The sequence below is a fragment of the Panthera pardus genome, unplaced genomic scaffold (assembly GCF_024362965.1).
Source record: "Panthera pardus isolate Hobbes unplaced genomic scaffold, ASM2436296v1 HiC_scaffold_22, whole genome shotgun sequence".
NCBI classification, from domain to species: domain Eukaryota; kingdom Metazoa; phylum Chordata; class Mammalia; order Carnivora; family Felidae; genus Panthera; species Panthera pardus.
Window position 1 is genome coordinate 38,916,726 of NW_026526788.1, and position 141,525 is coordinate 39,058,250.

The following is a 141,525-nucleotide window of genomic DNA, read 5'->3' on the forward strand; positions in this document are numbered from 1 at the left end:
AGCATTTATATTGTTATGACTGTATTAATATCATTTATTATGTAATCAAAAGTATGCTATAATTACATTGCCTCTATTGTTTTTCTTGCCTTTTTCCCCTGGAGTTGATAATTGCATTTCTTCCTTGCATTGCCTTTTTTTTTTTTTTTTAGTGTTTATGTATTTATTTTGAGAAAGAGAGGGAGAGAGCGTGAGTGGGGAGCAGAGGAGCAGAGATGGAGAGAGGGAGAGAAAGAATCCCAGGCAGGTGCCACACTGTCCGCGCAGAGCCAGACGTGAGGCACGATCCCACAAACCACAAGATCATGACCCGAGTTGAAATCAGGAGTCAGATACTTAACCCACTGAGCCACCCAGGCGCCCCCTTCCTTGCATTGTCTTATTTTGTCCTATCCCTAAGTTCTAGTATCACAAGGATAATATAAAATCTATGGAATTTCTAGATTGTAAGCTCCACCAGGCAGGCATTTTTATCTGTTTTGGTCAGTGCTGTGTGTCCTCAATGTGCTATCTTGAACCTGAAATCAGAATGATTTTTATCTACCTCCCAAAACTATTTAAAAGTTCAGTTGTACCAGGGCACCTGGGTGGCTCAGTTGGTTGAGCGTCTGACTTTGGCTCATATCATGATCTCGTCGTTTCCAAGTTTGAGCCCCGCATCGGGCTCTGTGCTGACAGCTCAGAGCCTGGAGTCTGTTTCAGATTCTGTGTGTCTCCCTCTTTCTCTGCCCCTCCCCCACTCACGCACGCGCGCGCGCGCGCGCTCTCTCTCTCTCTCTCTCTCCCTCTCTCTCAAAAATATATAAAACATTTAAAAAAATTTTTTTAATTCAGTTGTACCAAAACAACTTTTTTTTTTTTAAACTTGATTTTTTTCTTTAACTGTAAGCAATCTCTACACCCAACATGCGGCTCAAACTCATGACTCGGAAATCAAGATTCTCACGCTCTTCTGACTGAGCCAGCCAGGCGCCCCAATAAACTTATTATGTTTTAATTTTATTTTTTAAATTTTATTTTTTTTTTTAGTAGGCTCCACACCCAACATGGGGCTCAAACTCACACCCCCAAGATCAAGCATTGCACGCTCTTTTGACTGAGCCACCCGGGGGCCCCTTCAAAACAACTTAATGAATGTCAAGTACTATAAACGTAAAATGACTTTCATTATTTCTACTTAATTTCCTTATTTTTACTCAAATGTAGTAATCCTCTCCATCACCTCCCAGGCTAATGATGATTCAACATCTGTGTGCAGTAATGAGAAGCTCACTTTCTATATTTGGGCATCTCTGATTCCGAGAACATCTTTCCTCTGTCCAGTTTAAAAGGATCTCTCCGTAATTTCTTGCCACTCTTCTTTCCACGCGCTCTTCTTTCCACGGTCTCCGACTGTCAGGCAGCCTGTTGCTTCCTGGGTCAGCTGTTCAGAAATAGGATCGCTGTATCATGATCTTCTTTGGGCTTATCTCTAGGAAAGCATTTTACTACAATTCCTCCCTTCCTTCCACCCACCATGCAGGTTCCCAACCTTCAGCATCTAACCATGCGGCCCAAAGGGAGGTGTCTCCAATTGCCCACAGGCTCAAGGCCCATTTCAACATTTACAGTAAACATGTGACTGAGCCAAAGTCAAACACTTAATGGACTGAGCCACCCAGTTGCCCCTTTAAAATTTTTATTTGATCATTTTATTAAATGATGAGTGATTCCCGGGGCACCTGGATGGCTCAGTTAAGCATCCGACTTAAACATCAGGTCATGACCTCACAGCTCTTGGGTTCGAGCCCTGCGTCGGGCTGTGCTGACACCTGTTTCAGATTCTGTGTCCCGCCCGCCCCCCTGCCACTTCCCTGCTTGTGCTCTGTCTCTCTCTCTCAAAAATAAATAAGCATTAAAAAATGTTTTTTTTTTTAATGATGAGTGATTCCCATGTAAAGGCTCCAGGAACATTTTTGAGAAAACCGAAGTGCAGGTCAGATAATATTTTAATGGGTTTCTTGGAAATATTAACAGTTAGGAACCTCATATAGTCTTCTAGATTGGGAATGTGGGGGTGGGTTTGCTTGTAGGCCCTTGAAATCCAAAAGCCAGGAGCGACCGGGCTAAATAAATGGGTGGAGAATGGGAATCCTGGCGGTCTCAGACTTCCGGGGCAATGCCCTTAGGTCCTCTCCGAGCGGTTACCTTCGCTGCTCTGGAGGCCAGCCCAGGGTAGGTGCGAGTGAGCCAGGGCAACCTTGATTGTTGAGATGGTGAACTGGGAAGGGACCGGGGGCCAGCATGCTGGGGCTTTGGCTACAGAATGGGCTCGTCTTGTGCAGGACTGGAATGAGCCTGGTCTTTTCCTCTCCTGGAGATGTCCTCCAGGAGGTCCTGTGCCTGTACTTCTCCCCAAGAATGAAGGGAGGGGATAAGTTTTGTTACACTAAGATAGGCACAGCAGAGCATCCAGGAAGTGACAAAAGAGAAGATATAAAGTGGAGTTATTTGCCAGAGCTCTGAGACGCCCCAGCCCTGGGGGTGGGGGTGGGGGTGGGCAGTGTTAGAGATCTGGGAGGCCTTCCTGGGGAAGGAGGAGTCAGTTGAAGCCTGTGTGTCCAGGTGAGAGTTAAGGGGAGGTATAGAAGTGGCAAAATGCATGATGTCCACAGGGACTACGGAGGCAAGAGTCAGGTCTGGTCTGAGGGTAGGTTAATTTGGGGAATGCTACGTTTAACAAAGTCACGCAGTCTTCTTTACCACAGAGCTTTTAACATGGTGGTATGACCTGTGAATCTCCAGGTTTCAAATATTCCATGTTCCCCCAGTCAGGGACCCTTTATTTAGAAACTGCTGCGGAAACTAGGGAGAAAACACGAAGAGGCTTGACAGGCTAAGATCACGACAAGCCTGACTGAGGTGCTCAGTCTTTCCTGTGTACGAGGAAGGTGGGCTGAATACTAAACATGCAGATTCCCGGGCCCCATCTCCTGATGAGAGCTGGGGAGCAGGGCCCAGGAATCTACGTCTAACAAGCTGATGCCCACGTGAGGGTTCCAGTGACCACACTTTCAGAACTGGGAGTACAGATGAGACAGTATCAATGCTCAGAGGGCCTGGAAACTACAGCTCAGACGGCAGTCACAGATTCAAGCCTCTGTCGGGGTAAAGGGCTGAGAGCTGAGAGCCTGCGGTCACTCCACCTCCCCCTGCTTTAAGGGATGGGGGTGGGGAGAGCTGAGCTGCCTACCTTCCGTAGAGCAGAGGAGGTCCCAGCAAAGCCACTCGTCTCCCCCCTGGTGTCTGTGATCAGGTACTGCAGGACAGGGCTCACAGACCCAGAGAGCACCCGCAGCAGCCCCCGGAAAAGTAAGCAGACAAGGCTCCCCTCAAACCTTGCTTCTTCCAGGAAGCCTCTCCTGACTTCCTCCTCCTTTCTACGCTCCTGCAGCGCTCATTTCTGAAACGCACGATCTCCCTTGGCTACACCTCTTCCTGATGTCTCTACAACGGTCGTTTTCAAGCTTATGCAAACACTGATGGCTTTGTCTCATGAAGCAGGGAGCCTTAGGGATACTGTCGACAGCTGAAGGTCTATGGACTGCAGTTAGAGGTACAAAGACAGCAACCGAGGGACAAATACCAGCGACATAGCTGGCCAGGGAGAAGGGGAAGGGGAGTCAGAAATCTCCCATCCATTAGGACTCAACTTCAATAAAGTAGATTAATTAAGAGACAGCAGAGGGGCGCCTGGGTGACTCAGTCAGTGAAGCCTCAAACTCTTGGTTTCGGCTCAGGTCATGACCTCCCAATTTGTGGGTTTCAGCCCCACAGGGGGCTTGCTCTGACAGCATAGAACCTGCTTGGGATTCTCTCTCCCTCTCTCTCTTCCCCTCCTCCGCTCATGTGCACACAGTCTCTCTCTCTCTCTCTCTCTCAAAATAAATAAACATGAAAAAAATTTTTTTTAAAGAGACAGCAGAAAGGCTACCTATGTGGAAAAGGCAAACTCATGGAGACATACATTAGCTCAGTGGTTATCAGGGCAGATTGGGGGCTGAACTGAAGAGAGTAAATGCTTTGCAGTCAGGCTCCAAGGCAGGAGGAGGGGTGGGTTAGAGAAGGCTCCAGAAAGCACCCTACCTCCATAGACCACATGACAGTAGTGGAGAAAGATCAGCCTGCTCAGCCAGCACACAGAACCCTCCCAACCCTGCCCTGGCCACTGACTAATGTCTTAGGGACGTGACAGGCCCAGAAAGTACACTGCCAAAGATTCCTTGAGCAGTGGGTCATAGGATCTCGGGGGGAAAATGAACTTAACAGTAAAAGCAGCTGACTTGATTAGAGCTTCCCATGTGCCAGGTGTGGTGTGCTACAGGCTTTACATATATTATCTCATTTAACCTTCACAACAATCTATGGAGTTATTATGCCCCCATGTAACAGAGGAGTGGACTGGAGTCCAGAGATGTTAGGTGATCTGCACAAAGTGACACAGTAAGACAAGAACGGGATTTGAAATCAGGAACCTCTGGCTTCAGAGCCCTAGGCCTCAACCACTACTGCTCTTTTCTGCCACAGAGGCCACCTCCCATCACCCCAGTGACAGGGGAGTCTCTTCCCCCGCCTTCCTGCAGGGCACCTATCCTGCCTTGGTTTGCACACATCTATTGGTAGGTACTCACTATTTTCCCAGGAAGATCATGCTTAAATGAACTTAAAGTTGACTTCTGAGTACATCCACCCACACTCAGTCACCCCTTTGGGGCCTGAGATAGTTGTTGGTGCTGCCCGTCAAACATTTCCACCTGCTCTTGGGCACTGGGTAGGATTGTACTTCCTGGCCTCCTGAAATTAGGTATTCCCACATGACGTCCTCTAACCAAGGAAATGTGAACAGACACTTTAAAAGACAGTGTAAAGTTTACCACATTCCTATGCTGCAGGGTTTGGGGGGCTCATGTCTGTCTGGAGGAAAACCCACTTGGCTTGGACCCCCAAGTTACTAGGACGAGCAGAGCCCCCCTCTCAAAACTGCCCTGATCTGTGCTGGGTGCAAGAAATAAGTCTTAGCTGGGTAAGCCTGAGATTTGGGGATTGTTCATTACAACAGCAATGCCTCGCCTATCCTGGCTGACTGGGTCCCACAGAGCAAGTCAATCTGCTCGGGGCCAGCAACAACCCAGCCTCCCCCAAGTCTTCGCTAAGTTATGTAGCCCCAGTTTTTTCGGCTGAGCCTCCCATGACTTGGTTAGTTGACTTCTTACCTACCTGCTCTTTTCCTCTGGACACATCGCGATGTGAGAACCGGGCACAATAGTCCAAGAGCAATTGGCAAAGCCTGTTGCCTCCTCCCTCGTCCTCAGTGCCCTCCCCTAGTGATGCAGCCAATGGTTCCACTGGGCCTTCATCAGGTAGATGAGTTAGTCCCAGCCACCAATTCTGTTCCCACCTGCCTGGTCCTAATTCTTTGGGCCCTGGATAAAGAGAAGGCTCAGGATTTAGAATTAGACTGACCTGGCTTTTAATCTGGACTTTGCTACTAACTTAACTGGGTTACTGTGGGCAAGTTACTTAACCTCTCTGAGCCTTTTTCTCAAACGAAGGACAGAAATAACAAGACCGACCTTGACATAGTTTTAAGTATCAGGTAAAGTACCCAGAATCCCCCTGGTGTCCAGTGGGTCTGTGCAGATACTATTTCCCTTCCTTTCCCTCTCACCTCCTTCTCCTTCAGGCTCCCAAGATGGGGAAAGGGGAAAGCATTTCTGGAATGAGGCCCCGGGTGATTCCTATTCCACTGCTGTGCCCTAAACCAAGTCTTAGGCCAGCCAGGGGCCCCCCACCCTCCCTTTCCCAGGTCGCAGCTGTCTGCCCCCCCCCCCAGTCCCCATTCCAGGGGGCTGCCCCATGGGGCTGGGAAAGAAGGAAGTGGACTCTAGGCTGCAGATGTTCAGAGCTCAGAGAAGGCTGCTGAGCTAATCCCGAGGCTGCTGGCAAGGCTGGGCCAGAGCCTCAGAAGTAGGCTTCCAAGAGGCCCTCTCCTGCCTGCCGGCTGCCTGTGGCTCGGCTCAAATTTCCGAGGCCCCCAGCTCAGGAACAGCTGCGTGGCTTCCCCTCCCTGCCTCCGTTTTCTCTTCTCTCTTCCCCCGACATGAGTCAAATGGACAGCGGAGCAGCGCTAGCCAGGGGTCTGGACGGAATCCAGACGTCTCCCAGCCACTCGACCCAGTTCTCTGAAGCCTTAAGGAGCTCAGACCCACGAGGTTTTGGGGGCCTTTCAACTTGGGGACACATTTCCTGCTGCTCTTCGTTTGGCGGAAAACCTCGGGCCCAGCTTTGATGCTCGGATTTTTGTCTGCCCCTCTGCTCCCTGGCTGGGTGGGCTTTTCAAGATAAACTCTAGCCAGTGTGGTGGAGCGGAACTAGGCTTGGAACTGGGGCCTCTTAGTTCAACAGCAACCCCACCTCTAAGCCTCCCCAGCTTCCTCCTCCCCCCAAGTCTCTGCTTGCCTCTTCCAACTGCCTCCTGGGGTGCTGGCCTTTTGACCTCTCTTCCCCATCATCACCCCATCATCACCACCCCCAGCAGAGGGGTGTGCATGTGGGTGCACGTGCTCGTGTGTGTGCTCACTACCATTTTCTGGATGCTTGTTACATGAAAAGCTTGCTTTATTTTATCCTCCGTCATCTCACTTTTTCTCTCTGACAAATACAGAAATGGAGAAGACAGGGTGAGAATCTTGACTTATTCATGGAAATAGGAAATGACAAAGCCAGGGTTTGGTCCCAGTTTTGATGTTCTGATGACCTCTGAGCCCACTATGCCCTTTCTCCAGCCAACCATGGGGCCTGGTAAGGACCAGATCAGTCACCTGCCAGGGCAGCTGCGTGATTTATCCCCATCCGGATACTGAGCCCACATCAGCCACAGATGTGTGTATGCCCTTTCAGGGTTGAGTCTGAGGAGATCCTGATTGAGCTAGTGGCGGGGACCCCACCATCCCAGTGTGCTGGGATGGAGCGTGTGATGGGGTGGCAGAATCTGTCGTTCTCGGCCAGGTCCCCAGTCCCTGGCACAGGACTGTCCCTTTTTGTGCTGGGAGTGATTCCAAATGAACATAAGGGGACTTTTCATGAGTGACCTCATCCACCGAAGCTGGTGTCCACCAAAGAAACCGGGTTCTGAGCCAAGGCGGGGGAACGCCTGCCGTCACGGGTTTGTTGAAGGACTGCGTGGAGGGGTCCACCAGGTGTCTCCTAAGCTGTTTTCAAGGGTAATTTTGACTCTATGCAATCTCTGCCTGTAATTACAAACTAAGTCCAAATATGAAGAGCTGTCCTTTCCTCCCAGGGAACTTGTCTCTAATGGTGGGATCCCAGGACAGGGGAGAAGTCTTAGGAGGGACTGGAGGCCTGGGGTCTTTAGAGAACCGGGTCCCCAGAGCTCCCTGTTGCTTCTCCCCATCTAGGTTTTTGGTGTGGGGCAATGCGGGAGCGTTGGACAGAGAATGGGATCTGGGCTCCAACGTGGCTCTGCAGAGGGACCCTGAGCAGGTCACTTATCGTCCATCTGGGCCCCAGCTTCCCCATTGGACAGACAAGGCTGTTGGACGAGTAATCCTGCTGAGATGCTGGGGCCCCTGGGGGCTGCTTCTGGGATGGGCAGGGCCCCAAACCCCGGTCCAGGGGGGCAGCACTGACTCTAAGACCGCTGGTCTTGCCTGAGGCTCCCGGAAGCCTGTGCCCACTACTGGTGCTTGCTTCTGATTCGGGGCCGGCTGCTAGACCTGCTTCCAGCGACGGTGTCATCACTTCATTTTCCAGGTGAGAAAAACACCTGTGTTGCCTCTGGGGCCTTGCCTTTCCCAACACCTCCATCCTCCCTCTGTCCCTCTGTTGTGATGTCCCCATGTCCTGTGTCTTGTGTCCTAGCCAGGACTGCCCTTCTGCAGAGCCTCAGGTCCAGGTGCCCGCAGGACCCCCCATAACCAACTAGGCACCCCTATTTCCTCAAAGAACTGCCCTCTGCCCTCTTCCTCTGTTTCAAAGTCTACATTTTGGCTTGAAATAGTCATGACCCCAATTTTCCTTCAATACCAACTGGGTCACCTTGGAAAGGTCACCTCAACTCTGAGCCTCAGCTTTGACATCTTGAGATAGGGGCTCTAACAATAATAGTAATTCCAGCAGTGACCTCGTGTTGGGTGCTTATCATGAACCAGGCTGAAAATCAAGTCTTTACATACAACTCAACACCAAAAACACAAACAGCTTGAGGGCACCTTCGGTTAAGCACCCAACTCTTGATTTTGGCTTAGGTCATGATGTGAGATCGAACCCCAACTTGGGCTCTGTGCTGACAGCATGGAGCCTGCTTGGAATTCTCTCTCTCCCTCTCTTTCTGCCCCTTCCCCCCTCACAGTAAATACACATTAAGAAAAAATCTGATTAAAAAACGAGCAGAGGACCTGCATAGACATTTTTCCAAAGAAGACACAGAGATGACCAGCAGACACATGAAAGGATACTCAACATCACTCATCATCAGGGAAATTTAAATCAATTGACCACAATGAGATGTCACCTCACACCTGTCAGAAGGGCCAGAATCAAAGCAACAAGAAATAACCAAGTGTCAGTGAGCATGTGGAGAAAAAGGAACCCTTGTCCACTGCTGGTGGGGTACAGCCACTATGGAAAACAGTAGGGAGGTTCCTCCAAAAATCAAAAATTAAAAAAAATTAAAAATAGAATTACTATATTATCCACCACTGGGTATTTACCCATTGAATATAAAAATACTAATTTAAAAAGATACATGCACCCCTATGTTTATCACAACATTATTTACAAGAGCCAAGATATGGAAGTAACCCAACTATCCATCCATAAAAGAATGGATAAAGAAGTTGTGTGTGTATACACACACACACACACACACACACACACACACACACTGTAATATTACTCAGCCGTAAAAAATAATGAGCCCTTGCCACTTGCATCAATGTGGATGGAGCTAGAGGGTATTACGCTAAGTGAAGTAAGTCAGAGTGCACAGCAGCAAAAGCCAAAAGCCCCTCCATCATCAATCAACCCTTGGGGTGAGCAGAGTCCCAACCAGAATCCTCCCCATAAAGTGTTAGTCCTCTCATGGGGGCTATGATTGCGAAGGAGCACATCACCTGCTTGCCGGGGCAGCGGCTGGGCAGTGCGTCCTGGAGAGTCTGACTTGCTTTGGCCTTTAGTCAGATCCCGTGGCCCCGGGGCTGAGGGACAAGGAGATGGGAAGAGAAGGAAAGTGGGAAGGAGGAAAAGGGTGAGAACGAGCCCCCGTGGGAGCCTCTGAAGCTCCATCACATACTGTGATGTATGAAGCTTAATGTGCCTGAGCTCCCACCAAAGCCCTCCTGAACACCATCAATTGGACAGGGCTTGGCCTGTTTAGGTGGGGAAACAGTCCCAGGGATCAGCAGTGGCTTGCCCAATCTGCAGCCGCACCAGGGATCAAACCCAGATCTTGTGATTCCCAGTTTGGGCTCGCTCTGCCTTCTGACATCAGCATGGCGCCTGAGTGCAGGCTTGGAGGGGATGTTCTGCCTCCCCTATGGGCCCATTCTACAGTTGGGGAAGGAGATGAGTGGGTCGGTCTCCTTCCATCAAATGGGCAGGGGACAGAAGAGCGAGGGCTGGAGCTGGGGCCCTTGTTCCAGCTGCCCCCTACGGCCCCTGCAAGCCTATTCTGCCCTAGCAGCTTCCCTCTCCATCCTTAAAATGGAAACTTTATCTCCCTGGCAGGTGGTTGCGGAACCCAATGAGACCAACCATACCTACGGAAGGGAGTTGCAGGCTGTGACGCCGAGGGGAGACAGGCATACTGCCTCCTCTGGCTCAACGTGGCCCTGGGGAAGGCGAGGTCAGGCTGTCCTGTGCTGCTGAAGGAAGGACTGACCCAAGTGGGTGTTTACCTCACCCGTCTCTGCGGTTGGCTTCGGGCCCCTTTGGCCAGTAACACACTTAAACCAAACCTGGCTCCTGGCCGCGGTCCCCAGCTCCGGGAAAGAACTACACGCAATGTGCCTTAATCTGCCCACCTCCCCGGACTTGGGCTAAATTAAGTGCATCCCAGGCAGTAGTTCCGTCCCTAGAAACCGAACACGCTCTTCTTCCCTCCCCCCTCCCCCCACGCACAGCTGTGCCTTCCATCAGGCCAGGTGGCTGCCGAGTTGACAGGCCTCCCAGCCGCGGCCCCGGAGGCTGTCCTCTGGCCCCTGGCTGTCCCTGGGTGGTGAGTGGGGGGACAGCAAGAGGAAGGGAGCTACCCCCATACCCTCACCACAGCCCAAGCCCAGGTGGAATGTTGAGGCTAAGCCCCACCCACCCGCCTTCCCCTCTTCCTTCCACACATACTTTTCCAGCCCCTTCTGAATGCCGGGCAGGCTCCTCCAGGCACATGAAAGATAAAACGGATCCCTGCCCTCAGGGAGCTTATGTTCCCCTGAGGGGGACCAAGAGGGAGCACACTGGCTATAAAGGAAGCAGCATTAGAAGGTGCGAGTGTTACGCTGACAAAAGAGAAAAAGGAGACATCCGTGAAGGGGTCAGGATTGCGGTGGGGTGGAGGGGGCAAGCACTGCAGGCTGAATGAGGGAGGTCTGGACAGGGTTCCCAGGGAGGAAAACAGCTGAGGAGGCCTCCGGACCCCCCCACCCTGAGCCCCCACAAGCAGGGTTAAGGTTGGAAGATGGCCGGCATCTGGCGGTAGCTCTGACTTTTTGCAGGGGTGGGAGGGACATAGAGTTGTTGACATGGCTATTCTGGGTCAAGCTAGGGGGAACAGCTTCTCCCTGTCCTGGGCAGGGAGGAGGCTCTCCTGTGGGTGTAAGAGCCCCTGGAGCTCAGGTGGGCCCAGAGGGAGACCCGCGGTCGGGATGAGGCCAGCGTGAAGCCCCCGCCCGTGCCAAGCATTTGGGCCTTATTTAAAACAAAAGAACCCCAGTGGACACACACTGACACAGGCCTTCGCTGGGCACGCCGAGCCACGTGGCAAGGGGGGGGGGCGGGGCAGCCACAACACGGGTGCTGCGAGAGGCATGGTGTTTGTCCCAGACCTGCCCTCCCCTCCTACACGCGCTCCCACACACTGGACCGCACAGACTCACACACGTGGCACAGCACACACCCATCCACCCGATGAGAACATGCCCACCACACACATACCCATGCGTACCGCACCGCCAGACTCCGAAGGACCCCCTGTGCACACTCACATAGACAAATGCCACACAGCGGAGACCCACAGCACATATACACACGCCGTATACACACGCACAATATGCCACAGACCCATCATACACACACACACACGCACACACGCACACACGCAAACACGCACGGGTCTACACAAACACACGCATAACCGCACATCACAGACCCACCTCGTATAGCCACCCACTGCCACAAACACACAGGCCACCCCCGGCCCCTCAAAACACTTTGTCGTACATAAAGCACAGGCCGAGAGCATCTAGACTAGCTGTCCAAAACTTTCTCTGTCACTTACGGAGCCGGGCGGATTCTGACCTCCTGACTGGCCCCGATGAGGAATCCATCGGGCACCCACTGTCTCTCTGTTCCAAGGCAGCACAGAGGAAGAAGGTCAGAATTTTCTATGTGTCACTTCATAAAATGCCCACTCATGAGGGACCTTTTCTTTCATCACGTGGGGCTCTCTGGGACAAGGGGAAGGTCCTCTGGCATAAATACCAGAAATCAGGTTTCACTCCTAGCCTGTTGGCTACTGGGTACATGTGTGTGTCACTGGGTAAGATACCGTCCTCCTCTAAACCTTAGTTTCTCCGCCTGCAAAATGGGAATGGAATCTGCTTCTGCCAAACTTGGCCGCCGGGGTGAAATTCCGTGTGAAGTTGCTTTGCAACTTGAAGAAATACCATACAAAATAGGATTGCCAGTAATTTGGGCAAATTGTACAGGCTTTGTTGCCTAACCAAGGCAGGAGGCTTGGGGGGTGGGTGGGGGGAACCTATCTTCTTTTCTTCTGTCTCCCCTGCTGCTTCTAGGGGGAGGCTCACTGGAGTCACAGAGAAATTGAGATGGTGCTTGCAACGCGGGCCATCTCTTCTCATCTCGGCACCCGGCAGGAAGTGATTCTTGCCAGCCGTCATTCTCCCGTGGGCTGTGCAGGGCAGAGAGGTTGGGGATGGCGAGGACGCCAAGGCAGGGCAGAGAGCCCAGCTGAGGAGGAGAGACAGAGAGCTACAGCATCACCAAGGCGCGGCCTGCCCACCCTGCTCGGGGCTGACACCAGCACTCTGCAGAAAGCGCTGGAAGGACGCCGGCGCTGGAAGAGAGCTTCTTAGTGCAAGGTTGCAGTTGCTCTGAGCGGTCTCGGAGCTGGGGGTCCTAGGCAAGAAGGTGACTAGATCCCTGTGGCACGCTGTAAAAACATGCAGGAGGCTCTTAAAGCTTCCTGGAAAATGGGGACTCTGTCCTTGTCAAAAGCCACCAAAGGTTGTAATAGTCTGGGTGGGGGGCCCAGGTTGGCAGCTCTGAGCCAGCACTGCTTTGTTTGGGTCTCTCTCCTGTAACAATCCTAATGGTACCCTCTGGAGAGAGGGCAGCAGTCCTGGGGCTTTGGGGACCAGGCTCACTCATTCTAGTTTCTCTGTCTTGTTGAGGTCCTGCCCTCATCTTCTGATGTGTCTGCATTCTGGTCCAGGAGATCGTGGGGCAGCCCGTAGCCTCTGCCCCAAAGGGTGGGGAAAGGAGCCCTCTCGCTGGCCATTCTGTTTGTCACCCCTCCCTCCCCCCATGTCTCTCTTCCCCTTTCTGCTATGAACTTGGGGAGGCTCATCCTTGTAGACTGAGTCTTCCTGGCTCCTCTGCCTCTGGTTTCTGATCAGCTTGACCAAAAGGAGGCCCGGGGGGGGGGGGTTTCTGGAGGACAAGAGGAGCAAGCCCCAGGGGTATTCCTCCCTGGCTCCTCTCCTTCCTCACAAACATGTCTCCATTGGCAGATGTGACCTCCATGATGGCAGTTCCCTCAGGAGACCCCTCCTCCATGGCTCCGGCTCTCAAGGGGTCCAGAACACAGTTTCCTCTTCTGATCCCAGCAGCCTGGGGGTAGTAAAGGCTTCCCACTGTGGCTAGTCTCTGGAGCCTCTCCATTTCCTGCCTGTTTCCCTCCCCCACCCACATCTCTGTCAGTAATCTATTACAGCATCTTCACGGGTGTCACCCGAGGTGACTCTGTGTCCTGTAGAGACCCTACTGGATACAGCCCTTAAGGGAGAGTGATGTATAAACAGCTGGTCCAGATGGAGTGTTACTGACTCTTGGTGTCTAAGCTCTGGATCATCAGCAGCAATCCCTCTCCCTCTTCTCTCCCTATAGATTCTGCTTCTCCTACTGTCTCTCTTTCTAGATGTGCCGTGTGACACCCAAGTGTTGGTCTGAACACCTTCTATTAAATCAAAAATGGCTATCTCAGCGCCTGAATGAATTGGCTGAGAACCTGAGGCGACGAGACTGCCTTTCTCAGCCTCAGTCAAAAGCGTAGGGACCCCAGAGTCAGCTGTCAACATCCTTCTTAATGCAAGAGTCATGTCATGATGGCCAGCCGAGTTCTGCTTGTGTACTTCCAGAGACGGGGAGCTCGGTGCTTCTTGACGCAGTCCACTCTATTTACAAATGGCGTGCTGTAATGACAAGCTCGAAGCAAAATCTGTCTCCCTCACATTTCTGCCCACAGGACACAGCCGTGACCTTCCCACAAGTCTGCGCCATCTTCCACACAGCACAGCAGCCTTTCAAAGACTTCAGTAAAAACTGTGTCCTCCTGAACCTTCTTTTCTCCAGGCACTTCGTGTCTAATCCACCCTCCATGCGGATCTTGATTTTGCACACCAGCACAATTCACAAGGGTTTTGGTCACTAAGCCCCACATCTGACCAGTGAAGGCTACACCTTCCCCTGTGACTCCTAGGTGGAGAAGAACATACTCCATGGCCAGCAAAACACAGCAAATTCCCCTCCTTTGAAGGCCCGCTCTGAACATTTCTGTCACCTGTCTCTATCCTCAACCTCAACCAAATTCCAAGACACTCTCCCATAATCTTGGACACACAGTAGGTGCTCAAGAAACGTTAGTTCCCTTTCACCTTACGTGATCTCAATACCCACGTGTCATCGTTAATTCAAAGAAATAACATGCTTCCAGTACATACTAGTTCCAGAAGACGCGAAGATTTTTTTTAAATATATTAAGGCTTCACCAAAAGAAAAAAAATTAAAAAGATATGTTCCCTACCAACAGAGAGCTTAAAATAAGACATAAATAAGCAAATGAACAATAAGATGCTGTAATAAGTGTTACATAGTCCCTCCTTCCAAATTTTTGAAAATTATTCTACATAATTAATTTCCCACAACATTGTGGAGAGAGGTGGTGTTTCAGTCCTCCGAGAGGTAACCAAAAACAGAACAAGCATTTGTATAAAAAAAAAAGGATCACTAGGTTGTGGATATAATATATATTATAATATATCTTGAAGTATACCAAGATTATTTTTCCTAATTTGTACATATAAAAAATTTCCTTGGAGTCAATAATTTCTTCTTTATTGACTTACCATATTTTATACATACTTAGAAATTTCATCCCCAGAAGCCCATGGAATGACACTTTTAAAGTGTTGAAAGTAAAAAAAAAAAAAAAAAAAAAAAAAAAATCTGCCAACACAGAATTACACCCATTGAAATACACTTCAAAAATCAAAGTGTGAGGTTGTAGGAAAATGATGACAATGACATCATTTTTAAATCTCCCCTAATCGTCACAGGTAAACAGAGCAACCGGATAGCAAAACCAAAAACTCACGGACAACACAGCGAAAATAGATAAAACTTGAGCAAAGACAAAACCAAAAAATTCTGGCAAGACTGATCAAGAAGAGATCAAAATTACCAATATTGGGAATAAAAAGAAGATAGCAATTAAACCCTACAGATATTAAAAAGATAATAAAGGGGGCACCTGGGTGGCTCAGTCGGTTGAGCTTCCAACTCTCGATTACGGCTCAGGTCATGATCTCAGGGTCGTGGGATTAAGTCCTGTGTCAGGCTCTGCACTGAGTGTAGGACATGATTAAGATCCTCTCTCTCTCTCCCTCTGCCCCTCTCCCCTGCTGACATGCTCACTCTCACTCACTCTCTCTCAGTCGGTTGAGCATCCCACTTTGGCTTTGGTCATGATCTCATGGTTCATGAGTTCGAGCCCCGCATCAGGCTCTGTGCTGTCAGCTGGGAGTCTGGAGCCTGCTTCGGAGGCTGTGTCTCCCTCTCTCTGCCCCCCCCCCGCTTGCACTCTCTCTCTCTCTCTCTCTCTCAAAATTAAATTAAATAAACATTAAAAAATTTTAAAAAGATAATAAAGGAACATTATAAACAACTTGATGTCAACAAACTTGACAACGTAGATGAAATGAATTTCCTTGAAAGACACAAATTACCAAATCCGAATTGTTTATATCCATTCAAGAAATCAAACCAAGGAGAATCTACAACTGAGTTATTTGAATGAATAAGAATATTTATCAAGGTTGTGGGCTACAAAATGAGAATATAAAAATGGCTTGCATTTCCATTCACCAGTCACAAACAGAAAAGATGTATTTTTAGAAGATGCCATTCATAGTTGAAATAAGAGATAGAAGGTACCTAGAAACAAATTTTGGGAAAGATGTTTGAGTGGAAAAATTGTAAGTCTTTAGGAAAGATAGGAAGACAAGTAAAAGAGGCATAGACCATAGGCATAGATTGTAATATTCAGTATCTTAAAGATGCCAATCTCTCCTCCAACTGATTTAGAGATATAATATTATGATTCCGATACAAATCCTAACGGGTTTTCCTATGAAATTTGATAAACCGTCTCAAATCTATTTGCAAGAGCCAAAAGCCAAGACACTATTGAAGAACAAGATGGGCACGTTATTTCACCAGACATCTAGAATTACTAGAAAGCTATAGCGATTAACACAGTGTGGCTCTGTTGCAAAGACAGACAAATTAACAATGACACAAAATAAAGAGGCCCGACACAGACCTTCGTTTGTTCGGAAATCGCCTTCATGACCAGACTGCACTTGCAGATCTATGAGGAAATAATGGACTAGTCAATAAGTAGTCTCAGGACAAATTTTTATCCAAAGTGGGGAATAATGGAGTCCGAGCTCTACTTCACAGCAAGGGGAGAAATCAATTTTAGGAAGTTGGAATACTTAAACGTGAAAAAGCAAAACTGTAACAATTTTAGAAGAGTATCTTCACGACCTCGGTGTAGAGAATGATCTTTTTAACTCAGAAAGTGAGATAAATATAGGAAAATGCTGATAAATACAACCACTGTGTTTGTTTTCTATTGCTGCACAATAAATTCAGCAGAGCTTAAAAGCACGCCCATTTGTTGGCTCACAGATGAGTTGCCCAGAAACCCACGCATGGCATGGCTGGGTTCCCTGCTCAGGGTTTCACAGGCCGAAAGCAAGGAATGGACTGGGCTGTGGTCTCTGGGTCCTCTGGCACTCTGGGTCCTCTTCCGAGCTCATGGAGTTGTGGCAGATTTAGCTTCTTGAGGTTGTAAGACTGAGGTCCTTGGGTCCTCGGTGGCTGTCCATCAAGATCTATTAGTTTCCTGGAGACCACCTGCATTGCCATGGAGCCCCTCCATCTTCAAAGCCAGCAATGGTACATCAAATCTCTCATGCTTCGGATCTCTGACCTTTTCCGTTTCTGACCTCTAGACTCAGGCTTGAAGGGACCATGTGACTTGGTCAGGCCCAACTGGATAACATCCCACTTGGTTAACTCATACTCAGCTGAGTAGTAATCACAGCCATATCTGCAAAATTCCTTTTGCCACAGACTAGAACATGATCCCCAATGATACCTATCATATTCCATAACTCCAGTGGGGGGACATTATACCAGGGTGATGGGCATGGCGGTCATCTTAGAAGTCTGCCTGCTACAACTGCATTACCATTAATAACTTCTCTCCTGAAAAGACATTTGTAAGAAGGTGGAAAGGCAAGCTACAGAGTGGGATAAACATTTTCCAATATACATAGATGATAAAAGAGTTGTATCTCAAATATATTTTTAAACTCCTACAGATTAATAAGACAGGATGTCCAAAGCAGTAAAAGCCTGGGAACAATAGGAAACAATTCAAATGCCATCCACAGCAGAATGTATAAAGAAAGGATAATATATTCATATAATGGATGACTTCAGAGGCAACCATATGGTTCCATTTCTTAAAACTGGTGGGGACAACGCAGGCGTTGGTTCCAGTCTTCCTTCAAGAAGTCTTTCCGACTCCACTGTCCCTTCCCCTGAACAGAAGTCAGAGGAGGGCAGGTGCTTAGCGATCTGGAGCCTAGCCCATGGTGTCACAAACACGGGCACAAGGGAAGAGGACATCTGTCAGACTTTCCAAGGGCTTCTCTTGATGCCCTCCTCCTTTCCTTCCCAGTGCCCATCTGTAATATTCTCTTCATCTTTCAAGATCCTTGGAGACCATCCTAGTCCACGCACCTGATGAGAAACCTGAAGCTCAGAGAGGTCAAAGGGTGTGCTTGAGGCACACAGGCACAGGGAGGCGGCCCTGGCTCCCTGGGGTCCGTGTCCTCCTTATTGGCAGCATCCAGGGCTAGGTCATGTCTCTGTTCATAGCATCCTTGAAGATAGTCCCTTATAACCAGTAGGTGCTCAGCAAATGCCTCCTCCTCCCTCCAGGTCCTTAGCTAACTTTGAACGAGAGCTTTGCAAAACTATTAATTTGATGCTGCTACACAGGAAATGACCAGCAGATGACAGCATTTACCTTTCCCGGCTCCTCACTCTTCCCCAATTGCAAGCACAAGGGGAGAAAAGTTGGCTTTTCCGTTCTCCAGACTCTGCCGTCAGGGCGTCCAGAGTGCCCATTGCTCCCATTTGAGGCTCTCTTCTGCCTACTCCTTTGCTGAAATCAACATATATCTGCAGAAGCTCCAGTTTTAGCCACAGAAGGAGAGCACAAGGGGTATGCAACCACAACATGAATGCTTTTACTCTCTACGGAGCCTTATGAAATGCTGCGATACAGTGGGCGGGGAAGGCAGCTTACTCAAGGTTCCCATTTTCATTCGGGGAAACTGAGGCTCAGAGAGGCAAGCCAATGGGCTCAAACTCACACAGCAATGTCAAATTTTCTGATTCCTACTCCAGCGCACCATGTTCATTTTACCACATCCATTCTCAAAGGCAAAACCTTCCCTGAAGGCATTTTTCAGCTCATAGATACAGACAGGAGATCTGAAAGTTAAAAAAATCATCCAAAATGCTATATGGTGACTAACAAAGGAACAGCACAGAAAACGTGTGGGGGCTCAGAGGAGCAAACCTTACCCTTTTCAGGGTGGGGGCGTGTGAAGAACTGTGAGGTCAGGGAAGAGCTCCTGGAAAGAGAGGAGCTCTTACTCTTGAAAGCAGTCAAGACATACAAAAGGAAAGGAGCCGTGGCGCAAGTTGTAGATCAGGATGGCAAATGTGTGGCCTGGGTCTGCTACTCTCCTTGTTCTTCCACACCCTCCAGCACCCATGCCCATGGCAGACATCATTAATCAATTGCAGGACTCCCCCCTGAGCTCAGTGCCTGCCCAGAATCCATTTTAGCACAGGGCTCCAGGCATCCGCTACCAACCCACAGCAGATGGAAGGCAGATGAAGCCTCTTTGTGCCTCCCCACCCTGCTCTGTGGCCTCCCTGCTTGCCCGCTATTCTTTACTGCGCACTTAACTGGGTGCCTGGAGGTGTGCGGAGTCCTTTACACAAAGCTTCCATTTAATCCACTTGACCACAAAGTCCCAGTTTTACAAATAGGCAAAACTGAGGTATAGAGGTGCTAAAAACCTCCAGGTGGCAGCACCAGGATGCAACCCCAAGCCTGTGTGTCTCCAAAGCCCATGCTCTGAAAGTGCCAGAGAGTTGTGATAAGCCACTGCGGGGGGGGGGGGGGGGGGGGGGGGGGTTGCAGGGGGGCTGTAATTGAGGCCCTTGATGGGAAGGTAGTGACAAGACTAACTGGTCTGCAGTGGACACTGAGTCCCACAAAACACAGGGCATCGGAGATGCTTTGTTTGTTCATGCATTCCTGGGACATGTATTTATTAAGCACCTACTATATGCCAGATATCTTCTATGCTGGGAGCAGAGCGGTTAACAAATGTAACAAGACACCTCACCCTCGGTTGGGGAAGTCTAACAAATGAGTGAGTCGGCCTTACTATTTGTCGGGTGCTGTGGGGAAAAATAAAGTGTGGAGAGGGCCATAAAGATCTATAAGGGCTTTCCAGTCTGGGAGATAAGGGATGGCCTGGGGGCCTGAACTGTTTGGAGCGACTGAGGCAAATCAAAATAAAGCCTTAAAGATAAGATGGATCCTGATGCTCTCTAGGCAAATAATGGTGGTGAAGAGTAAGCCTGGGGAGGAGAGATGAGGGCCTTCCAGCAACATGTGGAGCTCCTAAGGCCTTCTTCACTCTACCAAAGGTGATGTGGCTGGGGGAAGGGCAGTCTTATTCAGAACACACAGGCTCCTGGGCCCCCTTCTGGTTCTGGTAGATGTGGGATGGAGGCAGGGTTCCATTCATGCGTCATACATTTGAGCACCTAATGGAATCGATTTCATTCTTTGGACATCTCTGACCACTGCCAACATCCGGCCCTTTCGATGAGGTTGGAGCAGGGCGAGAGATGACTTTTCAGCCTCTGGGCCCTTACTCTCAGCAGGGCCATGAGTGGGAACTTAGCGTGCCTATGAACAGTAAAAGTATGGAAACTGGTGTCTGTCACTCCCAACAAGTAGCTTGGTGTTTAGTTGGTGGAGGAAAATGATTGGCCTTGAGTCTGTGTAGTAACCCAGGAAGCCTGATGTTCAGAGCACAACGCCCTCTGTGTGCCCAAGCTGACAGATTAGCTAGATGTTGGGGGAAATGAATATGCAAAAAAAAAAAAAAAAAAAAAAAAAAAAAAAGGCCTTGCCCTGCTGGAGTCTTCAGGTCTCCCTTGGGTGCATGACCAATACAGAAGGGAATGGAGAAGGAGGAAGAAATGTCACCCTCCATAACTAGGACAGGGTTTTGGAAGTCTCTTGGTCGATTCTTTCATGCCACCTTGCCCCACCTCCCCCGGAGAGTTAGTTCAGTGCTTTATGGAGGCTTTCTTGTGGCTGTGGGGAACCATGAGTGGTGTTCTTCACTTAGGGTCTGTGAACGTTCTAGAAGTATCCGCCCCCCACCCCCACCCCACCAAGCAGGGTGGATTAGTACACATATATGCACATGCATGAACATATGTATCCACACGTATGTGTTTCCAACTTTCTTCAAATGCCGCTGGTTATCAACTTACTACTTTTCAGCTCCAAATTCACCCAAGAATATGTGCTGGGTGATAACGGGCAGAATCCCCATAAGCATCTTTCCTTTACAGTGAGCCTTCTCTGCAGAGGGTATACTGGGAGAACTCTGCAGGAGAAGGGGCTTCTGCTGCTGGTTTTGGCAAGTGTAGGACATCCTATGGTGCCCTTCCCTGGCTACGTGCCCAGGAGGTCCCCCAGAGACCTTAGAGTCCTGTCCAGCCTGGTGATCACCTTCCCATGACCCTCCCAACACTGACACTGTGTGTTCCGTGCTGCCCATCTAACATTGCTGCCTGACTCCTTCTACATGTCCGCAGCCCCACCTTCCAGGTTGTGACTCACCTGTGCTCCCACAGATTGCTTCATCCTTATCTGGCAACCAAAGAGCAGTTGCGGCCAATGCACCGGGAAATTTCTCTGCCGTCCAAGGGGCTGCCACGAATCTTTCTCCAATAAGGCCTGATCCACAGTTTGGAGAGGTGGACCCCTTCCGAGGTTGTCCTTCCTTGGGAAGCCTTCCTCAGCTGTAGGGAGAGTAGCCCTGTAAGGCTCTCTTTACATCCTATAGTTACTCTTTCACCATCGCGTAATATTCTTTATATTACACGTCCATTGCTTAAACCCCTATGTGGTTTCTGTCTCCTGACTGGACCCAGACTGATACAGCACTGGTGGCTCCCAAAAGATCCACCACACCTCGTCCCAGGTAAAACAAAAATATAGAACTCTTAGCTCATTGTTGAGCACACAGAAAATAATAAATCTAAGTGGCTGTGTTACCAAAGTACGTTAGAGATGGACATCAGTTCCCCTGTTACCAAAGTGCTGGCAGCTCTGGGGACTCTCTCTTAGGCATTTCCTCCTGCCTGCTTGACTTGAGAAACATTCTCTCCTGGGGCGGCAGTAAAGTAAGAAATTAGAGCAATCATTTATAGACCACACACTTCATATTAAATGGTGTGTTAAGAGTTTGATATGTACAGGGGCACACCTGGGTGGCTCAGTTGGTTAAGCATCCAACTTCGCCTCAGGTCATGATCTCACGGTTGGTGAGTTCGAGCCTCTGTGCTGATAGCTCAGAGCATAGAGCCTGCTTTGGATTCTGTGTCTCCCTCTCTCTCTGCCCCTCCCCTGCTTGCTCTCTCTCTCTCTCTCTCTCAAAAATAAATACATATTAAAAAATTAAAAAAAAAGAGTTTTATATGTATTATTTGTCCCATTTGGAGACAGAAAAAGATTAAGGACTAAAGAAGTTAGAAAGTTGCCCAAGGTTTCATAGCTGGCTCAGGAAGAGCTGGAATTTGAACCCCAGTATATCCTATTCCAAAGCCCAAACTCTTAACCACCATGATGCATTTCTTCATAGCAAACATCTACTGCTGCGTCAAGCTCTGTGGCAGATGATTCACAGTAGTTACATAATGTGTCTCCGTAACAACTGTGTTTGGCAAGCTGTGTTTTCGTTCCTACCTTACAGATGACGAGACTAGATTTCTTACCCGCGGCCACTCAGCTATTGAGCATGGAGGCAGAATTTGAAATTGGCCCTCTGACTCCAGAGCTATACTTTCAACATCTACGGTTCCCTGGCTCCCATAACAGAAGTGAACACTGGAATCTAGATCTGGAGACCGAGGTGGGTGAAGCATTGGACAGCAATTGGCCCCTAACTTCCCATATGGTGCCCATTTGTTTCCAACCATGCCATGTGTGATAAAAGATAGAAAGCTGGTGAGGGAAGAGGGTAGAGAGCTAGATGGGTCTCTCTCCCCATGTCATCGCCCCACTATACCTGATCCTAACCCCAACCCTACATGAGAGGGATAATCTGCAGGCACTTCTATAAGACTGGTTTGGAGAGACCTATGTTGGTCTCCAACCCTTGTCCAGGGAGCGGATTCCCTGACACTCAACATGGCAGGCACATCCTCCAGAGAACCTTGCCAACACCCGTGCTCTGATTCCATTTCACCAACTATGCCAATGTGAGTGATTAGTCCCCTTTGTACAGTCTCACGCTTGTTTATCAACCTAGCTCTAAGACCTAGCAGCAGAGGGAGATGTGACCTATTATAAGGGGAGGGAAATATGACCTATTATAAGATCCAGAGTATTTGCAAGTTGCTAAAAAAAAAATGCAACTATTCCATAATTCCAGATACATGAGACCAATTAGTGCATTCACTTCTACAAATGGTCCTCATGGAGAGGCCACTGTGGGCATGAGAAGCAATGTGCTCAACAGCATCCCTACAACAGACAACGGATCAATGTTCAAAGCCATATTTTGCATAATGTCCCTCAGTAGAGGTTGAGGGACATTGACCCAAACACAATCCACTAAAAGTCGGTCGTCAAGAAGCCATGAGAGGCAGTCAAGCACACAAGTCTGATGCTCTGGCTGAATTGGTGATATATTTAAGAACATGTGTCTAGAGACTGAATACAATACATATTTTGTAGGCACTCATCCACAAACAGCATTTCTTTTAACCAAGCTTTTTAAAAAAGTCCATTGTGGCCATGAGGTTGAGATTCTACTTGGAATGTTGATACTTTCCATTGCCATTTAAGACAGGAGCCACATGCCTTCATAATAAATGGAGCTGGAACTTCGATTCAAGCCTCTTATGAAAACTCAGGTGCCTGCAAGAACGTGTTCCTCGAGCAAAGGCCAACACACATCCCCTCCAAAGTGTGTCGTCAAGGGAGTCCCTGCTGGCAGAGCCACGAGCTGCTTTAGGAGAAACTGAGAGTTCCCTAACAATGCAACAAGTGAGTAACTGAGGCCCCGCAGCTCCACATCATAACGTGTGTTGGCAACAAAAATCAGCCTGGAGAAACTGTACAGGAGATGGGTAACCATACACCCTATTTGGCGACACACATAAAAACCTGCAGCACATTTCATTTTGAACAACAGACCCTGCTAGTTAAACTGGTTGTGAAATGCACTCCCAAGGGAACTAAACGAGGTAACTTACTATTAATAATTCTTTTCTATAAATCCCCTAAGGTTTTAAAATGATTGTTTCAGATCCAAAATCAGTACCCCTTGTATTTGGAGGTCATAAGATAGCAGTATCGATTGCCTATTAAGACCATTCTGAGTTCATGATGTCAAAAGCAGATAATTTGCATCCCAGAGAACGCTTAGCTTTCTGTTGTCAAGTACAGAGCAGGATGGCACAGTTACTACCACATTTAACAACCTGTATGGCACGGATGCTGACCCTTCGGAACCCACACTGGCAGGCGGGCTGCACTGAGTTCGGTAGGAAAACATACCTGTAACCCATCCAAGAGTGGTATCAGGTGGTTAACGGTAAAGTTAAAAGTTAAAGAAGCCATCTTTGATCCAGCTTTGTTTTACCCACCTGGCAATTACAAATAGCGTAGTCCCTATTTTCCCCTATATATCATGTCAAAGGCTGGAAAAGGATCAGCAAAAGTCACGAACCATTTAATATAACTTTTGGCAGATTTTGCCACCACACCCTACAAATTATAGCAGATGACTGTGCTCACAGGCTGTGAGCTGGGCAAGTGGGCCAGGCTTGCAGATTATTAAGCAAAAGCCAAGCATATGGATCTCGCTTATACATGTGGAGTAGGGCGACCAGCTCATCCTGGCTTGCCAGACACCTTCCAGTTTTAGTAAGGAATGTCCCGTGTCCTGGGAAACCCCTTGGTCTCTGGCAAACCAGGATGGTTGGTCACCCTCTTCAGAGGCCTTCCTCGGAGGATGGTGATCCTAGGCTGGACATTCGCATTTAGGGATGAGGCACACAATGGTAAATGGAATCTGCATGGCTGTAGGGCTTGTTGACCAATGGTGTTCACTGGAGGGTGTTTAAGCATCAATCAGCTTTTGCGTTGAGGGAATCAGTAAATATCAGCCAGTGGAGGACATTTGTCTGGGCGGCTCATTTTCTCCCCAGGGGAATCCTTCAGTTCCCTGTTTGCGGATTCCTACTTCTTGGAGACTAGGGTCCCAGCATTCAATATGCAGATTTTGGTTGGATCCTTATTTAGCCCCATACTCTACTTCCTCCTCACAAATTCATTGTGCCTTACATGTCCCATTCTGCAGTCCCCACAGTTCAATTTATATGACAAATGAGTCCCCTTTCTCCATAGGTGGGGGGAACCTCTGCTGAAGGGGGCAGGGAAAATGAGTAGGGTTTCTGCCTATGTCCCTGTTCCCATACTCATTGCAGCCTCATACTCTAGCTTACATCTGTAAGGCTAAGCCTGGCTGAGATTCTGGGGGTGGGTGGGGAGAATCAGCTGACTTCTTGATTTCTCCCTCTAGTGCACCCAAGTTAAAGCATCCTCCATTCTATCGAATCAGTTACCACTCCTCCATATAATTTCTGTCTTCAAAAAGTGTGTTGAAATTTTGTCTACCATTTTCTTTTCTCTTGTTCCTTTTGTTTTTGCGGGTTTCTTCTATTGCCGTGGTGTTGGGATTTGGGGAGGGAGAGGAAATAAACTTGTGTTGCCAATCAACCACATTTCACTGGACATCCATTGCTCTAGTCTCTTTCTACAACACCTAATGGATGGATCATGGCCCTTCTGGAACTATCTTCCATGTCTGTTATCTTTTCTCCATTCTATTTATTAATCCCCTTCTGTTTTCAGGGAAAATTGCTTCGTCCAATCTGCTAGTTCATTTGTTCTTCAGGGGCATACGTTCTACTACTTAGCTCATCCACTTGGCGTGGTTTTCTTTCTTTAATTATAAATATATTTTTGGAGATGCCTGGGTGGTTCAGTCAGTTAAACGTCCAACTTTGGCTCAGGTCATGATCTCACGGTTCATGGGTTCGAGCCCCATGTTGGACTCTGTGCCGAAAGCTCAGAGCCTGGAGCCTGCTTCAGATCCTGGGTCTCCCTCTCTCTCTGCCCCTCCCCCACTCACGTTGTCTCTCTCTCTCTCCTTCTCAAAAATAAACATTAAAAAAAATTTTTTTAAATAAATATATTTTTCATTTCCAACATCTCTAATTGGTTCTTTTTCATCTTCTCTTATTTGAGAAAATTAGTTATACTTACTTCAAAGCTCAGTACCAGTTGTCCTATTTGCTTTTTTTAATCTTTGACTCTGGAGGCAGGAAGAATTGTATGGCTGTATGGCTGTAAAGCTGTATGGCTTTGCAGGAAGTTACTTAATCACTTACACCTTAGCTTACCCCTTTGTAAAATGGGATAAAAATAGTCTTACCCTAAAAGATTTCTGGTAGGGTTAAAGTTTTTACATTTTTTTCAATGTTTATTTATTTTTGAGAGAGAGAGACAGAGCGCGAGAGGGGAAGGGCCAGGGAGAGAGGGAGACCCAGAATCCGAAGCAGGCTCCAGGCTCTGAGCTGTCACCAAAGAGCGCTATGCGGGCTCGAACTCACAGACTGTGAGATCATGACCTGAGCCGAAGTCAGACGCTTCACTGACTGAACCATCCAGGTGTCCCTAAAGTTTAAATACATGTAATATGGGGCACTGTGGCTGGCTTAATCGGTTAAGCATCTGACTCTTGATTTCGGCTCAGATCATGATCTCACGGTTCATGAGTTTGAGCCCCACGTCAGGCCCTGTTCTGATGGTGCAGAGCCTGCTTGGGATTCTCTCTCTCCCTCTCTCTCTCTGTTCCCCCCTCCCAAAACAAATAAGCTTAAATTTTTTTTTTTAATAAATATATTCAATATGTTTAGAATAGTGCCTGGCATATAAATGCTCAGTAAACATTAGCAATGATTATGTTTCTTCAGTTATAAATCTTCCTTTCATGGTGTTGGTGCTTCTCAAAGGGTATTTAATTTTTTGGTAGTGAACTCATGTTTGGCCATGAGATTTCCTGCAAAAAAGATCTGTTTGTGTAACTTACTGTGATGAAGGGGTGAAAGCCACTTTGCAAATGTGTGCACCACACATTCAGAATGTGCAGGATGGGCAGGATGGATCCTTGGGTGGATGCTCTCATACTTGGTCTTTGGAGCTTAGCTGCTACCCTTTCTTCCTTGGCTTTGCCATCCATCTGGGCCTCGTCCTATCTTCACTCCTTCATACCTAGAGACAGATACTCCTGTCACGGCCATCTTGTCTCCAAGGTTGGATTTAAGGAGATGTTGAGGAGTCCACTCGTCTAGCTGCTCCCAAGGGCTGCTTATCTCACCTGCCAATCAATAGCCCGTTAGCTCCTTCTTGTCCCAGGCCTCCCCCACCTCAGGCATGGAGTGTCCTTGTTGCTGCTCCTGCTTCTGTAATATATAGTACAGTATACGCATTCCAGAATATGAGGTATAATGTACAGTACAGGATACACACTCCAGAATATAAGCACCGTTTGCTCATGTGCTCGGCTGAAATGTTATATCTCATCCTGTCTACTTTCAGTCTCTCAGAAATTGTTCAGTGCTTCTGCTCCTCTGAACATTCCTTGTCCTCTTTTTTAAAAATACCAACTTTTGTCCTTTCCTCTCATTTTTGGAGTTTGGGGCTGCGGAGAGAGACGAGAGCAGGTGTTCAGTCCACTAGGGTGAAAGAGGAGGTCAGAGAGCTTCTAGAAAAGATGACAGTTAAGCAGAGTCTTGGAGGACGAGTAGGAGCAACCAAGGTGAAAAGCGGAGAGAAGGCTTCTGCAGGCTGAGGGGACAGCATGAGCAAAGGTATGGGGACATGGCAGGGTAGGACGGGGAGGATGGATTGTAAGCAAGTCGACATTTTGAGAGAGGCAAGACTTGCCTGCATTGCAAAAGGAGAGGCGGGACATGGGCTGATGGGGCAGGGTAAGAGCTTAACCTCATCCTGGAGAGCTCACGATGGGCCTAAAAGAGTGACACAGTCACATGTGCATCTTATACCGCCCTGGAGGACAGATCTGAGGAGAATGAGACTGGGGCCAGTAAGAGCAGTTAGAAAGGCCCTGCAGGAGTCCAGGTGAGAAACCACAAGGGCCTGGAAACTACAACAGCGGTGCTTAAGGGGAGGAGAGTATGGGTCAGACGCAAAAAACGCAGAGAAATCTATCTATAGGGAGGCTTTTCTGATAGTATGTTTTCTTCCGTAGAATAGAAAGGGATGCCAATCTTCTTCTAGTACGGTCATATGGTTTTGTAGAATTTGCACAAGTAAGCTACTTGAGTTGCAAACAATTAATACTGCTGGTAGAGTCATGTTGTAGGGGTGAGGGGCAGGCTGCCCAAAAGGTACCCCAATGGAATATAGATTGTTTTGATATTTGAAGCTACTTGGGAAGCAGCAGGTGCAAGACACTTAGACCCTCCTCCGTCCCCCGGAGAGCAGGAAACAAATCTCCCATACAAAAGGTACCCTCCCTGTGCTAAGAAGTAAAAAGACATCCTTATCACCAGATAGGAACTTTAAAGCCAAGAAGGCTATAGAAACAGACCTTGTTACTTCTTTATTTTTATTTTTTTTTAGTAGGCTCCACGCCCAGTGTGGTGCTTGAACTCACAACACTGTGATCAAGAGTCATATGCTCTACTGACTGAGCCAGCCAGGTGTCCTGGGCCAGGAGATTTCTAGGCATTTTAAGTTTTCTTGTGCAATGTCTAATCTTAAATATTTCTTGAATCGATACCGTATTTTCCAGCTTGTCATGGATGTTCTTATCGTAGTGGTAAATTGAGTTTTGTATCATCTGATGTACTTCATATAAAAGTCATCCTAGGGGCACGTGGGTGGCTCAGTTGGTTGAGCGTCTGACTTCGGCTCAGGTCATGATCTCTTGGTTTGTGGACTGAAGCCCCACATCGGGCTCTGTGCTGTCAGTGAAGAGCCTGCTTTGGATCCTCTGTCTCCCTCTCTCTCTGCCCCTCCCCCACTTGCGCTCTTTCTTTCAAAAATGAATAAACATTAAGAAAAAAAAAGTCATGCTAAAATTTTGTCTTTCTTGGTGTGCGCATCTAGAATTTACAGACTCCATCAGTATAAAACACATGGCATAAGTTGAGATGTGACACAGTGAGGTGCAGAAAGCATTTAATTCACACACTGCACTCCTACAGTTTGTGCCTTATTACACAGAATTCTAGTAAAATATATTTCTTGAAACCGTTTTTTAAAAAGATGTATTTATATCTCTTTGTATATTACAATTGTCTACGTTGCCTTATTGAGTATATTCCTTATAAGAGAGAGCTTCCATTTTAAACAGGCGTGGAGTAGAATAGACTTACATGCTTAAAACTCCATACGTACAATGGTTGGAAGAGTTTTCCATAGACTAGTTTCTGGTTCCGAAGATGTCAAATCTTGTTTCTGCATATTTCTCAAAACAGGTGTTACAGGACATGTTTGTTATTGAGCCATCTCTGGTTTTGCTGGCTGAATCAGAGCCACGTCCATAGAAACCATTTTCTACATGGGAAGATTAGCAATAATGTTAAGTACACACAGAAGTGATCGCACACGGCATAAACATTTCCTACTAAGCCCTAACTAAGTGTATCTCCAGCTCACTTTATTTTTTTATTTTTATTTTTTTTAGCTAAATCCCAAAAATGTCTATGGCCCCTCCAACACGAGAGGGTTTTGGAGAACTCAGGGTAGAAAGAGCCAGATGTCTTAACTGTTTGTACTTAAAATAGCTTACGTTTGCAAACTCTACAAGAACATTAGACCACAGAAAAGTTTGCCAAGCCTCTCCCATGAGGAACCCACAGACGTGAGGGACACTACTGTGGTATCTCACCAGAGATACAGAACCCAAGAAGAAAAGCAGGTTGAGGGGAGAAGATGGTTCATTTTTTGACATTATAAATTTGAATTTTTTGAGGGATATCCTGGGAAGGGTGTCTTGTAAGTAGTTATTTATTCATACATTTTTAATTCTAGTATCACCTCTCTGTTTAACCAAAGAAAATTCAAACAATTCAAAGGGAAGTAGGAAAGGAAAAAAAAAAGGAAACAAGGAGAAAGTATAATTCACATGATATTCAAAATATTAAGCCACCTGCATGGCCTGTTTGCTGACCAATTAGAAAGTTGGAAAAGGTGCTGTAGGTCCCCTCTGATAAGCATTGCCCCTTTCGTTGCTAGGTCAGGGGAATGTCAGGGGTGGGGGCCCTGTGAGGTCTCAAGGCAACAGCTATTTACCAAGCAGGATGAAAGAATTTCAATTTTTTACAATTTACACATTTTATTAATGTGTTTTAGGTGAATACCAGCCCTGAGTGTGTGTGTGTGTGTGTGTGTGTGTGTGTGTGTGTGTGTGTAACCAAAACAAGGGGCAGAAATAAGTCCAAATATTTCTGTAATCATTATTCATATAAACTAAACTCACCAATTAAAAGCAGATACTCAGAGGGCACCTGGGTAGCTCAGTCAGTTAAGCATCTGACTCTTGATTTCAGCTTAGGTCATGATCTCGCTGTTAGTGAGTTGAACCCTGGGTTAGGCTCTGCGCTGACAATGTGGGGCCTGCTTGGGATTCTCTGTCTCCCTCTCTCTCTCCTCCCCTCCCTCTCTCTCTCCCCAAAACAGATAAACTTAAAAAAGAGCAGATACTCAGATGGATTTTTTTTTAAGATTGGTACAAAAAATTGTATGTCATTTCCAGGAGACGAACCTAAAGAAGAGTAAAGCCTGAAAAAAGAGAGGAAAAACATACGAGACAAATACTATCTTAGATAGCAATACTAATATCAGGCATCATAATTTTTCAAGGAGAAAAGCAATAAAAGAAGATAAGTCATCAAAAGATAAAGCGATTATGAACTTACGTGAACCTAATAATTTGTTCTCAAAATTATAATGCAAAATGAGACCAAATTATAGAGAACACTGGTAAAGTACAATAAAAGCAGAAAACATTAAATTGACTCTCTCAGAAATCAGCAGATTGAACGGAAAAAAGCCTGGGGTATAAACAAGCTAAATAACTAGATTAGCAAAGTGGATGGAGAAATACTAGAATCTTGTGCCTTTACAAAAACTGGGACATTAAAAAAAAAAAAAGTCTGTCTATCAGGTCACAAAGAAGTCTCAACAAATTCTAAAAAGAGCACATTTTCTCATCTCCAAGCATTAAAATTAGAAATCTACGACAAAATGTTTTCTTAAAAAGCCATGACTGTGAAACGAAAATGGAAACACACTTCTAAATAATCCATGAATTAGGGATAAAATCCTAAGAGAAAAAAAAAAACACCAAAATATTTATAACTGAGAGATAACAAAAGCATGGCATATTAAAAACTTGTGATATGTAGTTAAAGCAGGATGTAGAGGGAGATTTATAGTCTTATATATATTTATTACAAAGCAACAACAGAAAGATTTGGAAAATAAATGGCCCTAAAGTTCAACTCTAGAAACCAGAGAAAGAGCACTAGGGCAAATCCAAAGAAAGAAGGAACAAACCCACAAAGATAAAAAGCAGAAATGAAAGCAATAGATACTTGGGGGCGGGGGGGAGAATAAACATGATTTTGAAAATTAAAAGTCGATTGAAAAGTCTGGCCAGACAGATCAGAAGAAGCTGTTCTGCATCCCATCCTCTACACTGGCTGCTCATCCACCCAGAATGATTCTTTTTACAAGCCTGTATTCTGTGAGGTATTTACGATTTGTTTCCCCACATGAGAAGAGATGGGAGTCTAGAGCAAGAGAATTTCCTTTTGTCCCTCTCTGTGGCACCCAGCAGAGGGCTGTCACATTGGCCATACTCAATCATTGTCGAATGACTCAATGTAAGAACGATCAGAAGAGTCTCCTACTGTTATTCGGGGCTGTGCAGCCCCGGACTTATCATAAGGCACTTACTCTCCCTTACCTCGTTTGATGCTTGTTAGCAGCTCCTTTCAGCGATGAAGCAGTGATTACAGGTTTTCAGAGATCATTTTGAAGATTTTCTAGGCGGGAAAACCAAGGCTCAAAGAACATCTAACTTCAAGTGACAGAACCCAGGTGTTTGCACACCAAACCTAGAGTCGTTTCCCCCACCCAAGTGTTCCCACCGAGTCGGAGCTCCACACACGTTTGTTGAAAGTAAACGGTTGAGTCACAGTAAGGGGAGCACAGTGGTAGCTATTCACCATCCTGGCCTTGAAGAGCTCAGTTGCGATGCCAGAAAGTGTGTGCTACGTGCAGAAGGAATTCCAACCCTGATTTGTTTATTTATTTATTTTTTTTTAAGGTAGTATTTAAAGAGGCAGTCGCTCATCTACGAAAAAAGTGAGCCATTCGAAGAAGCTTGACTTTGAGGCCGCCGGGACGCGCGGCGCCGGGGCAGGGTGCCCAGGCAGAGGCCTGGTGGGCGCCAGGTGACCTTCCCCGACAAAACCCCCGGCCCAGAGCGCGCCGGGCGACGGAAGCTTCCTCGGAACCCCGCGGGCTCGGTGGGAGCTTCACCCCGACGCCGTTCCTGTGTCGCCGCGGACGCCCCCACCGCAGTAATTCCCAACCTCGGCAGAGTCTCCAGGTGCCACTGACCTCGGCCTCTCTTCTGCTGGGGGTGGGGGCGGGGCATTTCCTCCGTGTCGCACTGGAGCCTTTGGCCAGGGTTTCAGGCTCACCCGGCCACTCATCTCTAAAAAATGCAGTCCAGCTCCGAAAACGGGCCGCGCCTTGCAGGGAGGGGTGTTGCAGAGGCCGTGGAAAATGACTGGGTCCCCGGGGTTCGGAGTCTGGAGGCAGCAGGCTGCCGGAGGGCGCGGCTGCCGCAAGGCACCCGCACCCCTGCCCCCTGCAGAGCCGAGGCCAGAGTCTCCCCTTTGGCCTACTGCGCCCAGTCTCTCCCACTCCGTGCGCTCTGAAAAAATGGAAACAAGACCAGCAGCGCTGTTTGCAATAGCCCCAAACCTGCAGCAACCTAAATGTCCTTCCCTAAGGAGCTAGGTGACACGCACGATGGCGCGCACCATGCAATCCTTAGGAAGAATCAAGTAGATCAAGGTACGCTTGCGGGGAAAGACCCTGCAAGATGCAATGAGTAAAACACATTGAAAAAAAAAAATTACTGCAATTATCATTTTAAACAGTACATCTAGGTGAATATATTCACCTAGAGTAGAAGTAGAGTGTTGCAGAGAGAAGGATCTGGAAGGGCACGCCTAAAAGTCTTGGGAGAGTAAGAATTTCAGTTTCTAAAAACTGCTTTTAAATTACCATTTGTTCATTTATTACCTGTGTAACATTTTTTTCAAAAATAAACTTTAAAAAAAATTTTTAAGAATTTTAACTATTCTTTTTAAGAATAGTTTTTATATTGGGGCACCTGGGTGGCCCAATCGGTTAAACGTCTGACGTGGGCTCAGGTCATGTTCTCATAGTTGGTGAGCTCGAGCTCTCCCCCAACCCCCAAGCATGCTTCGGATTCTGAGTCTCCCTCTTTCTCTCTGTCTGTCCCCTGCTATGCTCTGTCTCAAAAATAAACATTAAAAAAAATAGTTTTCTAATTACAGAAAAAAATGAGAAGTTAATACTTGGTTTCTTCTATTATTAACATCTTCTATTAGTATGGTGCTTTTGCTACAATGAATGAGCCAATACTGATGCCTTATTAACTGACGTCCATACTTTATTCAGATTTCCTTAGTTCTTACCTAATGTCCTTTTACCAGGATCCCATCCAGGATACCACACTACATTATTTTCCTATCTCCGTAGGCTTTCTTGGCTGTAACAACGTGTTTGCAGACTTTCCTTGGTTTTGATGACCTTGACAATTTAGAGGAGTATTGGCCAAGTAGTTTGTAGAACATCCCTCAACCAGGGTTTGGCTGGTGTTTTTCCCATAGACTGGGAATATGTATTCTTGGGAGGAAGACCACAATCGGCACCTACTCTCACCGCTGATTTCTCTCTCTTGATGTTGACCTTGATCACCTGGCTAAGGTAGTTTGCTGGGTTTCTCCACTGTACAGCCACTCGCCCTACCCCCACCATTTCCATACGGTTGCGTGGCCATTTTAGCGTGCAAAGTGTTCTTTACCTTAAGGAGAGTCGCTAACAACGGTACACAGGCCAGAGCGGGCTTGGGGAACGCCCGCCCCGAGATCGCGGCGCAGGGCGTGCCCGGCGGAGAGCGAGACCGTCGGAGAAGGCGGGCGGAGCTGCTACTTCTCGCCGACCTCCGAGAGCCCGCGGGATCCCCTGCGGGTTAAAGAGAGCCGGCAAGCCGGAGTGTTTCTTCCCCGGCCTCAGGAGGCAGCTCTCAGCTCTTCAGCCCTCTGGGCTAGGACCTAGGGGCGGGGCCGCACATCGGCCCCGCCCCCAGCCCCGCCCCGCCCCCAGTGCGAGCGGCTCCGCCCCGGGGCGCGCTGGGGCCCAGCCGAGTTTTCCGCCCGCCCGGCTCCTCCTCCCGCCCCGCCCTGGGTGTTGCGGAGCCCAAGTGCCCGAAGTGCCCCGAGTGCCCAGAAAGCCGGAGTGGGACAGAGCTCCAGGCCGACCAAGGCGCCGCGGCCGGACGCCCGCGGAGAGAGACGCCGCTGCCTGCGGCCCCCTTTGTCCCTCGCGGCCCCCACCCCTGTGGTCAGTGGCCAGGTAAGTGAGGGCTGCCCGACCCGCGGCGGGGCGGCGGCAGAGACCGGGCGGCTGCAGTGCGTGGTGGCCCGCCCGGTGAGGCCCGGGACTACCCCGCGCTCGCTCTCGCCCCCGCCCTGCGGCTTCCTGGTTGCAAGGCATGGTGGGGGGGGGGGGGGATGATGGTGTCGGGCTGTCGGTTCCGGACGGGCTGCGTCGGCCTGGCTGTCAGTAGATGGCTGCCCTCCCTGTGGGGTGGGAGGTGCATAGGCCGGGCCCCCGTAGCCAGGACCACGTGATTGTGTTGCTCGGCGGGGGTCTGGGGCTCTGCAGGTTCGGGGTCGGCGTGAGACGACTGGGTGAACTTGGGACCGGGTGAATCTGTGACCAGAAGGCGACTGGCTGGTATGGGGATGGCCTATGGCCCGGGCCCCTCTGACCTAGCTGAGTTCTCGAGAGTGTGTGTGCCCTTCCCGGAAAGGCTTGTGCTAAGGAGAGCTAGTAGGGGAGGCTGGCTTCAGGAACTTTCCTTCTGAACCTGGGAGGACGCAAATCCTGGGAGCTGCCGCCGTTGGAGAGTGTTTGTAAGGCACTTTGAGAGAATGCGGAACCGTCCGGGGTACTGTGTTCACCAGTGTGTTTACCTTCTCTGCTTTTCCCCTCGAGCACAGTTTCAGGGAGGGGTTCTTGAACTTTTCTCTCCCCCTGGGCCCTACCCAGCCCTTTGAAGGCTTAAATAGGCAGAAACCAAGTCTATTGGCTTAAAGGACAGTTGTGAAGTTCCCCTTCCGAGGAGGGGAGTTAAGCTAGCCAATTCTAGCCCAAGACAGTTACAGTTGGCCCCGGGAGCATTTATGTCCCCCCCCTCCTCTCCCCATCAGTGACCTTGCTATGGAGATTGGGTGTTTTAAGACACTCTGGGTATCCTAGGTAGCCAGACACTCTGCTCTCTCTCCTGAGCCCCCGCTTTGCTCCTGGCTGCCCTGACCTAGGCATGGACTGGTGCCGTGGGGGTGAGCCTCTTCCCTGCTCGCGCAACGAGGAACAAAACTTGCAGGGGAGGGCAGGGCTGAGTCCAGGAGCTGGACCGGCAGGGTGTGTTCTCTTGCTCACTCCTAAATGGCTCTCATTATGTTCCTTCATTCCTTCCTTGCTAAAGTCAATTGTTGGGGATTCCAGGAGGATTGACAGTGCTCCTTCCCTCAAAGGCACTCTCTGTGCTTCTAGGTGGTCGCTGAGAAGACCGGCCAAGTGAGGTGCCAGGGAAATTTGTTGCTTTGGCATTGGGTGCTCAGTCCCTGGGGTCCCGCATCCCTCCCGAATCTTGTCTCTTACTAGTCTCCGTGCCTTGGTTTCCTCATCGTTTAAGTGAAGGTAATAATAGTACCTACCTTACAGGGTCACTGAGAATTCAGTGAGTTATTATATTGCAACCATACAACCCAGGCGTTGACCTGAACTGGTGACTGGTACACCATACCCCTGTGCTCCAGGTGGATAGCACCCACAGTAGATAAAGCTTACAGCAGGGCCTGGTTCATAAGTCATAATCTGTGTCAGCCATAATAATAATACAATAATAATAGCTGTTGTTTCTTTCGTGCAGCTGAAGGTTCAGATTGAACTGCCCTTCTGCCAGTTCCTTTGTTTCAGTTCATGTCGTTCTGTCCTCCTGGAATGCCCTCCTTCCCCATTTCTGCCCATTATTCACCACCCTCCTGAGAGCCATCCGAGTGCCTCCTCCTAGCAGAAAGGGACACGACATCCCCTGAGCCCACAAAGTCCTCCTCCTCCACTCCTTTGGCACCACTGTTCAGTACTCACCTTGCTTGGTATTTGTATGACCACATGTCTTGTCTCTGCCCTGTCCTTCCTCTTTGGAAGGTAGGGTCTGTTTCTTATCCATCTCTGGTCTCACAATACCCAGGATGGGCCTTGCCTAATGTGTGTGCTCAGCAGATGTTAGCTGCTTGAAAGAGGCAGGCCAGAGAAGCAAGGTTTTCTTTGATATTAGACCTTGAAGGCTGGGTTTGGATTGGTTTAAAAAAAAAAAAAAAAAAGGAGAATGAAATAGAATTAAGTTCAGACTGAGAGGTGAGAGTAGGAGATGGCTGAGAGTCCTCTTTGATTCCCTTATGTAGCCAGGGCAAGGGTGACAGAACCCATCCTGGATTGCTGTACCTAGAAGGCCAAGATCGATTAGTGATGCCTTGGTCTTGTGATTCAGGGGAGGATGGGTAGTTCCTGGTGACAGCAGTAAGAATCTAGCCAGAATAGGTTAGTGTGGGTTCTTGGCAATTTGCTGTTCACTGCAGAACAGGGGGGGTGGGGTGGGGGGGTGAAGGGGAGGCGGGGGGGGCGGGGAAGCCAGTGTAGGCAGGAGGTAAATGTAGAAACAAAATCTGTGCTGAGTGCTGGATGTTCAGAGGACCCAGAGCCTTTCTGGAACTCCCCCTCCTTCCCCTTGGATTCACTTCCTTCTCTCTCTCCTTAGCTTCTGTCTTTCCCCCTTAAGCCTGAGCAGCTCCGGGCACTTGGTCCCATGGGGAGCACTCAGGGAGGAGTCTGTGTGCGGGTGTGCTACACAATCACAACCAGGCAAGCCGACAGGTTTCCCCGGATTTTTCTCTACAGCACCTTCTTGATGCTATTGTCTCCTGGAGCACTGGGAGTTTGAATGATCCTAGATAGGAAAGCCCTTAGGGGAAATGAAAAAAACTGAAGTTTCTTTGTTGGAAATTTGCATTGTTAAAGGGAGTTGTTGAAACTCAGTGGAACTTTCTAATAACTACCGGAAACCGTACCACCGTAGGCCTACTGACTCTGGCCCCTTTGCCCCACAAAATAACCGTCTGATGTCACCCGGTGGCTTGTATTTGGGAGGATCCTAACAGTACCGCCTGAACCGTGACTCAGATACACTGATGGGAGAAAGTAACGGGGTGAGGGCAAAAGAGGAGTCGATAGAGTTCTCATCCGTTGTGGGTCACTTGGGACAAGCCATGGAGCCACACAGGGTCCCAAGTGTTCTGAATGGTAAAAATGCCTACCTCAGATGGTTGATTGCAGAAACTGTTTGCAAAGGGAGTTTAAGATCAGTTAGGATGTAGTGATGACAATGTTGATACCCCTGAGGGTGTTACTGCAAGGAAACTTGAAACGGGATTGGAGTGTACAGGTGGTTGAGTCCTGGTTCTGTGATCCCTTAGTGTCTGGTCTTCCATGGGCTTGTGCTCCTGAAAGTGCCACGCCTTAGCAGAAAAGAAGGGAAGAATTGCTCCTGAAATTGAGAGGGAAGTCCCGTGGCTCCAGCCTTTGACACCTACAGCCTGGGGAGAGGCTGGCCAGGAGGACAGTGAAGATGAGAGGAATCTGAGTGAAGGTGGAGAGGAGAAACCCAGAGGAGGGTAGCAGGGTGGAGGGAGCATGTGGCAGGTTAAGCCCGCGAGTGGCATCTCTGGGGGGGGGGGGGGGGCGGGAGAGGTTGTTTTTGTGGGGGGGCTGGTGGTAGCAGATGTGAGCGTGCTGTGTCCACCTAAAAGGTCATGGCTATTTTTAGGAAGTGGGTGACAAGGCGTGTTTCTGTTGAACTCAACATTAGTGAGCACCCACTGTCTGCCTAGCCTTGTGCTGTGTGCATAAAAGCAAAGGCCACCCCACTCACCCTAGTTTGTCCCCCTGGATTCTCCTGAGACATGAAACACTGGATAAGAACCAGGTCTGGAGAGTGGGCATGATCATGAGTTCAGTCTTGGACATGTAGCGTTTGACGTGCCTCTGAGGTACCAAGTAGGCAGGTATGTGGGGGGCTTTGGAGGGGTCTGGGCTAGAGGGACATTTTTTTGTCCGGATTGTATCTGATTTAAGGCATGATGAGATTGAGGAACTCACCTTGAAAGCTGAGTCAAGGAAGATGAGCCTATAAAGGAGCCAGAAAAAGAGCAGTCCATGAGAGGGAAGGAAAAGCAGGACAGTGTCAGATCACAGAGGCCAGGGTGAGTCCACCTCAGTAGGAGGAATGGCCAGCGGTGTCCATTGTTGCTGTGGGAAGCGACAAGGAGGATATTCGGCACTTTATTTAGCCAGGGCAGTTTTGGTGGGATGTTGGAGCAGAAGCCAGACTGGGATGAACGGGTGCAGGAGCTGTAGGAGGTGGGGATCTGGGGATACTGAGTGTAGACAGGCTTTGAAAATGTTGGCTTTGAAAGGAAGAAGAGGGATTGGGTGGTGCTGCAGGAGGCCTGCACTGAGGGGATATTTGTTTCTGTTTCTCAATTCATTCTTTTATTCCCATTCCACCTAGGAAGTTAGCACAGTGGGTGGCCTGCAGCCAAGGGTCTCTCCCTGTGTCCCTCTGTGTCATGTAGACAAAGGCACCTGTAAATGTTTGCTTCTTTCACAGAATGGATTCATACTGCACACCTTACTCTGTAGCTTGTGTTTTTGATTAATTTATCATGGGCAGTAACTCTGGGTTTGCATTCCTCCAGGTCAGTAGCAGCTGTGGAATGTTCTATAGTGCAGATGGACCATAATTTATATAACTTTTCCCTTATCGATGGGCACTGAGACTGTTGACTGTTTTTGTAACTTGAAATTGGAATTGGAATGTCATTGAATGTATTTATTTATAAGGAAGAGTTGACATTTTTATGACATTAAGTTTTCCAAATCAGGGACAGATCACAGGCCTTGTAATACATCTTTGCGATATATTATGAATGGGAATCCAACTGGATATGCTAACTGGAAAATAATTTTTTGTGTGTCCTTTCCACTTTTTTCTGTTTGTTGGTCCTTAATTTCAGCCTTTATCATTATTCATTCCTTCTTTTGGTTATTTTGTTGCTCTACTTTTAATATCTAAATTGGTTCATTTATTTTTAGTCTTTTAATTAATTTTTTTAATGTCTTTTTTTTTTAATGTTTTATTATTTATCTTTGAGAGAGAGAGACAGAGCATGAGTGAGGGAGGGACAGAGAGAGAGGGAGACACCGAAACCAAAGCAGGCTCCAGGCTCCCAGCTCTCAGCACAGAGCTCAACGCGGGGCTTGAACCCATGAACCCTGAGATCATGACCGGAGCCGAAGTCAGACACTCAACCAACTGAGCCACACAGACGCCCTTACAATCCGCAAAGATAAGCGTGATGAACGTGTATACACCAACCACGGATGCCAGATTAATACATCTAGAATAAATATAAGTACAGCTTGACTTAAATAAAGATCATAATGAGAAATTTTTGGAGCACCTCTGATAATTGATAGATACTCAAGGAAATGCAGAGAAGCTCAAGTTAACAGATACATCTAGAGTATGTGTCCCACAGAGAATACACAGCCTTCCCCGTCTGTGAAACCTTCTGGTATGGGTCATGTAGTTGCCACAAAGAAAATCTTAATACAGCCCAATGAGAAGAAATTTTCCTGATCACATTTAGTAATTATAACCCAATAAAAGCCCCAGTCAACATTAAAATATGATCATACTGCTCCACGAAAATACTCAGAAACCCAGGATGCTGTCTTCTAAAACATCCTTGGATCAAAACTGATCTACATGGTGGGGCGTCTGGCTGGCTCACCTGGAAGAGCATGCGACTCTTGATCTCAGGGTTGTGAGTTCGAGCCCCATGTTGGGTGTAGAGCCACCCAGGCGCCCCAATATGTGTATTTTTTAAGAGAGTAAGTGAAAGGCTCAGAAATGTAGAGGGAGGCATCAGCTAGGGGTTTTCCAATGTTTTGCACGTTTTACAACGTGGTCTGTTTAGTTTTCTTTCAGGTTTGTGTGGAGTAGGTGGTGCTCAGGTCTCCCCCACCTGCTTCTCAGCTCCCTGATAATCATGAAATAATCCAGTCCCAACTTCTTAGGAGGGATGGGTAAAGTAAGATTTGCCTGCAAGCCCCAAGGACAGGCCCAGGTGCCGCATCTCTCCATATCTGCCCCTTCCTTTATGTCCAAAGTCACAGTCAGCTCTGACTGGCAATTACACTGTTCCTTCCTCGTTTGGGACAGCACGTGACCCTTCTCGATTCCACAAGGTATGTGACAAAACAGTCAGTACACAAAAATGTCCGAGGGCCCAATGTCAGATACAAAGACGTGGGCCCCCAAATCTTACACCCTTTTGTATCTTTGTGTTTTAAGTCACATCAGTGATTTCAGGGGAAATCCTAGCGAGTAGTTTTCCAAGTCCTGTATTTGCAGGTAAAGGCAAAAGGCTGAAAAACAGGCTGGAAAAAACCCTCAGCCTGCTGAGGCAGGGTTATTGAAACAGTCTTCAACATATTTTTAATATAAGTATTTCCACTAATAGTTTTTCTTTCTGTTTACCTAATACTGTTTACATACTATATCTATCTATCTATCTATAGAGAGACATATATATTTTTTTATTTTTTTATTTTATTTTATTATTTTTAGATTTTATTTTTCTAAGGGGCTCCTGGGTGGCTCAGCAGTTGAGCGTCTGACTTTGGCTCAGGTCATGATCTGACAGTTCATGAATTTGAGCCCAATGTGGGCTGCTGTCAGCGTAGAGCCTACTTGGGATCCTCTGTCCCCCGCTCTCTGCCCTTCCCCCTCATGTGCATGCACTCTCCCTCTCTCTTTCAAAAATAAACATAAAATTTTATTTTTGTTTTTATTTTTTTAAGTAATTTCCACACCCAATATGGGGCTGGAACTCATAATCCCGAGATCAGGCGTTACCCGCTCCATCAACTGAGCCAGCCAGGCCCCCCCACCCCCACCCCACATACCAGATATTCTTGATTTTATTCCTTGCATCTTGTTTTCTGTTCATTATTTATTATACTTGGATGTTATCACTTTTCTGATTTCTGCTGACTTGCTTCGGTTTCTCATCATCCTGCTTCCCTAACCTACCTGCATTAGGATTCGGGTGTGGTCATGGATTGAGAGAGGAGCTCCTCTCTTCAGAAATTGAAGGCCCGAGTCAATGTCCGCTCCATGAGATGGTGCGGGCACCAGGCTCCTTCTGTAAAGTTGCTTCCAGCATTCTCCCGGGCTGTGGTTTTCAAATGTGAGCATATATAAGAATAATCTGGAAAGTTTGTTAAAACACAGGTTTCTGGGCCCCACCCTAGTTGCGACTTAGGAAGTCTGGGGTGAGGACTGGGAATTGTCATTTGTGACAGCCACCCGGGCTGTGTTGATGCGTCGGTCTGGGGGCCACCCTGGGTAGCCCTGCTCCAGGAGCTTCCCCTGCGTGCATGGCCCGGGACAGCAGACTTTCATGGCAGGACCCTGCTTAAGTTGCCAAGGGAGGCTTGGAAACCCAGTTCTTGTTTGAAGCCACCGTGTGCCAGGCAACAGTTTGTGCTCTGTTACGGAAGTAACAGAGGGCAGATGGTTGAGGGGGACAACCAGAAGTTCCTGGGACACCACCCACTGCTGTCTATAATTTGAACTCCTGCTGTGCTTATCAGTCTTGCCATTGGCTAAGCCCCTATCCCTCAGGTTAGGAAGTAGGAATGGTCTGTCGCTACAGTGGCAGGCCAGCTCGCGGTGCTGGGCGTGGCAGCCTCCCACCCGTGGGCTCGAGAATGAACAGGCAAGCAGCTGCTGCCGCCACTTTGCTGATGCTCTGAGAATCATTGCTCCTTCTGGGCTGTCTCCAGGAGTCAGGTCTGGCGGCCGCACATCCTGTCGCTTGGAGCCACCTCCTGACCTTACAGGCCGCGCAGGGATTTGGATGCCCCTCCAAGACCCAGCTTTGGGATGGAGAGTATCTTGCTGTGCTTCCTCCTCCTGGCTCACCTTTCTCAACTCCAGGTATTAGGCGTAGGTGACTATTTCCAGGAGAGCTTGGGGGAAGAGGCCATTTAAACTCCGAACGGACCCCAGAGAGGTCAGAACAAGTGGCCACCAACCCCCACTCTCTGCTGTTATTAATTCATAGGGAGGGAAACAATGTCCCAGAGGCTTCCGCGGAGCAAAGGTTGTCTTCTGTGCTGCTCGATTTTACGGGAATTTATTTGGGAGGCCGCAGAGTCACTTCCTTATTGACAGCCTGTACATTTCCCCAGCCCATTCTCCAGCCCGGGAAAGTGGGTTGGAGCCCAGAAGTGTGCTGAGTGGAGGGGAGCCCCCGTGGGCCATTAATGCATCAGCCTGGAAGTCAAAAGACATGGTTCTAGTCTGTGTCCTGCCCCTAGTCAATTCTGAGACGTCAGGCAGACCTCTTCTGCTCTCTGGGTCTTGGTTCCCCACTGTAGTAAAATAGGCCGGTTGAAGCAAATGATTTCATGAAGCCCGCTTCCAATTTCAGTATTCTAGGATTCCTGCGTCATCCAATGCTAGCACCCCGGGAATTGACTTTTTATTTCTAAGAGGTATCTTTCAGAACTGGCTTGCTCAAGTTCAGCCCCATGGTAAGGCCTGTACACCGTCCCATTGCCACTCTCCCAGCCTGCTTTGCCCAGAACCTCTCCAGGCTGGTCAGCCCCAGGTGCCAGGCCTCAGAGGACAGCCTGAGGCACTGCCTGGATAATGATTGACATAGGCTCCATCTAGTCTTAATTCTTGGCCTGTGGGTGGGGAGTTGAATGTTTAACCGCACCTCTCAGAGGGTTTTTGTTCAGTGCCTGGGAAAATGTGGTCAGGATCTGTGGAGTGCTGCCCGGTGGCTTTCTGGCTTGTTTCTGTGACTTAATGGCACTGTGCTCACACCTGAGAGGAGAGGCAGCTTCCCCATGAGGGCAGGGCACTGAGGCTCTGCGGTCCCTGCAGAGGGTAAGGCCACTTACCCCCTTTCTCCAGCAGAGTTAGGGGTGTTCATACACCCTCTCAAAACGCTTGAGGTCCTGCCTTGGTGTGGGAGGGAGAGAAGGGAATGTCCTTGATGAGTCCTCTCTGCCCCCGGAATTCCTGAAGCCCGTGCACCAGAAGCTTTGACCAAAGAGGCCATCAGAACAGGTGCCACCCAGGATGTGGAAGCGATGAATCAGGGTCCACTCGTATCCTGTCAACGTGTGAGGCCCTCGCTGTGCCCAGCCCTATGCTAGCCAGTGGCAGGAGGAGGAGGGGCCTATCCTACAGCCTGGACACTCGCTCTTCCCCTAGGAAAAAGTAATTCTGGCCCTGGCACTAGTTGGGTGTGTGACCCTTGCCTGTCAGTCGTCTCTAAGCCTTAGCTCCCTTAAGGTGACACTACCGATCTTGAGGGAACATTGTGACGATTAATGAGGTGATCTATTTTGAGCTAATATGTGTGCCTATCATAGGTACTGGAAAAGGGGGAGTATTGTTAGAGCACTGGAGAACATAGAAAACGTTTTAGGCCAAGTGCTGATAAGTTCCAGGAAGAGCGGTCATTATGCGTGGAGAGATTCGGGTAGGCTTCCTGAAGGGGGTGGGGGGGGGGGGCTCTATCTTGGCTAAAGGAAGGCTAAGACTGACCCAGCCTTAAGGAAGGGATAAAGGAGACAAGGAGGACAGACCAGGTAGAAGGAACTGCCTGAACAGAAGTCCTGAAGATGAGAAGTGCCAAGAAAATGCCCTGGCTGAGCCACGGACATGCCATTTCCTGTGAGTCTTTCCATCGCCCATAGACCTCCAGGAGCCTGCCATTTTCCTGCCATGGCACAGTGTGTCCCTTGGCCCAGGGCCCTTTGGCAAACCTTAGGATCCCAGCTACACAGGGGTCAGCCCATACTTGAGCTCTAAAAGAGAATCTTCACGGATCTTTATAGATCTCTGATCTATAGGCTCTGGTGGGGATTTCTTTCCACTTCAGCAGTAAGAAGGTTGGCCAGAACTTTGTCACCGTTAAGCCGCTGGTAAGTATAATTTGAAGGAGAGGTTTCCTGGGGCTTGTAGGTGAGTGGGGAGTGCCTCAGCCATTTGGACCTGGGATAGATACTGTCTCCTGTCTCCTAGGCTTGAAGGGACTGAGCCTCTCCAAAGCCATTTGAACAGCCACCGCCTTCAGTCTTGTCCGCTACCCCTCTTCCCCTACTTCACTGTGAGAGAGGATCTGTGATAGGCCTTGGGCTTTCATATGGCTCGTTGTATCTTAACTGGCAGGGCCCTGGGTGACACCTGTCCCTTTGACTATGTGTGCAGGTGCCTGGGACTGTGCAAGTGGGGAACAGTGAGCAGCTGAAGCAGGCACACCTGGCCGAAAGGGTAGCTGCTGCCTCCCTAGCCATGTGCTCCCATCAGGAAGTTTAGGACCCGTGTTACCAGATCTCCTATTTTTCCATTAAAACAAAACAAAACAAAAAAACAGGGATGGCTGGGTGGCTCAGTCGGTTAAGCATTCGACTCTTGGTTTTGGCTCCGGTCATGATCTCGTGGTTTGTGAGTTTGAGCCCCATGTGGGGCTCTGCGGTGACAGCGTGGAGCCTCCTTGGGATTCTCTTTCTCCCTCTCTGCCTCTCCCCCGCTTGTGCTATCTCTGTCTCAACATAAATAAACATTAAAAAAAACTTTAAGTCAGGCCCAGAGTCTCTTTTATGCTCTTCCCCCTCCCCACCAGGAAATAAGTGTGAGCTACAAAACCTTCACGGAGCCCCAGGTTCTGGGCAGCACACGTCCACGACCGTGGATCCCTCGCAGGCTCACCCATTTAATAGGTGAGGGAGGGAGAGGCCCAGGAGAGCCTTAGGTTGACCAAGACCCTTCAGAGGGAAGCTGGTTGTCTAGACTCTTCTCCCACCTTCCTCTCCCAAAGAATGCATTTCCTCATTCTCAGCCGGAATCTCCATTCTTACTAGGAATGGCTCCTAAAGCGCTTGTGGGTAACTTCCTGCAACTGCTTTATTGTGTGTGTCCACAGCCAGAACGAAAGCCCGGCACAGGAAAGCCCGACTTTGTGTTCTCCTCTTCTTTCCCCACGATGGTCTAGCCCAGCCCCGGCGCCTCTTTGAGCCCAGGAATGGCATTACCTTGAAGCTAATGGAATTTAAGCTTTGGCTTCGGGGGACACCCCTACCCCCACCTCACTTGCCTTGGCCCTTCCACGAGAGGGGCCCTGGCAGTGGATTCACAAAGTCCTATCATTTTGTAAAATTTGCAAAACATTTTATCATTTCTTTTTTTTTTTTTTTTTTAATGTTTATTTTTGAGAGAGAGAGAGGCAGGATGCGAGCAGGGGAGGGGCAGAGAGAGAGAGACACACAGAATCCGAAGCAGACACCAGGCTCTGAGCCGCCAGCACAGAGCCTGACTCTGGGCTTGAACTCACGAGCTGTGAGATCATGACCTGAGCTGAAGTCAGATGCTTAACCCAGACACCCTGACATCGTGTCATTGCTTAAGGAGGGCCCCTAAAACTGTATAAGTTCCAGACCTCCCCAAACCAGGACCAACTCCTGTAGATGCAGCGGCTGACTGGTGTCCTACCTTTTGGACAGTGAGCTCTTGTCTTGGAGGCAGGAGGTGGGGGTCCTGGGTCGGCCCTCTTGAGATCTTGTTATGTCACCTAGGCATGTCCCTTCTTCCCTCCTGGTTGTCAGTGTCCCCGTTTGTGAAATGAGGGCTGAGGTGGGGTGGGTAGGAATGAACTGAGTCATCGCTAGGGGGGAGTGAGCTCTGGTGCCCTAGTTGGTGGGGTCCTGGCCAGTTTGAGTGTGATTGCCTGCCTGTGCAGAGCTTTTCCCTCCCCAGAGCATTTGCATTCCTGGCTGGGTGTGTCTGGCCTGGCCATACAGAACCCGCTCGGAGCCCCAAGTCTCACCATGGTGATTCATTTTGACTGATAATACAAGGGAGCAAAGCTTTATTGAGCTCTTATTCCCAGACATACAGGAGAGGCGAGCACCTGCTCCTCCCTTTCTCGGTTGGAATGGTTTTTCTCTGGTCTTGGTGGTTTATTGCTTCCCATGTCAAAGAAAGCTTGCCAAGTTACATAGACTTGTTCACGAATCTTTTACACAAGGAGGGCAGGGACCTTTTCAAAGAGAACACGATGGGAGGATCTGGAAAGAAGGAGATCATTGTATGCATTAGTTTTCTATTGTTGCCATAACAAATTGCCACAAACTTGGTGGCTTAAAACCACACACAGTTTTTTGGTGGTAAAATATATAAAAGATAAAATTTACTGGGGTGCCTGTATGACTCAAGTCAGTTACGTGTCCGACTTCGGCTCAGGTCATGATCTCACAGTTCATGGCTTTGAGCCCTGCATCGGGCTCTGTGCTGATGGCTCAGAGCCTGGAGCCCGCTTCAGATTCTGTGTCTCCCTCTCTGTCTGCCACTCCCCTGCTTGCACTCTGTCTGTCTGTCTCTCTCTCTCTCTCTTTCTCTCAAACATAAATAAGCATTTAAAATATATATATACGTTTTTTAAAAAACATAAAATTCACCATTTCAAGCACTTTTCAAAGGTGTGTGGCTCCACCGCATTACGTACATTCACATTGTTGTGCGACCATCGCCACCACCCACCTGCAGAACTTTTTCATCTTCCCAAACTGGAACTCTGTCCATTAAACAGAAGCTCCCCAGTCCCCACTCCTCCCAGGCCCTGGCACCCACAGTTCTTGAATTTGGCCACTCCGGCACCTCTTTCCTGGAAGTGGGATCACACAGTATTGGTCTTTTCGTGATGGGCATATTTCACTGAGCATCACGTCCTCAGCGTTCATCCCTGTTGTAGCACACGTCTGAATCTCCAAATCTCCTTCCCTTTTAAGGCCGAGTAATATTCTGTCATGTGTTGTGCACAGCATTTTGTTCATTCATTCCTTCTCATGGGCATTTGGGTTGTTTCCACCTTTTGGCGCTTGTAAAGTGCTGTGGACAGTGGTGTGCTCGTGTGTTTGGGTCCCTGCTTTCTGGTCTTCGGGGTCTGTGACCCCAAAGTGGAATTACCCTGCCGTCTGCCACAGCGGCTGCACCATTTACCGCTCAACCTTTCTGTCTTACGCTTTTGTCTCACAGGCCTCGTGGTGTTTGTTGGGCAGGGTTGTGTCTTTTCTGGAGGCTCTAGAGGAGAACGCACCCCTGTCTTATGAGGTTCTAGAGGCCGTCTGCATTCCTTGGCTCATGGCCCCTTCCTCCACGGTGCTTCAAATCCATCCTCTTTGTTCTTCCTTTTCATCCTTTTTAAAATTTTTTTTTAACGTTTTATTTATTTTTGAGACAGAGAGAGACAGAGCATGAACGGGGGAGGGCAGAGAGAGAGGGAGACACAGAATCGGAAGCAGGCTCCAGGCTCCGAGCCGTCAGCCCAGAGCCCGACGCGGGGCTCGAACTCACGGACCGCGAGATCGTGACCTGAGCCGAAGTCGGACGCCCAACCGACTGAGCCACCCAGGCGCCCCTGTTCTTCCTTTTCATCCAGCCAGGAAGGGGCCTCCGCTCAGGAAAGGACTCATGTAATTAGATCAGGCCCACCTGGGTGGTCTAGGCCAACCTCCCCATCTCATAATTGGTAACCTTGATCATATCTACAAAGCCCCTTTTGCCATGTAAGGTAACATGTTCACACGTTCTGGGGGATCAGGGTGTGGACTGTCTGGGATATTTTTGAAGGACCTAATTAAGGAACGTGATGGTGCCTTGATCTCAGGCTTTGAAAAGCCCTCCTCCTTACCAACATTGTCCTGGGACACCCCATGGTTGTATAGTTGGTTAGGCACGCCCCTCCTGTGTGGGCTGGACACCTGGTAGGTGAGTACCAGACACTGACCAAGTTGGGGTGTATGTCCAGGATCTTCGATGACCCTTTTCCCCCTTTCCGAACATCGCCGCCTGTCCTCTTGGCCTCTTGGGAGAGACCAGCACTGTGTGAGTTGGTCACAGAGTTAAGAGAGCTGTCCCATACTTGACAAAGTTTTTTTTTCTTTTATTGCTTCCTTCAGTACTCACGGCAACTCCACAGTAGGTGGGCAGGTCGTATCTTTGCAGACAGCATCGAAATTGAGAGAGGTAGAGCTGCTCCAAGAAGGTCACACAGCAAGTGGTGGAGCCAGGACCCAGATCCTAGCTTCCAGGCTAATGTTTTTTAGGGAGAAAGTTGAAATTACCTGAGTGCCTACTATATGCTAATAAGCTGCATGGTGGGTAGCTTTGTATATGGGTATCAGTGTATCGAATCCTTCCAGCCACATAGTTGGATAGATGTTTCTTCCCCAATTTTCCCGGTAAAGAAAAAGTCTCAAAGGGGTCAAGCAATATGCCCAAGGTCACCCAGCCAGCAAGTGGTAGAGCTAGACTTGGAATCATTGTCGTCGGGCTCAAAACCCCGTGTGTCACCCTGGTTCCTCCTCAGCAGTGTTAGAAGATGATATCAGATCTGTGTGGGCTGTGGGCAAAACTCATACGGCAGAGCCGAGATGTTTCTTGTGACTGTCCTGTGATATTTGTGGCTCTTGATGGGGGAGCGTGGGTTGTGTGAAGACGGGGAACTGGTTTAGGGTACGGGAGGGAGAGCAGTTGGTGGTAGCAGGACCTACAGAGTATCTGGGGATGGACGCTGGTGATGCTTAGGCTACAAGACGTGGGATGAGCCACTCGGCTTCCTCTTTCCCCACTCAGAGGCGGGGTCCAGGGAAGGAACTCCCCAAGTTGCCTTCCTGCGAGCCACTGAAAGGCTGTGTTGCACAGACAGTAACCGCTCTGGGGTGTGGATGCGCTGCACCCCTGGGGGCCCAGGTGATCCTGGGGAAACGGCCTTGGGTTGGACTTTGCAGGAAAGGGCGAGGGACTTGAGAGCGAAGGGGGCAGCCAGGAGGGCCCAGGCATCCCTGGCACTCGTGCCTGACTAACGTCTGCGGGCCCCTCCTCCTTGTTTCTCAGGTGGTTCCAGGAGCAGCCCCTCTTGCTCAGGTGGCGTAACCAGGAGGCGCCTCCCCAGGCGGAAGTGGTGAGGCAGACACAGACCTGGCTCTCAGCCTGAACTGCACTTGGAAACACAGCCCACAGTTTCCCTTTTTTGGGGTGGGTTTCCTCAGGTCCTGACCGTGACTTGGACTTTTCACTGCCACTGCGTCTGTCACAAGACCCTTGGCATCGGCAATGACCGAGGCCTGAGCCCTTGTCACGTTCTGGGCTTTGGGTGTGAGCCAGACGGTGACACCATATCTGGGTTCACCTTCATTTTCCATCGCTCAGAAATCCCGAATCGGGGATCGGCCTTTGACTGAGCGTCGGCTCTTCCCGAAGCCCGTTCGGCGCGGTGTCAGAGGGAACCGTCCCGTGAACAGGAGCGAGCCAGGTTTGTCGGAGAGCTGTGCTGTGGTCTCTCTCATCCCAGCTGAGATGAGAGAAAATGGTTTCCGTTAGCGCGGGGCCCAGGTAGAAGTGTCGACGCCAGTTCCTGGGTGCCTGCGGGGCTGGAGCTTTATGCAGGGGCGCGGGGGCTCTTCCCCAGCACCCTCCTCCTGAGCAGGTTTCATCTCCAAGAGGCCTTTTCAGAGATGCTCTTCTCCACCCCCCCCCCATCAGCTTCTTGCCTCTGTTTCCCCAGCCCCTGCCATTCCTGGGGCTTGCACCAGGCCCCCCAGGGCACCCAGGTGTGCAGAGGGAAAGGAAAGAAAACTTTGCCAGTCTCATGTTCGTGATTTTTCCTTGGGGAGATGAGAACATCCAACACAGCCATTCCCAGGACCTGCTGCTCCCAGGGCTGGGCTTGGTGTGAGAGAAGGGACTGGTGGACTGGATTCTACTCTTCACGTCCTCTGCCCCCACCTCTAGTTTTGCTCCCCAACTCTACACCCTGTCCCCTCTGCCCGCACACTTCTCATCATGAGTGTTATCAAATGGTCTGGGGGTCTCTGGGACCCTCTAACTCTGTTTGCTGTTTTATACCAGGGAAAGAGATATAATGAAAGGTTAAGTGGTACAAGGAGAACATTTCTGATATTAAACTGTTACTGTCCCCAGTTTACAGATGTGGAAAAGTGAGGATCAGAAAGCTTAGGTAACCTGCCCAAGGCCACACACCTAGTAGAGATCAGGACTGGAATTTGAACCCGTGTAGTCTGGCATCAGAGTTCATTTCTTCCCACCACCCTATCCTGCCTTTGGTGGAGCACCTGGGATCGCAGTGAGGCTTGATGGTCCCAATTCCTAATCCCATACTCTTCCATCAACTGGTGTGTTTTAGTTTTTGAGATACTAGTTTCTGGGGCTGGAGGAAGTATAGTATAGCCGGGTGGGGGGGGTGGCGGGGGGAGGGCAGTGAAAGGCCTGGGCTTTGGAGTCTGACTGCTTGGGTGTGAATCTTGGCTCAGTCATTTGCTAGCTGTAACATTGGGCAAGTTTCCTAATCTCTCCATACCTCAGTTTCCTTATCTCTAATAGGGTATCATTATTTTAGTGTTTTGTAGAATTGTTGTAAAGTTGAATTCCACATAAAGCACGTAACACAGTGCCTAGCACATAATTATTCAATAAATGGTAACTGTTGTCATGATTGCCTAATAAGTTTGGGAAATTTGGGGATAAAGTTAAGTAGGCTCCTTTGTTACAGGATTTCTCAGAGCCTTTATTATGCTATTATGAATTGGCACTTTGGGGAGGGGATGTGGTAGGCAGCATTTTCCAAAGTTTTTGGACAACTGATCTCTCTCTCTTTGCATCCGTCTAAATTCTCAACTTGCAAGATATTAAGCTGGTGTCCAAGAACACAGTTCAGGAAACACTGAACAGTACATCAAGCTGCCTGTTTCTGCTTGCTAAGGCTGAGCTGGGGGTGGGGGGTCCAGGTCAGTGCTGAGCCAGCTCTGAATGACTGTATGTGGCATAGCTCTAGCCTGTACCTGGCTTCCCTCCTACCCTGTAGGTGTGGGGAGAGGGAAGTGGTGTGAGCCTAGGCACCTGAGGATCTCTGGAGCCTTCTGGCCATAAGGAATGGCCTTGGCAAACCCTGATTCAGAGCATATTTACTGCATTTCCTTCTGCCCTGGGAAGAGGGCCCTGAAAGTAGGTCTCCAGTGGCGGGACCGACTGGGACCACCAAACAAGCCAGCCTAGCTCAGGATGAAGTGGCCACAGGTTTTGCAGCGTGGCTGTGTTAGGAGAGAGCAGGCAGCAAGCAGAGTTCTACCACGGACCCTCTCCCTGGTGTGTTAGTGGCTTGAGTAAACAGTGCCCCTGGTGTATTTTAGCTGCAAAACCAAAGGGGTTGGAAATTAGATATTCTTCAAGGTCACTTCCAGTGTGAACATTTGGGAGTCTATAGACCTAGGACTGGAGTAAAAATCTAAAGACCCCTTTAGGAGTCCTAGAATGCAAAAGGAAGGACAAGCCCTGAGAGGTAAAGCCCTCCCCCCAGCCCCCCTCCCAATCCCACTTCACGCCCATGGGTTAGTGAGGTCTGCGGAGATCTGGATGGACCTGGCTCCTGGTCACATTTGGGATCCTTTTCCATGTAAGATTCTTGGAAGTGGATTACTTTGGGTAGGTGTTTCTGCTTGCTTTGGGCTTCATTCGCATCCTGTCTGGGTCATTGTCTCCTGTTGTCCTGCCCACTAACCCAGGGAGAATGGCCCACCACTCCTGGGGCAGTGTATGGAGGCCAGAAGTTGCTCAGACTGGCTGGGGGCGAACTAACTTTATCTCCGCAAACAGTGCCAGGTAAGAATGTGCACCATTAATTACACCCGAGTCTGCCCAAACCTAGCCTTGCACTGGAGCGAGGAGAGTTTACAGATAAGCAAATAAATCTCTTGCTTTAAAACAATTGTATACACATAGGAACATACATAAACCACACACGCGCGCACGCATACACATGCATTTATGTGTATGTTTTGGGGGAGGGGGTCTTGAATTATACATGAGAAACTGCTCAGCGGCAACCTTGGGTAGAGAGACCTTTTGTTTTCACTTTGTGTCTTTCTGGCTGGGTTTGAATTTCCCTACAATATGTTCTAATCTTTTTATTTTATTCTTTTATTTTAGTTTTATTTATTTATTTATTTATTTATTTATTTATTTATTTATTTTTAATGTTTATTTATTTTGAGGGAGAGAGAGGGAGAGAGAGAGCACGCGAGCATGAGCAGGGGAGGGGCAGAGAGAGAGGGAGACACAGAATCTGAAGCAGGCTCCAGGCTCCGAGCTGTCAGCACAGGGCCTGATGTGGGGCTCGAACTCACAAACCTTGAGATTATGACCTGAGCCGAAACCAAGAGTCGGACACTCAAATAACAGAGCCACCCAGGCACCCCTGTTCTTTTTTAATTCTATTTTCTATTTTTTTAAGTGTAATTTATATTTCAGAGCAGTTTTAGAGTCACAGCAAAATTGAGTGGAAAGTACATTACTATCAACAACTGTTATCAACACCCCTACCAGACAAGTACATTTGTTATAATTGATGAACCTACGTGGACACATCGTAATCATCCAGAGTCCGTAGTTTACCTTAGGGTTCACTTCTAGTGTTGGACATTCCCTGAATTTTAACTAATATACCCACCATTTTAGTATCATCCAGAGTATTTCACTGGCCTAAAAATTCCTCTGTGCTTTGCCTGTTCATCCCTCCCTATTCCCTAATTCCTGGAAACCACTGATTTTTTTTTTTTTTTTTTTTTTTTTTTTTTTTTTTACCCCTGATGAGTTTTGCCTTTTCCAGTCTGTCAAGAGTTGGAATCCTGCAGTATGTAGCCTTTTCTCATATGCACTGCATGTCTTTTCGTGGATTGACAGCTCATTTCTTTCTAGCACTGAATAATATTCCATCATCTGGGTATTCATCCATTCACCTACTTAAGGACTTCTTGGTTGCTTTCAAATGTTGACCATTTTGAATAGAGGTGCTGTAAACATCTGTGTGCAGGTTTCTACGTGGACCGGTTTGCAACGCACTGGGGTTAGTACCAAGAATTGCCGGATTATAGGGTAAGATAAGAAGCTGCCAGACTCTTCCAAGGGGTCTGTCCCCTGTTGCACTCCCACCAGCAGTGAGCAGGAGCTCTGGTTGCTCCCCGGCCTCACCAGCATTTGGTGTTGTCACTGGGTGGGATTTGGGGCATTCTGATAAGTGTGTAATGGTATCTCGTTGTTTAATTTGCAATTCCCTAATGTCTGATGGGGAGCATCTTTTCATCTGCTCAAATGCCGTCTGTGGGTCTTCTTTGGTGAGGTGTCCAGGCCTTTGGCCCATTTTTAAAAATCAGGTTGTTTTCTTACTGTTGAGTTTTTAAGCGTTCTTTTCTATATTTTGGATACAGCCCTTTATCAGATGTGTCTTGCATAAACTTTTTCTCCCAGTTGGTGGCTTGTCTTCTCTTCTTTTTGTTTTTAAAAATATATCAGCCGAGAATCATCTGAGCTGCATGACTTAAACTCTATATTTAAATTCTTGCATACAACCAGATTGAGGATTTAATATTAAAAGATGAATACACAAATGAATACTCCAGCCCCCAGGCTGGGGAAGGCCAATAGAGAGGTCATCCCCCAAAAGCTTCCACTCTGGTCCAGGCCTGCCTGGCTTGCTGCAGGGCACAGAGGGGCGGGAGGTCTCAGGGATGATGCTTTCAGGCCTCCCCTTCTGTTCAGCATTAGCCTGCTGCAAGCTCTGTCCCCCACCTGAGTCCCGTGCTGGCCTTCTGGGGAAGATACTTCTGTGTCCTTGTGCCCGGCATGGCACTGCCACCACCCAACCCTCCCTTTCTCTTCCATGTCCCGGAAAGTCAGCCTGGACACCAGGAGGTGTGCATAGCCCAGCCTTGCTGGAGGCTCCTGTCTCCCTCTCCCCTTGATGAGGTGGGGAAACAACGAGGCTCTCTGTTACGGGAGGGGGGCGAGTGAGCGGGAGGAGTAAGGTTCTCGTTCTGGATGATTTTGCCTCTTCTGCCAACACAGCATTTCTAGATTCCTGCGTTTGAGGACTCTGGCTCCTGTCCTTGTGGAGCCCTTGAAATGTAACCATATGCTTGCATACGTATACACAGCTTTAGGAAACAGGCCCTTTTACAGTCCTTGAGACTGTAGAGTATATAGTGTGTGCCTGCTGTATACTTTCAGCATTCGCTTTGATGGAATTATGAAGTGGGGTTCATGAGCAAATGGCTAAGGAAGAATTCTTGAGACGTTGTTGGTGCAAAAAGGTGATTTTATTATAGCACAGGGACAGGACCCATGGGCAGGAAGAGCTGCACTGGGGTTGTGGGGAGTGACTGATGATATACTTTTAAGTTTGTGGAGGGAGGGGGATAGAGATAAAGTGTGTTGTTTTTTTTTTAATTTTTTTTTTTTAACGTTTATTTATTTTTGAGACAGAGAGAGACAAAGCATGAATGGGGGAGGGTCAGAGAGAAGGAGACACAGAATCTGAAACAGGCTCCAGGCTCTGAGCTGTCAGCACAGAGCCTGACACGGGGCTCGAACTCACGGACTACGAGATCATGACCTGAGCCGAAGTCGGCCGCTTAACCGACTGAGCCACACAGGCTCCCCAAGATAAAGTGTGTTTTAAAGGAATTTGGAAGCAAGGCTTTCAGCGTTTTGAGGGGCTAGATGCTGTTGAGATAAGGTTACTTGTGGTTTGCAATAAAAGGCATGAAGGGGGGGGTGCCTGGGTGGCTCAGTCTGTTAAGCGGCCGACTTCGGCTCAGGTCATGATCTCACAGTCCGTGAGTTCAAGCCCCGCGTCGGGCTCTGTGCTGACAGCTCAGAGCCTGGAGCCTGTTTCAGATTCTGTCTCCCTCTCTCTGACCCTCCCCTGTTCATGCTCTGTCTCTCCCTGTCTCAAAAATAAATAAAACGTTAAAAAATTAAAAAAAAAAAAAAAAAAGCATGAAGGCAGCCATGAGCTCCTTGAGCAAGGTCACGCTCTGTGTATATCAGATGTGTGTCAGTGGGCTTCAGGTTGTAAGGAGATGTAATTCAAGCTACATTTCTCTTGCTTTTGTTTCCTCATCAGCCTGGCACTATGAGGCTCGGTTCTGATGCGATCCTGGGATGCCCAGGTCTAGGTGCTTGTCTTCAGGGCTTGCTATTGGGAAGAAAGGCTAGGCAGTATAAGCTAGAAGGTGTCCCAGTACCTGAAAGGAAAGAGTGTTTCCTGGAGTGTGGAGCGCAGAATCAGTTACATCAGAATCACTGGGGATGGGGATGGGGTGATTGTTTAAATTGCAGATTCCTCGGTCCTTCCCAGGTTGAAGGGCCCAGAATGACTGGGGCCACGGCACAGGCATTTTCAGTGAGCAGTCCAGACGATTCTCGTGCATGATGAAGCAGTGCTACCCAAAGTGTGGTCTACAGTCAAGCAGCATCGGCACCACCTGGAAGCTTCCATGTGGAAAATACAGAGTTGGAGGCCTGTCCTAGACCTACCGATTCAGAGACTGTGGGGAAGGGACCCAGCAGTCTGGGTTTTAACAAGTCCGATGGGGGATTGTTTTGCAGACTGAAGTTGGAGAAGCACAATTTAGCCAGAGACAGGCCACAGCTGGATGAAATCAAGTGTCCAGTGGCAGGTGGATGGCCCCAGTGAGGAAGCAGGGGTGGTGTTTGTTTCACACGGGCCCAAAAGTGGCAGGACTGGAGGCTGGACGTTCCCCAGAGACTGGTGTCTGAGAATTGGAGCAATCCTGAAAGAGGCCGGCTGCCTGCCTTGTGGAATAAGCTCTCTCCAGTGAGTCCCCGGGTCAGCGTCCTGACCAGAGCCACCGTAGAATGGGGGATATGCCCCAGTCTGTGAGACTTGCATCAGCAATGTGAAGCATTCCTCCCCAGGCACCTTTCTCCTTTGCTGAAGGACAGAAGTAGGAGAAGGGCCTGGTCAGTGCGGAAGATGCCATACTTGTGGACGCCAAAGAGAAAGCAGATCTGCTAGGTTGTAGCTCACCGTGTTCTCCTCTGCAGTGGAGGACGAGGGCTGGACAGGCCCTGGGAGAGGACGGTGAGGAGCCCCTAGCAGCCCTGCCTGAGCTCACCTCCGAGCGGGGATATGGCAGCCCCGGGGTGCCGGGAACACTTCTCCACCGAGTACAGCAGGCCCTGGTGGTGGCCTCTTTTTTAAAAAAAAAATGTTTATTTATTTTTGAGAGAGAGAGTGAGACAAAGGATCCGAAGCAGGCTCTGCACTGACAGCAGACAGCCCAATGCGGGGCTCGAACTACAAACCGAGATCATGTCCTGGGCCGAAGCTGGACGCTCAACCGACTGAGCCACAAGCCACCCAGGCACCCCCGGTGGTGGCTCAAAGTTACACAAAGACTGGACGATGAGCAGATTTCTTAATGTTCACAAAGGGGAAAGCATGTGGGCACTATGAGTCAGAGAGTTGGATCCCAGCATCCTCCTGGCTGGGTAGGCACTGGGGCCAGGGATGGTGCACCCCAAGGGTGCCCTAGGTCATCCAGCTGCCGTCGCCCTTCTCCTGGGGATTATTAGGCAGGTAAACCAGAGGACTCTAGGCATGGGCAGTGTGTTAGAATCCTCACTTGACGGAGGCCCTCTTTAAACCATCATGAAGTTGATGGGGACTCGTGTGTGGTGTTGTGGTAGAGTTGAGGGCCGGATAGCCGGCTGAGTGGCTGCACCTGCTGTTGTGGGGCTGGCGTGTGGTCGGCAGTGACAGTTCAAGAGTGTGGTCCTTGGCCCTTTTCTCCCAGTTACTTGGAAGAAAGCAGATGTCATGCTTACCAAATCAGCGGCTATAAAACCAAACTGAGCATGAAGATGTTTGATATCGGAATGTCCGCACGTCAGCAGGCTGAGCAGCAGGCTGAATAATCGGGAGTTTAACAGGAATCCGCATCAGGTCTCCTTGTCCAGAACTTTCTCTCAGTGTACCCCCCAGAGAGGCAGGGAAGAGGGAGGCGGTGGTCCTGTCCTGCCCTGTACTCTTGGGGGACCACAACTGGGGCCTTTGCTTCTAAAGAGGGCTCCGCGACAGAGAAGGGAGTGAGTTGCAGACCGGAAGTGGTGGGGAAATGAGGCTGCTTGCAGGAGAGGGCGTGGACTGGAGGTGGACTCACAAGGGGAGGGGAAGACCCGGGGATGAAAGCCTGCTCCCCGGACATGGGTTTAGACCCGGCTTACTGACAGGGGACAAATTTAGACTCTTGCTGGGAAGTCTGCAAAGCCCTCCTGGGAATGAGTGCCATCACTCCGGGAGCAGCCTGAGGCTGCCCTGTGGTCCTGCCCTGGGCGGGGACACACTAGTGGATCCTCTGGGTCTGGGTCCCCTGGTACATTTATGTAATAATGCTAACCCCAGGCTCTGAGCCAGGCTGCCTGGGGCTGAATAGACCCTGTGTGAGTTATTTAAATCTTGGAAGGACAGCCATGGCCTCAAGTGAGCTCAGAAATCCGCACCTGAATCAGGCCTTTTTTAAAGCTGTTGTTTTAATAGGCAATACATGCATGTGGCAAAAAAGTGTAAATATAAACCGTAAGCTTCATTTCTATTCCCAGTTTTCCCTTCCAAAGGCAACCGGGGTTACCAAGTTTCTTGTTTATCATTCCAGGGATGGTGTGTGTGTGTGTGTGTGTGTGTGTGTGTGTATACATATACACCACTGAGTTTATATGTTTACATTTTTTTTAAAGATGTTAGCTTCTAATAGCCAAATTATGGAAAGAGCCTAAATGTCCATCAACTGACGAATGGATAAGATGTGGTTTATATATACAATGGAATACTACTTGGCAATGAGAAAGAATGAAATCTGGCCTTTTGTAGCAACGTGGATGGAACTGGGGAGTATTATGCTAAGTGAAATAAGTCAGGCAGAGAAAGACAGATACCGTATGGTTTCACTCTTCTGTGGATCCTGAGAAACTTCACAGAAGACCAGGGGGGAGGGGAAGGGGAAAAAAAAAAGTTACAGAGAGGGAAGGAGGCAAACCATAGGAGACTGAAATACTGAGAACAAACTGAGGGTTGATGGGGGGTGGGGGAGAGGGGAACGTGGCTGATGGGCATTGAGGAGGGCACCTGTCGGGAGGAGCACTGGGTGTCGTATGGAAACCAGTTTGACAATAAATTATATATATATAAAAAAAAGATGTTAGCTTAGTGTATACACCATTTACACCTTGATTAATAACGGTGACCATTACCTATCCCCACATGTAGGGCTGGCTAATTCTAAAAATAGCTACAGCAGATTTACTGTATGGGTCTGTTCTGATGAACTTAACCAGCCCGTTGCAGATGGTTATTTAGGAGTTTGTTGTTGCAACAGAATGCCCCAGTGAGATCCACGTCTCTGTTATTTCACCCAGGTGTCAGTGTGCCTGGGAAATCGATTTCTAGAAGGTGAGTTTCTGGGTCAGAACTTGGCGTGTTACGTTCTGACATCTCTGTGTTTGTAATTGGCAGCTCTCCTAGCGTATTAGCATGGGTGAGCACCTTCAGTTGCTTTTCTAGAATGGCCTGTTCACATCATTTGAGTTCCTCTAGTGGTTGTTGGGTTTGTTTGGTTTTTTTATTTTTATTTTTTTATTTTTTATTTTTTTTACATTTTTATTTATTTTTGAGACAGGGAGAGACAGAGCATGAACAGGGGAGGGGCAGAGAGAGAGGGAGACACAGAATCTGAAACAGGCTCCATGCTCTGAGCTGTCAGCACAGAGCCCGACGCGGGGCTCGAACTCACGGACTGTGAGATCATGACCTGAGCCGAAGTCGGCCACTTAACCGACTGAGCCACCCAGGCGCCCCTGTTTGTTTTTTTTAAATCACAAAACAATTTTCTTAAATTTTTCATTTCTCTTGTCTTTTTGTTGTTTTCCTTATTTGTTTCTTATTGTGCAGAACTTATTTTTATGTCTTTGGGGCTTGGGGCCACCTCTCATATTGAAATCTCTAGCTGAAATTAATTTTGATGTGTGGAAACAGGGTAGTATCTAGCTTTTGGTTGTTCGTGGTTTTGTTTTGTTTGTTTGTTTGTTTGTTTGTTTTTCCCTTCCTGGCTATGGATGGGCCTTTTGGCCTCAGTCTTCTGGGAGGAACGAGAAGGGCACGGAAGGGTCTTTGGTGCCCAAAGCTTCTGCTTAATGGTGGTCTCCAGAGAGAAGGGCGTCTGGAACACAACTGCCTCTCACACTGACCTCATGCAGGGTGCTTCCTCTTCCTCCCATCAGAAGGTTCCTGGTTCATCCATCATTCAGATTTCCAGGCTCTCCTCATCAGCAGGGTCTGGGGATTCTGTCAGAAGGATCAGGCCTAGGGCAGGACCTAGGAGGACTTTATGCTAACGGCTCAGCCAGCCACGGGGGGGATGAGTCAGACCAAGGGCAGCACCACTGGGACCCTCAACCACCTACCTCACCACAGTGTGCAAGGGGAAGGGTCTTTGGCCCATTCTGCTCGTGGCCGATTCTAGCTCTCTCCAAGGTCACCAGGCCATCATCTGGCCTCCTGCTGCCCTGCCTACAGTCGCCCCTGGTGACACATCCCACGTCCATCATTCCTGTGGGCCCTGTGGGGACCAGTGAGTGGCACCTTAAGGAAGCCCGTCAGCCTCCTTGACAACGACATGCACAGATCTCCAAAGGAGCTATGAAGGGCAGCTAGAATCTTGTGGGTGGACGATGGCATCTAGAGCAGTGGTTCTCGGAGCGGGCTCCCCGCACCAGCAGCGTCACCTGGGAATTAGTTAGAAATGCAGATTCTGGTTCTGCTGACCCAAACTGCGGCGGGGCCCCGCAACGTGTTTTAAAAGCCCCTTGGGGGTTCACACGCTGCAGTTTGAGAACTAGGCTGGGGCCCAATGTACAGGGAGAAGGCGGTCACCAGGGGTCAGCAGGTATGACTGTTGAGGGGGCCTACGGGTTTCCTGCCACTCCCACCTGTCATTGAGTGCCTCTGCAAACCGTGGCAGCTGCCAGTGAGCAAGAGGAAGGAGGCTGCGTGACAGTCTGAGTGGTCTGGGTCACAGCAGGTCTTTGTCCCCCCTGGGCAGTTCAAGTGGCGTGGCGCAGGCAGAGGGATCTGTATATAGAGGGACTTAGTGAGAGCAGGTATCCTACCGGCCACCAACAGGCAAGCGTCCTGGGTCCCCGGCCTTTCCCCTTCTCTGCTCCTGATCTGCAAGACACTTACCCTTTCTGGGCTCCCAACTGCCTCGCTCGCCCTCACTCCAGATCCTGGGTCAGATGAGCTGTCCTGAGGTGTCTGGTTGCTAGAAATGATGATTCCGTGCCACAGTCCTATGCCTGAGGAACCAGAGGTTGGAGAATGAAAAATGTAGCTTGGGGCAGATGCACTTTGGAGGCCACCGTGGATAGCTTGGGGTCTGTCGGTCGGGCTCAGGGGACAGGGCCTCTGGCTGGATGGTGATGAAGACACTGGAAAACAAAGACAAATAGACCCAGACCCCTGAGAACGAGGCAGTGCGCTCTCGCCCCTGCGGTCAGAGAACAGCTCCCCACATGCAGCATCCTGTGTCGGCCGAGGTGGGAGCGAAGCGTGGGAGAAAGGGGTTTGCCAGGAAATGCAGCCACTGGTGCGTGGTGAAGCCTGTCGTGGGTGTGGGCGCAGGCATGGGTCTACCGTTGCTTCCCTGTTCTAGCTGGGGGCCCACGCAGCAAGTAGAAGGTGAACTGGGCTGGCCCAGGTCACGCCCGAGGCGGCCCCTCCTCCTGCAGGGGCCTGGCTTGTGGGTGTCCCCGTTGTCGGGAAGGCTGGTGGCGGCTCCCGGCAGAGCCTGAGCATGGTTTCTTCCTCTTCCGCTTCAGATCAAACCATGAGCTACCCAGGTTATCCCCCGCCCGGAGGCGGCTACCCGCCGGCTGCACCAGGTAAGAGGGTCGGGGCCGGCGGGGAAGGGAATGAATGCCCTGTCTGCCCGAAGTCCAGGAGTGGAGAGGGAGAGAGGAATGGTGCTTTCCAGTCATTTCCTCACTACCCCAAAGGCTCAGCCAGGTGGGGAGGGGCTGGAGAAAATCCTGGACCCAGGGGCCACGAAAGGCCTGGATTGGAAGCACTTCTGGAAAGCCGGGACAAGGCCGAGACCCAGTTTCTTGCATTATTAGCTGATAACAAGAGGCAAATGCCTTCTTTTCTCAGAGACTCCCATTTTCTCAGTCTTCTCCTTTGCAAGTGGTTTCAAGTATCTCTCCTCACTGGGCTATCCCAGATACTAATGAGGTAGCCAGGTAAAGCCTCTGGCACCGTGTCCTCCAAAGCACTGTTAGGTGACCATTGCCCCTTGTCACTTCTCCTACCCTGGGCTCAAACACGTGGTTGTGCAGCGGCAGGGTCCCTCCTGCCAAGGGAGGAAGAGGAGGCAGTCACTAAGGGTCAGATGGGCCTTCTGCAGCTGCCAGATGCTGTGGCCTGATAGCAACGGGGCTGCACCAGTTGTCAGGCCGTCAGAACCCGGCCCCAGCTCCAACACCTCTCTCTTCACACTTAGAAGTTGGCTCCTCTGGCCCCAGCCCCTCCTAGGTTCCTGAAATGAGACTGGGCCCCATGGTAGGGGAGGAAACGAGGTCTCCTGAGATGAGGGGGAGAGGGGATCATTCCAGGCTGGTCATCCTGAGGTTGCCTGAGCTGCACTGCCCCTCGCCCCCACAAGACCACCAGGCACATTCATTTCCCCAGAGCCGAGGTCCTTGAGTCTGAGCACCTATGGCTCCTGCAGGCCTCCTGAGCCCACCCTGCCATCCGACAGGTGGAGAACAGGCCTGGGGCAGGGAGGTGGCTTGGCCACTGTTGTGTGGCATATCGAGTTAAGTGGGGCCATTTCCCTCTGAACGAGACATGGCCTGGGTCTGCCAGCACTGGCCTCATGGGCCTCTCCCCAGTAGGGATCCTGCCCTTGTGTCTTACCCCTGCCACACTGAGCAGCACTGAGAGGAGGTGATTCCCAGCAGGGTCTGTCCTCAGTGTCCCAGAGCCCTGGTCAGGAAGGCATATAACAGGCCAGCGGCCCGCACCGTGATGCTAGCTGCCACGCCCCTTGTCCCGGCGCCTGCTGCAGCATGGGAGCCCTGCATGGGCATTAGGTCTTAGTCCTGCTCACAGCAGTGTGACACAAATGAATTTTTATCCCTACTTGTCAGCTGAGGAAGCTGAACTAGAGGGGCTGAGTCCCTTGCCCCAGGGCACACACCCAGTCCCTCTGGGTTCAGAGCTGGGGCTTTTTACTGCTCTCCCCTAACGTCCCCCCTTGTAGGGATGGGTGTCTGTGTTTTCTGTGACTCAACCCTGTCTCCCTCCACCCTCCCATCCTGCTCTCCCTGCCCTTCACGGACTTATGATTGCAAACAACCTGGTCAGCAGGACACCCACCCCTCCCTGCCATGCTGTTGCTGCATTGTGGATTCTCGGTCCTCTCTGAGCTCACCGCTGTCATGGGCTCAGCACAGCATCCCCAAAGACCTGTTGTTGTTTTTTTTTTATGTCTGTATTCCTGTTCCATGATGGTGAGCCCAGGAGGGCAGGTCTGCCCTTGGCCCTCCTACCTCCTTAATAATATCCCACAGAGGTCCTGGGAGTGTTTGCTGAACCCTACCTTCCTCGGAAGGAGGTGGGGGTCCCTCTCTTCTCTTCTTCTGGCAGTGGGATTGGGTTCAACTCTCTCGCCTGAGTGTTTTCCGTGGGGTCTGTTGTGCTGTCCCCAAGGCCCTGCTTTGGTCTCCCCCCACCCCTGAGAGCTTGATGCTTTGCCTTTCCCTGTTGGGGGTGCCAGCAGGGTGCTAAAGGGCTCAGTGTTGCTTTCAGGTGGCGGTGCCTGGGGAGGTGCTGGCTACCCCCCGCCCAACATGCCCCCCATCGGGCTGGATAACATGGCCAACTACGCAGGGCAGTTCAACCAGGACTACCTCTCGGGAATGGTGAGTCCAGCCCTCCTGCTGGGGCTGCCCCTGGGGGCCACACCTGCATGGCCAGAGGGACAAAGACTGCTGGCTTTGGTGGCTTCAGAGGTGTCTGTGTGTGTGCGTACCTATGGGCAGGCACCGGGTACGGAACTGCATCTGAGAATGAAGGGTTTCCGTGAGGCCTGTCTCCAGTTCACCGTCCCTGTGCATCTTGATTTACCATCTGTAAAATGAGGGGAAGGGGAATGTGTTGGGCCGCATGGTCTCTCAAGTCCCTTTCCGCTCTGAACTGGGTGGGGGTGGTGCCTTCATAGAATATGTATTGCGCACCTCTTTTTTTTTCTTTAAAGTTTATTTATTTTGAGAGAGAGTGGGGGAGGGGCAGAGAGAGAATCCCAAGCGGGCTGCACACACTGTCAGTGTGTGGGGCTTCAACCATGAGATCATGACCTGAGCCAAAATCAAGAGCCTGATGCTTAACCGGTTGAGCCTCCCAGGCGCCCCCGGACATGCTCCTTTTATTGTTACTTGGCTTGTAATCTAAAAACAACTGCTGGCACAGTGTAAACAGTGCAGTCAGCACGCAGTCTCACCTGTGCCGGGCTTGTTCTAGACACTGGGGATACGTGAATACAACAAACAGAAACCTCAACCCTGAAGTACGAACCTACTGGGAAGACAGTCGCCATAAGTAAACTGTGTGTTTTTAGAGCAAATATGGGTGCCTTGGGCACAACGGCAGATGAGGGGTCAGGAGTGCAGACGGGGCCGGGGGACAATAGTTGCAAGCTGGGTGGTCGGGTTGGGCCTCGCTAAGAAATCGCTGCTGCTTGGACTCTGAGCTCAGGGCAGGGAAGGACAGATGCACGGGTGTGGCCGTGCTCATCAGGGACGGCCATTGATCTTAGGCTTGCTTTGTGGACTTTCAGGCATCCAACATGTCCGGGACATTTGGAGGAGCCAACGTGCCAAATCTGTACCCTGGGGCCCCCGGGGGTGGTTACCCTCCCATCCCCCCTGGGGGTTTCGGGCAGCCCCCGTCTGCCCAGCAGCCTGTTCCTCCATATGGAATGTATCCGCCCCCTGGAGGAAACGCGCCCTCCGGGATGCCTTCATATCCGCCCTACCCAGGGGCCCCTGTGCCAGGCCAGCCCATGCCGCCCCCTGGACAGCAGCCCCCAGGGCCCTACCCTGGACAGCCGCCAATGACCTACCCCGGGCAGCCGCCGATGCCGCCTCCTGGGCAGCAGCAGCAGCCAGTGCCAAGCTACCCAGGATACCTGGGGTCTGGGACCGTCACCCCTGCCGTGCCTCCAGCCCAGGTGAGTGCCCGCCCTGCACTGCCCTTTGCCCAGGCCTGGGCCCCAAAGGCCCGCAACATGTGGCATAGTGTCTTCCACCGGCAAGGCCAGGGAGGGTGCAGGGGCCAGATAAGGGCTCGGTCCTCCACCCGTAGTATCTTGTTTTAACAGGGTGTTGCGTTCTCTCAAACCCCCCACCCCTGGTTTGTGCTCTGAAAAGACCTGAGGGAGCCGGCCTGTTTCTCCCAGTTCGGTTAGATGTTCCATGTGCGAGTTGGATCTGAATGTCCTGGGGTTCTCATCACTCCTTTGTCATTTACTGCCCGGGCTCTCTGTTTTGTATGAGCTGCCAGGCCGCTGGCCTCAAGGCTTTGTGCCCAACAGCGCTTAGCCTTTAGTCCCCTGAGGTGCCTCTCAGGCTGGGTTTAGAGGATTCTTAAAACCTCCCTTGGCGAGGGAAGGGTGTTGGCCGTTCCTTCGGGACTGCTCTGGGCTCATTTTGGAGAGCATTTCATGTTTGCAGGGCCTAGAATTCATTGTCATGGTTACGTGGCCAAACCAACCAAGCATAGTGCTGGACTACTATTTTTAGACTGAGGGTCTCTGTCTTCCCTGCCCCCACAATCCCCTACTCCCGCCCTACTCTCTGTCCTCCCTGTGCCTTCCCCCTCATCCCTTCTCGGAGCTTCTCTCCTTAATTCTGTTAAAACCGGCATTGTACTGGCCACAGGAGGTAGTCCACCAAGAGACCATTTAGGCAGGAAAATTTGTTTGCCGGGAGTACAGCTGTTAGCATGAGGAAGTCCGGCAGGCGGGTCACAGAGCCTGGAAATCAGCGCTAGCCCAGGAGGTGGCGGGGCTGGGTGTACCATCACGAAGGCTGGGCACCTGCATTTGTGGGGGGAAAACCTTTTTCTCATTTGCACAGAGGTGCTGTGCTGCATGGACCACCCAGACCCTGTCAGGAAGACCCGAATATATGCTCACGTGCGCTGTGGCAGTGAGTTATCAAGAAGAGGCTAGTGGCCCCTGCTCCCGGGGCCTCCCCCTTCATCGGGAACCCAGGCCCAGTCCTGCAGAACCTGGGCAGAGGGCAGATTTTCAGCATCAGGACTCAGCTAGAGCGGGGCTCCTAGCCGCAGGAGCCAGGCAGAAAGCTCAGTACCAGAACACGAGGACACGAAATGATCGCCGTAGGCCCACTCAATTATTGGTCGCAGGCTCCTTCGGGTACCCCAACTTGTGGTGGTCAGGGCACTTCCAGAGTCTGGGCTGGGGAAGTCTTGTGTTTCGGAGATACGCCATCTTACCTAAGTCCGTTTGTCCGAGCAGTTTGGAAACCGAGGCACCATCACAGATGCTCCCGGCTTTGACCCCTTGCGAGATGCTGAGGTTCTGCGGAAGGCTATGAAAGGCTTCGGTGAGAAACCCCCGGTGGGCGACATCCTCACGGCCCCCTGGCTCGCCAGGCCCCCTCCGGGGTTGCCTGGAAGAGGGAACCCGGTCCCAGTGGTGGCGGGAGAGGAGGAGGACACGGGGGTGCTGTTGGGACGTCCAGGAGAATTGGAGGGCCCAGGCCAGTGTGGCCCCACGACCACAGCCCTGCCCACACCTACCTCTTCTTCCCCCAGGGACTGACGAGCAGGCCATCATCGACTGCCTGGGGAGTCGCTCCAACAAGCAGCGGCAGCAGATCCTCCTGTCCTTCAAGACCGCTTACGGGAAGGTGAGGGGGACTGCGGGGCAGAGGGAGGCCTGCTCCCTGCCGGACTGAGGCGTGTCCTCCAGCACAGCCCTACTCACCCTTGGTTTTCCTTGGTGCCAAGCGAGTCTAGATCTCCTGGATGGGCAGTAAGGCCCATTAGGGCGCTTCCTGCTGCCCGCCCAGTGGTGGCCTCTCGGCTCATGGCATTTTCTAGAGCGGAAGGATACTCTGAGGGGGAAATCTCAAAGGCCGGGGGTGAGGTTTGATGAGAGGCGCCTGGAGATCCGGGTTCTCGCCCTGGCTCTGCCATGACTCACAGAGACTGCAGACAAGTCATTGCCCTTCCGCTCCCACCTGGCCTGTTTTCCCTCCTGGAGACCCAGGCTGCTAGTCCCTGCCCTCATCACGACCGCCCCAGGAGGTGTAGCTGACAGACGAGCTTTGAAGGAAAAGGCTTTCAGCTCTGAACAAATGCAGTGGGACGTGCTTTGAACTTCTGGGCTTTGGAATCTTAGGTAAACACTGGCTGAATTGAACAGGCTGGTGTCCTAGCCCTGTGCTTCTGCAGCTTGACTGTGCCTGGGTCCCCTGGGAAGCTGGCTCACGTGGAGGCCCCGGCTCCACAGATCTGGGCTGGCTGAGATTTGGCTTCTCTGACGCAGATGCCGCTGGTCCCCAGACCTGTGGATTCTCAAGATCGGTCTGTTTGTTTGTTTGAATATTCGACCAGGATTTGATCAAAGATCTGAAATCTGAACTGTCAGGAAACTTCGAGAGGACAATCTTGGCTCTAATGAAGACCCCGGTCCTCTTTGACGTTCATGAGATCAAGGATGCCATCAAGGTATGTACGTGTGTGTGTTCACGTGTGTGTCCGCTGGCACGCTATGGACGTGCAAAGGCCAGGCCTTTCCCTGGCCTGCATGGTGTGGCTTAACCCGTTCATTAGCCGCTGTCGTGAGTGTGGCTCCTGGACCCTCTCAGGTTGGAGCCCAAGTTCTCGTGACTTCTCCGGGAGGCAGCGCAGGTATCATTCATCATCGGGGAGCATCCGGGTCTCTCCATCTGAAAAGCATGGTGGCAGCTGGGTTGTAGAGGAAGCTGGTGACACCGTGATAGGAAGAGGGATATGAGGCCCTGGGTGGTGCCACCCTTACTCATTTAGGACTCTGTTATTAGCAGAGGGCAGGGACCCAGGCAGGATTTCTCTGGTCTTTGCTGCTTCCTGAGTGTCCCCTTCTTTCTTCATCTGCTGGGGCAGAGGACCCCTGTTGACCCCACTCCATTTACCTATGAGATTCAGCCACAGAAGAGACAAGCTGTCCCTCGGTCCAAATTTCACATAGAGTCAGATTCTGACTGACCTAGTTAGGGTTAATATCTGCCCCCAGTCCAATGGATGGGGAGGAGGCGGCTCCCACAGAAGGAGGAAACCCTTGTGAATTGAACAGGGGCTCCAGAAGGAATCCATAATTTTTCAGAGGGCCTGATAGGCAGAAAGACTTCCTGCCCCCAAGAGGAGAGGCAGAGAATTCAGGACGGAGCCCGGAGGGAGAGAGGACCCTGCCGAAATCCTGACATGCCTGCTTCTAGAGACGTGTCGGGGGGCAGTTGGGGATGGCAGCCCAGACCTCAGCCCAGCCCCTGCCCCCCAGCCAGCCGCGTGAGGTGGAGGCAATTGTTGAGTATAGGAAACAACACAGATTTGGGGTCGTCTGTCCTTGCCAAGCTATGTGTCTTTGAGCATCTGTAAAATGGGAATGTGGATGTTCTTGTGGCATGTGGTGAGGGCCGGGCATGGTAGCTAACCGAAGCTCTTTGTAAGCTCCAAGTAATCTAACAGCAGTGGTAATCATGAAAATAGCTAACCCTGTGGTGTACTTCCTGTGACTGGCACGTTCTAAGTGCTTTACACGCGTAGCTCATTTAATCCCCATGACTTCCCAGGAGTTAGGTGTTAGCGTTGTTCCCATTTGATGCGCGAGGAACCTGAGGCCCAGAGAGGTTAAGGAAGGTGCCCATGGTCACACAGCTAATAAGCAGCAGACCAAGATTCAAGCCAGCCTAGGAGCCAAGATGCTGACCGTGTCCTCGGCTCTCTCCCTGTCCCTGGCGTGGTTGGTCATCTCTCTCGCCCTCGTTGCTGCCTCTTCTAGATGTCTTTAGATTCTCCACAGTCCTATCTGGGACTCACATTTGTCCACACGTCTGCTCTTGCTTTATAGCCATTTTTCAGTTGTTTTCTCGTCTCGTTCATTGGCCGAACTTTGAATAAAAACAGATCTGGGTCCGCATCTCAACCCCCCCCATTCACCGTGTGGCCTTGGAGAAGTCACTACACCTCTCCGATGCTCAGTTTCCTGGTGGTGCAGTGGGGTGGCCCTTCATGTGATCTGTGCTCCATCACCATGTCGCTGTCACTGTGTGGTACTTTTCTGGGCCTGGGGCCTCAGCAGCCAAGCAGGGGCGTGTGGCTGTGTTGGCGGCCGCTGCTTCTGGGATTTGTGCCGTGGGGCATAGGGCACCGGCTCCTTCCCTGGATGCTGGTGAGGGAGCGGTGACAAGCCTGTGGTTTGTGTTGTCTGCCACCTCAGGGGGCTGGCACCGACGAAGCCTGTCTGATCGAGATCTTTGCTTCCCGCAACAACGAGCACATCCGGGAATTAAGCAGAGCCTACAAGACAGGTTAGGCTGGCACCCGCCCTCCGCACACTCCTGTGCTCTCTGGGCCCCGGCCACACCCTTTCCCATGGCCTCTTAAACTTTCCTGGCCTTCTTATCACCTCATCTTCTGCCTCCCCCAACACATGGGGCTTTGATCCAAGACCCGCCCCTGCCTGCTGTTCACGGGGCAGGTGACTGAGGTAAGGGAGGGATGGGGGGGAGAACTTCTTGGGTGTGGTCTGGGCCAGGCCAGGTGGGCCTGGAGGTCACAACCCCTGTGTCCCTGAAGGGCCGTGTAGACACCTCTCTCCTCGCACCCGCGCCCTGCTCCTGCCAGTGCCGGCTGGCGACTGTGGCTGCAAGGGGGGGCCTTCTCTGTGTCTCCCTTTCAGAATTCAAAAAGACCCTGGAGGAGGCCATCCGAAGCGACACGTCAGGGCACTTCCAGCGGCTCCTCATCTCTCTGTCTCAGGTACCTTTCCCGCGACAGAGCTCGGGGCTCAGAGCGGAGCGGGGTGGACCTGTGAGCAGCAAGGAGAGGGCTCGGGGATGGAGCAGGCACACAACCGCGGGGTGGAGACTTGACCACAAGTCCTGCTTCCTTTCAGGGAAACCGGGATGAAAGCACCAGTGTGGACATGTCGTTCGTCCAGAGAGACGCCCAGGTGGGTGTGCTGGCCAGGGCCCCTCCTGGGCTTCCTGCGTCGGGGTGTGCCCCCCCACTTTATTTCTTTTTGTTTTTGAGTTTATTTATTTTGAGAGAGAGAACACACAGGAGGGGCAGGCGGGGAGGGGGGTGGGGGAGATAGGGAATCCCAAGCAGGTCTGCACTCAGCACAGAGCCCGAAGCGGGGCTTGTACTCATGAACCGTGAGATCATGACTGAGCAGAAACCAAGAGCCAGGTGCTTAACCGACTGAGCCACACAGGCGCCCTCCCCTTCCCCCCACTTTTTTTGCTGCTGGAGGGAGGAGCTCTGGGATGGGCAGATGGGCTCTGCTGCTTATCAGCCGTGTGACCTTGAGCGACTCTGGGCTTGGGCTCCAGCCGCTTCTCTATCTTTATCCCTCCCCCTCTACCCGCCCTCCCCCCCCCCTTTCTGATCCCTTCTCAGAGCCAACCCGAGAGATAGTAAGTATTGCAAGAGTTGGTAGGTTAGTTATGGGTGCAGGATGTCATGTGACCTAGTCCTCTTCCTGTGTTTGGTTGCATATATCATTATGTTTGCAAACGGGCAGACTTTACACTTGCCTCATAATGCTTTTGAAGGTCTGAGCCTAGGAGCAAGCTGTCACATTCGTTGTGCAGCCTGAGAATTCTGCCCTTTTCCCCAGCCTGGTATGATTGCGGACAAAAGGCGAAGGTCTCTCGCTGCGCCTCTTTGTCCAGGCGTTGAGTGCCTCTCTAGGGGAGTTTGGGTTTCCCCCTAATGAGCTCAGACCACAGCAGTGCTGGCTGGAGAGACAGAGCTGGCTTCGCCTCTCCCCTTTCATTACTCCTGCCACCCCCAGCCCGGCACCCACCAGAAGCTGCCAGTGGTCACCTCACCTCTGCTGTCTGCCAGATTGAAGGCGACCTCTGTGGAGGGCCCGCTTTTTAGGGCTAGACGGCAGCTGCTTGTCTGCTCTGGCCCATTTCCTTCCAGATAGGGAAGCTGAACCTCAAAAAGGTTGAGCCTTGTGCCCAGAGAAACCTGGAGGCAGAGACCGGATAAGGGCCCAAACTCCTGGCTTGTTCCCTGTGCCCAGACAGTATCCCAAATGCCCTCCTGCAGGGCCTACCCTAACATTTCCTTGGCTTGCGACATCCGTTCCCATTTCTGGACATAGGGCTGGGCACCCCCAAGCTCCCAGGCTCTGGCTCTTATCCCAGTGGGAATTTTCCTATTCCTGTTTTCTTGTTTCCTAGATAGTCCATTCCCTAGCTGAGGCAGAAGTTGCCTCAGTTTCTTGGTTTTGTGCCTGCTTTTCTGTCTTCTTAGTTGTAGACCTGCTCCTGCCTCACCTTGACCCATGGGATCTCCAGGCCCCTGGTGGCTGTCCTCCTCTCCTGGCTCTCGGTGCCTTTAGGTCCAAGAGCCACTACCTGGGGCCTAGAGGGCACCTTCGGGCCATCTGGTACTGGGGTTGCAAGTTGGCAACTATTTTTGGCTTAAACTTTCAAGGATTTAACAGGCAAGTGCAAATTCTGCCCATTTGCAAACATCATGGTACCCACAGTGAGACGCAGGGAAAGCACCTATCACATGAAATCCCACATCCACGGTTGGAGTCTATCAGTTGTCATAATATTTATTGTTTCGTGTGTTCCCCCTTATAGATAGGGAAACTGCTTATAAAGATTGGGAAATTTTACATAGAAATCTGGATTTCTGGCGGCTGTGAGCCTAGCTTCTCTATTAAAGTGCACAGCAGGTGCTGAGAAGCGATCGCCCCTCCCCGTGGTTGGCCTCAGTCCCCGCCACCCCCTGGCCTGACAACTGGCCTGTTTCTCTCATTTCAATTACCCAGCTGACCCCTTTGGGCTTTCAAGTTTGTGACCCTGGATCTAATCTGACCTTCACATTTTAAAGATGAGGAAGTGAGGCTCTGAGCGGGCCGGTGGCCTGCCTAGAGTCCCACGGCAAGTTGGTAGCCCGGCCCTCATTCTGTTTTGCCCCTGTGCTGCTACTCCCTTGCTTGGGTTAAAGCTGTTGCTTGCCTGTCCTGGCCTCAGTCGGCCTCGGTTCTCCTGGTCCAGGGTGTCCCATCCCTGTGCCCCGCCCCTCCCACCACCCTGCCTCAGAATCCTCTGTGTTGCCACCGAGAGGATGTGTGAATGGTGTCTAGATCCACAGGGTGAAGGGAGCACGGCCAGGGTGTGCTCCCATTTCTTTCCCCTCTGGGCCTGCAGGGCCGTCCTAGGTGGCCTGGGCCTGGTCTCTGGGGTGAGGCCTGTGTTGCATGGCCATTTTCCCATCTGTCTAGGAGCTGTATGCAGCTGGGGAGAACCGCCTGGGGACAGATGAATCCAAGTTCAACGCAATTCTGTGCTCCCGGAGCCGGGCCCACCTGGTGGCAGGTAAGGCAGTCCCAGGCCTCCCTGGGGCCAGATAGATAAGAGCAGACAAGATATGATGGGGAGACACTGGGCAATCCTACTCTGCATGGAGCTTTACTCCACCTTAAAGGAGCCCCCTGGTGGTGATTTAAAAGATCTTATTGGTGGGTTTCCCAAGTTTCTGCGTGCATCTGGTTCTGGAGGAAAGCAAAGGAAGAGGTGAGAGGAATGGCAGCCTCCTGTGGGCTGGTGTCTTTCTACACCAGAGCATGGAAATTAGAATTCAGACAGCCCTCAAGAGCACCTGTTCCAAGTTATCCAGCGCCTGCATAAAAACATAAGCAGAACAATCGTACATTGTACAAAAGTAGCATTTATTTACTCCTTCACTCAGCACTTATAAGCCAAGCTCCTGCCACGTGCCAGGTCAAGGAGGAGGTGTGGGGAAGCGGTAGGGAACAGCATCATGGAATCTCTGCTGTCCTGAGGCTCGCATTCTGGCAGTAAACAAAAACGAAATAAAGTCTGTGCCAGATGGCAGATCCTTTAGAAATGAACAATAAAGTTGGAAACGGGGATAGAAAATGGTACAGGGGTCAGGGATGGTGCTTGGGGTGGTCCTTGCTGAGGTAATGACATTTGAGTTAAAAGCATGACAGAGTAAGGGCGCCTGGGTGGCTCAGTCAGTTGAGCGAATGACTCTTGGTTTCGGCTCAGGTCATGATCTCACGGTTCAGTTGATGGGTTCAAGCCCCACATCAGGCTCTGCGCTGACATTGTGAAGCCTACTTGAAATTCTTTCTGTCTCTCTGCCTCTTCCCCACTTGTGCCATGCAAAGGCCCTGAGCAGGGGGGCTCCTGGCAAAGGGGGTCATTGAGGCTGGGGCGGGTGGCATGAGTGAGAGCCAGAGGAGACGAGATCAGAGTGGTGGACAGCCCTGGGGACAACTGCACGGACTTGGGTTTTCATCCTGAGTAAAGCCAGAGGGCCTGGAGGGCTCAGAGTGGAGGAGGGAGGTGATTTAACTTAGATTTTGCGTGTTCACTGGCTGTTGTGTCGTCAAGGGTGGAGGGTTCAGTGGCAGAGCAGGAAAGCAGCCGGGAGGCTGGCGGCCCAGACTGGGTGGCAGGGGCGGGGCGGGGAGGGGCAGATTCTGGCCCTGTTTGCTGACGCTTGGATGTGGGGTGTAAGAGAAGCAAAGCATGGAGGGTGGGTGGAGGAGGAGCGGAGTGCCTGCCTCTCCCCCGAGATCGGGAAGCTGTGGGCGGAACAGGCTTTAGGAGGGAAAGAAGTCGGGAGCCTCTGTCCAGAGATTCCAGGTGGACCACTGGGTTTAGGATTCTGGAGGTCAGGAGATGCCTACACTCCAGATGGAAGCTTGGGAGCTCTGAGTGGGTCATCGGTGCTTGAGGCTTTGGGACCGCAAGAGGTTCCCTCTGGAGGGGATCTGGAGAGAAACCAGCGGAGGACAGGGCCATGGCCATCACAGCTGGCTGTGAAGGAACACCCAGGGGAAGGGGAGTCCTGGAGGCCAGCTGTGTCGGAAAGGCTAGTATGTGAGGCGGTGAGGACTGGGAATGACAGCCACACTCAGCGGCACGGTGGGAGCCCGAGTGAAAACGCAGGCACCCGTTCCGTACGTGCCCTAGGCTGTACTGCATTCAGCAGGTGTTGGTGTTCTCCCCTTGGTACAGATGGGGGAGAAGCCACGGGGTGGTGCGGGGCCGGTGGGAAGTTAGGCCACCCAGCCGGTCACGTGGCAGAGCTCAGGTCTGAACTTGGCCCCTGGCTCCAGAGCACTTCTTAATCCCTCCACTACGCTGTCATGGAGCATGAGGGAACAGATTTCCATCTTGGTCTTTATTTATTTCAATGCGTATAGAATACATAAGTAGTACATCAAACGCGTGGTTTCAAAAGTATTATTACTTAGGGGAAAAAGAGGAGCTGATCTGAAGAAAATAGGAAGTAACGAAGACCAATACGGGTACAGCAGAATTCACGACACAGAGGTGCAAATGTCCAAAGGTTAGGGAGCAGTGATAGAAAGGGAGACCCGGTCAGGAGAAGGGAGGATTAATATCTGGGGGCAGAGCCAGAGTTAGGACTTAAGTCGCTACTGGGCCATCTGCCTCTCTAGGAACCTAGGGTCCTGTTCCCGTGGGTTCTTGGCCTGTCCTAGCGCAGGCTGTGTGGGCCGGATAGGAGTTAGCACATATAGTCCGCCTGGAGACGGGAAAGGATTTGGGAAGAGAGCAAACATTCTGCTGGTGTGTGTGGAGGGGTCCTGGGTGGGGTAGTAAGGTGTGACTGGGAAAGCAGTCTGGTGAGGGGATCACATGAGCAGGCGGGAGTTGGGGGCACACGTCTCATGGGGTAAAGACCCTGCCCAACTCGAGAGCTGGGTGGGCACGGTCAGTGGGGCCACGTGGGGTGCTGCAGGCAGAGGGGAGAAGGCGGGCTCTGGCGAGGCGGGGTGGCCTCCTTACCGTGTGTCCTGTGTCAGTTTGATCCAGATGCCACAACAAACTACCACAGACCGAGTGACTTAAACAACAGGTAGTTACTTTCCCACCGTTCTGGAGGCTGGAAGTCCAAGATCAAGGTGTCAGCCTCGGAGGCCTCTCCTTGGCTTGCAGATGGCCAGCTTCTTGGAGTGTTCTAAAACGATCTTTTCTCTGTGTGGATGTTCCTGGTGTTTCCTTGTGTGTCCAAATCTCTTCTTATAAGGACACCAGTCAGATCGGATTAGGGCCCACACTAAGGACCTCAATTTTTTTTTTTTTAATTCTGTTTTTAATGTTTATTTATTTTTGAGAGAGAGAGAGTACACTCTTGACAGAGTGCAAGCTGGGGAGGGGCAGAAAGAGAGGGAGACACAGAATCCGAAGCAGGCTCCAGGCTCCGAGCTTCAGCACAGAGCCCGACGTAGGGTTCGAACTCATGAACCAGGAGATCATGACCTGAGCCGAAGTCGGACGCTTAACCGACTGAGCCACCCAGGCGCCCCGGTAAGGGCCTCATTTAACTCAATCACCTCTCTAAAGTCTGCATTGCAAATACAGTTACGTTCTGAGGCGCACCAGCGGTTAGGACTCCACCATGTGGATTTCGGGGGACAGAATTCAGTCCGTAACTTGTTCCCTCTCTTTCCGCTAGTTTTCAACGAGTATCAGCGGATGACGGGTCGAGACATTGAGAAGAGCATCTGCCGGGAGATGTCCGGGGACCTGGAGCAGGGCATGCTGGCCGTGGGTCGGTGTCTTGGGGTCGCTGGCGCTGTCGGTTTCAGGGTGCTCGCCGCTCTCTGCTTGAGGGATAGCTAGCGAACCACGTGATCCAAGATGCTGAATCCTGGGCCTCCTTGGTGGGAAACGAGACCGCTCCCCGCTCACTGCCGCACCGCCCCTCCCGCTGCCCCCGAGGTGTCTTGTTTGTGTCTCGGGCGCAGCTCCGGGGAAGGGAGCCGCGGTGCGCGGGCACTCGCGGGAGGGCAGCCAGCTCCTCTCCCGGAGGAAGATGACTCACATCCTGCCAAGTTCCCTCTAAAAATACATCCCTGCAGGCAGTTGTCAGATGTCGGTGATGGAAACACGTGGAAAGATTTTTACTTGCAACAGCAAAACAGGCCCTTGCTGAGGAAAGCTGGCTTAGCTCCCGGAACAGTGCGGGGCCGTGCCCTTCAGGGCAGGGCCGGGTGGGCTTGCTTCTGCCCACCGTCAGGGCTTGGGCCCCGGCTGCGTAGCCCTCGTGACCTCCCTGTACCCTGTGGGGACGTAGCAGTCTGCCCATCTTTGGCTCCTCGTTTCCTGGCGTGTCCTCTCTGATGTAAGGATCGTGGCCTGAGGTCTCTAAGGAGACCGTCATTCCACTCAGCCGTCCTTTCTCCGTGAGGGTCGCAGTCCCAAGGCTGCCCCTCACACTGGAGCAGGAACGCGGTTCCCCGTCACCAGCCATGCTTCTTCCCTACATGGCTCCTTTCACCACATGGGTTGCCAGGAAGGAGGCTGAGGTTGGTTTCTAGGCCCTGCGTGATTCTATCCCAAAGAGCCGGAGCCAAGATCACAGATAATTGAGCCTGGAGGAGAAATGGGGAGAGGAAGGTGGATGCAGTGACGGGCATCACGTGCGGCCTCCTGGAAGGACACTCGCTCTCTCTGAGGCCCCTCGGACTGAGAGTTTTCTGCAGATTGAGTTATGCTGTTTCTCTCTTCTAGTGAAATGTCTCAAGAATACCCCAGCCTTCTTTGCTGAAAGGCTCAACAAGGCCATGAGGGTATGTGCCTCCCACATGCAGGCGTCTGGGTGGGGAGTTTCAGCCCCTCCCATGACTGGGGCCCGAGGAGAGCCACCCCTCAGCTAAGAGGACAGAGGGCCCACAGCGGGAGCGTGGGACAGTAAGGATGCCCACTGCTCACGCCGTTGGTGGACTCTTTCCAGGGAGCGGGGACAAAGGACCGGACCCTGATTCGCATCATGGTGTCTCGCAGTGAGATCGACCTCCTGGACATCAGAATGGAGTATAAGCGGCTGTACGGCAAGTCGCTGTACCATGACATTGCGGTAAGGGCCCTCTGGGGGATGGATGCTTGTGGACCTCCCTGGTCACCCGCATTGTTCCTATACCTCCCTGCTCAGAACTCTGGCCTCTGCCCTGCATGGGCATCTTGCCTGTGGGCTGCGTACTTGGCCCTCTTCAGCTTCTGCTTCTTTGTCCGGTTGCCCCCAGGCTGTTGTAAGCTCCCGGGGGCAGGCTGGGCCTTGACCTTGCATGGCGCCCCGTCCCTATCTCCCCAGCCTCCAGCACACCTGCTGCTCAGTAAGTGGAAAGAGGGGGAGCGCAAACACCGGTGTGTGAGAAAACGCAGGGCCTCCCCACCTGGGTACTTGGTCACCCTGTGACCCTGACCTGTCAGTGAGGACTCCCATCCCGAGGCTCCCTGGAGCTCAACCCACTGACAAGTACTTCCTTCACCCAGCCTCATGGCAGCGGCAGCATAAGAAGGCACTTGAGAACAGGGCCCTGGGGTCATAGCCATTCCACTCAGCCGGCTGGGGCAGGAACGCGGTTCCTCGTCAGACTGGAGTCCAGCCCAGCTCTTCCACTTGCTAACTGTGTGACCTCAAGCAGGTTCCTCACCCTCCTTGAACCCCGGTTCCATCATCCCCAAGATGGGGATAATTATAGTTCCCCCCAGGAGTTCGGGGAGCCTTGATTGAGACAGCCCCTATAAAGCACGTCATGACATGTGACATGTCTAAGAAACGCTAGCTACTCTTATCACTGTGTTCCAGGGCTGGTCTGACAAAATGCATTCCTGTTGGTGGCAGGGGGTGGGGCGGGGGGGTGGGGGGCGGGGTCTGACCATTAAATTCTGAACTCACATGAGCCTTGAAAGCAAAGTCACCACAACCAGGTTCTGATTTCAGACTCCCTCAAATGTGATGTTGGGCCTGTCGTGGAGAACAGCTAATCTCCATTTCCTGGCTATAAAAATGATGATGTTGACAGCAGAGGATTAGTAATTATTCACAGAGTGGGTCTTGTGTGCCCGTGGGCTACTGGAAGACGCCATAGGCCTCACCCCTGAGGAAAGAAACGGTAGAAGGAAATGATGAGAAGTTAGCTAAGTGAGGGGCACCTGGCTGGCTCAGTCAGTAGAGCATGCGACTCTTGATCTTAGGGTCGTGAGTTCAAGCCCCATCTGGGGCATAGAACTTACTTAAAAAATAAATTAGTTTAAAATAAATAAAATTATTTAAAATAAATCAATAAAACTCTTTTTTAAAAAAAAAAAAAGGAAGTTAGCTGTGTTCTGCATATTTTCTTAATTTCTTTCTTTAATATTTATTTTTGAGAGAGAGAGAGAGAGAGTGCACGCATGCGAGTGAGGGAGGGTAGATAGAGCGGGGGACAGAAGATCCAGAGTGGGTTCTGAGCTGACAGCAGAGAACCTGATGTGGGGCTCGAGCTCACGAACCGTGAGATCATAACCTGAGCTTATAACCGGGAGATCATAACCTGAGTTGTTGGATGCTTAACCAACTAAGCCACCCAGGCGCCCCTGAGTGGGGATGCCCGAATAATAGCAGCGGACCCTCCTGCCACAGGAGATTACTCTTCCAGAGCACACTTAGTGCCACATCAGGGGCAGTCTCAATTTAGCACGATGACACTGCACTGAGGAGAGACCACCACGAGTTAGCTCAGAGTTAGGGGCTTGGGGGGAGCTTTTTATAATTTTTGTGTATTTATTTTTCAAATTACGACTTTGATCACTGGGATGAGTGCAGCTCTGTTTTCTTCAGCGGGGGTTTGGGGAAGCCGAACTGCACCACATTGGGTTTGGGTCTCCAGTGACGCAGAGTACGAGTGAGCCTCTCCCGCCGCGGGACCCACGTGATGGGGAATTTCCCCCGTGGGGCCTGCCTCTCTGTAAAAGCGCTCAGGGCAGAAGAAAATCAGAAGATAGGAGGCTGAAACTGGGCCACAGCTCCCTCAGCTGATGTTTTCCTTGTTTCTGGGATCAGGGAGACACTTCAGGGGATTACCAGAAGATTCTGCTGAAGATCTGTGGCGGCAACGACTGAGCTGTGACTGGTGGCTCCCTTCTGTCCGCCTGCGGGCAACAGCGATGCCAGGAAAAGGTCAAGAGAATGTCCATCTGTTTCTAACAAATCCACAGAGTAGCCCCCCAGGTGCCCCAGTGCCGCCCATCCGTCCGTAGAGCCTTGGCCTATCCTCCGCCACCTCTCCTGCTCCGTATATCATGCTCGAGCTGAAGGACCTGGGTCCCTCCCTCCCTCGGGGTGCCTTCCCCTCCCCAGCCCTCACGGCCGCTTGCTGCTGAAGTACGTGTTTTATTTCTCGACTCATGCAGTCATCCCCTTTTGCTTGTGGCTGAGACTCTTGGCTTCATATTAGTCCTGTAATTTTTCATTTTTATTTGGAGGCATCTTTTTTTATAATAGTCCCTGCCAGACAGATGCATACAGGTCTGTGCTGCGTGCACGTTTCGGGTCAGAGAGGCTGGCTGGGGAGCACCGTGTCCTCAGTAAGGAGTAAAAGGGAAGACCTTTGACAGTAATCTTTGCATCTGGTGAGAATGTGTCATCAGCTTTGTCATTGCCAAACCCACTCCTTAGAGTTTTCTTAGAAAAGGGAAAAAAAAAAAAAAAAGAAGAAGAAAAAGGCCAGAAACTCATCTGTTCCTTCTTCTGTGCGAAGCCATGAGGACACGGCCAGCTCCCTGCCAGTGACAGGGCTTCGTGTAAATTACGTGAATGTGCCTTAAACCTGGATGTCAATAGCCAAAAACTTTCTAAATTAAAGTCAGCCAGCTCTGGAACATTTTGGAAATGTTTTCCCTGGTGCCAGCTCGTTTTCTCCTGCCTCCCGATTCTGCCTGCAGCTCTGGGTTTCGGCCTTAATAGCCAGTGCAAGTGTATATGACTTTAAGTAGAAACATGCTCAGGAAATCCTGAGCGTGGGTGATTTACGGAGCCCCGGCTTGTAAGGAACGAGAAGGGAGGTTCCCGACATCCATGCCCAGGGCCCAGCTGCTGAAGTGATGTGTGGAGTTTGGTCAGATACGGGTGTGGTGTAGTCCACTGAGGACAAGGTAGAAGAGTGTGGTCCTTCATCCGGGTCCTGAGGAAGGAGCACGGGCAAGAGGGTGTGTGTGGGACTCCTGGGGCAGTCCTCACGGCCAGGCACTGGAGAGGAGGGTGGGGACAACCCAGAGAGGCACAAGACTGGCGCCTCCCTTCAGGGACCCTTCGGTCTGAGAGGTGCTCGTGGCTGTGGTCCTGGTGGGCCTTTGGCCCCTTGGTCAGTAGTGTTAGAGGGTGAGTCTAGAAGGGTCACAGTTTCTAGACATCATTGTTCTCTCCAGAAGCCTGGAGCTTGCCTTGCCAGGGGTCTCCACTCACTCCCTTTCTGACCTCTGTTGGAATTTAGAAAGGAGAGAATTCAGGGACTGAGGTGGGAGATCAAGCCAGCTGGGCCCTGGCAGGGTCCAGGGAGGCCTTGTCCCTGGAGTAGACGTCTGCCTGGGAATACCACCCGACCCCTCAGTCTCCCCTGGACATAGAAGAGAGGAGAGGATGGCCCAAGGGGCATGGGGCAGCCGTGAGCTAGATCCCAGCCTGTTCCCCCTAGACCCACTGCCCAGCCGGAGAAGTCACTGTGGGCCCTGGAATATCGATTTTAGGCCCTGCTCTTCACTCCTTTCCCCGTTTCCATGCCCGTGGCCTCTTGAACAAGGCCCAGCATGCCCGGTGCAGGTGCTGCCCCCCTAGGGCAGGCCCCTTGCCCTCGGGTGCCAGGGGGGCCCTGCCTGTTGGGATGGACTGATTGGCCCCACATGACTGTGAACTCAGGCTGACCCCGGCGGCCTCCCGAGCCCTGCCAGGGCCTGCATTCAGCCCCCTCCAAGGTGACGGTAAGTGTCCCGTGACATTACTTTGCCCTGTTGTCTGCACCAAAGGTTGTAGCCTGGTGCCCAGCAGGCAGTACCTGACTGTACACGCATTTACTTTGGTCCCCAAAGCGTCTTTTCAGACATTCGAATTTATTGCCAACATTGAGGTATTGAGAGGTTTTACGTTTTGTAAAAATACACAATGCTGGCTTCCCTCGAAAAACCCAGCTCTGGCAACCCTGCAGACCAGGAGCTGCTGGAGCCAGGCCGCAGCTGCCCCCTTGGAGCACAGCGCTCTCTGTTTTGCCACCAGCCCCACCACACCCCACTGCATGTTACCTGTTTGGCCCCTGTAGGTGTCGGAGTTTGAGACCCCTGGTCCACACACTTGGGGACCACCTGCCTTCATCCCGGTCTTGGTTTCTCTCTACCTTCCTGTCCCTCAGGCTGCCCTCTTGGTCACGCCCACGGAACCCAACCCATAATAAGTATGGGCTGGAAGACTGCATGACCTCCTCGGTGAGTTCGCTTCAGGGGCAAAGGCATTTATTTACTGCCTTCCAAGGTCGACAGGAGGTTATTAACTGCGTTGATTATGCCCAGGACAAAGAAGATGGGGAGGGAGACATTCAACCTTACAGGCCATCTTTCTGGGAGAGGGCTACCCTGGGTCTTTTTCTGCCCCCTGGAAATGGTGGCCGAGGCCAGTTCATTGCCACGCATCTAATGTCACTTCCAGAAGAGCTACCAGAGGGTGAGATACCCGGTGAATTTCAGCCCTGAGTGAATTCTCCGCAGCTGTGGGGCATCGGAAGGAACACGATTGGGGGCAGGAGCACGGTGAGGGCGAGGCAAAGGGGTCACTTGTTTTGGGTGCACAATTGAAGAAATCCTCCCTGCTGTATATTAGGCTGAATAAAGGTGCTTACTTTGCGGGTGGAGAAATGGTCCTAAAGTGGTGGTTCCCAAACCCCAGCGTGTATCAGGATTATCTCAGGTGCTTGTCAAAATGCAGGTCCCTGGGCCCCAACCTCACAGATCTGAGCAGGCCTGGGGGCCAGGAAACCGCTCCTGCCTCGTGCTTGCCTTGTCATTCTGATGCTGATCTAAACGCTCCTAGCTGAGACAGAACTTCTGAGCCTGGAGGTGCTGGGTCACACACCGGGCAGGTGAGCTCGAGGAAGGCTGTGTTTGGAGTTCAGTCAGGTGATGGAAGATGGGGCAAGAGGGATCTGCAGGTTGGCCCTCTACAGATGCCCACGGGCGGTGACCGCTGGGTGACCGTGCTGTGTCCTTCCTCTTGCTTTGGCAAAGGGTTACAGCTCTAGCTTAGGACTCGGCCCCTTATGTCAGCTGCCAGTTCCTCCCTGCCCTGGCTGATGGAAGTGGAGTCAGACCTGGAAACAAGAAACCAAGCTAAATCATCACCAAGGTCTTCACCGGGCAGATAACGGCTTAAATTTTCACCCCATCAAACCTGAAAGCTCTCTCTGGCCATGTTGCTCAGTCTTCTGCCTGGCCCCTTACAGGGACCCTCTCCATAAAAGATTCAATCACTGAAGCCCTCAGGTTTACAAGGGGCTCTTACCTTCAGCCCCCATTCCCTGGAAAGCTAGCCTTGGCCCAACACGGGTGTCCACTCTGAACCTCGTTCCTCCTAACAGTAAGAGTTGGACATCCTGAAGCAGAAAGAGTACCATTCTGGGAGTCAAGTATCTTGTCCCGATCTCAGATCAGCCACTGATTTGCTCTATGATCCTAGAAAAGTCATGTGTCCCTGCTTTGGGCCTTTGTTGTGCCTTTGTAAAATGAAAGACTAGATCAGAGTGTCTTAAACTTCAATGTAGTCAGCAAAAATGGTGGAGTAGGGGCCTCTAGAAGTGTTCCTCCCCCACAAAAGCAACAAATAAGGTGATGAGAACAGTCAGAATCAACTTTATTCAAACTCTGGAAACTAAATGAAAGTCTGCAGCAACCAAATGCTTGAGAAAAAAAAGGCTCCATTAAGAGGGTTTTGTTGCATGTTCACTTACCCCGGCCCTATCCCCCACACACCCCTAGCTCAGCAGCAGCCTCAGAAACAATATCCCACGGTCCTTGTAAGTTCTCAGCACTGGAGGGAACAGAATGGATCTTGTTGTCCTCAAGAACTATGGATATTTTGATCCATCTGGTTGCTCCCTGAAAGCAACCGGCTCGAATGACTTGCTTTTATTTCACCTAATTTGGTGGAGGTGGGTGGGAGGGGGGGAGGCGGCAACCCTGGGGGACATTTGAAGGCAAAAGTATTAGCCACTGATGCCTGGAGGAAGGGGTAACAGTAGGGGCAAATAGGAGACAAATTGAAGAGTTTGGGGAAGAAAGGCTGGGCATGAAATACTTTGGGGGATAACGGTTTCCAAGAGCACCACGAGTCCCTAGCAATCTGGAAGGGCACGCACATGCCCAGCGCTGAACGCATGCCTAGCAAAGACTCGAGAAGGCTCTCAGTGCTCACCTCTGGCTGATCTTAAGGCTCTGCACAAGCAGGAAGTAAAGGCTTAGGTCGAGTCCTAGACCACTTAGCCGAGTGTCAGAAGCCCCAACACACACAGAACACATCTGCAAAGACTGGGAGATTTGGGGATGGAGGTTGGGGAGTTGGTTCCAGGAGTTTAAGGAAATGTGTCGAATCACGAGTGACCACTAAGCTCACTGAATTCAGAGACTTCAATAGTGACACCTAACAAAGAATACAAACTTTAAAAAATCAGTTCAGAAAACTCGCTAAACTACAACTAATGCAGCAAGCAGCAACGATAAATCTTGGGGAAGGGGAAGACTGATTTCCAGAGTTGTTACATTATAATGTTCAAAATGCCTAATTTTCAACAAAAATTATAAGGCATGCAAAACAAGAAAGCATGAGCCCCACGCAGGAAACCAAGAAAATCTGTGAATAGAAACAGGAAAACCCAGAAATTGGACTTCCGAAACAAAGACTTTAAATCGACTGTCTTTAAAAATGCCAATTTCTATTTGGTTCCCTTTTGTAATTTCCTAATAGAAATAAAATCTATATTAGAATAGAAGAGAGAGAAAATTTCTGTTACTACAAAAAAAGAACCAAGTAGAAAGTCTAGAGTTGAAGAGTACAGTAAAAGCGAAAAACTCACTTAGAGGGGTTTAAGAAGAAATTTGAGAAGGCAGAAAGCATCAACAAACTTCAAGATAAGCCAGTTGAGCTTTCCCAGTCTGAGGAGCAAAATGAAAAGAGAATGAAGAAAAGTTAACAGAACCTAAGAGACCTGTGAGACACCATCAAGTGTAGCAACATGCATGTAATGGGAGTCAGCGAAGAGAGAAAGCAGAAATATCTGCAGAAACAGTGGCTGAAAACTGACCAAATTTGATGGAACAAGTTAATCTACACATCTCAGAAGCTCGATGTACTATAAGCAAGATACACAAAATGATCCACATCGAGACACGTAACTAGACACAAGAGACAAGGAATCCTGAGAGCAACAGAGAACCCAACTTGTCACATACAAGAGATCACCAGCACGATTAACATCTGACTTCTTGTCAGAAGCTGTGCAGGACAGAAGGTTGTGGGATGACCTATTCAGTGTGCTGAAAGAAAAAATAATGTCAACCCAGAATCCTATATCTGGCAAAATATTCTTTAAAGATGAAGGAGACGTTAAGACGTTCCTGGATAAAGAAAAACGGAGATGGTTTGCTGCTAATAGACCTGCCCTATAAGAAACACTAAAAGTCCTTCAAGCTGAGATGAAAGACAGCAGGCAGTAACCCAAATCCACTTGAGGAAAACAAAAGACCTTGGCAAAGGCGACTACTTAGGTAAACATAAACATTACTATTAATATGTTTTTTGGTTTGTAGCTCTTTTTTTTTTCTACATGATTTAGAGACAGTGACACCAATCAAGAAATATAACTCTGTTGATGGGCACAAAATGCATAAAGATGTAATTTGTGACAATAACAACATAAAGGAAGGTGGTGGAGCTATGTAGGAGCAGTTTTTGTATACTGTTGAAACTTGGTGTTAATTCAAAATGGTTGTTACAAATTAAGATGTTAATCCCTGGAAATAACTAAAACATAGGAAAAGAACTGAGAAGGGAATCAAAATGGTACACTTGAAACTGTCTCAGACAAAATATGGCAATAATCGAGGAATTAAGGAGCCAAAATATACATAACATAGGAAACAAATAGCAAAATGGCACAAGCCTTTACTTAGTAGTAATTGCTTTAAATATAAATGGCATAAACTCTCAAAACAGATTGGCAGACAAAGGACATTATATCCTGATAAACGGGTTAAATCCATCAAGATAGAACAATTATAAACATGTATGCACCTAACTGTACAGCCCCAGAAAATTTGAAACAAAACCCGACAGAATTGAAGGGAGAAATAGTTAATAATAGTCGGAAACTTCAAAACCCCACTTTCCTCGTGGATAGAACAAGTAGACAAAAGACAACAAGGAAACAGAAAACTTGAACGACACTGTAGACCAACTAGACATAACAGACATATATAGAACAGTAGACCCAACAACAGAATACACATTCTTAAGTGCAAATGGAAAACTTTCCACATAGACCACAAAACAATCTAAACGAATTTAAGAAAAATTTTTTTTGTTTATTTTTGAGAGAGTGAGAGACAGAGCATGAGCGGGAGGGGGTAGAAAGAGGGAGAGACACAGAATCTAAAGCAGGCTCCAGGCTCTCAGCTGTCAGCACAGAGTGGGACACTGGACTCGAACCCACGAGCCATGAGATCAGGACCTGAGCCGAAGTCAGATGCTCAACCGACAGCCCCCCAGGTGCCCCTAAACAAATTTTAAAAGATTGAAACTACACAGAATATCTTCTATGACCACAGTGGAATGAAATTAGAAATAAATAACAGGAAGGAATCTGGAAGATTTACAAAATGTGTGGAAATTAAACAACATCCTTAAAAAAAAAAAAAGTGCTCAGAGGAAATATATAGTTGCAAATGCCTACGTTAAAAAAGAAAAAAGGGATCTCCAGTCAATAACTTTTCACTTTAAGGAATTAGAAAAAGAAGAACAAGCTAAATGCAAAGCAACCAGAAGGAAGGAAATAATAAAGATTAGAACACAAATAAACAGAATAGATAAACAATAGGATCAATGAAACAAAAAAATAATTCTTTGGAAAGATCAACAAAATTGACAAACTTGTAGACTGATTGACAGAGGAGACTCAGTTACTGAAATCAGAAATGAAAGTGGGACATTACTGATAACCTTATAGAAATAAAATGTTATTTATTTTTAATGGATTATAAAGTTATACAAAAATACTGTTAATAATTTCATGTCAACATATGAGATAACCTACATAAAATGGGATAATTCCTAGAAATATACAAATTCCCAAATGAGACTCAAGAATAGAAAATCTGAATAGACCTATAAGAAGAGATTAAATCGATAATAAAAACCTCTCAAAGAAAAAGCCAGGACCAGGAGGCTTTATTGGTGAATTCAATCAAACATTTAAAGAAGTAACACCAATCCTGCTCAAAGTCTTCAAAATATAGAACATTTCCTGACTCATATGAGACCAATGTTACCCTGATACCAAAGCCAGACAAAGAGATCACAAGGGAAGTGCAAAAATCCTCAATGAAATAGCAGCAAGCTGAATCCAGCAGGGTATTTAAAGGATTAGCCACCATGGCCAGGTGAGATTTATCAAAGGAATACAAGAACCATTCAATATACAAAAATAAGTCCATGTAATACACATTGTTAGTGGGATAAAGGGGGATGAAAACCGCATGATCACCCCAACTAATGCAGAAAAAGCATTTGAAAAAACCCAACGCTTTTGGATGATTAAAAACAAAATTGTAAGAAAAGGAGTATTTATCAACCTGAGATAGAGAGTATCTATGAAAAGCCACAGCTGACATACTTAATGGTGAAAGAAGAAAATCTTTCCCCTAAGATCAGAAACGAGACAAAGATGTTTGCTCTTGCCACCACTAGTCCACATTGTACCGGAAGCTCTAGTCAGGGCAATTAGGCAAGAAAAAGCATCCAAATTGGAAGTAAGAAGTAAAAGTTTCTGTTCACAGATGACATGATCTTATATAGGAAATTATAAATCCTACCCACACAAAAACTATTAGAGCTAATAAACGAATTCAGCAAAGCTGTAGGATATAGGATACATGATCAAAATACAAAAATCAGTTGTGTTTCTATATACTAGCAGTGAGCCATCTGAAAATAAGATTCCGTTTACAATAATAACAAAAAATACGTAAGGCTAAATTTGTTGATGTAAGACTTGTACACTGAAAACACAAAAATACAAAACACCCTGTGCTCACAGATTGGAAGACTCAGTATTGACAAGGCAAATACTCTGCAAACTGATCTACAGATTCAATCTAATCCCTATAAAAATTCCAGCAGCCTTTTTGCAGACATGGACAAGCTGATCCTAAAATGTATGTGGAATTGCAAAGGACCAGTCCCCAAATAACCAAAACAGTCTTGGAAAAGAACAACAAAGTCAGGGATCTCACACTTCTTAATTTCAAATCTTACTTCAAAGCTACAGTAATTCAAACAGTGTGATACCAGCATAAAGATAGACCTATAGATGGGATAGAATTCAGAAACCTAAACATCTACGTTTAATTGATTTTTGGCAAGGGTGCCAGAACCATTTGATAGGGAAGGAATATTCTCTTTAACAAATAATGCAGGGGCAACTGAATATCCACAAGCAAAAGAATTAAGTTGGATCCCAACCTCACACCATATTCAAAAAGTAATTCAAAACATCAGAGAACTAAATGTAACGGCAAACACTATAAAAATCTTAGAAGAAAACAGGAATAAATACCCATGACCTTGGATTTGGCGATGGATTCTTGCTGACACCAACAGCAAAAGCAAAAACAACAAAAAAATAGATAAATTGGACTTCATCAAAATTAAAACTTTTGTATTTCAAGGGACACCCAAGAAGGTAAAAACCCACAGAATGGGAGAAAATATTTGTAAGTCATATATCTGAAAAAGCCTAGTATCCACAATAATAAAGAACTCTTGCCACTCAATAACAGACAAAAATTTTTAAATGAGCAAAGGACGTGAATAGATATTTCCGCAAAAAGACAAATGGCCAAGAAACACACACAAAAAAGATGGTCATCACCATTAGGCAAATGCAACCTAAAACCACAATGAGTTACCACTTCATACCTAGTACGATGGCTATACTTAAAAAGATACACAGTGAAGATGTGGAAAAATCGAAACCCTTCTATACACATTGTTGGGGAGAATGAAAAATGGTATAGTATCATTCAGCTATACGAGAATAAAGTACTGAGACATGCCACAACACGGATGAAACTTGAAAGCATTATGGTCAATGGTAAAAAGGTTTGACACAAAGGCCACATATTGTATGATTCCGTTTATATAAAATGTCCATGGAGACAGAAATACTAGTGGTTTCTGAAGGATGGCAGGAAGGGGAATAGAAAGTGACGGCTTGGGAGCGCCTGGGTGGCTCAGTCGGTTAAGCGACCGACTGCGGCTCAGGTCACGATCTGGAGGTTCGAGCCCGGCATCGGGCTCTGTGCTGACAGCTCGGAGCCTCCAGCCCGCTTCAGATTCTATGTCTCCCTCTTTCTCTCTGCCCCTCCCCCACTCACTCGCGCTCTCTCTCTCTCTCTCTCTCTCTCTTTCAAAAATAATAATAAAAAGAAAAATTTTTAAAAAGTGACTGCTTGTAGGTACGGGGTTTCTTTTGGGGGTGATGAAAATGTTCGGCAATGAGTATACAACAGTGTGAAACCGCTGAATTTGAAGTTTAACAAGGTTAAAAATCTGAAACTTACGTTGCGCGAATTTTACCTCAATAGAAAAGGTTTTAAGTCACACAGAAATTTGCACACCTGTCCCCTGGGGATCTCACTGAAATGTAGGTTCTGATTCAGGAGGTCTGGGTTGTGACGGGCTCCCACTGCCGCTCATCTGTGGCCACATTCTGAGTAGTGAGGCTACTCAAGGGCCCTTCCACTGTGTCCCCTTGCCAGTCTGGGCCTCAGGTGCCTCACCTCCGCACCAGCTCCTGCCCTGTCTGCCCCTATAACGAAGACGGGCGGAAGCAGCCCGCCAGAAGTCCCCAGGTCTGAGCCTGCAGGAGGATGTGGGCCTCAGGGCGTGGGAGTGGACAGAGAAGGCGCTGTGGCTATAGGGGTCACGGTCAGCAGACACAGAGGACCAAGGGAGTAGCTTTTATTGTGCACAAAGCTGAGGAAGGCAGGCCACCATGTGCCACTCTGTGCCCAGAGAAGCTGCACCACGGGCGTGTCATTTCCAGTTGCCGGGCAGCTCTGGCTCCGGTGCTCCAAAGCCATCTGAAAGAGAAGGGACGGCTCGGGAGCGCTGAAGGCCCCCCGCGGCCCCGCTCCCAGGCCCCGCCCCCCACCAAGTCCTGTGACAGGGAACTCGGGGCTCCGGGAAGGGCAGGGGGCAGCCCCTCTGCCGCGTCCTCGGAGGGTTCTGTGGTGGCGCAGGAGTGGTTCCCTGCAAGGGACCTGAAAGGAGACCAGGAGCTTTGAGGCGGGAAGATGGCCAGCGGAGGAGGCAGCAGCGCTGTGCCCCCGGCGGCGCTGGGTGGGGACCCGGGTGAACTGTGCCAGCTCTTCCCGAACCCCCTTTCGGATGCCAGGCTGCAGCGCCCTCCGCGGGGGGGGGGGGGGGGGGGGGCGAGGGCAGAGAACATTGGGGGTGGGCCGGGGAGGGGGTGATACCCTCCCAACTCTGACCCGAGGCCTCTCCCTGCCTGTCCAAGCCACACCTGTGCGGTGGGCAACCATCCCTCCCCCCACCCCCCACCCCAGCCCGAGGCAGCCGCTCACCGTCTCCGAAGAGGTCGGGGGTCGTGGAGCTGAAAGACCCCGGGGGCAGGTTCCAGGCCAGCTCCTCCAGCTGACCCAGCAAGCCTTTCACTTCTGCCTCCAGGTGTTCCACCGTCTTCTCCACCGTCTAGAGCGAGAGAGATGGGAGCGGGGCGAGGGCAGGGGGGCAGGAGTGGGGCACTAGAGTGGAGCCAAGTCCATCAGCCACATCCTAAGGGGCAGGGGGGGGGGGGGGGCCCAGTGGGACGCGAGAGAACTGAGCGCCAGGGGACTTGGGCCCTTCTTGTTCAGGCTCAGCCCCTGCCGGCCTCACCATTCCCCTGATGACAGGATCCTAGGGCTTCGTTCTCTAAGGCCGCCGCTGGCTCGGGCCCTAAGCGCTTCACCCAGTCACAACAGGTTTGACAAGGAGCCACCCTTTTTTCCTGTTTTCCTTTCCGTTCTTCACCACTAGGAGCTCACATTCCTTTTGTCGCCCCGCCCCCTGGTGGCAATTCTGCCAAATGACAGGTGGGGGATTTTGAAATGTTCTTTATTCAGGGTTCCTAGCCTTTTCATGAATGAAAAGCAGTCTGGTGAAACCTACAGACCCCCTTCTCAGAAAAATACCGTAATTGAAAACAAAATAAAGCATACAGGATCTCCAAGGATTCCCACTGCATTAAAATACTGTTCAAGTGCTAAAAATTAAATCTTTGATGTAAAAATGTATGTATTTATTAACTTAGGAAATAACACGATCTAACATCAGGTCTAACGACGACTGTAATTACGTCATGCTGGCAAGGATGAATGATGTGCGGATATATTCACAACAACTATGATGGAGTGAAATTATCTGTGATTTCTATTGAGAACAAAGTCACAGTACTGTTAATACTACTATGGTTTGTTGCCTGTATTTATAGTGAATTGGAATGCTAAATTCCAGTTAAAGGTTTGTGAAAATAAGGTGTAATTTTTTCCCACACGAGTTTATAGACCCCCGGTTACAAACCGTGGCTGTGTAACAAAACACAGTGACCGAATTTCCACCATCTCGTTGTGTAATTATGTGGCGATCTCTAGCTGGGTTTAAGCAAGCCCCTCTCCTCACCCCACCCCACCCCCCACCAGGGGCAGGGTCTGTTGAGGGCTGGTCAGCCTAAGAGCCCAGACAGGGCAGGGAGATGTTTCACATGGTGGCCATGGAGCAGAATTGGCATGGGTTTTCCCGATTTTCCAAAGCAAGGTTGTCCTGAGCCCTATAAATCTACCAGCCTGGGGACGCCTGGGTGGCTCAGTCGGTTAAGCATCCAACTTCGGCTCGGGTCATCATCTCACGGTTCATGAGTCCGAGCCCTGCGTCGGGCTCTGTGCTGACGGCTCAGAGCCTAGAGCCTGCTTCAGATTCTGTGTGTGTGTCTCTCTCTGCCACTCCCCCGCTTGCACTCTCTCTCTCTCTCAAAAATAGACAAACATTAAAAAAATTAAAGAAAAAAAAAAAGCTGCCAGCCTGCCAGGTGGTCCTGAAGCTGTACGTCCTCCCAAGTCACCCTGATTACCTCCTCTATGACGTCTAAACGGCCGTGGATAGCCATGTGTCTGTCACACCCTGTGTTCCAAGCTGGGTCTCCATGGGAGGGCATGAAGGGTTCAGCAGCTGTGGAGAAACAAGCCTTGTCACCATTCCCTGTGACACTAGAGACTCCCGTAAAGCACTGGGCTCCGTGAGGTGGGTCCTGAAAACAGTCACAGAGAAGCAAAGGAAGGCTTGGTGTGGGTCAGGGTGTGAGGGGCCGGGGGGCTGGCCCAATCACTCGCTTGTCTCTATGGCCATGGTCACCGCCATACCCATGTGGGCTTCTTCAAGAAGCTGCTGCCTGAACTGGATGAGGTAAGGAAGGGAGGCAAGGTTGCAGACAGAGAGAACGGCGTGTGCAAAGAGAGAGGCACACGACGGCACGGTTCCGTGTGCAAGCCCTCAGGGAGTTGGTGTGGCTGGAAAGTACAGGGTGGATGGGAGGACACTGGGTCATGGAAACAAAACCAGAGGCCCTAATAAGCCAACCGCAGTGCTTATCTTGGGGTTTATTTCAACACAAGAGTCACACGGTCCTATGTGAATTTTTTAAATACAGAGAATGGATCGGAGGGATTTGTCCTTGAAGGCAGGAAGTTATTGCAGGAATCCTTGTGAGAAGTGATGAGGTGAGGCAGTAGGTATAGAGAGGATGAAGGGAAGATATTTTAGTCGTCACACTGACATTGATGACCAGTTATTAATATTGGACATTTGATGAGCACTTGATGAATGATGCGAACTCATTCAATCCTTACAATAACCTGTTTATTATCCCCAGTTGATGCAGAGGGGTGAAATGCTATATCCTACGTCACACAGCTAGTTAAATGGAAGATCTGAGGTCCGACCCGTCCGGATTTTGGTTCATTGTTTTCCTCCCCAATGCTGGTTCCCCCTTGGTTCCTCCTGGCACCACCAGCCATCACACCAGAAGGTTCTGAGCTCAGGTTTTGTGTCAGTGACCCCCAGGTACCTGTGAGGCAGCAGAGTTGGCTGGATCCTTGGAGAATGCGGATACTCAGGAAGAAGGCCACTGTCCCAGAAACGAAGAGAAGCAAGGAGCTTCCCTGAGGATGAAGTGGTCAGCATGGCCTAAAGCAGCAGGGAAGTGTAGCAAGATAAGGATGGAAAGACAGAGCAACAGGAAAGTCCTGCTAAATTCCACCCCGACCCTGTTCACAGAGTCGTGGAGGCAAAGCCAAGCCGAGATTCTGTGGGATGGGAAGGGAAAGAGAGGTTGGAAGGTGGAAACTTGGACCCTGGGAAACATTTTTCAAGAAGTTTGGCTGTGAAGGAAGGGAGATCAGATCACATGGTCTACAGAATGTTTCTTGTTGTCATTTCTGTTCTTTTAAGTCGAAGAAACAACCACACTTACAGCCTGAAGGAAAGAACTTAACAAAGGACTAGGAATACAAGCTGGTGCAGCCACTCTGGAAAACAGTATGGAGGTTCCTCAAAAAACTAAAAATAGAACTACCCTACGACCCAGCAATGGCACTACTAGGCATTTATCCACGGGATATAGGTGTGCTGTTTCAAAGGGACACATGCACCCCCGTGTTTATAGCAGCAGCATTATCCACAATAGCCGAAGTATGGAAAGAGCCCAACTGTCCATCGGTGGATGAATGGATAAAGAAGATGTGGCATATATCTACAATGGAGTATTACTCGGCAATCAAAAAGAATGAAATCTTGCCATTTATAACTACGTGGATGGAACTGGAGGGTACTATGCTAAGTGAAATTAGTCAGTCAGAGAAAGACAAAAATCATATGACTTCACTCATACGAGGACTGTAAGAGACAAAACAGATGAACCTAAGGGAAAGGAAAAAAATAATATAAAAACAGGGAAGGGGACAAAACAGAAGAGACTCATAAATATGGACAACAAACTGAGGCTTGCTGGAGGGGTTGTGGGGGGGGGATGGGCTAAATGGTTAAGGGGCACTAAGGAATCTACTCCTGAAATCATGGTTGCACTATATGCTAATTGGGGTGTAATTTTAAAAAAATAAAAAATAAAATTTAAAAAAAGGGTTTCAGTGTAGATTAGACTGAATGAATGAAGAACTTTTTTTTTTGAATCAGGATTATTGCAGATTGATGATATATGTATATTATTCAGAAGTTTTAAATACATAAGTGATCAGATTTGGCAAAAATAAGCTAGGCAAGATGTATGAGAGTGACTGCAGCAAACTCTTCTAGGCTACCCAAGGAAGGCTGAAAATGAGCACCTGAGGAAACCCCAGGGCCCAAGTGTCATCGGAAAGAAAGAAACATCGTGAGACAGGAGGAGCCCATCTGTGAAGGGGAAATGGAACTCACGGTTCAAAATAAAGAAAGATTCACTCAGGCTTTCACATCTGGGATTCTCACAGAAAGGTGAATGGCATATACTAATTTATATTAATGATCTAAATTGAATGATGGGAGCAGCCAGAAATGACAAAGTTAAAGTCTCAGGAACATATTAAGTCAAAATAATTCAAGTGAGGGGATTGATTCTCTCACGTCAACTTAGTTTCCAGAAGTAAAGGAGACATAGCAGTCTCAGTTCCGGGCGTGCTCGCCCACCACACTGGGCTGAGAGGAAGCACGGCAGGAAGTGCAGGTCCCTCGGAAGCTGTCTCACAGAGCTTCTCAAGCCCAGAACTTCAATGAGAAACATCATCCACCCAAGGGTCCACAGTCAAGGTTCCTCTCACGGTTCTGGGCTTATTTGCTTCCATATTTGTGTTTGTGTTTGTGTTTCCGCTCGGGTCATGATCTCACAGTTTGTGAGTTCGAGCCCTTCTTCGGTCTCCCGGCTGTGAGCTGCTTGGGATTCTCTCTCTCCCTTTCTCTCTGCCCCTCCCACGCTCACTCGAGTGCTCTCTCTCTTTCAAAAATAAATCACTAAATTAAAAAAAAAAGATTTAGGGGCACCTGGGTGGCTCAGTCGGTTAAGTGTCCAACTTCAGCTCATGTCATGATCTCATCGTTCATGAGTTCGAGCCCCATGTTGAGCTCTGTGCTGACAGCTCAGAGCCTGGAGCCTGCTTTGGATTCTGTATCCCCCCCTCTTCTGCTCCTACCCCATTTGTGCTCGCTCTCTCTCTCTCTCTCTCAAAAAATAAAAATTAAAATGAATTAAAAAAAAAAAACAGGGAGGGGGCCAAAACGTAAGAGACTCTTAAATACAGAGAACAAACTGAGGGCTGTTGGAGGGGTTGTGGGAGGGAGGATGGGCTAAATGGGTAAAGGGCACTAAGGAATCTACTCCTGAAATCATTGTTGCACTATATGCTAACTAACTTGGGTGTAAATTGTAAAAATAAATAAATAAATTAGTTTAAAAAAAGCAAAAGAAAAGAAAAAAAAGAACCGAGCAGAGGACAAGGGGCACAGCAGACCTCTACTCAAAGGGCCAAGAAGTTGAGTGAGTTCTCACCTGCTGGCCTCTGTTCACTCTGTAAAGCAAGAGGGGAATCATCTGCTGGTAATACGCGTTGGCTTGTGAAAGAGGAAGCTAGTTGTGACGTTTTCAGGAATTCTGTAAGGGGGGTTGTTGAACACAGCCACTAAAATGGGAGGCGCAGTGAGAGCACTTACATCATGGAAACCAGCAAATGTCTTGTTTTGGTTTTTGTCTGTTTTTGCGAGCCACTTTATCAGCAGACCACTGGGGAGGGGGCGCAAATATACAGAGGACTTCAAAAGGAGATGAGGAGAATGAGGAGGGCCATGTAGAAGGACGCGACTCAGGGAAGAACTTTGGAAACCCCAGACCCACAGTGTGCCACCTGACAGGCTGGGAGTAGCCAGGACAGGTGGCTGGATGGAGCGGAAGCTGGGAGTCTGCAGAGAGAGTATGGGGGAGAGCAAGCAAGAAAAGGATTGAGGATTTGACCAGCAAGCAGTTAAGGGGATGAGCTCTGGAGTCTAGCTTGAATAAGGAAGGAGAGAGGCCAAGAAGAGGGCCAATAAATTGGGAGAAACGGAGGGGCTGAAGGGTGATGGCAGTAACGGAAGGAATGTGTGGCAAAAGACATTGCAGCTTCAGCTCTGAGAGGTGAAGCAGCTTCCTGGTGGCAATATCAAGGTTGCGGCAATAGATGTGGGCATCTGAGGCACAGTCGGGACAAAGAGTTATTGGACTTGATCTGTCTAGGTGCAAACTGTCGTAACCGTAAGACCCAGGTGTTGGCTGGATGGCCCAAGGGGACATACAGAATCGCCTAGAAGGTTGACAGTTCTCGAGGTGAGGACAGAGATGGTGAGCCATTTTGCTGGTGAATGTGTAACTCTGAGAGGTTGAGTGACCTGCCCAAGGTCACATGGTTAGCAAATGACTGGACCCCTAGCACCCTTCTCCTGATCTCACCGCAGCAAGCTGGCCTTCTGGATCTCTGCCAGAGGCTTCCCGTCCTGAGACTTTCCTGTCCCAACTCTCTCTGGATCCCAGCTCTTCCACTTAGGGGTAAGAACTAACAGCAGAGACAAAACTCCCTTCCACCCTGAGCATCTTTCACGGAGAACAATTTGTTTCTGTATTTTCCATTAGTTCCCTCCACTGAACTTAGAAAAGCCTCTTCAAAAGACAATGGTCTTGGGGTGCCAGGGGAGTCGGCTGGTTCAGCGTCTGACTTCGGCTCAGGTCATGATCTCGTACTTTGTGGGTTGGAGCCCCGCGTTGGGCTCTGTGCTGACAGCTCAGAGCCTGGAGCCTGCTTCAGAATCTGTGTCTCCGTCTCTCTTTTCCCCTCCCTTGCTCGCGCTCTCTCTGTCTCTCAAAAATAAATAAACATTAAAAAAAAATTTTTTTTTTAAGACAATGGTCTTGTTGACTTTGGGGAGGGGGGTAGACATTACAATGGTATTTTGGTTATTTTTTTCTAGTATATGTGCGGCTCACGTGAGGACTGGTTATGTTCTTAAAAAGGAGTCTCTTAGAGATCCATACTGAAATCTTTAGAGATGAAATGTTATGATATCTTGGATTCACTTCAAAGTAATCCAGGCCTGGGAGTGGGCGGGGGCATGGGTGGCCAAACCAGATTGGCCGAAATTGATAATTGTTGAAACTGTGTGACGGGGACATTGGAGTTCTTCCCACTACCCTCTCTGCTCTTGTATATATGGTTTGAAATTTTCCATAATAAAGGCCAGTTGTCTGATAGGGTTGTTAGCTAAAAGCAGAAGCCGTTGCGGGCCGCATACACGGACGGGAAAGGCTCAGGAAGAGGGAGGGGGTGGTCTGAGGGACCCCACCTGGATGGTTGTGCTCTGTTCTGGGCCTTTGATAGGCAGAAGCAGATCTAGAAGCGGCCATGGTGAAGGGACTAGAAAGTTTGACTCATCTGTCTCAGCTGAAAGAACTGGAGAGCCCAGTCTAGAGAGGAAGGGTTTCCTGGGGGGCAAGAAGAGTCGCTTTCACCCCCAGGGAGGACTGTCCGTGAAAAGGGGGGCTGTCCAGTGTGGATCTGTGTCCACACACAGCCACTGTGGGCTCCGCCCATGAGCCTCTGGCCAAGCCTCTCCCCGGAGCCCGGCCTGCCCTCTCCCAGCCCCAGCTTGGGCCAGGAGGAAACAGTCTGACCTGGCTGGCCAAGTGTGAGGGTCCGCCAGCCCTGTAAGTCCTGAACAACATGAATCTACTCCCCTCCGCCGGCCTAAAACATCCTGTTTTGTACGAGTCTGCAATGAGGTCTAATTTGGCTCCAAAAGCCCTCCAGGGGAAAGGATTGGCTGAGGTTGCTTTCCACATCACACAGCACTAATCCCTCACATCTGGACAGAGCTGTGCCCTGGGCTCCGCTGCACAACTGTCCGTGAGCTCATCCAGGCCTCCCTACGAGCTCATCTGAGAGAGAAAGCTGCCTCGGGGCCTGTGCTGCTGCTCCCTCCCCCATGTGGGTCCCTAACTTGGCACTGACCTCACTGCACAAGGGCCCCAAACACACCGGAGAGCCCCGTTCTCACCCCCCTCCGCCACGAGTTGGTGCGGGCCTGTGGGAAGCTTTCCTCTCCTCCCTGAGTCTCTGCTGCCTCCTTGCTAACTCGGGGTGGAGAGGCCTGACGCACCGCCACCCCCCATCTGGCTCATGGGGGATGCCGCTTTGTCTCTCACAGCCTGCTGAGAGGCCTCAAAAATTAGCTACCAGGACAAAACCGGCGTGAGTCAAGGACAAGTTGCTTCTTGGATCAGAAGCTCCAGCGAGACAAGAGCTGGGCGTCTGCCATGTCTTTGAGCTTCCCCGTCAGTAGAAAGGGGCTCAGGATAATGCCTGCCCCACGGGGTTGTTGGGACAGTCAGGAGTGGGGAAGGCTGAAGGGTTACCATGAGCATGCTGGAGGAGCCAAGGCTGTGGGTCTCCATGTTCCCTTCCTTCCTCTGCTCCCGCCCTCCCTGCCCGGCCAGTTGGGAAATGGACCTTCTTGGACGCCGGGCTGTTTTCCCTGGCCTGGCTCCCACTCAGGGCCTATGCGCACCCTGGATGGCGGCCATGGGTGGAACACAGTGGGCTGGTGAGAGCAGGCTGTCGGGGAGGCCAGAGGCCCAGCGGAGGTGCTGGGCTAACTTCTTCAGTTAAAGAGACATGGCCACCGGGTCCCCATCCTCTGAGGCAGGAAGTATGGCCCCTCTTACTTACAGGCATAGGGGACCTCTTGTATCTGGGACTCAAACACCAAGAAAGCGTGCACAGCTCCAATGATTTCTGGGATGACACATAATTTCCCAGAGGAGACCCTGAAGATTGCTGTGCCTTCTGAATCATCAAAGACACACTCTGCTTTGACCAGCAACATCCATCAGTTAGGAGTTAATTGTGTTCGACCGCACTCACTATAATAGAATAAAATTTACCACATTTAATATTCGTGTTAAAATTGGTGCTTCATTTAAAACCACCAGCGGTTTAAAAAAATTTTTTTTAAGCAGAAGAATACTATTTTCAAACAAGTATATGAAGAATTCCAGTATGAGGAACTGCTCTGGCTGAGCCAGGAGAGAGACCCTTGAGCCCCCCAAGAAAGAGCTCAGATTCTGAGGCACATTCTTGGGAGAGACACGCCCTCCCATCTCCCCTGGTCTCTGGTCATTTTCCAAATGGGGGTCTGAGTCTTGTTGATCACTCTGAGAACACTTCAATGTCATTTCCAGTACATTCAGTATCTGGTTGCAGTAAGTAAGCTAGGCTACCATAAAAAAGCCCCCTCCCCGCCTCAGCTTCACATGTATTTATTCGTTTTCTCATATGTGAGTTCAGAGGTAGATTGGCTGGTGGTCAGGGCTGGCAGAGAGCTCTGCTCCCCGAGCCATATGGAAACCCTGATTCCTTCTATCTTGGAATACCATGCTCTTTTAGTCCGCGGGGTCATAATGTACTAGAACACTCCAAAAGCCCCACAAGACGGAGAAGGTGTAAGAAGCCATCCAGAATAAACCTCTCTCTGTGCACCGTGAAAAGCACACATGGCTGGGAGTCAGAGACGCAGCCCCACCTCCGAGACTTACTGAGGACGTTCTTTGCCTCTCTTTCAGACGGTGAGGGAGCTGTCCTGCCAGGTCTACTTGGCAGGACTGCTGTGTTGATTAAAGGGACTCCTGCCCTTGAAGATGCCTTGGAACTGCCAAGTGCTGTGCCAATGGCGTGTAGGGCATCTACCAGGGGAGCTGAAGATGGAAGAAGGCAGAGGAAGCTGCCAGGGCTCTGCCTCTCTGCTGGGTCATACAGACCAGTTCTCAGGATGGAGAGGCATCTGCTCTAAGGATAAACCTATGCAGGGGTCCAAGGGATGCTGGGGAGGGGCTTCTCCAACAAGGACACAGAGGGCTCGGTGCTGATGCGGCTCTCTGGCTCTCTTACAAGCCAGTCCCACTCACTGGATTCCTGGGTCCTTCGCCTTTTCAATAGGCATAGCCATACTCTATACGGGAAGCTCCCATCAATTAGCGATCACTCATTGTGCGCCAAGCTCTCCGTTGAGCGCTTACGTACATTATCCCATTTAACGCTTACATCATGTTTTTACAAATTAGAAAACTAAAGATCAAAGAGATTGCGTAACATGACCAAGATTACATAGCTAGTAGGTGGTAGGGAGAGGATTTGAATCCTACCTGCCCGACACAGTCTAGACTGTGCACTGGCAGTCATGTGACCTTGTGTAAGTTAAGGGCCTCCCCTCTCGGGGCCTCAGCTGCCTCCTCTGTAAAAGGTAACAGAGAGAAACTTAGCATGCCTGACTCCATATTGCTTTTATTTCCCTTGTCACTGTAACCTGTAGCTTAGAAACGTTGCTTAGCCCCACACACAGGCATGGTAATCACGGAAGGAATTCTGCTTACAACTGAGATTTGCAAAAACCGCCTTCTTACCTGAAACCTGCCTCATTGGAGGAGATACAGAAGTACATACAGAAATGACTATGCTATGTTTAAGATTTACAGGAACGACACCACCAGATTCCTACACACAAAGATCAACTGACCAAGGGCAAAGAAGCTACACGACTGTTTTCAATGTCTACAGATATCAGTCATCTTTTGACTCCCTTGCCCCTCTTCCTAACATAGAACAAGCCCGACTCACATACTCTAAGAGATGGTTCTTTGGGACAATAGTTCACCATCTCCTCAGTTGGCTGGCTTTCCAAATAAAGTCGCTTTCCTACACCAACATCTTGCTTCTCAACTCGCCTATCATTCGGCAAGCAAATACACTTGAACACAGTTACAAAATGAGGGGTTGGACAGGTATGGGGCAAAGAGGACCTGTTCACATGACCTTTACAGCTGTCTGGGGCCCCATAAGAGCCCAAATGTGTGCTTGGGATTGAAATGTCTTTGACTGGTTCACTCCCACGATATCCATCTTTGTAGGAAGAAATGCTGTGACCCTCACGACAGCCCTTCAGCATCTTCTTCCTTCACTTGAAGCAGAAATCAGAATTCCAGTGGAAGACAGATGTCCAGTCCACGGGGATCTGGAGCAGGGGCGGACAATGAGAGAATGCCCAAAGGGCCCCAAGGCATGGGTGACAATTGGTAAAAGAACCAGGCTCTAGGAGTTTAGATGTCTCTGATAGGAAAACAGGAAAGGAACTCAACAGAAAACTTAATTTTGAAAAAGGGCTCTTATCAGTATTCCAAGCAGTTTGCTTCATTCAATACATAAAGAGCTTTTGTAGGTCAATATGAAAAATCCCAGTACCGCAACTGAAAAGCGTGAGACAATTCGCATGAATTAGTAGAAATGACCAATGTGCACTTAAAGAAAAAGTTCAACCTCAGTAGTAATCAAAGAAATACAAATTAAAGCAACAAACCATCTTAACATATTCTTGCCGAACAGCAAAAGTTTCCAGATCTGCCAGTTTATAGACAATACAGGGGAAGGAAGAACATTTAAATGACTCGCGGCAGATGCAATCAGCTAAAATCTAAATGCGGGAAAACTTTATAGGACAAAACAACCCAGCTGCGTCCACAAATACATCTTAAGGAAAAGGGGGGAAGAGAACTCACGTGTTAAAGGAAACATAACTGACATGTCCGCCAAAAGCAACACGTGCACCTTATTTGGACAAAACAAAACCAAATGTAAACATGACACAATGGGGGATGTGGACATTTGATGATATTAAGAAATTTCCATCCCTTTTTAGGGTGTGATAATGGTATTGCAGTTGTGTTTATTAAAATATTACTTATTTTTGGGGTGCCTGGCTGGCTCAGCTGAGAGTGCATATGAATTTAAACAATTTTTTTAATGTGTATTTATTTATTTTTGACGGAGAGAGAGACAGAGCATGAGCAGGCGAGGGGCAGAGAGAGCGGGAGACACAGAATCTGAAGCAGGTTCCACGCTCTGAGCCCGATTCGGGACTTGAATTCACAAACTGTGAGATCATGACCTGAGCCAAAGTCAGACGCTTAACCGGCTGAGCTACCCAGGAGCCCCATATATGACTCTTGATCTTGGAGTCATGAGTTCAAGCCCCACACTGGGTATGCAGATTACTTAAATAAACGAAACTTAAAAAAAACAAGATTACTTATCTTTTAGAGATACTGAAGGAAATATTTACGGATGAAAATATATGGTGCCCGGAATTTCCTTTAAAACTATTGGAGGGAGGGGACAGAATGTGGGGTGATAGAGGAAACAAGACAGGCCAATACTCGCCGAAGCAGGATGGCAGGAACACCGGGGTTTGCCCCGCTGCTCTGCCTTTGCATCCAAGACATTTCATAGTCAAACGTTAAGAAACACAATGGTAAATTGTCTGAAGGCTGAAAGATTATACACAACACTGTGCGAACACGGTGTGAGATTACACTTATACATTTATACTTTCCCCCTTTTTAAAACATCCGTAGCAATAAGCAAGCATAATCAGAAAGAATGTTTAAGAACGGTTTTAAATTAAAACGCATATACTGGTCATGACTGCAGGGGCCACAATAAAGTCGGCCAGTTGTGGGCGGCAGCCAGATCCTCCCTCTGGGGGAGCACAGACTCGGCTTTGTGCCCTCGGCTCCTGGAGGGGAGGGGGGGGGGCTCCAGGAGCAGCGGGGGAGGAAGGGGGAAAGAAGGCCTGGCTCTATGGGCTCTGTGCCGAGCACAATCCCAGCCACTCGTCATACAGCCCTTGAGGAGGCAGTTGTTGGTCCTCCTTCATTAATAGGTGGGGAAACTGAGGCTCAGAGAGATCAGTGGAGCTGAGGGGATGAGGGAGGGAGCCCGTGTGTGTTGAATTCCATGCTGGGGACTTCATTCAGTCTCCGCAGGGTGGGTGTCATTCTCCCCACCTTACAGAGGAGGAAGCAGGCTCACAGAGATAAGGCAGCTGACCCAACTTACTCAGCGGGGGGGGGCTGCCCAGGATCAGCACAGGCCTCCACCCTGCCCCTGGGTGCTCACACCCACAGCTGGCTGTGCCCTGAAAGGCACTGGCCTGGGAGGCTCCCATCTTAGCTCAGGGTACTTCACTTAGGCGATTCACCTGCACTGGCTCCAGGCTGACGGGCAAGCCGGTGGGGGCAAGGGTCTGCCTGAGAGGGCAGGAGGCCTGGGTACTTGGTGAGGCCTCTGCCATGGCACGGCTGTGAGAGCCGAGCCTTCCCCTCACCTGCCCTGCTGGGAGCAGCAGCCTGTGGAGCTCCCCCAGCCTGTGGAGCACCCGGAGGGCCTCTCCCTCCCGCACCCCAACACCCCCACCCAAGGCAGCTCGGGGCCTCAGGGGAGATCTCTGGAAGCAGAGACACTGGCCTCCTCTCCCACGCCGCAGAGCCCTCGGCCGGCCAGATGGCAGGTGAAGTCGTGGCCTTTCTCCTGGGGCCGCCTGTCCGCCCGCTGGCTCTGCTGGGCCAAGCCTGGGTCGTCGTCTGCCGGAACTCAGCTTCCAAGGGAGTGCCCTGACCGTAAGCCCAGCCCGGGCGCCTCCACAGGCCCTCGGGATGCAGCTGGCCAGGAAGGCGGCGGGGGGCGCTGGGGGGATGTGTGCCCTCCCTGCAGACTTGACCTCCCCGCCCTGCGATGCCTGTCTCCTCTCTCTCCTGCGGGGCGTCGGGTCTCTCCAGCCTTCCTCTTTCGGGCGCGCTCTCTCACGTCTCTTTTCACACCCCCCCCTTCCCGGGAGGTCCCCCCTTTCTCCATCTCTCCGCTCTCCGTCCCCTCGGTCCCACCCGGCCCGACCCCACTCACCGGCGGCGCGGAGCAGGGCGAGCCCGGCCAGCGCGCAGAGCAGGGGCCGCATGCTGCCGGCCGGCCGAGCGCAGCGCGGAGTCTGCCCGCCGCCGCGCCCCCGGGCCCGCGCCGGCCCGCCCGCAGGAAATGCTCGCAGCCCGAGCCAAGATTCCTGGGCGGCTCCGGGCTCTCCGGCTCGCGCGACCCGCCCCCTCCAGAGACCCCGCGGGCGGAGGGGCCGGCGTGCCAACCCCGGGCGCCTCCCCAGCCGGGGGCCGCCGCCCCCCTTCCCTGCGGCGCCCGGGGGCCCGGGCGCAGGAGGGCGGGAGGGGCGAGGGGCGAGGGCTGCCCCCCACCCCCACCCCCACCCCGGGGCCACCGCTCCCCGGCCCGGGTATTCGCGGGAGCCCATCTCAGACCCGCAGACCGAGGCTTCCCCGGTGTCACCCCCAGTTCCCGAACCCCGAACGCACCGAGTGTGGAGGCTTTCATCCGTCCACCTACGCATTTTAATTCGTAATTAACTGCAAGGGGACAGGGACCCTGAGAGTCTCAGTGGTGGGGTCTGCCTTTCGTAGAAACTTCCTGTTCTGCTAACAGGTAATAGCAAGTGTTAAAAGATACTTTTCAGAAAAAGGTAAAATCGTGACTTTCATACAGATGTAAAGTGAGCATGTGCTGAAGATTTTATTTCACTCACGATTAAGGAGGGAACCAGTAAGAGGTGACACCCAGTCCAAAGAACAGACATGGGTCTGGAATATCGGCAAGAAGGCACAGGTGGAGGTGAGACCGGCTTCTTCCACACGGAGACGGAGAATTGAACCTATAACAGGAATAGTTTCCCTGTCTGTAGACAACAATTATTTTGCACTGCTCTCTGTAACACACAGACTTGTGAAATGGCTTCATCGCAAGGAGAGACCCAGAGCCCTAATAGGATCAAAATCAGAATCAGTGTTCAGCAAACACTTAAGGTCTGTACTAGATTAGTGTTAGGTAAACTCTGGAGAAGGGAGGAGAGAAAAAATTCTCGGCATCATGTATGTCTGCCTCCAGGAGTTCATGGTCTAGGAACTGCCGTAATATTAATAAGCCGCAGCTCAGCTTTGATTGATTCGCTTCTACACACACAACCTCTCCAATCTTCACTGCAACTCCAGGAGGAGCACATCGTTACATCCATTCTGCAGATCAAGATATTGAGGCTCAGAGAGGTTAAGAACCTTGCGACAGTCACGTGGCTGATAAATGGGGAGTCAGGATTTGAATCCACTTCTACTGCCTCTGCAGGCCGGAGTTTATTTATTTATCCTTAAATAAGGATATACTTACACATTGTCCCCGAGAGCCGGGTTTTCTTTCTCCATCTAAGCAAACCCAGGTGAGTTTTTGGGTGAACTTCAACTCTCCACCTTCCCTCCAGTTTAGAACACAATAGCACCCACCCAAAAAGTGCAAGAAAAGCTAACTTTTAGCGAAAACAAGAAATGAAGGCTGCAGTCCTACCATCAGTTCTGCACAGCTTTGAGGGCCTGGCCTGGCTACGCTGGCCCGAGAGCACACCTTTATCCATCAGGTGTCTCCACTGGGGGTCACTGGAGCCCTCGCAGATCCAGGCTGCGTCTCTGCCTTCTCCTTCCCACCTGTGGCTGTCCCACACAGCCACCACACTACCCAGGGACCCTCACCCGTCACTTCCTCCTCCAGATAATAGCCACAGCACAGAAATTCCTGTTCTGAATCAGCAGATCTTGCACAGAGACTTGGATCTAAATTTTTAGAAAGCTCTCGTGGGGATTCGGATGCCCGGATGAGCCGGCTCAGAAAAATCTATTTCAGAATGCCAACAACAATGTCTCCCGCTTCCGTAGGACATTCCTCAGTAGTTTAGCCAGGTGGGAAGGTGTCAAAGAACAGCCGAACCCACAGGGATTCTCGAAGCTTGGGCCAAGTGGGGGGACTTAAGGTGTTGAAGTCGCAGAGAAAAACAACACATGTACTATACTTTCTGGTTGTGGTAGAGTCGCACATAGAACAGGTAGAGTGAAAGCTGATAGTCCTCTCTGTCACCACCCTCCCTGGCGCAGCCATTCCAGTCCACTTCTGTCAGCCTGGTGGACTCTTCCAGCTCCTTGCCTATGCATTTTCAGATGCAAACGTACGTACATGGGAATGAATAATAGATATCTGGGGGATTTGCTTTCACATTCATGTTCACCTCAGTCAGAACATTAAACCTTGAAGATCATTCTGTTAGTACACAGAAATCCACTTCATCCCTTTGAAGAGTTGCAAAATATGTCACGAACGGATGCCCCCTTATTTGTGCAGACAGCCCTCTGTCGAAGGACATGTACTTTCTTTCCTGTTTTTCCCCAATATAAAGCAAGCTTCAATGAGCATCCTTTTGCGTGTATCTTTACGCCCACGTTACATACTCATATATTTCTGAAAGGCTAGATTCCTGGAAAAGGAATCATTGAGTTAGAGGGCCTGTCACATTTTACTGGTTATGCGAAAACTGACACTCAGCCGGAGGGAGGAGGCAGGCATTCAGAGCCTGACTCCAAGGGGCACCCAATTCCATTGTAGTTAATGGAACTAACGTTCCATGTAGTTAAGGCAGTTGGGCTGCAGGGGGCGCCGTTTACATAAAATACTTGTTGACCTAAAATACCGCTGAAGTCCTAGATCTAGCTAGCCAGGCACATTTCGCAACGCTGGAAACAACTTTTAAAACTTGGACAGTTTGACGATGAAAAATATTACCTTACTATTTTCGTTTACATGCTATTTAGTATTTGTTTGCCTAGTCAAATACTTTTTTCTATTTTCCTCTTTTGACATATTCTGATTATTAATCCAATGCCTGTTACGTATGTTGGCAATGTTTCTTTCCATTCTTCCCAAGTCTTTAACTTTCTCTGTGGTGTCTTTCATCATACAGAAGTTTTAGATAGTTAGGTGACCAAATCTCTCAGGATTTTCTTTTATGGCTTCTAGATTTTACAACTTGCTTGTGATTCCTCATATCAAGACTATAAAAAATATTCTCCAATATTTTTTTTGCCAACTAGTCTAAAACTTTTTTAAAGGTATAATCTCTGATCCATCTAGAATTTTAATGTGGTTGCAAAGAAAGATTCAAACTTAAATATTTTCCTGAATGGGCATCTAAGCAGCCTAATGCTCCTTCTTGTGTCCCCCATCCTTTAGCCACTAATTGGAACACAAAATTAAATAGCTATTCATTCCCAAGTGGAGTTCCAGAAAAATCTCTAGCCATCGTGTCTGTCATAAGGTCAAAGAAACAAAAATCAAATAACCGTATCATTTCAACGAACACTGAAACTATTATTTGGTGAAATTAAACAGCCTTCCCAGACTAAACAACAACAACAAACTCTAAGAGGTAGAAATAAAGAAAATAAAGGGATATTGCCTTAACAAGATAGCTACTTTTACCTCACACAAATAGTTGACGCGTACGTACAGGAGAGAGGAGAGAGGCATTCCTTGTTAAGCCAGGAATGAGGTAAAGAGGCAACGTGAGTCACTATTAGCTATCCTTAGCATGATCCATGCAACGAAACACAAACGAAGAGGCATTGTGAAGGGGACAAAATATTGCCAATAGTAGAAGGGTCCATTGCTTTCTTAGAAAATCCTTAGAAGGGCAACTCAAATGATTCCATGAACTGGCTGGATTGACTTAAGTGTCTGGAAATCAATTTATTTCCGCATACCGACGGAAATCAGCCTACAACACGCAAAGGAAAACTTCTGGGCCAGATGATATTAAGGTCATCGTTTGTTAATATCCTCCTTCTGACCTTCTCCAGAAATGGGCAATAAAACAAAAAATAGAAGAAACTGGCAGGAACTAGGGAAAGTGCCAGGAACTAGGGAAATATGTCAACCATATGCCAGGTCTCAAAGCAAGTTGGTGGCCAGCTGGACTAATGACAATAAGTATCATTATGTGTTGTTACTCTGTTATCTGCTAAGCTTCTTGGAACCTGGTATTGGGCAAAGGCCGTCCGTGGGTTATCTCATTTAATCCTAGTACCAATAAACCTATAAGGTGAGTATCCTTATCCCCATTTTTCAAATAAGATGTATTTGGTTAAAGTCAGAGAGGGGCAGATCTCAGCTCGAAAGCCAGGTAGATCTGATGTTACAATCCATGCTCTTGTGTGATATTAGGCCTCTTGACTCTCAGGCCCCAGGTGAGCAGGGAGTTAGGAAGTCTGGAGGGAGGTGGGCGAGTAGAGGGCAAACAGGGTATTTGAGGGCTCCGAGCGGCAAGTTCTTGGCGGCAAGTTCTTGGCCATTAGGGGAACATGCATAGCATCCTGTGTCAATGGAATGCTGTAACTTGCAGAGTTTTTCATTTAATGCTACCGTCACTCTGGCAGATAGCGTCAAGATTCGCAATATGAGGCTTAGGGAGGTTAAGAAGTGGCCCAAGGTTAGACACATACCATGTAGAAATGTGGGGATTTGCTCCCAGGGAGCCCACGCCTCCACAGGCAACCGGGCACGGGCCCCCCACCCGGCTGCGCTCCGGGACGATGGGAGGGGAGTCAGGCAGAGGCTTGCTCTCCCAGCCCAAAACCAAAGCAAGGGGCCATCTCTGGGGGGCTGGGGGGAGGGGGGAGGGGGAGGGACAGCCCAACGGAAAGGGTCTCAGGAGCTAGAAGTGTCAGAGCTGGGCCTCACAAAGGCTCCTCGTCTTCTTGTCTGGGCACAAGCAAGACCCATTCCAGGAGAGCCCTCAATGCTGGTGGGCCAGGCCGCCTCCTCTCAGCATAGATGGAGCAGGCTACTAGCCCAGGGCCATGCAAGACGAGGTCAGAGGAAGCAACCCAGTGGGGTGGTGGGGCGTGGCCATGGATGTCTGCCGAGGTTGGGGGTTAGATAGCAGTGGGGGGGTGGGGGGGGGTAGGATCGACAAGCTGAAATTTCAGAACTTTTTTTGACTGTCACGTTGGCTAACATACAGTGTAGTCTTGGCTTCAGGAGTAGAATCCCGTGACTCCTCACTCACGTACAACCCCCGTTGCTCATCGCAACAAGCGTCCTCCTCAATGTCCGTCACCCATTTCCCCCACCCTAGAACTTTTTGGTTTTGACTCTGCTCCCTTTCTGGTATGCGGTCCTGAATCTCCCCAGATAGGAAAAGATGTAAGAAGATCTTTCTGTAAGAAGGGAAGATCTGCTGAGTCCAAGGGGCCGAGAAGTGGGGGAGGGTAGAGGTTTAACGTTGATAATATCAAGGTGCCCTGGGTGGCTCAGTCAACGGTTAAGCATCCTACCTCGGCCTAGGTCATGATCTCGTCATTCCGAGTTTGAGCCCCACTGACATCTCAGAGCCTGGAGCCTGTGTTGGATTCTGTGTCTCCCTCTCTCTCTCTCTCTTTGCCCCTCCCCCACTCACGCTCTGTCTCTCTCTCTCTCTCTCAAAAGTAAGCATTAGAAAATAAAAATAATGATAATGTCAATAATCACAGCCCTGAGAGCTGACGTTCACGGATCCCGACCACGTTGGAAGCACCATGTGCTCCGTTTCTCAGTGACTGCGGCTGCCACTCTGGGAGATGGGTTCTGTGGCCATCCCAGAGCTTGGCAAGAACACTTTCCCAGCCGGCATTTTCTGAAGTGATGAATCCACATTTAAAAGTGGAGGAGACCCACCGAGTGGGGTCTAGCAAGGAATCCCGCCTGCCCAGAGGTATTTTACACAGATTCACATTGCTCAGTGTCCATTCAGGTCATCGTAAGAGGCAGTGACATTTGCCAAGAATGTGTTGATGCTCGATTCCAGCATCCTCCGAGGCTTTGTGGGTGGGGAGTCGGCTGGCATCACCCTGGCTCTTTAAGAATCTTATCTGCACTGCTTTCTAGGGAGATCTCATTTTGCTGCTCAAGGCTGGAGTTGGGGTAAAATGTAGACTGTCTCAGGACCCTGCCTGGCTAACTATTCAAAGCATTTCAGTTCGAATCCGTCAGTAAGCAAGGGAAGGCATCGGGTTTAAGCCCTGACTCTGCCCTCACTGGCTATGTAGCCTTAGGCAGATGCCCTCCTTTCTCTAAGCTTCAATTTGCTCACCAGCAAAGAGGGGATCACAGCAACACCTGCCTCACTGCAGAAAGTGTGAATTCCCCTGCCAGCCTCTGACCTGCTTTCCGAGTGTCCCTGAGCCTGTCACTGTTGTTTCCTGGCCTTATTTGTGTGTCGTGAGTTTCTTGGGGATAGAAAAGGTGTGTGAGCAATGCCTAAAAGGCCTGCGGAGGCCCTCGGAGTTCAAATTCCCAGCGAGTCAGGAAAGTTAACTGCTGACCAAGTAAGAGCCAACAGCAGATGCTGCTTCCTGAGGTCGGTTCTGAGTCACGGTCCCATGAAGGTGATCTTTAAACATATAAGGCTTCTCCCAAGCACCTCATGCTTTCGAGATTGGTGGGCAATATTTGGCTTGATTACTGAGGGCCTTGAATGCCACTCTCAGGAGAGTCTGCTTTCGTGCTATGGGCGGAGGTGCTGGAAGGGATTTTGGCCAAAGGATGACACAGTCGTGCCCAATCCCTTTCTTCTTCCTTTAAAAATATTTTTCTTTTGAAATTATTTTATTTTATTTTATTTTAAGTTTATTTATTTATTTTGAGAGAGAAATTGCAAGCTGGGGCGGGGTGGGGGGGGTGGCGGTAAAGAGAGAATCCCAAGCAGGCTCTGTGCTGTCAGTGCTGAGCCCGACATGGGGTCTTAGTTCCACGAACCACAAGATCATGACCCGAGCCAAAATCAAGAGTCCAATATTTAACCCACTGAGGCACTCAGGCGCTGCAGAATAATTTTAGACTTAGAAATAATAATACAGTGAGTTCTTGTATAGGCTTTACCAGCTTCCCCAAATACTAACATTTCGTATGACTACAGAAGAATTAGCAAATCCAGGAAATTAGCAGCAATACAATAGGATTAAAGAATCTATAAACTTCACTCAGATGTTGCCAATTGTCCCCCTACTGTTCTCTTTCTGGTCCAGGATGCCGTCCGGGATTCCACAGATCTAAAACAGCTGCTCTTTTTCCCTGTGTCTCGGAACTTTGATGGTTCTTATGAGTCCGGGTCAGTTATGTTTTCTTTCATAACCTTGACATTTTTGAAGAGTATTGGCCAATTGTTTTACAGACTGTCCCTCAACTGGAGTTAGGTCTGATGTTTTCTCATGATGAGGTTGAAGTTATGCATTTAAAAAAAAATTTTTTTTTAATGTTTATTATTTTTTTGAGGGAGAGAGAGAGAGTGTGAATGGGGGAGAGGCAGAGAGAAAGAGAGACACAGAATCTGAAGCGGGCTCCAGGCTCCGAGCTGTCAGCACAGAGCCCGATGAGGGGCTCGAACTCATGGACGGAGAGATCATGACCTGAGCCGGAGTCGGACGCCCAACAGACGGAGCCACCCAGGCACCCCTGAAGTTGTGCATTTTTGGTGAGCGCCCCACAGAAGTGCTACTGCATCCTTCCCAGTGCATCAGACCAGAAGGCACATGTGATATTGCTGTCTCATTACTTGTACTGTTAACTTTGAAGGATGCTGTGGTAAAGGTGTTGTGTGCCAGGTTTCTCCACTCTAAAATTACTGCATTTCCTTTTGTAATTAGTAAGTACCTTATGTGGAGATGCTCTGAGACTATATAAATCTATTTCTCATCATACTTTCAACCCAGTAATTTTAGCATTCATTGCTGACTCTTATCTGCAATATTTATTACCGTTGGTTTTCCAAAGGTGATTTTCCACCTCCATAATTCCTTCTACATTTATGAGTTGAAATCCAAGTGTATAGAAGGGCTCTCCCTTCTCTCCCATTTAGTGACTTATTCAGTTGTTTATTTAAGTATGGACTCGTGGATATTTCTTTTATTCTGTGGCTTCTAATCCATTACAAACATTATTTGTTTTGTTTCTCACATTGTCCCAGATATGGCGATTAGGAGCATCTTCAGGATGACCCCTGTGTCCTTTTGAAATACTCCTATTCTATTCTGAGCACTTCCATACTTCCTGAGACCACAGGATGTTTCAGGCTCATCTTGTAGTCCCATGGCCCGCCCCCCCGCCCCCAGACTCGGTCATTTCTCCAAGGAACCCTGGTTCCTTTTTTTGGGGAATGGTATTTAGAAACTAACATCTGAGTGCTGGGTGTGCTCATTGCTACTGGGGTGTCACTGCTTCTAGGCCGTCTCAGCAGACAGGACTAAGGACTGTGGGTTAGCAATTCTGAAGCTATGTTATGGGTATCCTAGGATTGAGCAAATAAGTAAATATATTGTATTTAATGGGAGCTAGATTTCTCAAAGAAAAGAATTACAAATAAGGAAAGGGGGAAGGATAACATGGGCCCTGTTCTGTTCGATCAGAATTGGAGAGGGGCGCCTGGGTGGCTCAGTCGGTTAAGCGTCCGACTTCAGCTCAGGTCACGATCTCGCGGTCCGTGAGTTCGAGCCCCGCGTCAGGCTCGGGGCTGATGGCTCAGAGCCTGGAGCCTGCTTCCGATTCTGTGTCTCCCTCTCTCTCTGCCCCTCCCCCGTTCATGCTCTGTCTCTCTCTGTCTCAAAAATAAATAAACGTTAAAAATTTAAAAAAAAAAAAAAAAAAAAAAAGAATTGGAGAGATCAGCATGAATTCAAGTTTGTTTTTTTTTTTAAATACATATGCAGATCGAAAGATGCAGAAATAAATGTGATCTAGGACCTCCACTCACAGGTATATACCTAATGGAAATGCGTGGCCACGAAAAGACGTGGACAGCAATATCAAGAGAGCTGCACTATCACAATAGCCCTGGAATGGAAACTACCCAAATTACAATCGACAGCTGACTACATCAGGGACAGATCTACCCCCACATGTAACAACAGGGATGAATCTTTTTTTCTTCCTTTTTAAAAATTTATTTATTTATTTATTTTAACTTACATCCAAGTTAGTTAGCATATAGTGCAATGATGATTTCAGGAGTAGATTCCTTAGTGCCCCTTACCCATTTAGCCCATCCCCCTCCCACAACCCCCCTGTAACCCTCAGTTTGTTCTCCATATTTATGAGTCTCTTCTGTTTTGGCCCCCTCCCTGTTTTTATATTCTTTTTGCTTCCCTTCCCTTATGTTCATCTGTTTTGTGTCTTTTTTTTTTTTTTTTTTTTACATTTATTTATTTTTGAGAAACAGGGTGAGACAAAGCGTGAGCGCAGGAGGGGCAGAGAGAGAAGGAGACACAGAATCTGAAGCAGGCTCCAGGCTCTGAACAAGCGGTCAGCACAGAGCCTGATGCAGGGCTCGATCCCACAAACTGTGATATCATGACCTGAGCCGAAGTCGAACGCTCAACCAACTGAGCCACCCAGGCGCCTCTCATCTGTTTGTTTTTTTAAATTTTTTTTAAATGTTTATTTATTTCTGAGACAGAGAGAGAGCATGAGTGGGGGAGGGGCAGAGAGAGAGGGAGACACAGAATCCGAAGCAGGCTCCAGGCTCCGAGCTGTCAGCACAGAGCCCGACGCGGGGCTCGTACTCACAAACTGTGAGATCATGACCTGAGCCGAAGTCAGTCGCTCAATCGACTGAGCCACCCAGGCACCACCTCCTCCCCATCTGTTTTGATTCTTAAAGTCCTCATATGAGTGAAGTCATATGATATTGGTTTTTCTCGAGCTTCACTTAGCATAATTCCCTCTAGTTCCATCCATGTTGTTGCAAATGGCAAGATTTCATTCTTTTTGATTGCCGAGTAATACTCCATGTGTGTGTGTGTGTGTGTGTGTGTGTGTGTGTGTATATAATATATATATACACCACATCTTCTTTATCCATTCATCCATCGATGGACATTTGGGCTCTTTCCGTACTTAGCCTCTTGTCAATAGTGCTGCTATAAATATTGGGGTGTAATCGCCCCTTTGAAACAGCACACCTGTATCCAGCAGCAAGGCTGAATCTTACAGAAGTATAATTAATGAAAAGAAATATTCACCAAAAAATCTGTATGATTCACTTTATACGAAGTACAAAAACAGGCAAAATTAACCCATGCTGTGAGAACTGGGTATTGAGTTACTCTCATGTGGGCTGGTGCTGGCCAGTGGCTGTAAAAATGAGGGATGCCTGGGGCACCTGGGTGGCTCAGTCGGTTAAGCAGCCAACTTTGGCTCAGGTCATGATCTCGCGGTCCGTGAGTTCGAGCCCCGCATCGGGCTCTGTGCTGACAGCTCAGAGCCTGGAGCCTGTTTCAGATTCTGTGTCTCCCTCTCTCTGACCCTCCCCCGTTCATGCTCTGTCTCTCTCTGTCTCAAAAATAAATAAACGTTTAAAAAAATTAAAAAAAAAAAAATGAGGGACTCCTCAGGTGCCGGTACTGTTCTGCAGTTCAGTCTGGGTGCTGGTCACATGGGTGTGTTCCAGTCTTAAGATGAACATACTTCAGTAAAACGTTTTTAAAAATCTTCATGTTGCCTTCATTTCAGCTCAGCTGCTGGAGCAACCCCATTAACTGAATAGGACCAATCTCTAAACTTTAGGCACTTGAGAGTTTAATTCTTTCACTTAATCCCAGCTGAAAAAACCTGAGGGCAATAATTGAAAGCTCATGTAAATTGGTATTAACGTTTATCGCCTCTAATCTGGCCCCCACCTGCATACTGACATCTAAACTACACACGTTCTTTTTTTAATGTTTATTTATTTACTTAGAGAAAGAAAGGGGGAGGGGGAGGGCAAAGAGAGAGGGAGAGAGAGAATCCCAAGTAGGCTCTGTGCTCTCAACACAGAGCCCAACACAGGGCTCGATCCCACGAACCATGAGATCACTACCTGAGCGAAATCAAGTTAGATGCTTAACTAACTGGGCCACCTGGGCACCCCTAAACCGTATGTGTTTGATGCTAGCCTTCCAGGGCGAAGATGCTTGATCCAGTCCTGTCTGGTGCTGTAGGGTGGGAAGGGATTATTTTAGACCCACCCAACTAGAAGGGTGGGGAGGTGTAGGGAAAGGAAGTGACTTGCCCAAGGCAACCCCATGCTGGGGAGGGGCCAGATTACATGGTGAAGGTCAATGTCAGCTACTGATCTTTCAGTTTCCACCATCCAGGTTTTCTCAACTAGCATTAGGGAAAGAATCAAACTCAAATGCCTAAAGCTTTCATTTTTGTAATGAATTGTGATGAGTAGGGCTTCTGTTCAATGCATTATTAAAAGATACATTTTTGGGGCGCCTGGGTGGCTCAGTCGGTTAAGTGTCCGACTTTGGCTCAGGTCATGATCTCATGGTTCGTGACTTCGAGCCCCACACCAGGCTCTGTGCTGACAGCTCAGAACCTGGAGCCTGCTTCAGATTCTGTGTTTCCCTCTCTCTTTGGCCTTCTCCTACTCGTGCTCTCTCTTTCTCTCAAAAATAAATAAACATTTAAAAAAATAATAAAGAGATACATTTAAAAAAAAAAAAAGGTAAAATAGTGACTCTCAAACAGATATAATGCAAACATGTGTTAAGGATTTTATTTCACTGATTCAATAAGGGAACAAAGCAAATTATAATTGGTCCAAAGGAGAAGTCCAAAAGCACAAAGGTGTAGAAGTAAAGGAATATTACAACAAATGCATGAATGAAGGCCAAACCAGCTTCTTCCAGGGTGGAAACCTGTTTTGGTCATGTGCATGTCTAAAAACAAGAATTATTTTTCTGTTGCTGTCAGTTACCTACATTTTACAGAATTGCAAAACAACCCCCATGAAATCAAAACCAGAATGCAGAAGGGGATACTACAGCCAATGCATAGTTTTCCACGGAAAGGAAATTTCCTATAGTTTCCTCCTCTTTCGATCAAAAATAATTCCATCCCTTCCCATGCAACTTCATCAATAGTAATGTATCAAATAGATCTAATTATTTCTGGCACCTCCCTTTTTATAAGGGGAAATAACAAATCTCTTGTGATTTTCCTTGGGCTGTCTGGGAAATCTCAGATATCATTATAATTTTATTTCGTTTTATGTTTAGGATTGATCTGAGGAAGGCAAAAATCCAAAGTTGTCAGGAGATTTGAACACTTAAGGTAGGATCACGGGTACGTGGGAAATACTCGTGTATCTACTTGAAAGTGACAATAAAACATTTAAGAATAAATGCAGAAAGTGACATGACTGTAAAGCACACTTAGCACCCTCCTAAGTAAGAAACCTTGTTTTCTTAAATAATTAAAGGCGTAATAACATCAACATAAAAATCAGATCATTATTCTGGTAAAACTGAGAGTCTTTACTCTCTAGGCAGATCACATGGGAAAAAGAATAACCCTTCATATAATGGGTAACAATAGACCAGGAAACCAAGGAAACGGGGCCATCAAAATTAAGAAAAATTTTCTAATATCTTTTTTTAAGTTTATTTTTATTTATTTTGAGAGAAAGCGAAGCCTGAGTCGGGGAGGGGCAGAAAGAGAGGAAGGGAGAAAATCCCAAGCAGGCTCCCTGCTGTCAGCGCAGAGCCAGATGTGGGGCTTGAAACCACAAACCGTGAGATCTGACCTGAGCCAAGGTCGGCTGCTTAACCGACTGAGCCACCTCAGGTGCCCCTAAAATTTCTAATATTTTAAACACATTTCACAGTGTCTCAGACTCAGGTGTTATAAAGCAAGGCAAATGAATTTCACTGTTAAGTCTTTCATTACGCTCTTTCATATCCTGCAACAAACTGACTCTTTAGGAATGATCTCAGAGGACCCATGAGGTAAGAACCAATCTCCTAACGTTGCTAAGACGCTATTAACTTGCGATGCATTCATTATTGCTTTTTTCAACTGAATTACTAAATAAGCGTTAAAATCTTTTTCGATTTCAATGTCCAAGGCAGTAAATATCACTATTTTTAACACAAGAAAAGCTGTTCGGTGTCCCCAAAATGCTTGAAGAATGTATAGGGAGTTTCACCAAACAAACAAACAAACAAAAACAAAACCCCAAAAAACCAATGTGAATACTGGTGCCTTAGGGAAACACTACTCTTTTTCTGGGAAAACAGAAGCACACACAGTTGTCTTTCTTTGAAACTATTACTGTTAAGCATAGTGTCAATCATGCTCATCGATGATAACTTTTAAGCAAAGTGACTTCCATTTCACAGAGAGATACTCGTAACTACCCACTGTCACCCATTGGCATTTCAGCAGATGAGCAGAATTCATGAGTACTCAAACGCAATTTTCTGTGGTCATGGGTATCCCAATAGTACAGCTTCTCCAAGTGGCGAAAAGGAACAGGTGCATTAAGAGACCCAAAGATAGAGGCTACCTGTAGCATATGAAAGAAGAAGCAAAAGAATATAAACTTAAATTATGCTTAGTTTGCATGCCTCCGTATCCCATTTTGCTTAGAAATAATCTATGTGCCCAGTGAATATCCACTAATCAAATCAATCAGTCCAAGGCTTCAAGTTACCTAAAGATCCCAGAAATTATTTTCAAGCTGGTCAACTATAAAACATAACTTGAAAAATAAAATTCTTCAGTATAACAATGTAACGTTTGTTAAACACGGATTTGCATTTGCAAATGTAACCATTAGTAAAAGGAGTGCTGGCTTATTTGAGGAGTAAATGCGAAAGTTGAGGGAAAAAACACAGGCAGAACAAAAATGTATGCTCCGGTACACATTTCGAGAGTTATTTCATTCATATAACAGCCGAGAAACATGCATACATTCTGTTTCGTTACAAACGTTAGCCACAAACTTAACATGAAATGAAATTCATTTGCCTTGCTTTATAACACCTGAGTCTGAGACACTGTGAAATGTGTTTAAAATATTAGAAATTTTAGGGGCACCTGGGGTGGCTCAGTCGGTTAAGCATCCGACCTTGGCTCAGGTCATGATCTCACGGTTTGTGTTACACTTTATTTTTCTCCACTCAGTTTTTAGAGATCTTTCCATATCAGCACATAAAAGTACTTCCTCCTTCTCTTCATTTGACAGCTGCATAATATTTTATGATATGCCGTCACAGATAAAGCTGCAGTGAAAAACCTTGTCTGTATATTACTTGCGTGAATCAGAATATATCTGTATTTCTGGGTCAGAGGCTATACGCATTTGCAATCTTGATTGATAATGCCAAATTGAGTTATAGAGGTGACTCCAATGTTCACTCTCAACAGCAGTATGTAAAAATGCCTTTCCCCTCACACAAGTTCCAGATTGTGTTATAAAACTCTTAGGTGGTTTCCTCAACTACAGGTGGGAAATTGTTTTCTGAGTAGAACTTTAATGTATTTTATTATGAGTGAGATTTAGTATCTTTTAAAATATCCGGAACTACTTGTATTTCCTTTTCTGTGACCTAGATATTAATATCATTCACTCCTTTTTCTGTTGTGTTGTAAAGCTTTTCCTTATTGAATTGTGGGAGTTCTTTACATATTAAGGACGTTCCCCTTTGTCTATGTTATGAATTCCATATATTTATCCCAGTTTCATCATTGTCTTTTTAGTCTGCTTATAGTAATTTCAACATTGAATTTAAAATTTTTATATAATACAGGGGCGCCTGGGTGGCTCAGTCGGTTAAGCGGCCGACTTCGGCTCAGGTCATGATCTCGCGGTCCGTGAGTTCGAGCCCCGCGTCCAGCTCTGTGCGGACAGCTCAGAGCCTGGAGCCTGTTTCAGATTCTGTGTCTCCCTCTCTCTGACCCTCCCCCATTCATGCTCTGTCTCTCTCTGTCTCAAAAATAAATGAACGTTAAAAAAAATTTAAAAAAAAATAAAAAATAAAATAAAATTTTTATATAATACAGTTTACCAGTATTTCTTTTTAATGTCCTTTTATGACTTTTGTGTTTTATATCATAGTTAGACAACCCTTTCCCACCATAAGCTTTAAAAAAAACTACACAGTATTGTGTGTGGTCTTTGTCAGCTTTCACCATGGTGCACCATGGCCCGGGGTCACAAAATGTACAAGGTAATCATAGAGCCCATCAACCTCATCTTCAGATACTTGCAAAATGTATCTTGGATTCCAGTGTGGCCTTATGAGCAAGTAAATTCAGAGAGAGGGCTGTATCATTGGTTTTGATGAGTGTATGAACTTTGTGTTAGATAATGCAGACAGACTCATTCTAAAACAAAGTTGAGAAACCAACTGGGTCGGATCATGCTAAAAAGAGATACTATTACCCTGTTCCAAAGTATCTCCAACTAGAAATGATTGGTGAAGTGAGAAATTCTTGAGAAGGCAAATATACTTTGTTTTTTTAAAAAAAAATTTTTTTTAACATTTATTTATTTTTGAGACAGAGAGAGACAGAGCATGAACGGGGGAGGGGCAGAGAGAGAGGGAGACACAGAATCGGAAGTAGGCTCCAGGCTCTGAGCCATCAGCCCAGAGCCTGACGTGGGGCTCGAACTCACAGACCGCGAGATCGTGACCTGAGCTGAAGTCGGATGCTCAACCGACTGAGCCACCCAGGCGCCCCAATATACTTTGTTTTTTTAGGCGTGCTTCAGAACAAGTCGTTCTGAAACACTTGTTCATAATTGTTTTGACTACCTTTACGTTGTTATCAGATGACAGCAAATGTTGTGGGATTGTTTTTATTAAAAAAATAGATTCTTGTTTCTAATATGACTTTTTTTTTTTTTTACATTTGAATCTCGAAGTAAATGTGCCTACCTAATTTCATATGTTTTCAGATGGCTATCTACTTTCCCCAGCGACATTAGTTGCACAATACTTGTTTGTTTCCTTTACTGATTTAAAAAGTTGCCTTCAGCATATACCAAACTCCTATATACTTAGATCTGTTTCTGGGCTTCCTATTCTGCTTATCTAATATGTTGCTGTATTCATGAGCCCGCTTTTCATTACTGAAGCTTTGTAATGTGTTGTGCTATCTGATAGGAATAGGTCCTCTCTGTCTTCTTTTCCAGATTTTCCCCCCGACTCTTCTTGACCCTTTCTTTTTTTTATGGGATCTTCAGGATCAGCTCTTCTGATTATAAAAAGATCCCGTTTGTGTTTCCTTTGCAGCTTATTTAATTTATAGAATAATTTAGGGCAAATCGACATCTCCATGATCTTGATTCTTCCCGCTCAAGAACATAGAACGTCTTCCCGCTTATTCTACTCCTCTTTTGAGGCTCCCAATAGCATTCCCAAATGTTCTTCATGGAGATTGTATCCGTTAGCTTTTGCCGTATAACAACCCATCCCCGAACTTGATGGTTTAAACATCAGTCATTCTTTAGCTCATGATTCTGCAGGTTACCAATTTGGACTGGGCTCTGCTAAGTGGTCCTTCTGCTGGTCACCACTGATCTCAGGTGGGCTCACTGATGGACCTGTAATCAGCGGCGGGACAGCTGGCACTAGGAGGTTTTGATGGCCTTGTTTGAGAGGATTAGAATAGCTTGGGACTCTGCATCGTATCTTACCTTCCAGAAGGCCAATTTGGGCTTTCTGTGTGATGTCTCATATACATTGAGATTTGGGATTAGCTCCTGGAAACTATATGCAAAGTTGCATGTGCACATTTGTCTGAGTATGTGTGCGTACTCAGGGCACAGGTCCCATGCTTTTGTCAAATCCTGAAAGGGGTCCATGATCCAAAAGAGATGGAGAACCAAAGGCTGTGATCCCGCTGCCACAGAATTGAGATAAAGGTTTTTGTTCTCCCTTCTCAACGGCATGAAGCATCTTCCAACCTTGGGTTCTGAAGCAATCAATCCTAAGTCACTGGGAGCCGCCCTGAGGATGTTACTATCCTGCCCATCCTCAGTCCGATGGAAGTAAACTTTCTCCTGATCCTCTGAGCTGAAGCCTCATTCTTTCAAGCTCAGATGGGCCTAGTACTGACCCATCACCTCAGATTTGGTTCTCCTGATGGCTCCCACTTCCTCTGATGTTAGCCTCATATTCTGCTGGTGGGAACATAAATTTGTACAGCCTTTGTGGAGGGCCATCTGCCCACATCTACAACAACGTTACATGTACATGCCCTTGGTTCTGCAATTCCACCTTCAAGAATCTGGTCCATAGGTAATGAATCGAATGCACAAAAATGGTAGACAGTATACTGAGGAGATGCTAAAATGAAGGAACTCTGTCTACGTATGCCAGAATGGAATTACCTCCAAGACTCAGTGTTGCAAAGAGAAAGCAAGTTTCAGAAGAGCATTCATGATACAATCCCGTTCCTGACCAAAGTGTGTGAATGAGCGCGTGTGCATATATATCATACTCTTTCACACATGCCCATCCATACACCCATTGCTCATACCTAGAAAACTAACCTGACATTCAACTGGTGAGAGTGGAATCTCTTCAACACAGAAACTGGGATGAAAGTGAGGTCCTCGCATGCCTGGGAGCTCTACGTGGCCGACGGCACGTTGTTGATCGATCCCACGTTTCACTACAAGCATGCGATACATTTGTAATAGCAGTAGAAACAACCCCTGCTGCAGTCAAGCTCCTCTTTCTCCAGAAAAGGAAACTGAGGGCCCCGAGAAAGGGCCTTGCTCAAAGGCCAGCCAGTGGGTTAGCAGCAATGCGTGGGGGCAGGGAGCAGTTGAGGAAGCAGGGTGGGAAGGAGAAGAGGGGAGCAGAGGAGGCCCAGCCCGGGAGACTGTAGGAAATGCACTGAGCCTTATGGGAGGGCACAGGAGGGGGCTGGGCCCTGCCTCCCTAGACTCTGAGAGTTCCCTTGTCCAGTCAGCAATGGAAAACAGGGCTTTGGGCCCTAGTTCTGTGGCATTGGGCACAGTTCCTGAGTGTGATGGGCCGGTGAAGGCGGCCATGACGCCAGCTGGAGCTGATGCTGACGACAGTCTCTACATCTGAGGGTGAAGTAGGACCTGTAGCAGGTGACAGAGACCAGGGTGCAGAGGCCCAGACCCACTAATTCCCCCTTCAGCAAACATGTCCTGTGAGGGAGTCCTGTCATCACCCCCTTTTTAGAAATGGATTGAGAATGGATAAGAAGCCTGCCCAAGGTCACATTGGACTCCAAAGCCTGCTCCTGACTGTAAACAGTGCTCCAGACTGTGGAAGTGGTGAGGAAACAAAGGTGAGAGAAATGTAGCTTAAATTAAATCTCCTTAAAGCCTGCTGCCCACTGATAGACACCTAAAACCTGCTGAGCGTGACCTTGCTCAAGGAACTCAGGGCTGCCTTACTTCCTTAAGGTTTTTGTTTCATTAAAGACTAAAAGTAATCTTATCTATCTAGACAGTAGCTACCCCTCAAGGGCCTGAAAACCTTGCTTTCAAATTCCTTAGGACTGTCCCTAACCCCACTAACTTAAGAGTATATCATCAGTCACTCCCCACAACCCCAGTGCAGCTCTTTCTGCCCACGGGTCCTGTCCCTGTGCTTTACTAAAATCACCTTTTTGCACCAAAGATGTCTCAAGAATTCTTTCTTAGCCGTTTGCACAAGAACCCCATCAGAAGGACCGCTTGCTAAGGGGCTGGTCCTCACGCCAGCATGTGACCTAAAGTTATACAGTCCTCGGACACCCTTTCAATCATACTGAAATTAAGAATTTTGCACCTAAAATTTGGAAACCACTGAACTAATAAGAGACAGGAAGGAAGGAAGGAAGGGAGGAAGGAAGGGAGGGAGGGAGGGAGGAAGGAGGGAAGGGAGGGAGGGAGGAGGGAAGGGAGGGAGGGAGGAGGGAAGGGAGGGAGGGAGGAAGGAAGGGAGGGAGGGAGTAAGGAAGGGAGGAAGGAAGGAAGAAAGGAAGGGAGGGAGGAAGGGAGGGAGGAAGGGAGGGAGGGAGGGAGGAAGGAGGGAAGGGAGGGAGGGAGGAAGGAAAGGAGGAAGGAGGGAAGGGAGGGAGGGAGGAAGGAAGGGAGGAAGGAAGGAAGGAAGGAAGGGAAGGAGGGAGGGAGGAAGGGAGGGAGGGAGGGAGGAAGGAGGGAAGGGAGGGAGGGAGGAAGGAAGGGAGGAAGGAAGGAAGGAAGGAAGGGAAGGAGGGAGGGAGGGAGGGAGGAAGGGAGGGAGGGAAGGAAAAAGAAGGTACAGGCAAATATCTTTGCCCTGGAACAATTCTGCTTTTCCCTCAGTTCCGTAGGACTGAAAGGGTAGATGAGCGGGGGATTCTAAAGCAGAGTGGGGTCACATGTCTCTGACTGAGGCATAAATTTAGTTTGTAAACTAAGTGTTCCAGTGACTGCAGTTCCCTCGGGGGTGCACGTGAGCAGGAACTCACAGCCCTGGCAGATAAGCCGAGGCCGTTGGGGGGGGGGGGGGTAATTCTAGCGGGCTGAGGACTTGGGCAAAATACAGTAGGCAGGAATATGTAATTCGGGGTCAATTTAGTGAAGACGTGTGCTTAAAAGCAGGAATGCTGATTCAGGATCAGTACGAGGTAAATTTGGTTGTATGGGGGTGAGATTAGATTCAGAGTTTTAGAACAGACAGGAATTTAAATAATTACCAACCTTGTGAATCTCCAATTAGTTGTGGTTGATCCATGTGCCTTCATGCGAAAATGCATCTAGTCAGAAATCAAAACCGGGGGACTGTCAGGGACGGACAGACGTGAGCTACCACAATAACAGGGCTGAGCTAAAAACAAAACAACACAACGTCAAGCGCCGACCTGGAAGTCGGGACGCAAGGGGGTTTGTTTTCCAACTCTGACACTTAATGTGCTGTGTGAGTGTGGGTAGTTAGCTCACCCTTCTGGGCAGTAGTCTTCCCTCTGTAAAGGGAGGTGGAGGGTGAAAGGGGCCCAGAGCACTGGGGTTCTCAGCACGGATGACCACACCTTCCCGCTCTTGGCAGCATGCCTTGGGAAAGCATCCTTGTTGGCAAGGATGTCTGCATTCCGCTAGCTCAAGTGGGAGCAGTCGTATCGCCTTGCACTCGGAACCCAGGCCGGGCAAGGCATGCCTATCCCGGTGGTGACAGAGGCTGAAGGTGAAATGAAGGGTGGCGGTTAGGAAGTGGGGGAGTCAGAGCAACATGTTGTCAACCTCAGCTCTGAATGTCCTCTGCAAAACGGGAATGTTAATCATACCTTAGATGAGATGTGTGTAAGTGCTTAGAACAGTACTGGGCACGTGTTACCTACTTAATCAATGATAGTTAATATTATTATTATCATTATTATTGTTTTTATTATTCAAAGTCAAATCATAACTTCCTACCTAATGTAGGAATTCTCTCTCGGGCCATGTTAGACAAGTGGTTATTCTCCTTCTTCTTGAATACTGCCAGTGACGGGGAACTCACTACTTATCCCAGTAAATCCTTGCACTAGTGATTAGTGCTTCTGGGATTTTAAAGGAATTTTAAAGCTGGAAACATATAAACCATCAAATTTAAACTGCCTCATGAGGAAACCCAAGTGCAGGAGATGAAATGCTTTGTCCAACATTGCCGGGCTAGTCACATGGCAGTTGTATCCTCCTCTGCCCCCCTATCTTATTAAGTCCATTTTCCTGAATGCTTCTGAGAGCCTTGGTGCTGCGCCCACCAGTGCCCCCCACCCTCTCAAAGAACAATTCCTGAAGGCCCCAGGCTGTGTTCGCTGGGCCTCTTCAGATCCCAGACTATATTAAAGGTTCGCTAATCCATCCGTGGACCCCAGGACGAGAATTATTTTGGAACATTTGAATGATGAACTGGGTTCTCCTTGCTACATTCTGCAAGGCAGTCCCCTCACCCTGCCCCAATATCACATGAATGGTTCCTCTTTGCCCCATTTCTGGGCATACCCTTTCAGTTGCCCAGCCCTCTCTAGTCCCAGTGGCCTCTTTTATTTTTTTAATTTTTTTTCAACATTTATTTATTTTTGAGACAGAGAGAGACAGAGCATGAACAGGGGAGGGGCAGAGAGAGAGGGAGACACAGAATCTGAAACAGGCTGCAGGCTCCGAGCGGTCAGCACAGAGCCCGACGCGGGGCTCGAACTCACGGGCCGTGAGATCATGACCTGAGCTGAAGTCGGACGCTCAACCGACCAAGCCACCCAGGCACCCCCCCAGTGGCCTCTTAATCTCCACCTCGATCCTGCTTGAATGAAGATGCCTGGTCTCTGGCTCACAGGCCCTGAAGGCCAAGGTCCATTTACCTACCTGTTCCACCTAGTGTGGAAGCAGGATGACCTGCTTCAGGCTATCTCCCAAGCTAGCTGGCCCTTGCTCAGACTCATGCTCAGATAGAAATGTCTTTCCTACTAGATGCCATTTCAAAGAGACATTTCAAATGGATCCCTTGCTTGAAATATACTTGGAAGAATTTCTTTAAAAACATTTTTGTAATGTTTATTTATTCTTGATAGGGAGAGAGAGAGAGACAGAGTGTGAGCAGGGGAGAGGCAAAGAGAGAGGGAGACACAGAATCCAAAACAGGTTCCACGCTCTGAACTGTCAGCACAGAGCCTGACGTGGGGCTCGAACTCATGAACTGTGAGATCAGGACCTGAGCCGAAGTTGGACGCTCAACTGACTGAGCCACCTAGGCACCCCTAGAAGGAATAACATCTATATAAGAAGTTAGGTGGTGGAGTCCATTTTGAATATGTATTTCATGAAGCAGTGTATTTCATTGTGAATATATTAATCCCAGGGAATGATTTTATTAGGTTTACGTCTGTCATCCAGAACCAATGGGCCATGAATGCCCATTACAAACGTAGGCTTGGGACTCACAGGGATCCGGACTTGATTCCTGGTTCTACCACTCACTGGCTCTGACTGTTAAAGAACTACTCAATTTCATCAGACCTCAGTTTTCTAACCTGGAAAATGGGAGCAGCGCCTACTTACCAAAAGTTAGTGAGGATTCAAGGAAAGAATGCAAGCAAGGCTCTAAGCATAATGCCTGGGTCACAGGGAGAGTTCAATTAATGTTTGCTCTCATTATTATCAACAGAGAAGCCATTCTGTGAGATTCCTGCAGTTTCAAATGATATCATGGGATTACTTAAGGAATTCGGGTCTCTGGCCAACAGTGTGTTTTGTAATAGGCGTGACAGGACACCAGGACAACGCCAGTGACATGTGGAACACTGAAATTTCATAATGTATTTATTTTCAGTTTCCTAGGAAATATTCTGTAATACCAGAACATAAGCCCGGCCAACTCGCCAACATCGCAGATGTTAAAGTTTCGCAAAGGCTATAAATACCCCTATTCTGTATACATGTGCAACATATTATTGCCGCCTCTTTAACCAATAGCAAGAAAATCCCTAGGTCTGCGGAGTGTTTATAATATTTGTACATTGCTATGGAGACGGCATCAAAGGCAGGCACCCATAACATGAACGGGACGTAGGGGTTTAGGGCAGCTAACAACGACGGAGATAATTCTCACTCTTCGTGCATCATTCTTGGATAACATTTGTAAAATAGTTGGGAGGTGAGGCGTGCTGTTGAGAACAGCACTTTGGATGTCTGTTCCAACACCGCTGACCTGCAGCTTGGTAACATATGGAGGAGTCAGGGACCTAGGTCTGCCGTCAAACTGGTTGTGTGACCCTGGTGGTGACGTCACTGGCACTCAGTTTCTCCAAAGCTAAAATGAAGGGGGCGTCTATCTGAACATTTAAGCAGTCCCTTCCAGCTTTCTGATTACAAGAGGGCCACAAACATGATTTCATCTCATCTCCTCTGTAGTTTAACGCCATTCTCTCTAAGTTGAGCAAAACTAAGATTTTTTAGTTGGCCAACCTGGACTTTCTTTTTCTACTGTTACCTGTCTTGTTCACAGACAGACAGGTTCCAGCTGGCTCTCATGTTGAATTGGAGACAGATTTTTCCCCGCTCCAAAGGAGCATACAGATTTTCTTCCCTCCAATGGAATGTGGGCAACCCAGCTCTTGTTGGCAAATTGTCAAAAGTTAAACAAGAATCAGATTAAGTTCCCAAACACACACTGTCCTGGAAGTCCTTCTGGAGACCAAAGTCTAGTAGCAATTGGCATATTGCAACATGATCTGGTCTTTAAGTCTTAATATATCACAATACCACTCGTTTACATTAAAGATACTTGCTCACAAAACAACGTACATTTTGCAAGAATGCATGCCCAGCAAACACACTGGAATTGTTGCCTGGGAGTGGGGGCAGGCAGGAAATGGGGATAAAAGGAAACGAAACAAGGGGCGAGTAGACATTGAGACTCAAAGACATGATGAAACTCACCCAGGGTGACATAGGTAATAAGTACCAGGTAACAATGTGAACAGAGCTGTGGCTCAAAAGCCAAGGACCCTACTCCATTACACCTGCCGCCTTTCATTCTTCAGGGGAAACAACAGTAACAAAGGGGTGCAGTGTGACTTATTTATCAGTTGTCTCAGATGGTTGCTATGTTGTTATTTTTCCCTTGGAAAGTAAAGTATCTGCAGGATTCCCCCTTCTGGAGCTTTCTCCTGATTAGATCTTGTCTTTTTTGGGTGGCTTCATTTCCCAGTAGCCGGAAAGGTAAGGTAAGGTAGTTCAACTTGAGTCTTCTGGGGTTATATCAGGGGCACAGCTCTGGCTCATGGAGATTTTAGAGGACTCTGGAGCGTTAGAAAGCGGAAAATTTTACAAAATCTGGTGCTTCGCTCGATATACCACTCTCCCGGGGATGGGTTCCCCCAATCTTTTGCCAGGTGTTTTGTGAAAGGGCCTCAGCCCATTTTTGTCTGGAAAATCTACGCCGTGGTGGGCATCTATCTACCACAGGAACTGGTACCTAAGGAAAAGGTGAAGTAAGAACATTTATTTGTTTGCATTTGCAAAATTACACACAGGAGGGATAAATCAAAATTAATGATACCTGTTATGGGTAAGGGTAGATAGAAAGGTTGGGGCACCCGGGTGGCTCAGTCGCTTAAACATCCAATTCTTGGTTTTGACTCAGGTCACGATCTCACAGTTTGTGGGTTCAAGCCCTGCATCCGGCTCTGTACTGACAGTGTGGAGCCTGCTTGGGATTCTCTCTCTCTCTCTCTCTCTCTCTCTCTCTCTCTGCCCCTCCTCATGCTTGCCCTTGCTCTCAAAATAAAATAAACTTTGAAATAAGCTAACTATGCCACTCAACAACATTAGTACCCAGCAAAGTTTTTCTTAAAGGTCCCGAGCTGGCTCTTCAAAATGTAAACATCATGGAGGCCAGTGCCCCACACTGGGTTTATAATACATAAAATTTAAAAGAAATCATAAGTTCATTGTGATACCTCCAATATTAAACGAACAAAAAATGAAAACGGGTGGAACAACGAGAAAGGAAGTCTTTTCTTTTTAATTTTTAAAAAGATTTATTTTTGAGAGAGAGTGTGTGTGAGTGGGGACAGGCGGAGAGAGAAGGAGACACAGAATCCAAAGCAGGCTCCAGGCTCCGAGCTGTCAGCACAGAGCCCAACGCGGGGTTCAAACCTACAAACCGCGAGATCTTGACGTCAGCCAAAGTCGGTCACTTAACCAAGTGATCCACCCAGATGTCCCAAGGAAATCTCTTCTTTACAGAACGTCAACTAATAAACGTAGAAGAAATGATGGAAATAGGAAAATCACCAGTTCATAAACATCATGGTAAAAAATTGGTTGAGGCAAGAATCACCAATGGATAATCATAATGGATAATCATCAACGGGTAGGGAATATGTGGTCATGTGGTATTGAAGTGTCGGTCCACACATCTCTTATTAACTCAAAGGGAGGGAAAATACCTTTCACTGCGATGCACTGAAAAGGACCTGGCAGTGTTCCTCCCAGCACGTTTAATTTCAGTCTGATCGCGAGAAGGCGGGCAAAATTGGGGGCCATTCTGCAACACTGCCTGGGCCTGGGCACTTCCAAAATGTCGGTCGTTAAAGGCAAAAACCAAAACCAAAAAAGGCAGAGAACGCTTCTAGGTTAAAGAGACTTAGGAAAGCTGACAGCTAAACAGTATGTGTGATTCTGGACGGGATCCGGGACCCTCCCACCCCCATCATCCCTAAGGCTCTGAATGATGTTATCAGCACAAGGGGGGAGATTCCAATCTGAACTGTGTAGAAGATAACATTACATTTCCTGGGTGTAATAATTATGTAACACAACGCTTCCGCTCTTGGGAGATGCACACTGAAGGTGAAGGGCAGTGGTGTCTACAAAGACTCTCAGATGATTCAGGGGGAAAAAAAGAAACAATTATATATGGAGGGACAAAAAGAGAGGGATAAGGCAAACACAGCAAAATGTTAAAAACTGGTGAACCTGGGAGGTGAAGGGTATATGGATGTTCTCTATACTCATCTTGTAACTTTTCTGAAGGCTTACAACTTTTCGAATAAAAGCAATGATATATATCCTATTTCTGTTCTTCTGGGAGTTGTACCTAGTTCCTCAGCTCACGTTTTACTACCCCAATCATTTTCTTAAACTGATCAGTAGATTTCCCCTTAAAAAGGGAACTATTTCAATTTAACATCAAGACCAGTTAACTTACCGAGTGCCCGCCCTCCCCCCTACACACGCGTAACCCACACAGAACCTGCATTTCTGCAAGGTTTCACGTGACCCATCTGCATGGGTACATTTAACAAGCACAGGACGCATCACTGGTGATTACCAGCCTTCCAATAAAACTATTGTTCAGTACGATACAGTGTATGAAGTTGCTTTATCTAGATTTTTTCACTTAAGTTTACCATTCTACTTTCATCCCAGCCGCGATGTAAAATTGATGGAACTGAGGTCCAGGAAGGTGACAGACTTGCCTAAAATCTCGTGCCTGGAGCCAGGTGAAATGCCACACTTCAGTATCACTGCGTAGCGTAATACCCTTAAATTGTTAACAGTTTGCTGAATGCATCATTAATGTGCATGGTGAGTTAGGTAATAACGGTGCTTTATTCTCATACGTATCAGAGGAAAAAAAAATATAATGAACAAACCAAGCAGGGCATTTCATAGTTATTCTTCCCTAGGAAGATTTCTTAAAATGAATTCATGTGTAGCATAGGCATGACCAGCCTTGCGGGGGTGGTCCCCACATGCCTGAGGGTTAGGGAACACTTCCCTATCTTATCATTACTCTCCTTTATAGCAACATCAAAGCTTTGGTGGCAGTTTTTATCAACTAAGTTCTGTTTACTAAGAACGGCTTGTGCAACCTGTTGGTACAAAGAAAAAGTGAATGTAACTCCCAGAGACAGAGTCCCCAGCCCCTGAAGGGGAACAATAGAGACATGAGCTGGAGGCAAGGATGGTGATTTAAAAAAAAAAGAAAGAAAGAAAAAGCTACACAAAGCCTGGGAGCTTGAGGCTGACCTTGAGGCTTCTAAGACCTTGGGCCTGACAGATCAAGAGCCACAGGTACGGGACAAGTGCTCTCCTCTCCCACCTGGGCCCCAGGGTAACCCCCACACTCAATATATGCACTGGCATTGGGTCCAGCCCTGCCTGTGGAGAAGGGCCGGATCAGGCTACAAACCAGGCAGTGATCGCCCTACTGTGGAAGGAGTTTCCCATCCTGTTGGCAGAAACCTCCTTTAGAGGCTTCCCCACTGTGTGTCCCAGCTCCCCGCCCAGAGAGACCCAATAATATCCAAACCCAAAACAACCTAGGGGCTGGTTCCACTTTGGAGAAGCTGCCGGCTCTCTCTCCCATTTTGAGAGCATACCTTCGTCTTAGGAAACTGCTTGGTGCTCGCTGTTTCCTTTTGGCTGGCTGTCCTTATTGCAGCGCGGTTCCCCCATGTGAATCTTCTCGTGGGAAATCCAAGGACTGAGACCTCCATTCCCACAATGCACTCTCTCACCCTTGACACTTACATGAACATTTCCCTGACAGTACTAGGGTGTCAAAGGCTTTTTCCCTAAGCCACCTTTATGCCTCACTACAAACAAAAAGGAGGCAATTGGTAAACTCAATCCTATCAAGAAAGCCTAGTAGCCATCTTAAAATGGTCATAGAAATGACAAATACAGTATTTTGAATAGGATTTTCAAATATCCACTATGGAATCAAAGGATAGTGTTCTTCCTCATAAAGAGAAATGTGAAATGACAATTAGTCTCTCACTTGTCTAATCTTGATGAAGAGAGAACCCTAATTCCCAATTTGAGGCAGACAAGGAGCCTTGCGGACAGGTGCCTCCTATGCTTACACAGACATTACTCAGCTGCCCTACCAGCATCTTTTTGCCTGGGCCAATAAAGGGCAGATCAATGATATTTATGCCAAACTAAGAGCTTTAATTAACAAGGTTCCAGGAAGTGTCCAGGCAAAGATAAAAACGTGATTGCAGGGTTCTCTAATCTCAACGGCAGGTGCTCAGACTGTCCTTGTGTGTCTTCAGACCCCCCGTGTAAATACGTACGGCCCGCAGATGGCAAGCTGTTTTGCCAAAGAACCTCCATCTGGAATAGGGCCTCTTAAGCCCAAGACTTGTTTTAAAACCGTGGCTTGAAAACATGTTTAGACGTAGACTGCATGGAGTCCTAAATAAGTTGAATGTTTATAAGGAGAAACTATAAACAGGTCTGTTACTATTTAAGTGGTGAGGTCATTAGTTTTTTCCATTAGTCCTTTCTTTTTTGTTCTTCCAAACTACACATGCTCCCAACATCTTCGGGGTAGGGGCAGGAGAAAACAGGTTAGTTTGTCTGCCTCCCACGGTTGCTTCCATTAAGGTGCTTCTGGTCCTTTCTCATCCAAACTCAACAAGGATGTTTCTCCCCTATCACCATTACAGCTGCAACACAAAGCCAACAGATCTCTGTATTTGTTTATTTTTTGCTTCACAGGCTTAATTTCTATGCTCCTGGGGTGCAGAGGAGGGGAGACACACAAGATCCAGCTGAGGTCTGGCCTCTCCATGTGATGTTGTTACTTCACCTCGATGGGATGCAGTTTATGGGTCTACAAAATGACCTACACTGTGCGCTCATTAAGATCCTTTTTTTGCTGTAAGCCAGGATAATACCCGCAAGTGAGATTATATACTTTTGGCACGTAAAAGAGCACAAATATTCCTCTTGCCTGCTGCATAGACTGTATCAGATGCTGAATGAAATATAAATGAAAACAAAAGGGGAACACTCCTACAGCGAAAGGAGACACTCACGTCCACCGATGACTCTGTGTGCATGGAGGTAAGCGGGCCCTGGGCAGCTCTGTAAATATAACGAGGAGCATATGCCCTGCAACTAGGGCATTCTACGTTTGTTTTTTTTTTTTTTTTTAAACGTTTATTTATTATTGAGAGACAGAGACAACATGAGCATGGGAGGGGCAGAGAGGGAGACAGAATCTGAAGCAGGCTCCAGGCTCTGGGCTGTCAGCACAGAGCCCAACGCCGGGCTTGAACTCGCAAACCGTGAGATCGTGACCTGAGCTGAAGTCGGACGCTTAATCCACTGAACCACCCAGGCGCCCCTCTACGTTTCTTTATCCATGGAAAAAAAGCCTCAATATCTGAACTGTACGAACAGTTCCATAATAGAGTCTACCTAGAAAAGAGTAAAATCAAATGTGCGACAATAACAAAACTGACATACAAAAAAGTATTTGAATAGAAATGGCAATTCACAGCATTTATTCAAGTTAATCCATTTTATTCAATAATCTGCCGTATCGTTGCTGTCACCATTACTGTAATATTGTCATTACTATTTCTCTTTTGACAGAGCCATGCGTTTAAAAAATCTGGGTTGGATTTCCATGATGTTTAACTCTATGATTAAAAATCTGTCTCTTCACCAAAAGGCAACCCCTTCACCACCAGAGAAACTGGACTGAGATTTAGTTGTAGAAAGTGATCGCCACCAGAAACAATTCATAGTCCATCATCTCTCAGGGTTGTACTTTTACTTGGGGCCTCTTTAGGGGTGAGCGGGCTGCCTCTCATAAACGTTTGCTTAAAACAGGTAACATGCCCTCCTGCATCATAGAAGGAAAATAAGGTCTAGTCCCTGGGGAACAGATCCTCCTGGGAAGGAATCTCAATGGCTCCTAGGTGACTGAGCCATTCTGGCCAAGGTCAGGGGACGGAGTCAGTGACCCTTCTGCCCTGACCAGTCAGTAGTAAAAAGGTCTAATCAGGTGAATGGGAGAGGTAGTGGCTAGCTTCCAGTTAGAATCTCTAGCTCAGGAACATCTGTGTTAGAGTAAGCCAGAGCAGGAGGGAGATGTTAGAGTCTGGAGAAAATGACTAAGAAAAAGATACAGGTTTCCTAATGGGGAACCAACAGAAAGGTGGCGCTACCGGCCAAGGGCAGTCCTGTGCTTCTCTCTGAGAAGAGAATACACTGAGTGGGTTCTGCAGTTTTCATAGAACAACTGGAATGACACTGAACACGTGGAAAGTTGCATCGGTTTCTGTCCTTTGTTCGGAAAACACTGGTAGGACACCTGTGTGCAAAGCAATGGGCCAGGTGCTGAAACAAAAATAAATCTGAGATGTGATCCTGCCTGGAAGGAGCAATCCAGCAGTGGCCTTCAGACCCTTGCACACCACAGAGTGCTATGTCCTAGAGGCCGCGTGGAGGGAAGGACGGCTTCGGGCTGGCAGGATCAGGGAAGGCGTCCCCCAATCCTCTCCTCTCGGTGCTCAGCATGTCCTCTGTGTCTCTGTTACTGCTCAGCCTGGCCCATTCCATGCACCTGCTCATCTTTCTGATCTTTTCTTGGTGGTGTGAGAAAAGGAAGTTCAAGAGGATGAGATCCTGCCTTACAGATGCCTACCGTGTGTGGAATTGAGGTGTTGTGGAAATGTCACTCTGTCTTGGTTCAGAAAGGTGGAAAAAACTGGGGGAAAAGAGAGCTGAGATGGGGTTTACTCAGAAGGTGGGAGCAAAATTATACCACCAGACAATTCTGGTGCACAGCTTAAACCAGACAACAGAATGAGCACCAGCACTGCCAACGACCTCAAGAAGGTAGCTGGAAACCCTCTGCCTAATCGTCTGTCTACAGAACTGGGAAGCTTAAATCCTTTCTTGTCATCCAGTCAAGCTCAACCAGAGCATATGAAAGAATAATGACTAACTAGACGGTCTTCAACTTCTGCAAAGTAGAAAGATCAAGTAAAGTCAGCATCTTCCTTGCCCCCAAAACAGTGAAGTGGAAGGCCAAAAGTGTAGAGAAAGCATTTGAATATCTTCCTTAAGTTTGTTTTTGGCGTTTTGGTCTGTAAGCAATTAAGATGGAGAGAGATGCCACCCCGAAGAGGAAAGTTTGTAGGAACCACAGCACTTGAGCCCGACCGTCCGTGATGCCTTTAGACCTAAAAAAAAAAGAAAAAACAAAAAAGAAAAAAAAAAAACTTAACCACCAGAATTTTTATGTTATGGTTTCATAAGAGTTAGTCTTCCATTTTTTATTTTTTTAATTATTTATTAAAAAATTTTTTAAGGTTTATTTATTTTTGAGAGAAAGAGATACAGAGTACAAGCAGGGGAGGGGCAGAGAGGGAGGGAGACACAGAATCCAAAGCAGGCTCCAGGCTCCGAGCTGGCAGCACAGAACCTGACGTGGGGCTCGAACCCACGAACCATGAGATCGTGACCTGAGTCGAAGTCGGACGCTTAATCAACCGGGCCACCCAGGCGCCCCTAGTCTTCCATTTTCTTAAAAAATGTATTCCTTCTAGGGGCGCCTGGGTGGCTCGGTCGGTTGGGTGTCCAACTCTTGATTTCGGCTCAGGTCATGAGTTCAAGCCCCACATCAGGCTTTGCACTGACAGCATGGAGCCTGCCTGGGATTCTCTCTCCCTCTCTATCTGTTCCTCCTATTCTCTCTCTCTCAAAATAAGTAAAAAAACTTTAAAAATATACATATATTCCTTCTATCTACTTTCATTAGGTTTATTTTTGCCATTTTCCTCTAGTTTCTTAACTCGCATGGTTAGTTCATTTATTTTCATTTTTCTTGTGCATTCAGGATGGTACACTCTTCCCTCAGACGCAGTCTGGCTACTGCCTAGCGCATGGAATTATGAAACTATTTCTCGGGGCACCTGGGTGGCTCAGTCGGTTAAGCGTCTGACTTCGGCTCAGGTCATGATCTTGCGGTTTGTGAGTTTGAGCCCCGTGTTGGGATCTGTGCTGACAGCTCAGAGCCTGGAACCTGCTTCGGATTCTGTGTCTCCCTCTCTCTCTGCCCCTCCCCTGTCTCTCAATAATAAATAAATGTTTAAAAAATTTTTTAAAAAAAGTTTCTCCTGTGACTTCGATGAGCGGAGGGTTAAAAAGCACTGGGATGCCTTCAGAGGAAGAGTTTTGAAGGTTGACCAGATGTAAATCCTAGCTTGGCCAACTACCAGCTGTGACGGCTGGGCAAGCCACTCCTCTCTTAGACTCTGTGTCCTCCTCTGAAAAACAGAAGTATCAGTATTTATCCCAGCAAGTTTGGAGACGATTTAGGAGATAACATACACACAGTGCTTAGTCAAAAGCCTGGTTCATGGAAATAATAAACATCCGGCTGCAAACTAAATTGCTTGAAACAGAGCTCAAAAGAAAATGGCCTAATGGGAGTGAATGGCTTGCTGGTCTCATCTGTATATAAATAAGTCTTATGTGGATGAATTCTAATTTAGAATAGTATACGTAGAAATGATATTGTTTTCCACACTAACAGATTAAAGGAGAAAAATCCTATGATCATCTGGATACATGCAGAAGCATCTGAGAAATGACAACATCCATTCTGAATACAAGTTCTCAGCTAACTTAGAAACAGGATGGAACTTCCTTACTCTAATAGAGGAGGTCTACGTGACTCTAGAAAAAACAGTGCAAAATTTGAAAGCTTGCCCTTTCATCAGCAACAACACAAGGGCCAGGATATATGAGGAATTCATGTTCATGCAGTATTATTTATAATAATATAATAATATATAATTATAATATATAAATATATATAATATATATATTATAATAATATAATAATAATAAAAAACTAGAGACTTAAAAGTCCATCAGAGGGGGGATTTGTGAAATACAGTGAGGCACAGCCATGGAACAGAATACTATGCACTAATAAAATGAATGAGGTAAATTTATAGGTGTAGACATGAAAAAATAGGCATATACGACAATGGAAAAAGTTACAGAAGAGTTGATATCTACATTTATATATATTAGGGTGGCTATGAAGTCAAACACATAGACCAATCTTTTCTCTGGTTAAAAGGGATTCACCAATTCCTTTTTATGGCTTGATAGTGTGATTTGGGAGGTTACAAAAATACATTCACTTAAATTCATTCATTCATTCATTCACAATTCAAATGGAGTATTTATTCTGATGTACGGTGACTAATGATATACTGCAACATGTGAGACCATAAAGAAATAACTTCAAGAACATAATAAGAGTGACCTCACCTCTCTATGCCTGCTCTTCCTCTACCCTTCAAAGACTTGGATAGCAGGATGTTAAATTTGAGTCTTTCGGTTTTCACTAGAGGCTCCAAATGCCCATAACAGAACAGGCGTCAAATACTCCAACACTGTAAATTCGAGGGGTTAGACCACACGCCTCCAAGCTAAGATTTCAATGCAAGGCTGAAGGGGCCAAGTGCTGCGGCATTTCCCGTCACAAGTCAGACTCAAAGAACAGCTTCAACAGACCCACTTGGAGAGCCTGACCCGAGTCCCCTGGAATTTAGGGGAAGAGATTAATATCTGACTCTAAAGTTAAGACTCAGGTAAAGCTTGCCTGATGGGAGACCAAACATACATGACTGCAGTGGGAAGTGCATGTATCTGCCGATTATCCCACTGGGAGGACAAAGAAGCTGTTACTGTGAGCCATCCAGATCTGGTGGAAGGCCACAGGCGTGGGTGGGCTGAAAAGGGACCCTGGCCCAGAGGCCCTAATTGAAGGGTAGAAGAGATCTCAGTAAAAGAAAGCTTCCCCTCAACCACAGATCCTGAAGGGATCTGAAGGGAAACTGCAGGTGGCAGGCTGGAGGAGGCAGCGGAAGGAACCATCAAGGGAAATGCAGAAGGGAGACTGATCCCCAGTGATGGCTGCTTTCTCAAAAACCCACCGGGCCTCCGCCAGAGAAAACGAGCCAACACCGGGCATGCAACATCCACAGCCCCCAGCTTCCTGACCACAAGGCGGACCGTGCCCTGTTTCCCCAAACTTACTCCCACCCTGGTGGGCCACAAGCAGGTGTCGCTAACAAATAGGAAAAAGAGGTGGCCCGAGAGAGAAGACACTAACTACTCTCTTCCCCAGGGCAGCCTCCTGAGCCCCAGCTGGATGAGAACAGACACTTTTGACTTTGGTTAACAGTTTCATCATTTTAATAAAGAGCCTGGACTAGACTGGATTACATCAGAGAGTGACTGGAAAACCTATGGAACCACTTCAGATTTCATCCACAGTCCAGTGGGAGGCAGACAATAACCCATAGGGTGAGTGTAACTGGAGAGGGGTGAGAAAGAATAAAGCAGCTTTCTGCTCCTCTCCTAGAAAGCCCAGCTTGTTTCATAAATCAGAAGACAGAGTGACATAATCTATTTGAAGCACTTAGAAAGGGTCTGGCAGAGTGTGCACCCAATAAATATTAATTACTTCTATTATTAAAAGATAGTTGTTATAAAGGATCTTAGTTCTCACCTTTAGAATACAATAGAGGTGATAGTTCATCTCGACCAGAAAAAAATTAATTGCAAAGTAAATTTGGCATGACGGTAACCATTGCTTCATGACAGCATGCTGTCTCTACACGCTTACGTAAAGTACTAATGGAAAGAGAATCTTTCCAAATATGCTCACATAGTATTAACTTATGCTGGCATCTGCTGAGTAGGGTCTAGTCCAGAGGCTTCTTTTTTTTTTTAACTTGCAGAATTAACCCAGAATTATTTGTGGAGCTTGAAAACAAAGAACATATTCCCATTTCTGAAGCAAGGCCTACCAAATCAGGATCTCTGGGTCTGGAAACCAGACATGTGTATTCCGAGAAAGCTCCTCAGGTGATTCAGTCATGAAACTAGGACTGAGAATCTGAGAATCGATGGCCTATGTCCATAACTTGGCTCTTTTTCTTTTTTTATTAAAAAAAAATTTTTTTTAGTGTTTATTTATTTTTGAGAGAGAGAGAGAAAGGCAAGAGCACAAATAGGGGAAGGGGCAGAGAGAGAGGGAGACACAGAGCCTATAGCAGCCTCCAGGCTCTGAGCTGTCAGCACAGAGCCCGACGCAGGGCTTGAACCCACGAACTGTGAGATCATGACCTGAGCCGAAGTCAGATGCGCAACCAACTGGGCCACCCAGGCTCCCCTAACTTGGCTCTTTTTCAAACTAGAAAGCAAACTCCAAATCTTCTGTTCTAGTTGGGGCTATTTAGAGAATTTTTTTTTTTTTTTAAATGAGAAAACCATCTAAATTAAGTAGCTCATTAGTTGACTAGCCAACACAAATGAAATGAATCCATTTGTTAAATATTTACTGAGCACTCCCTCTGGGCTAGGCTCAGTATTAGGCATGGTGATTCAACCCTACCCTGAGAATGCTCTTGGCCTACAAAGGCATGAATTATTTAAATGTGGCTACTCTTAACTTACATTAGATACCAAGAGAAAAATGATAAAGACCTATTAAAAACAGTTACTTCCAAAAAACAAACAAAAAAACCCCAACACTTACTTGCACAAAACCATGGCATATAAGGCCTCTCCCACGTGAATCAGCCAGGCAAGCCAATACCTGAAACAAAAGTCAGCCTTGCTTAAGGTGATGGTTATCTGCTGATGAAATCTAACACAGAAACCTCAAAAAGAAAGGTGCCTTAATGTGAACCAGCAACACTCTTAGATATCTAAAGGCAAGTGCAGGCCTTCCAGGTCTTCGGTAGGGCTGGAGCTGGCCACACTCCACTTCCGGAGCTCTCCTTACCCACTGCGCAGGAGGGTGTGATGATGGTCCACCAAGTACTGAGTGAAGAGGCCCAGCGGCCCTAGGCTCTGGTAAGGAATACTCTGAGGCCAGAAGACAACCCACTGAAAGAGAATCAGAGGCACAGAATACCTATTAGGGTGCTGAAATCAGCACAGGTTTATTTTTCAAAGAAACTATGAAATAACCCAGATTCTACAAAAACAACTAAAGACCCAAGAAACTCTGAATTAAGTCATTTGGGTTTCCATTCTCCACTTCTGTTTTCTTTCTTTTTTTTTTTTTTTTTGAAGTTTTATTTATTTAAGAGAAAGACAAGACAGTGCGACTGGGGGAGGGGCAGAGAGTGAGGGAGAATCCCAAGCAGGCTCCACACTGTCAGCACAGAGCCCGATGTGGGGCTCGAACTCACAAAACTGTGAGATCAGGACCTGAGCCTACATCAACAGTCAGACACTTAACTGACTGAGCCACCCAGGTGCCCCTCCACTTACTATTTCCTAAAAGTTATCTGGCTGGGAGATTTATGACAAGGAAGCTGTGTGATTATCAGACTCAGTGTCCAGGCTGGATGACTTCTATTCTTAATGAATTCCACCCAAAACATTATTTTTATACAGGTTACTAATAAATGTTTAAGTTTCTGCGTCCTTGGTAGCTTCTTTATGACGGAAGCTACAGCTTGAACAAAACCCCCATTTAACTTAGAATTCCTTCACTTCTTTCACTCTTCCTACCTCTAAAACTGGGAATGATCCACCTCAGAGCTGAAAAGTATGTGAGCCAAGTTTGTGAAGTGCTAACACCAACTACCTAATCACATTAGGTTTGTGTAATCTGATCGACTTTCCTTTAATCTCTATCTTGTAACCTCTGCCAGATTTTTCTGAGAATAATTAAATGCCAACAGGTCCAAAACGTTATTGTCTCATTCAGATCTCAGGCAAGAGCAGTCCTACCTCTCCCATTATGTTGTAACACATCTAAAATTTAAATAAAGCTTAAAATATCACTGCACCTTCCAAAACCAAAGGGAATGGAAGGGGCAGCACCTACCAGCCCCATAATATCCCAATTTGAGGTCCCCAACGCTTTCCTCCACCTATTTTTCTAACTAGTCAGGAATGCAGAACCATAGAACAGAAATGCACCTTTGCAGAATTTCGGTTCAATCCCTCCATTTTACATATGAGGAAATCAGAGTCAAGGAGCTCAGATTTGACAACAAACAACACTGTGGACACGACAACACACTTCTAAGCCCCAGTGTCCAAGGATCTCCCCGTCAAGATCCAAATAGATTTCCCTCTCTTCAAAATTATACCAACCTAGTCCCCAAGCTACTTTTCCAGGCATCTTTCCCATTATCCTTTAAACGAACTGTCAGCCAGACAAAAGTCGCTCCTCTCTCAGCAGAGATCCCTTCTTCCTGATACCACATCTATGCCATAACATTTATATCCTGTCTATCCCTTCTTTAGGTTTATCCCCGTTTTCCAAACAATTCTAACTGCCTCAAACATTCTGCTTCGGAAGCCCTATTCTGAGCCGGCAGGCCTACGGCAGCCTGTCAACGTGAATTCCTCCTCGGTGAACTCTACTCACACCCGGTTATGCCGCAGTAAGTGTGGAGGGGCGAGGACGCAAAGGAGGGACAGGTGGAGTAGAAACCATCCCTTGAACCCACCGACCTTCCGCTTACGATAGTAACCTAGGCAACCGCCGGACGCACAAGCGCGAGACCTCGCTGCCTGTGCTCCCCTCGCCCTACGAGGGCCTGGAGGGCCCAAATAGATGCACCACCCCTCCCTACTCCTCACCGCGAAATAGCCCAGTCCCAGGACGGTGACCAGCGAGGGCAAACGTCTGGCTCGACGGAAGTAGCCAGAAGCAGCCCTGCCGGCCTCGGACTTCGTCACCACCATCTTGAAAGATCTACACACTGAATCGTGGGATGGGGAACCATCCCCGCCCCCGCCCCCATCCCGACAAAGCCTGGGCAGCAGGTTTCTCAGGACCGCGAGACCCGGGAGAGGCGCGGGCACACGAGTGCGCCTGCGTCTTCTTTCCCGGCCCGGTCCCCGCCCCCGGGGCTCCGAGCCTTATTGCGCCTGCGCGACCCCTCCGGCCCGGCTGGCCCGGGTCCTGCACTGTGAGGAGCGCTTGCTCCGCTCTTCGGACCGCTCAGGGCGGCCGCTGCCCTTACCGTGTAATACCCAAATGAAAGGATGATGACGGTGAACCACAACAGACTGCCCCTCTGGAAGTACGCTTTACCGCCTGCCGCTGTCCCCATGGTTGCGGCACTTCAGCGAGACGGCGAGGCGGGGCGCTCCGCTGCGCGCGGCGAGGCGGGGCGGGGCCTGGGCGAGCGCTCCTCCCTCCCTCCTTACTCCCGGGAGCCCGAGGCACCTGCGTGTTGGGAAACTCGGACAGCGAGGCTTGCTGGCCTCTGACCTGCTGGGCCGGTCGTCGTCTCGCAGGGAACACGCCCTCTGTGCATGTGCCTTTCCCGGGCTTAAGAGGAAAGTATTGGAATAGATGGTGCTTTCCGCCTCCAATAACCACGAGTCTGAGTGAAGGGATGCTTTTCCTCTTCATTAGTGAAGATGTATCATACTGCACAGCACTTGTGAGCAGGGGCTGTGGAGTAGACGGCTTGGGTTTAAGTCCTGCCTGTGCCACTCATTTGTGGCTTAAGCCTACACTAGTCACTATTAAATAACAAAAATTCAAGTGAGTAATTGATCAAATTGGCTTTACTGAAGGATTCCTGAGTGGGGCAGCGCCCATCTAGCAAATCAAAAGGAGCTCTGCTGAGCTGCAGAAAAGGCTTTGGGTTGTTTGTTTTTAAGGTAGAGAGAGGGCATAAAAGCAATTTATTACCAATGATTGCATTGTTTTAGGCAATGCATCCCTGCCAAAGGGTAAGGGGTTGACCGAGATATTCCAATGTGGCTGGTTGAAGTTCACATCCGGGGAGTGGGATGGAGAATGAAACTGCAGTTAAGATAGGTATTGTCTTGACATGGGGTCTGTTTCTTCATCTGTATAATGGGAATATATCTATTCCTACCTCAGGGCTTTTCGGTGGATTAAATGAGTTAATACCTACCTATAATAACAGCACTCACAAAAGTCTCTCGCCCATAGTGCTTTATAAGTTTTGATGATAATTCCTGGGCCTTTGCATCAGACCCTGTGCTAAGTGTAATTCTGAAAACAACTCCGCACAGCAGATTATTGTCCCTCACATGAAAGAAGAGGAAACAGCACATAGAAATGTCCAAAGTCATGTAAGTGGGCAGGAATACTGGAAATCAAGTGGTAGCCAAGCATTCTGGCACTCTTAAGGACCATGCTCTATGAGGTGTGGAATATTTCCATACCTTCTTTTGTTGACATGGGAACAGCCAAGGTTCTGTGTCCTCATTTTTTTTTTTAACGTTTATTTATCTTTTGGGGACAGAGAGAGACAGAGCATGAACGGGGGAGGGGCAGAGAGAGAGGGAGACACAGAATGGGAAGCAGGCTCCAGGCTCTGAGCCATCAGCCCAGAGCCTGACGCGGGGCTCGAACTCATGGACCGCGAGATCGTGACCTGAGCTGAAGTCGGACGCTTAACCGACTGAGCCACCCAGGCGCCCCTGTGTCCTCATTTTTTAACATGAGTGTATTGGACTACCTTTTTTTTTTTTTTTTTTTTTAATTTTAAAGTTTGAGAGAGAGCACAAATGCACATGAGTGCAAGAAGGGGAGGGGCATAGAGATAGAATCCCAAGCAGGCTCTGCACTGTGAGCACAGAGCCTGACTTGGGGACTTGAACCCACGCATGAACCGTGAAATCATAACCTGAGCCGAAATCAAGAGTCCCATGCTTAACTGACTGAGCCACCCAGGCACCCGTGGTCTGGGTTTTAAAGAATGAATTCCACAGGGCACCTGGGTGGCTCATTCAGTTGAGCGTCCGACTCTTGATCTCTGCTCAGGTCTTGATCCCAGGGTCATGGAATCAAGTCCTGCTTCGGTCCCTGTGCAGACAGCTCAGAGCCTGCTTGGAATTCTCTCTCTGGCCCCTCTCCAACTCATGCACGTGTGCTCGCTCTCGCTCTCTCTCAAAATAAATAAATAAATTTTATAAAGAATGAATTCCAGGATATGTGATGCAATCCATTTCCCAGATAAATCACAGTGCCTGTCAACATTGGAGTTACCAGTCCTAGACAGCTTTTCTTAGTACTAATTTTTTCCCGTCACATCACTTTCTTGGTCCTCCTCTCTCTCTGAATACCTGTGCTTTCTCAGCTTTCTTTTTACTTCTTGTCTTCTAGACACAGGTTTTTCCCATGATCTTTTCTCTATATTTATAATCATACCTTTGAGATTCAGTTTTTGCCTCCATCTGGATGACTCCAGCCTTAATGTCTGCAGCCTTAGCCTCCCTCCACTTGCCTGTTGGTCACCTTTACTAGGTGTTACACCGCACTTAAAAGACATGTCCACTATTATCCACAGGGTCAGTCCCACCAAGGCTCCCCTGTTTATGTTAATAGCCATTTCCTTCTTCCGGGAATCCAGATTCCCTCCTGCCCACCTTTGGCTGCCCTCATATCTA

The 141,525-nt window shown here is 48.6% G+C and overlaps 3 protein-coding genes, 2 long non-coding RNA genes and 1 pseudogene across 12 annotated transcripts; 2 read left to right on the forward strand and 4 right to left on the reverse strand.

Annotated features, from left to right (window-relative positions):
* Positions 1-782: 782 nt before the first annotated feature.
* Positions 783-9,820, reverse strand: LOC109264479 (uncharacterized). Its single transcript, XR_002078754.2, has 3 exons — positions 9,174-9,820; positions 5,257-5,462; positions 783-1,423 (listed from the first exon to the last, which is right to left on the reverse strand). It is a non-coding gene; the product is annotated as an uncharacterized LOC109264479 (long non-coding RNA).
* A 6,295-nt stretch (positions 9,821-16,115) lies between these two features.
* Positions 16,116-36,005, reverse strand: LOC109264477 (uncharacterized). Of its 7 annotated transcripts, XR_002078751.2 has the most exons (7): positions 35,786-36,005; positions 31,272-31,350; positions 28,697-28,766; positions 26,649-26,733; positions 26,361-26,542; positions 20,816-20,997; positions 16,116-18,366 (listed from the first exon to the last, which is right to left on the reverse strand). It is a non-coding gene; the product is annotated as an uncharacterized LOC109264477 (long non-coding RNA). The 7 variants fall into 7 exon arrangements; XR_002078748.2 differs by lacking the exon at positions 26,649-26,733; XR_002078752.2 differs by lacking the exons at positions 26,649-26,733; positions 35,786-36,005 and adding an exon at positions 33,432-33,680.
* ANXA11 (annexin A11) lies at positions 33,793-78,752 on the forward strand. Of its 2 annotated transcripts, XM_019444731.2 has the most exons (16): positions 33,793-33,982; positions 58,134-58,167; positions 60,591-60,653; positions 62,581-62,693; positions 63,608-64,000; positions 65,312-65,399; positions 65,611-65,705; positions 66,415-66,528; positions 68,279-68,369; positions 68,741-68,820; positions 68,957-69,013; positions 71,315-71,408; positions 74,548-74,643; positions 75,606-75,664; positions 75,829-75,951; positions 77,920-78,752. In XM_019444731.2, the coding sequence occupies exons 3-16, from the start codon at positions 60,599-60,601 to the stop codon at positions 77,977-77,979; spliced, it is 1,518 nt and encodes a 505-aa protein (XP_019300276.1). In that variant the 5' UTR covers positions 33,793-33,982; positions 58,134-58,167; positions 60,591-60,598; the 3' UTR covers positions 77,980-78,752. The 2 variants fall into 2 exon arrangements, with proteins under 2 accessions (XP_019300276.1, XP_019300277.1); XM_019444732.2 differs by lacking the exon at positions 58,134-58,167.
* A 9,361-nt stretch (positions 78,753-88,113) lies between these two features.
* Positions 88,114-102,157, reverse strand: PLAC9 (placenta associated 9). Its single transcript, XM_019444733.2, has 4 exons — positions 102,024-102,157; positions 90,299-90,396; positions 88,755-88,881; positions 88,114-88,250 (listed from the first exon to the last, which is right to left on the reverse strand). Exons 1-4 carry the CDS (start codon positions 102,073-102,075, stop codon positions 88,204-88,206), a joined length of 324 nt encoding a protein of 107 aa, XP_019300278.1. The 5' UTR covers positions 102,076-102,157; the 3' UTR covers positions 88,114-88,203.
* Positions 102,158-116,992: 14,835 nt separating this feature from the next.
* Positions 116,993-117,680, forward strand: LOC109264280 (small nuclear ribonucleoprotein E-like; annotated as a pseudogene).
* Positions 117,681-130,558: 12,878 nt separating this feature from the next.
* On the reverse strand, positions 130,559-139,256 carry TMEM254 (transmembrane protein 254). The gene is made up of 4 exons (XM_019444735.2): positions 139,116-139,256; positions 136,910-137,013; positions 136,661-136,720; positions 130,559-132,278 (listed from the first exon to the last, which is right to left on the reverse strand). The coding sequence occupies exons 1-4, from the start codon at positions 139,203-139,205 to the stop codon at positions 132,158-132,160; spliced, it is 375 nt and encodes a 124-aa protein (XP_019300280.2). The 5' UTR covers positions 139,206-139,256; the 3' UTR covers positions 130,559-132,157.
* Between the last annotated feature and the right edge of the window lie 2,269 nt (positions 139,257-141,525).

Bases quoted from the DNA above. Each gene is read 5' to 3' on its own strand.
- ANXA11 (XM_019444731.2), top strand. From the start codon at position 60,599: ATGAGCTACCCAGGTTATCCCCCGCCCGGAGGCGGCTACCCGCCGGCT. The intron at 66,529-68,278 runs GTATGTACGTGT...CTGCCACCTCAG, and splicing joins AGATCAAGGATGCCATCAAG to GGGGCTGGCACCGACGAAGC. The intron at 68,370-68,740 runs GTTAGGCTGGCA...TCTCCCTTTCAG, and splicing joins AAGCAGAGCCTACAAGACAG to AATTCAAAAAGACCCTGGAG.
- PLAC9 (XM_019444733.2), bottom strand. From the start codon at position 102,075: ATGCGGCCCCTGCTCTGCGCGCTGGCCGGGCTCGCCCTGCTCCGCGCC. The intron at 90,397-102,023 runs GTGAGTGGGGTC...GTTTCTCCACAG, and splicing joins CGCCCTGCTCCGCGCCGCCG to CTGCTGAACCCTTCATGCCC. The intron at 88,882-90,298 runs GTAATCAGGGTG...CTCTCGCTCTAG, and splicing joins GTTTAGACGTCATAGAGGAG to ACGGTGGAGAAGACGGTGGA.
- TMEM254 (XM_019444735.2), bottom strand. From the start codon at position 139,205: ATGGGGACAGCGGCAGGCGGTAAAGCGTACTTCCAGAGGGGCAGTCTG. The intron at 136,721-136,909 runs GTAAGGAGAGCT...CTTTTGTTTCAG, and splicing joins CACACCCTCCTGCGCAGTGG to GTATTGGCTTGCCTGGCTGA. The intron at 132,279-136,660 runs GTAAGTGTTGGG...TTTTTTTTTTAG, and splicing joins TATGCCATGGTTTTGTGCAA to GTCTAAAGGCATCACGGACG.